The following is a 144179-nucleotide window of genomic DNA, read 5'->3' as shown; positions in this document are numbered from 1 at the left end:
GTTTATATTGTACACTAGGGGTACGTGATGGGCCACGGGGTAAAAGTCTCCAGCAACCTTGTGTGCCTTTGGCAATGTTATTGTTACTAGTGCGTCTTTGTGGAGATGTCCTCGTGCTTCTGAGCATCAACAACGCACCACCGGAGTCGGCGGTAAACGCAGTGGGGTCGTTTTGGAAAGCTGTCCATCATCCTGGTAAGAGGCGGGAATTCCTTTACCTACTTCGAGGGTGGACGGGCGTGGCTCAGCGGGCGGAGCTTACAGGTGCTTTATAAAGGGAGATCCTTCTACTCTGTGTCTCCAGGAGAGGAAGATAGAACCCGCGCGTCACAGTCAGATACAGATTACGCTCCAGTACATCATCAATTCACCTCCAGGAAGGATTCTGGATCTTTTTCTGCTATGGGATCTCTGAGCGCACAGCCTTGCTTTATCTTTGCCAAGCCCGAGAGTTAGGGTGGCTTGTCCTTTCCAGAAGCTGAGCTTCAACTGGGGCACCTGCTACGTTTATATTGGTAAGTGCTTCCTGTTGAGGTTTAGTTTCTGTAAAATGAGCATCGTGACCGAACCAACCGGAGTATTTTCTACGAGTATGGCAGTAAGCGTTACCTAGCATGTTTTATACGCCCCGTTTATATTGTACACTAGGGGTACCTGATGGGCCACGGGGTAAAACGTCTCCAGCAACCTTGTGTGCCTTTGGCAATGTTATTGTTACTAGTGCGTCTCTGTGGAGATGTCCTCGTGCTTCTGTGCATCAACAAACGCACCACCGGAATCGGCGGTAAACGCAGTGGGGTCGTTTTGGAAAGCTGTCCATCATCCTGGTAAAAGGCGGGAATTCCTTTACCTACTTCGAGGGTGGACGGGGCGTGGCTCAGCGGGCGGAGCTTACAGGTGCTTCATAAAGGGAGAACCTTCTACTCTGTGCCTCCAGGAGAGGAAGATAGAACCCGCGCGTCACAGTCAGATACAGATTACGCTCCAGTACATCATCAGTTCATCTCCAGGAAGGATTCTGGATCTTTTTCTGCTATGGGATCTCTGAGCGCACATCCTTGCTTTATCTTTGCCAAGCCCAAGAGTTAGGGTGGCTTGTCCTTTCCAGAAGCTGAGCTTCAACTGCGGCACCTGCTACGTTTATATTTGGAAGTGCTTCCTTTGAGGTTTAGTTTCTGTAAAATGAGCATCGTGGCCTACCCAACCGGAGTATTTTCTACGAGTATGTCAGTAAGCGTAACCTAGCATGTTTTATACGCCCCGTTTATATTGTACACTAAGGTTACGTGATGGGCCACGGGGTAAACGTCTCCAGCAACCTTGTGTGCCTTTGGCAATGTGATTGTTACTAGTGCGTCTTTGTGGAGATGTCCTCGTGCTTCTGCGCATCAACAACGCACCACCGGAATCGGCGGTAAACGCAATGGGGTCGTTTTGGGAAAGCTGTCCATCATCCTGGTAAGAGGCGGGAATTCCTTTACCTACTTCGAGGGTGGACGGGGCGTGGCTTAGCGGGCGGATATTACAGGTGCTTTATGAAGGGAGAACCTTCTACTCTGTGTCTCCAGGAGAGGGAAGATAGAACCCGCGCGTCACAGTCAGATACTGATTACGCTCCAGTACATCATCAGTTCACCTCCAGGAAGGATTCTAGATCATTTCTGCTATGGGATCTCTGAGCGCACAGCCGTGCTTTATCTTTGCCAAGCCCAAGAGTTAGGGTGGCTTGTCCTTTCCTGAAGCTGAGCTTCAACTGCGGCACCTGCTACGATTATAATTGCAAGTGCTTCCTTTGAGGTTTAGCCTCTGTAAAATGAGCATCGTGGCCTACCCAACCAGAGTATTTTCTACGAGTATGTTAGTAAGCGTAACCTAGCATGTTTTATACGCCCAGTTTATATTGTACACTAAGGGTACGTGATGTGCCACGGGGAAAACGTCTCCAGCAACCTTGTGTTCCTTTGGCAATGTGATTGTTACTAGTGCGTCTTTGTGGAGATGTCCTCGTGCTTCTGAGCATTAACAACGCACCACCGGAATCGGCGGTAAACGCATTGGGGTCGTTTTGGAAAGCTGTCCATCATCCTGGTAAAAGGCGGGAATTCCTTTACCTACTTCGAGGGTGGACGGGCGTGGCTCAGCGGGCGGAGCTTACAGGTGCTTTATAAAGGGAGAACCTTCTACTCTGTGTCTCCAGGAGAGGGAGATAGAACCCGCGCGTCACAGTCAGATACAGATTACGCTCCAGTACATCATCAGTTCACCTCCAGGAAGGATTCTAGATCTTTTCTGCTATGGGATCTCTGGGCGCACAGCCTTGCTTTAGTTTCCAAAGAAACTATAAATCAATAGAAATATACATATAATCTGAAAAAAAATAATTATCCCCATAGGCATATGCAGTTCATAGTTGTTTGAAAAAGGTGGTTATGAAGGAAAGAGCCAACTCTTGAGTAGTTTCCTGAAAACAAGAAAGTTATCTGTGGCTCTTATAGTTGGGGGTAATGAATTCCATAGTTTGGCTGCTTGGACGGAGAAGGATGTACCACCTACAGTCTTTTTCTTGTATGGTGGTGTTCTAAGGCGGGGTGCCAGTCTTGAGCGGAGGGTTCTTTGTTGGATGTATTTGGTAATTTTCTTTCTGATGAAAAGCGGTCCTGTTCCATGTATAGCTTTGTGGGTGATACAAAGCAGCTTGAAAGTGCATCTTCTGGCAACGGGTAGCCAGTGTAGTGCTCTCAAGGCAGGGGAGATGTGGGCTTGCGGCTTTATATGTAGTAGTAGCCTGGCTGCGGAATTCTGGATACGTTGTAGTTTTTTCATAACAGATAGAGATGATCCATGGTAGAGGCTATTGGCATAATCCAGTTTGGATAATACAAGTGAGATAGTAGCTTGCACCTTGTGTGGAAATCCGAGGTGAGGGAAAATGCGTCGTAAAGTCTTTAAGGTGATGAAGCTTGTGCGTGCTAATTTGTCTACTTGGGCATTCATAGTTAGTTTGGAATCCATGGTAATTCCTAGGTTTTTCACTTCCTTGGATAACTGAGGAGGTGGTCCGAGATCGTCAGGCCAGACGCACAGAGGGTCATAATGTTTCCAGTCACCACATGTGAGTATTTCAGTTTTGGAGGTATTTAGTTTGAGATGGCTCCAGGTCATCCACTGATCAACAGCTCTGAGGCAACTGAAGATTTGAGAGTTTTCAATGTTTGAAGGTCAAATGGAGAGTGATGTCACATCCGCTACTACTGGCATTTTGGTGAAGCGACGTTCATGCTTAGGACTTACATCGATGGAATCTATGGCAGTATCAACCCATGTTGTTGGGGTAGGCTGTTTCTGGGAGTTGTGGCTATGGCTTGAATCTATCTGACGTTGTGTTTCCTGTTGCAGGAGGAGGACCGTAAGCTGAGCTTCAAGGGCTGACACATTTAACCACACTGTGCCTTACAAAGACTGCATCAGTCTCCACCCTGACAGGAAAATATGTACTTTGGCTTAGTTAGGCGTTGACTGTGTGAGCAACCGAGCCTATGTGTATCTATGTCACTGTGAACTAAGGTGTGTTTTTATGCATTTATCAGTTGGGTGTGCCATCACATGTATGCAGTTTGTGAGTTGGAAAACGACAGTGCTTGTAGTTTGCCCAGTTTGGTATCCCTACCAGTGTGAATCGGGCGAAACAATGTACAAACCAAAACTCATCTTAAGGGGTAAAAGGCCGCTTTAATAGTACAGGTCTGGCATAAAACATTAACCTTGGCATTAAGTCTCACAAAACTACAAGATCCTCACTAATACAATATGTCCCCTTAACCCCTCCCCCACCCTCTAAACTTACCCCTCACTAATACCCCTTGTCCCATCCCCACCTTGACCCGACCAATCCATTACCCATCTGTCCTGCTGTCCACCTTTTGTAGTTACCCGTGCTTTTCGTCCCTTGTGTTCCTTGTAAAAACTCCCTGCCCTCTCATCTTTTTGCATCCATCCCCTTCCCCCCCAAAGCCTTTGTGTGAAAATCCCCCGCCTAACCAGCGGCATGACGTTCTTAACCTGAACAGTATAAAAAAAAACATGACCCAACCATTAAAACCCACAGACCTGTCCTATTATAGCATATTTAAGCCCTAAGCTGCACAAAAGAAGTGACAGAACCCACCTCAACTACCTACATTGCCGAGCTACGCAACCACAGACAAACATAATTCCTGTGGGAGGGCGGGTGGGCCCAAAAAACAGTACCGCCTCCTGGGTGTGACAAATGGCCAAAGAGGCCACCCACATCCTGCCCCTACCTTATATACCCCACCCTTAATCACCCGCCCTATCCGGGAACTCCACCAATCCCCATGCTTCCTGTGGACTCTCCCACTATCGCCCGATAAGCCCGGGGGGAGACCGGGCAAGCCCTTTGCTCCCCACCTAAACCCCCATTCTGCGTACATATTGTGTGACTGTCTGCCAGCAAGCAGGCGTGTTTTAATTGAAATACTAATTTGTCTGCTTGCGAAATGCAAAGTAACAGATCAATAGACTATGACTTTGGTAGGCCCACCATGTCTGCTCATTAGCGGCCTATTTTTTTTGTAATTAAATTAAATGCATTCATGAATTGTTTTTGTTGCCACCATGTTTGGTATGAGGCGTTTAAGTGCTACATCAGCTTACATCATATTTATAACACTCACAGATTTATTTATTTTGGCTTTTCGTATTGATCTGTATATCAACTTGTAATATTTGAAGAGCTCTTTGGGTTAAGAATGCATAATGGTGAGACAATCGCCAATAAATCTGAAAGGGGCTGAATTTGACAATTGGTCAGTGGAAGGGAGGTATCTGCTGGTGCACCCAATCCGTATATGTCCAGTAAACAGCCCTGCCCGTCCCTCCCGCTCCACTCCCGCCCCCTTACTTGTTGCCCCCATAGCGCCCTCTTGCTGCCCCATTACTTGTAGCTCTGTAGTGTCGGGCGCTGCCGACACCGGGGATCTCAAAGAAATACTCGGCACACGAGTTTGAGGTTGTATACTTCGCGTGGCCCCAGGATATAGTTATTCGGTACTTGCCCTCGCTGTCTTTCCGATCGCGCCGTATTCTGACACACCCCGGGCCACGCCCTTTATTTAATAACTTGTACCTCGTGACCTCGGGTATACCACAACAGGTGGTTACAGTAGGGGGAAACACTGGTGGAATGGTGGGTTGCTTCCACCCCTACAGCTTGGGTCACGATGGTAGTGTCCAGCGACCAGTTCCGTCACTGGCTCGCAACACTACATTCCTCCTAAAATTAAACAGCAAGTAAAACACAAGGCAATACATCACACATCCAATAGGTGATCACATAGCTTCACAGAGCAGGGTTGCTGCGCAAATTGTAACTGGGTGGCTGCCGACTTCCCTTGATCTGTGTGGTGCCCTGGACCATTCAATGGGTCAACACTTGGGTCAGTGGTCTGTGGGATATCGGCAGGTCCTTCGTGGCTGTCTTTGTACACAATGTCTTCATCAGGGAGGGACGGAACATCGTCATCAGCTGCAGGCTAATCAGGATCTCGATCTGCACGGGGTGAGGGATTGAACTTTTTGAATAGGGACACATTGCAGGTCACAGTTTCGGCACCACGTTGCGCCACTATTGCAGATCCCTCCCGCTGAATAATTGTCCAAGGGTTGGGATCAAAAGGCATACGAAATTTGCTGCCAGAGGGTGGTTCCTTCAAAAGTACCATGTTGCCAGTAGTGACGTCTGAGGGCCTGGCCCTCTGTCTTCGGCTTGCGTAGCAGTTATTGGCTAGTCGTTTGCCTTGGGCCTGGCTATGGGTTATGGGCACAGGGGTCCAGGACCGATGGTGTGGAATCGAGTCAGCTACGGCTTTCCCGAACACTGTGTGCCCTGGGGCTTGATTAGTTGTGGAGTGGGGAGTCTGGCGGTAGCTCTGTAGGAATGAATACATGACTAGCATGAGTAATCCGTATGACTTTATTCAAAGTTCGCCTGAAGCGTTCCACTTCACCATTGGCCTGGGGCCACCTAGGTGTGATCCGCCTCTGTGGAACACCAAGATTCGCAAAGTACCCGGCTAGCTCTCTACTTTGCAATGGAGGACCGTTGTCAGTCTTGATTTCAGAGATAAGACCATGGGTGGCCATTATCTTCTCGATGCGAGGTATCACTACTTCAGCTGTGAGAGCATGTATGATCTCTACTTCTGGGTATTTAGAGAGGTCGTCAATCATGACCATGGTGTGACGGCCATCGGGGAGGCTTCCAAAATCAAGACTAGCAGATATCCATAGCGATTTTGGGCCGTGTTCAGTTTCAACTGGGGGTGGTCGGCTGGGCTTCTCCAGATGCTTGGCACCATTCGCACGACCTCACCACGCTTTCCACTTGTTCATCAATGAGAGGAAACCATACTTTGGACCTCGGGTGACTTTTGGTTTTGACCATTCCTTGGTGGCCATGGTGAGCTAGCTGCACCACTCTTGCGGTGAGAGATAATGGGATGACTATTCTACAACCTCTGAGAAGACACCCATCAGCATCGACTGTGAGTTCATCTCGCACATTGTATAAACACCCAAGAAGGCGTTGAGAGCTGGAGGTGATTTCGGGTATTTGTTTCTTCACCAAGTACCATTGATTTGTCTGGATGGCAGCTAAATCTTTCTGAAGACATTCGTCATCGGCTGTTGCTTGGATGACATCTGCCACAGAGAGGGGTAGAGGTCTGGACCTGTCAGAGATGTACTTTACATACTCTTCTGTTTCTTGTGCGTCACGCACTTCATTGTCTGAAGCTTCCTGGGGTGCCTTGACAAATAGTCAACAGGGTTGTCAGCCCCAGGACGATACTCCAACTGGCACTTGTGGTCCTGTAGTTGGAGCATCCATTTCTCTATTCTGGGAGGAGGTTTTGACACTGTGCCATTGAACAGGGGGATAAGTGGCTTATGGTCAGTCGTTACTAAAAAGGGGCGACCATACACGTGGAGGAGGAAATGTCTGTGACCCAATGCACAGCAATTGCCTCCTTCTCTATTTGAGAATATTTTGTTCTGTTTCGGTTAGAGATCTGCTGGCAAAAGCCACCGGGGACCATTCACCACCTTCTTGTTTTTGGAACAGCACGGCTCCCAAACCTTCGGCCTGCATCAACTGCGATTTTGGTCTCTTTTTTGGGTGGAAGTACCTGAGGGTCGTGTCACTTAATAATGCTTATTTATTGGTGTCAAACGCTGCTTGTTCCGTTGATTCCCATGTCCATGACTCTGACGACTTGGTCAGTCTCCGGAGAGGCTGAGTGAGAGATGATAGGTCCTTCATAAAACGACCGCAGTAATTTGCCATGCCCAGGAAACTCCTCACTTTAGTCACACAGGTGGGAGGTGGTGCATCCTTGACATCTCGTACCTTCGCGAAGTCTGTGTGATGCTATTAATTGTGTTTGACCAATGACTTCGTGTTTCACCACTGCGCATATTAGTTGCTCAATGTTCACCATTAGCACATTACATGTTGTATTCAGTTTAGCTGCCTATTGGCTTTAACATGGAGTTAGCCATTACATTCTGTATTCAGTTTAGCTGCCTAATGGCTTTGACATGGCATTAGCCATTACATTCTGTATTCAGTTTAGCTGCCTATTGGCTTTGACATGACATTACATTTGATATTTAGGTTAGCTGCCTATTGGCTTTAACGAGGGGTTAGACATTGCAGTTGAGACATTACAGATGAGCTGTGTTTTTCCAAGCTGTGTTTTTCCAAAGATGGACCAAGCTGTTTTCTTCACACCAGACCTTAGCTGATAAGAGCACGTAGATTTTGTGTTTACCTCGCAATCCAGTCTGAGAGCGAGGGAGCTCGGGAGAACTGGCCACTCTCCAGGGTTCTTCGGTTCTCACACTGAGTTTGCTTTTAAGGATGACTCTGGGCTACAGCAGGGGTAGATTGAATCTGCTTTGACTTCAGACAGGAGCTAGACGTCAGTTGCCTGTCTCCCGTTTGGGTAGAAAATCTCTTTCTCGCAGTTGACTGGAGTCATCAACTTGCAGACCCCAGAAAGATGAAGCTGAATATAGGCCCTACAGCCTTGCCCACACAGTGATGAATTTTGACTTTTATGCTTTGTTTTGAAGTTATTCTATAATATAATCACATCTATTTGCTGTGTACATTGCAACTGAGAAGTACTTTGATATATTTTGCTTTCATTGCTGCGACTACTTTTGAACATGTGCTTCCAATCTACTAATTTCGTCTCTCAGGAACCTCGTGGTGGAGAATTAATAACAATAAATGTCTTCTTTAAACTCAGAATTGCATTCCAAAGAGGTTCTGTAAGCTCGGTTATGAGATAAGGGCAGGAAAGCAGAACAGTCTGGCGCCACTCCATTGCCGGAGAATATGTATCCGAAGAACTGGATCCGGTCTGTTAAGTACTCACACTTATTGCGATGCCATGTTAAACAAGATTCCTGGATTCGGTGCAATAACTTCTTGAGCCTTGATTGATGTTCCTCTATAATAGGTGCATGGATCAGAATATCATCACTGACATTTATTGTGCCTGGCAGGTCGGTTAGCAATTTGTGTATCACATTCTGGAAGACTTCAGCTGCACTTGATATTCCACGGTTCAGACGTTTGTACCTCCTCCATCCTACATGAGTAGAGAAGGTTGTGATATAACATGACTCTTTGGACAGAACTAGCTGATGGTATCTGGATCGTAGGTCAAGTTTTGAAAAGCAACAGGATCCACTGAGCTCACTTATGATGTTGTCAATTGTGGGTGTTCGGTGCCTCTCTCTTTTGATGGCGACATTAGGGAGGCACATATCCACACAAATGCGGACTTCCCCTGGTTGTTTGGGTTTTCTCACAACGACGATGGGTGAAACCCACGGCGTCGGTCCTGTCACCTTTTCTTTGATGCCTGCTTTCTCCAGATGTTCCAACTCCTTTTCCACCTGGGGTCGTAGGTGGAACGAAATACGCCGATGGCGAAGGGCGACAGGTTGCACCATCTTGTCAATGTGTAGCCTCACTTCTTTGCCTTTTAGACACCCGATCCCTTGAAATACTCTCTGATGCTGGTCGAGAACCTCTGTCAGTGATTCTCGATGTATGCTGAATGCAAAGGTGGCTACCTCCAAGTCTTCCTCAGCCTTGCAACCCACTAACATCCCATGTCCTTCTTCAGCTGCATATACCCCGCAGGGATGACTTTGGATTCATATGTGATGGTAGCTTGAAACACTCCTCTCGGAGCCAGCGGTGTGTTCTGTCCATATGCATTTACTTTGATGATTGCTTTGGTCAGCACGGGGACTGGGTTCATTTTGTGAAGTTCTTCAGCAGCTAGAATATTTATTGTTGCTCCCGTGTCAACGACAGCTAGGATGTCATGGGTGCCTATTTGGACTGGGCACTTTGGCAATTTTGTTGCTGACTGTGTTGTGTTACCGACGGCGAATAAGGAGTGAATGGCATGCTCTTCTGTGTCATCATCATCCATATCACTGCCATGTTCTGACTTGCCAGTCGTTACGTTAATGGACACGCTGCCGGTTCGAGCTTGTTTGCTGGACCTGCATACTTTCACAAAGTGATGCAATTTTCCACAGCCCGCGCATTTTTTTCCGCTTGCCTGGCATTCTGAGGGTCTGTGTGACGGGCCGCCACAGTATCCGCATTGTCTTGTCAGCTGTTTGTTTGGGTGGTATCTGGTCTTGTTTGTAGAAGAAGTGGCAGCGTTGATGGTTTCTTCCTTTATCGGTTTCTGCAGGGCTGCCTCCATATGGGATGCCCTGGCCTTAGACAATTCTTTTGTGCGCCCCATCATGAGTATGTCCGGGAGAGACCTTCCTGATTCCTCTAGGATCCGTTCTCTCAGCTTTACTGACGCATAACCCTGGAATATTTGCCCTCTTATCTCCTCCTCTTCGTCTGCGAACCTGCAGGTGCTGGCCAAGTCTCTCAGCCTCATGTGGAACGAGTCGATTGACTCCTCTGCTTGCTGGCAGGCTTGTCGAAAGACGAACCGCTCATAGTCTGTATTTGCCATGGGTTCAAAGTGTCTATTCAAGGCAGAAATCAGAGTAGTGTGCGTCTTGTGGGTCTCCTCCAGGAGGTTCTTGGAGATTTTGTAGATGTCCTTGCCTCCTAAGTGTAGGAGCATTGCGCACTTCTGTTCGTCATCCACCTTTGTGGCCTCAAAGAACAACAGGACCTTCTCCACCCAGTCTCTCCACTTAGGGGCTCGAGCAGAAGGAGCACCTTCCACAATGAAGGGCTCTACAGGCGGTATAGCTGACATGGTGAGAGCAGCTGTGTGTGCATTTTGACTGGGAGCTGACAGACTGGGTGGCTGAAATGGCACTGTATGCGCTGAAGTATTAGGTGCTTATCAGAAGGCTGTGGCAGGCAGCACAGTCTCATGGGGCCCAAAATGAGCTCAGACACTTGCACGTGCAGGAGTAGGAGGTGGAGGGGCCGTGGATCAGCAGGGAACAACGCGAGCAGCAGTCTGTAGGAGCCGGCATTGTGGCAACAGGAGACTCTCTTCTTCCGAACGGGGTAGGCGGGCCTACCTTGAAAGCACAGGGAGTACAGTGTGCGCACTGCAGATGAGGAGGCCTCGCGCGCGGCAGTCGGGTGCCGACACGGCAGTCTTCGCCGGTGTTGGTGCAGGCGGTGGTATGCAGCAGCGGTGGCACTCTGCATCACACTACGGCACTGCAAATAGCACCACGATGCGCCGCCCACATGGCACGAGCACCGCGTGTGAAGCGGCCGCCAATGGGGAGCAGCACAGTAGGGAGAACCCTTGTTGCCAAACATGTAGTGTTGGGTGCTGCCGACAACGGGGATCTCAAAGAAATACTCAGCACACGAGTTTGAGGTTGTATACTTTGCGTGGCCCCAGGCTGCAGTTATTCGGCACTTGCCCTCGCTGTCTTTCCGATCACGCCGTATTCTGCCACACCCCTGGCAACGCCCTTTATTTAATAACTTGTACCTCGTGACCTCGGGTATACCACAACAGGTGGTTACAGTAGGGGGGACAACTGGTGGAATGGTGGGTTGTTTCCACCCCTACAGCTTGGGTCACGATGGTAGTGTCCAGCGACCAGTTCTGTCACTGGCTCACAACACTACACTCCCTACTGCTAGAAATAAATGGCTACAAGGTAACCACATCATAGCCCTTTTTTTCCAATTTTTAGCTAACTTATCTAGCAACCAAGAGCTGTACAACATGCCTAAAAGACATTGACAAAACCAATAGGTCTGATATAGGCGAGACCAAATTGCTTTGCCTGTCCTTGTTTTGATTAAGGGGGCTTCTTTGAGTGTCAATGTTCCTAGGAAGGGATTCCTACACCCAGGGCCCTTAGTCTGACAAAGGTATTCCTCCTTAAGACCTACCCTGTTTTGGTGGATGCGAACGGGAGAGCTCAGGGACTTGTGGAATGAGATATACGAAATTAAAAAAGAATACTTTCAAACAGTTCAGGTAAGAATACACAGGGGGTTTACTTTGATTTCTTTCATGGCTATGTTTTATATAAGAACTTACTTTCCCCTCCTTCTCTTTGGAAAGTACTCTGTCTCGAGCAGACGCTGCGCAGCCACCATAGGGGTCATTCTGCCAAGGGTGCTGAGAGCACACGCCAGCAGTGTCATTCCTCATGCAGGGGCCTGTCCGCACCCTCCCGCCATGTCATTCCTCACTCCGGGCTCCTGCCGAGCAGATGGAAGAGCAGGCAGCTGTTGGCCCTGGACCAAGCCGGGTCTGTCTTCAGTGAGAGCCTCCCCCAGGGGTGGAGAAAATGAACTGCAGCTGGACCCACACACCCAGTGTGACCTGTTCACAAGGGGCGCGCAGAAGTGGAGAATGGGAGGCGAGAGTGCTCTGTTTATCCTGGCAGGGTAAACATTTGGGCCATCTACTGAGAAGGCCTAACGCGGCCGCTCAGGCACCGAAAATGCTCTTCTATTTTTCCCTATTAACACTCAGGATTCTGGAAGAAACGAAAAAGCAATGCTTTCACTCGAGCGCTCTTAGCAAAAGAATGCCTGGTTATTTAATCCTACTTCAAACAAAGAAACTGAACCTCAGAAATCGTTTACCCCTCTTTGGGTCATACAAAATGTAAAATTCATGGGGTAAAATTATTTTTTTCTCAGCCTTCTCCCCCCACAAGACCGACATGTGCCGAATTTTCTAAATAAAAATAAACCAATGTGTTCACCAGAATTCTGCCAATTTTTGTTGCAGAATAGTGAAGGGAGAAAAGATAAAGGTCTGGCTCTAAAATCACGGTTTTCCACATAGAAATTCTGTAAGGTGCTTTCTGAGCGAAAATAGAACAAGGATTGTCAAGGTCATTAGGGCTCGCCTACGAGATGAAGTCTATTGCTTTTGTCAGTGTTGTACAGGAGGATCGCTGCTGTGAAGCATAGATTAAATAAGCATTTGCAAAGCTGGTAGGTTTTGCCCATAGGAGCTATCGGATATGGCAACCTTTTTAGTCACACTGCACAGCAGAGCAACTGCCAGGCAGCTAAAGAAAGAAAAAAAAGTGCTATGACGTGGCCAGTGCTGGCCACGCCATAGTGCTTTTTTGTGTGTATTGCGGTGTGGGTGCGGGTGGTAAAACAGTAAGAGGGAGGAGCGTAACAATATAGAGAGCGGGTGGGGCAGTAGGGAGAACAACACAGACAGGTGGTGGGGTGGGAGCGAGAATAACAGCATGGACAGCAGGTTGGGGCAAACAACAAGGACAGTGGTAAGGTGGGGCAAGTAAAATGCAGGGCAAAGCAATATTGAGTTTGGGGGCAAAGCAACACGGAGGACAACTACATGATGGAGACTGCTGGATAGGACTCACACTCTAGTTGAGTGCTAAGACAAAAAGAAAAAAGTATCATTGGACTAAAGGAACAGTGGAAGAACAGAAGTACGTGGGCCATGCTCCTGGTGAGGGACAAACACAAGAAGCGGAAGTGAATAATGCATGTACTAACTTATGAAAAGCAAGCAACTGAGAGAGACAATGAAGCCTACAAATGTTAAGCGATTTGTGGTCTATAAGCCTCTTGTATGTAAACAATATGTCTTGTAAGTACCAGCTCAAGAGTTGTTTCGGACAAGACCTAAAAAATGAACAAAAGTACACAAAATCTGTTATGCAAATGTTATTTATGTATCCTTTTGAAATGTGAAGATGTACAAAAATCAGTGAAAGGAAAAAGGACCCTTTCATGATGTTCACAAATTTAATAGAAACCTTCTAAACGTAAGCATAGGCAAAGCCAACGGTTCTGGCACTGGTCACCCGTGTTTTTGACTTATAATGGTTGTTTTGCCATTGTGTTTTTAAAAACGTTATCATTGTCGAAGCTGTTGGGCCCTCATCGATCTACCAAAAATGTCTAAAAGCAAAGATATATTTTTAGGTTCAAACAGTACAGATTGTCAAGGTAGCCCTTGCAGTTAAGGTAACTATTTTGCGTGTGGATGAGTTCCTGGTAAAAGGGCAAAATGCAGACATTCGCAATTAAGTCAACCAGTGACTGAAGTGGACTGACCCATTGCCCCATGAGGTATGATGTAGTCTTCCAAAGAAAAATTTGAATGACACAAGTAAAGACCAATGGGTGAGGAGGGCAGGCTTTTACCTCAAGAGAAGTAGGGATAACTACAAACATAATATGAACAATAATAATATTCTGCTAAGTCTAAGAAAGATTGTAACTAGATCGTAGCTAGTTGCCTCTTCAATAGCCCTGATCAGGCTTTCCCCTAAGCTACAACAGCCATGCCAGCATGGTGCTTCAAATTATCTTTGCCATCAGCACATATTTTAAATTTCTTTTCCCAATTGTATGCCAGCATTTTTTGCAGAATCGTGATAATTTTATGCAAAAGTAACTAGAAAGACAGATTTACAAAAGCAATCTTCGTTGAGCGCTGCATCAAAAACTGTGTGCATTGCCATGGGTGCTTGGAGAAAATTAGCTCTGCATCATATTTACAACGCAAGGCTTTGCAAGGACATTCAGGTGCTAAATAAGCACAGTGAAACAGAACAAAAAGTCAATGCTTCACACAAGAGTTACAAAAACCACACAAAGATACTCAAAACTTTGGAAGGGTCTGTCCAGAGCCCTCAAGGTGAGCTAACACTGAGGTCCTGCTTCCAGCCTTCAGAGGTTCAGTCTTGGGAAGGCGCCTCGTTTATAATGGCTCTGGAGTTGTAGGACCAGCATCTAATCCCAGCCTAATCCTTGTGCAATATCAACAGAGCCATCAATTGTGTATTTTGCCCATAATTACACCTAGGTTTCTGTAATCTGGTCTCTGTTTAATCTTGCAAACCGTGCTTTTTGATGTACAGCATCATATGTATAAAATATCATTGATACAATAAAAATGGTCTTTTAAATGTACTGCTGTTATCATTGAAGCTAGGTCTGCCTGTGGCCTTAAAAACGTGAGTGTGCTCTGAGCTGAACATAAACAGAGACTACACTGCTCTGAATGGAGAGAAAGAGGGACACAGTACATTGGAGAGCAGAGTAATGATGTAAAGAACCAGACCAGCCAATGAAGAGAGGAAATGGAGACAGGGCTTCCCTTAGAAACTTAGGTCCTCATTACAACTTTGGCGGTAAAAGCCGCTTACCGGCATGCAGAAGACCGCCAAAACACCGCCGCAGCAGCGGAATTCCACCACAGCTATTATGACCCACATCCCAGAATCCGCCGAAATTCAGACACCCACACAAGACCGCCACACCAAAGGTCAGTGATAAACTGGCGAAAACAAAACCTCCACCGTCACGCCAACAGAAACACGCCCATGCTATCACGACACACGAATCCACGCAGCGGTCTTTCTACCGCGGTATTCCATTGGCGGTACACACAGCCGCGCTCAAAATACACACACATCTCCAAAACACCGCCACATTGGACAATTCGAATTACACACACCTGATACACATACACACACCACTCCCACACACCCAACACAATATAAAACACCCCCCCACATCACCCACAAACCCCTACGACCAAAAATCAGAGACGAAGGCCAGATAGACAGAGAGCACAGCAACTGAGAACCCCACCACACAGAGGCACACAACACCATCATCCATTCAACATTACATGCACAATACACCACACACCACTACACATCACCACACACATCAACACTTACACCACCCCACACATCACCCACACCACCCCATGTGACGCCAAAGACACCCCAGGTTTTCCGAGGAGGAGCTCAGGGTCATGGTGGAGGAAATCCTACGGGTAGAGCCACAGCTATTTGGCTCACAGGTGCAGTATACATCCATAGCCAGGAAGATGGAGCTATGGCAAAGAATCGTGGACAGGGTCAACGCTGTGGGACAGCATCCAAGAAATCGGGAGGACATCAGGAAGAGGTGGAACAACCTACGGGGGAAGGTGCGTTCAGTGGTATCCAGGCACAGCACCGCGGTACAGCGGACTGGCGGTGGACCCCCACCTCCTCCCCCACAACTAACAACATGGGAGGAGCAAGTCTTGACCATCATGCATCCAGAGGGCCTCGGAGGAGTCGGTGGAGGAATGGACACTGGTAAGTTAAATCTCAACTATTATATCCCCCACCCTACCTGCATGCCATCACACACCCCCACCCTCACCCCCTCCCCTATCACTACAACTCCTCACTAATGTACTCATAACACAAAGCACACATCCCAACACCAAGCCCCGTATGCAAAAACAAAGCATGGTCAGCCCTCACCAAAGCATGCTCACTGCACATACCCATAACATCCCCCTAACCATCATCACACAAACCCACACACAGGAATGCTTGCACTGGCGAACACAAACACCCACCGTTGCACACCATTACTCACACACATGCACTAATCATGCTCTTATATCCCTGCAGGACCACTACGGAAAGTCACCACACCAGAGGGTCCAGACAACTCCACTCCACCCACAGAAGAGGCCCACAGTGATGACAGAAGCTCTGCCCTACTGGATCCTGATGACCAGCCCGGACCATCGTGGGCCTCGAGACAGTCGGTTCCCCTTGCACAGGCACAGCCCAACACTGACCTTCCACCCTCTGGTAACACCAGCACAGCACCCACCCAGTGGGCCCATACCTCCGTCCCCAGGACACGTCAATCAGCGGTGTGTCCAGCACTACAGGGAACCCAGGATAACCCACCACCCCAACAACAGGGACCTGGGGGCAGTGGTAGTGGGCACACGGTCCAGGGGACAGAGGCACAAGAACACAGGGGAACTGGGAGGGCTGCTGTGCGACAGGGGGCGGACAGGCCAAAGGAACCCACCCTCCACGAGGCCCTCTCCTCCATCATGGGAGCATACCACCACTCCCAGGAGACGATGGCTACGGTACTGGCCAAGTTTCAGGAGACCCAGCGCCTGCAGGACGAACTGTATTTGGGGTTCAGGGAGGAGCTCAAAACCATCAGCTCCGCCCTGGGCCCCATCGTAGGGGTGCTGAAGGACATACAAAAGACCACGAGGGACACCGTGGCACTCCAAGGGGCCCCTGACACTAGCATGGACGATGTACTGCCCACCACCTCCGCCGGCGCTAGTGGACAGGACGCCCCGCCATAGGACCACCACACCAGCACCCCACCCCCTGCAGACGGACAACCACCCCGCAAGCGGTCCCTGAGATCCAGGAACAGGACAGAGCAAGATGGCAAGACCCCGCCAGGAAATGAGACCACCCTGATTGTCCTCCCACTGTCTCACTTTGTTACCCTGTCCCGATTGGAACTGCCCCATCTCCACTTCCTATGCCCATATGGGCAGTGCATCTGTGTGACCAATGGACTGGACTCTGCCATGGACATTCCTCCACCGTCACCCATCACCATATCACTTCCCCCCTCCATTTTTGAGCACTGAAATAAACACCCTTGAACCACAAAACAATCTGGAGTCAGTCTGTGATTTGGTAAATATGTATAATCAATGACAGTGTCAACATGCTTTCCAATTTTATAGCCAACATACCTATGTCACACATCACAAGTCCTTGAAGGATGCAAGCAGATGACACACGTTGCTAACCACACCTGTGAAACCGTAATGGAAAGGTACAACTCAGTGACCAAATACTGCTATGAAATGACAGACAGGATAGAGGTAGAAGTGTGAAAGTGAATGTAATGGTAAAAAGAAAACTGTTCTCACCTGTGTGTCACTGGAAATATTGCCGTATGACTGACTCCCTGTTGTCTATGTCTTCTTCCTCAGCGTCCTCCTCATCACTGTCCACAGGCTCCACAGCTGCCACAACACCACCATCTGGACCATCCTCCTGCAGAAAAGGCACCTGGCGTCGCCAAGCAAGATTGGGAAGCATCGAGCAGGCGCTGATGATCTGGCACACCTTCCTTGGTGAGTAGAATAGGGAACCACCTGTCATATGCAGACACCTGAAACCTGGCCTTCAGGAGGCCGAAGGTGCGTTCGATCACCCTCCTAGTTCGCCCATGGGCCTCATTGTAGCGTTCCTCTGCCCTGGTCCTGGGATTCCTCACTGGGGTCAATAGCCAGGACAGGTTGGGTTAACCAGAGTCCCCCAATAGCCACACCTGGTGCCTCTGGAGTTGACCCATCATATAAGGGATGCTGCTATTGCGCAGGATGTAGGCGTCATGCACTGATCCAGGGAACATAGCATTTACCTGTGAGATGTACTGGTCTGCCAAACATACCATCTGTACATTCATGGAATGATAACTCTTCCGGTTCCTGTACACCTGTTCACTCCTGTGGGGGGGGGGGGGGGCAGAGCTACATGGGTGCCATCAATAGCACCTATGATGTTGGGGATATGTCCAAGGGCACAGAAGTCACCTTTCACTGTTGCCAAATCCTCCACCTGAGGGAAAACGATGTAGCTCCTTACGTGTTTCAGCAGGGCAGACGACACTCTGGACAACACGTTGGAAAACATAGGCTGGGACATCCCTGATGCCATGGCCACTGTTGTAAGGAAATTGAGCACTGACAGCACCTGCACTTGAGGGGGGATTCCTGTGGGATGGCGGATTGGTGACATCAGGTCTGGCTCCAACTGGGTACATAGTTCCTGGATAGTGGCACTGTCAAACCTGTAGGTGATGAGTAAATGTCGCTCCTCCATTGTCAACAGGTCCACCAGCGGTCGGTACACTGGAGGATTCCACCATCTTCTCAAATGTCCAAGCTGACAGTGCCTAGGAAGGACAACAGCGACCACAGAGTCAACAAAATCCCAGGTATGTACCCACAGATACACAGAATACAACACCAAAGACAAAAATCTTCCTGTATGTGTGTCGAGTGTAGGCCCAGGTATGTGTGACGCAGTTGCAAATTAAGCCATGTGGGCCTCTGAAATGGCGGCTGCCTGACCTCTAAACTGGGAAAGTGGGATGTGGGGTAACTGCGCTGGCGTTGTACACCGTCGCAGTAGGCGGTCATAGACCGTGGCGCAATGCTGCATTGGTTAACATTGGACCCTATGGAGCCAATGATGAAGTGCGCCGGCGGTGATGATACGCACCGCCGCGGACGTGACTGCCATTTTCTATCTGTTCAATCACTTGATACCTGATCTTCGACAGGAGAGGACCTACACTGCAAGTGCTGCTGTGACCTCGGTCTGGAAGAGACAATGGCTGCTGCGTCTGGGGAAAGGGCCCCTGCCTTCACTGCTCAGGAGTTGGAGACGCTTGTGGGTGGGGTCCTCCCCCAGTACACGCTACTCTACGGTCCTCCAGACCAACAGGTAAGTACACAGGGAGCACGTTGTATGGGCTATGCCTGGGTGGAGAGGGCTGGTTGTAAGAGGGAAGGGAGCAGAGTACAGTGAACATGAAGGACTGTGAATGCATGTGCCACATGGCAAGGGCAGGGATGGGGGGCCACTCACTTCGACGGTGCTCTTGCTAATGACTTCTCTTCTTCCCCTGTGCATGTCATGTAGGTCAGCGCCCACCAGAAGAAGGACATTTGGCGTGCCATCGCCAAGGACATCTGGACCCTGGGGGTCCACCAGAGACGGAGCACCCACTACCGGAATAGATGGGAGGACATTTGCCGCTGGAGCAAGAAGACGGCGGAGGCTCAGCTGGGGATGGCCTCCCAACGTGGGAGGGGTGCCCGTCGCCCCATGACCCCCCTGATGTTCCGGATCCTGGCGGTGGCCTACCCTGAGTTGGATGGGCGCTTGAGGGCATCACAGCAGACACAAGGGGGTGAGTACACTATCATTCTGGGGACTTTGCGCGCAGTTGAGGGGTCTAGGTGTGGGAAGAGGGTTGTGGGTTTCCCTAGGCCAGGGCGACTTCCATAGGCTAGGCCCTCCATAATACAGGCCATGTGGCACTCCACCCCACCGCAGATTGAGTGCCAAGTACAGGTATACATGCCCCTGTGGCATCCATGTGTGCAGATGTCCACCATAGCCATGTAGGCCAGATCCCAGGAATTGCATCTGTAGAGGCCAGGAGCATGGCGTAGTGCAGGGGGCTGCTGTGTCTGTATTGTCCGCCAACGGTAGCGGTATGCCATGCACTCAACCTGTCTTTCTTCTGTTGTTCCCCCCCCCCCTTTTTGTGCTCTTCCTGTTCTTTTGTGCATCAGCATCATCAGGCGGAGGTACAGTGGCACCGGAGCACGAGGGAGCAGCATCCCACATTGCCATGGAGGGCCATACCACGGACTCAGAATGCACCAGTGGGACGGAGGGCGAGGGGAGCTTCACGTCGGGCACCGGATCACCAACCAGCGACACGGACTCGTCCACCGATGGGAGCTCCCTTGTGGTGGCGGCACCATCTGTTCCCCACACTTCTACAGGTACAGCCGCCACCTCCACTACCAGCACCGCCCTCGAAGCAGCCCCTCAGCATTCACCCCGTGCCCGCTCACCCAGGAGGGTGGGCATCAGCTTCGCCCCAGGCACCTCAGCCCCTGCCCCTGTCACCTCTGCTGCCCTCAGTGAGGAGGCCATTGACTTCCTCAGGTCACTCACTGTTGGGCAGTCTACCATTGTGAATGCCATCCAGGGTGTAGAAAGGGAGTTGCAACACGGTAATGCATTCCTGGAGGGCATTCATTCTGGTCAGGCTGCCCTTCATCGAACCCTGCAATCTTTGGCCTCAGCACTGATGGCAGCCATTGTCCCGGTGTCTAGCCTCCCCCCTCCAACTTCCTCCACCCAGACCCAAGCCCCTGTACCCCAGCCTACCCAAGCACACCAACAGACAAGCATGCACACACCTCAACACACAAAAGTAGCTCATGCAAACATAGGCACCACACATCCCACAGGCACTCACACAAGCATCAGACACATGCAGACACAGCAACATCCACTGCCTCCACTGTGTCCCCCTCGTCGTCGTCTCCCTCCTCCCTCCCAGTGTCATCTACACTCTCACCTGCATGGACTACATCTACAGGCACTAGGACTCGCACCAGAACACCCAGCACCACACCCAGCTCACATGCACTCACCACCCCCACTCCCATTTACACGTCCCCTGTGTCCTCTCCCAGTGTGTCTGTGACGCCCCCTCCCAAAGTACACAAACTCGGGCACCCACACACCCAACATCCATCCACCTCACGACAGCCTCCAGTACCTGCACCTGCACCCAAAACACCTAAAGTGACACCTCCTACAACCACCTCCTCTTCCTCCACTCCCAGACCCCCTCCAGCTACCCATTCCAGTGTCCGTCATAAACTCTCCCTCAGCAACGTTGACCTCTTTGCCTCCATCCCCACCCCTCCAATTCATAAGTCCCGTAGTAGCACCTCAGCCAAAAAGACTCCAGTACCAGTGGTGCGTGTTACAGGTGTGTGGAGTGCACCGGCCACCAGGGCAGGCAGTGTGACACGGAGCCGAAGCACTGCCAGTCCACCCCCTGTAAAGCATCTCAAGTTGGAAAGTGGCCGACGGGACAGGGTGAAGACTCCGGGCGGCAAAACTGCTCACAAGGGTCCCAGGGGGATTGCAGAGTCAGCTGTGACTCCTCCATAGGTGGTGAAGGGTCAGAGGAAGTCTGCACAGTCTGGTGAGAGCAGCACGGCGGAGAAGAGCGCCATCCTTCCCGGCAGCCGGGATGCCACCGCCAGCACCGTCATCACTGGTCAGGAGACCACAGCCAGAGTCATTGCCCAGGAGGGCTCGAGTATCGTCACTGGTCAGGAGACTACCGCCAGAGTCATTGCCCATGAGGGCACGAGTATCGGCACTGGTCAGGAGACCACCGCCAGAGTCATTGCCCAGGAGGGCACAAGTATCGTCACTGGTCAGGAGACCACCGCCGGAGTCAGTGCCCAGGAGGGCCCTGGCTGCCACAGCCCGCTGGAAAATGCTGGAAAATGCCACACACCAATGCACAGGTCAGAGACCGCCATGGCAAAGAACCGCTGAACAAGGGAATCAACGTCATGGTGAAGACCGCTGAACAGGACACAGCACTGCTGAACAGGGCAGAGCACCGCTGAACAGGGGAATCACTGCCATGGTGAAGACCGCTGAACAGGGCACAGCACCGCTGAACAGGGCAGAGAACCGCTGAACAGATCAGAGACCGCCATGGCAGAGCACTGCTGAACAAGGGAATCACCGCCATGGTGAAGACCGCTGAACAGGGCACAGCACCGCTGAACAGGGCAGAGAACCGCTGAACAGGGCAGAGACCGCCATGACAAAGCACCGCTGAACAAGGAAACACCGCCACATCAAGCATCGTTATCCCATGTACAGCTGGGACTGTGACGGTACAGGAACCGTCACGGGGAGCTAAATGCAGCGTGGGCACCATTCCCCCTCCAGAACCAGTGGAGACTGTTATCCACTTGAGAGACTGTGGCTTTGCACTCCCCAGGATTGTTCAGTGGGCAACCCACCCCCTGTAGAGACTTGAGAGACTGTGGCTTTGCACTCCCCAGGATTGTTCAGTGGGCAACCCACCCACTGGAGAGACTTGAGAGACTGTGGCTTTGCACTCCCCAGGATACATCAATGGGCATGGAGCCCCGTCGTGGATCTGGCGTGGTGCTGTAATCCGGCTGAGGTGCCCCCCCTTCCCTTCCCCCTGAGGTGCCTGTTGTATTTCGATCTGATGCCCCAGCAGTGTTCTCTCCGTTTGTGGACAGGTATCTATTGTGGGCCTCGCCCATGCATTTTTGGACCAGTGGTGCACTGGCATTGATATGTGCATACCTGCACTGCTTCTCGTAATGTATATACTTTTGGATGTGTATATATATATCTGTATATATTTGGTAACTGTATTTTGATACATTACAATTTTTCGACTGATTTCCTTTGGTCTTTGCATTCTTCCGGGGGGTGGGAGGGGGGGGGTTGTGGGTTGTTACTGTGATGTTTTGACATGCATAGCTGTGTGTGTTATGATATGCGAGGGTGGGGGTGGGGGTGTTGCGTGTGTGTCCCCCTGACTTTTGCCTCCCCCCTCCCCTATGTCGTAGGTGCAGTACTCACCGTTGTCTTCGCCGCCGCCGTTGCTGGTGTTCATAAATGAGCAGGAAGACAAGGGCAGGTAGGATTTGTAATTCCGGCTCCATGGTGGGCTCCTTCCTCGTGGAGTGTGTTAAGGTGAGCGTTTTCCCATTGCAAAAGCTGTTTCCGGCGTGTTTTTATCCACGGTGAATCCACCCTGGAAAAGGTGGCGGATTGGCGGATTGTGATACAGTGGGCGCTACATTGTCTTCCACCTCTCTGTTGGCGGTGACCGCCGCGCTGCTTGTCTGTACCGCCGTGGCGGTCGAAGTGTTAAATGGCTGTCTATGTTGGCAGTTTCCGCCACGGTCATGATTCCCTTTTTTTGTCCGCCGGCCTGTTTGCGGTATTACCGCAGCTTTAACACCGTCCGCCAGGGTTGTAATGACCCCCTTAATGAGGTCCTTGTTGGAAGAGCTTGCTGGTTTCTTCTTTACCCCAGCAATGAAGGTTTGGTACTTAGGGTGAGGGGGTAGGACTAAAGTTTGTTGACGCATGTGAGGAAGTTTCTAGGCATGGCCTTTCCTTTTGTGTATCTGATTACTGCTACAGGAAGGCTGAATGACAGTCAGGCGCACTATAGAACTCTTTCTTGTGCCTATGTAGTGTGTGCTCCAGATCAGACACAATTCCGTGGCTACCTGCCCGGAGAAGCATTACTTTACACAAATTCACTAAAATAGCTGTTCTTCTTCATCCCACCTTCATCACCAGAGGGAAATGGGAGGAACATCTCTTGCACGAATATTTAAAGTATAACATTCCTGTTTTGTTTTTATCTTCCAATTTTTAATTGGAAATTTAAAATATTAAATTCCATTTACCTATGGGTGACAGTTGTGTGTGTACATTGGTGTTCTCATGGCCTACAAACATATTGCATCACATGTACATGATGTTATTTGTTTCTACAGGTTTTTATGCAGTCTTAAAAAGCCTCCAATATATTCATAATAACCCTCCATAGAAAACTGACTTTGACCTAAAATTTCCAAGTTTTGACTCTCCTTTTTCTGTTGAATGACTCATGCCTTCTTTTCCATCCTCAGCATGCCTCCTCTGTCCGAGCACAGCCCGCTCTAAGTCATAAGCATGTTTGCCTTAATCCTTATTGTTTTATCCCTGAAAATGGCCCACCCCTCCTTTCAATTATTACAAATTAGCCTTTAAAAGTCATACCCCTGAAATCAAACGATAGTTCCTTGATTAATACCTCAAATAAATGCATTAATTGCATCTCTCTCACTAAGGATCACACCCAACTCCTAAAAAAATATCCTACCATACAGGAACTGAAGTAAATGCATGGCATGGTTTCTTTATGAGAACAAGACTAATCACAATAACCAACAATCAGTGGTGTAACAAAACTTAAGAGGGCGCCCCTCCAAAGTACATGGAGGCCTTTCCTCCCTCCCCCTGCCCACCACCTACCACTTTGCCCCACTGCCAAATATCTGGTATATTTTAACTGTGTACTGCGCTGAGGGGATCCTCTGGAGCTCAGCCACCCCCCACACTGTGGGGGCTCCAGGCGCTAATTTTACACCACTGGCAACAACAATCAACAACAAACACAAAAAACACTAACCCTGGGTTCTAGAGCATCATGCTGCCCGGTGTAAAGTGGTACAACACCTCTTCAGATGTAGTTAATGCTTTATAAATGCAGTTACAATGCAATATATAACCCTTCTGCCTTATGCTCACCACCTCCTGCACTGCCCAGTGCTGGGCTACTTCAAATGCCAAAGACAACATCAATAGGAGTTATGAATTGGGCTCTACCTCACACGTTGTAGTGCATCACTACCTTGGGCCAGTGGCACCACTCCAACAACATAGGGAAATCTGATCTCAAGGATCTGAGGCTGGCCTTTGAGTCTAAACACCGCCCATGAGTGATGGAACAGGACTCACAAAATTACACCGAGCCAGTAATCCTAGAAAACTCACTGGATGTACCCTCAGATCATAAGCACAGCTGAAAACAACTCAATATAACTTGGTCTCTATTGACACCAAAATAAATGTGTTGAGCACTAGAATGGATCACATGGCTATCAGACTGGACAAACAAGATCAACAACTCATGCATGGACATCATTTAAGGGTTGGCAGGGGTCGCAGCTGACACCCCTGGCTTGCCCTTTGCTACCGCTGGCACTGCCTTTGTGAGCCCTGGCTTCCGAGGTGGCAAAATCAGTGCCAGGAACACAATGGAGGCACATCCTTATGGATGTCGGTGGGGTCTCCACTCTGTTTTCTGTCCATTTTTTATGACACTAATAGTGAATAACAAATTATTATTCACTGTTAGCATAATAAAAATGGAGTACAATTAGCTAGAATATGCCCTTCCATTGCAGCTGAGGTAAGTAGAAATGCTTTTAAATATAGGTTGTATGCATGCTTGTGGGTGAGAGTGTTTTAGTGAGTGAGAGTGTATGTAAGTGTGAATTTGTGTGTGCATGTGAGTGAAAGTAGGGGTCAAAGGGCATGTGATGTCAGTTCCACTACCCCTGCCATTTTAGTGAATTGACGTTCATGGACTCATGGCCGCAGTACAGCACATTTCAGATGTTGAAGATGACATGCATGGAACAGCATGTAAATTAGGCAACATCAAGAAAGCAGTGTTGGCAACCAAGTTGAAATTCGAGGACTTGGAAGCAAGATCATGGAGAAATAATTTGCTATTAGTGGATATACCTGAGACAGCCAAGATGGCAAAGTTAGAAACCTATGTTGAGGCCCTCCTACAAACCATAGTCTGTGAGAAGATCAATTTACCTGACTGTTTGCGATAGAGAGAGCTCATCAACCACTGGCTCCACAACTCCCATTGGGGCCCTTAGCCCGACCCATAATAGCTCAACTCATGAACTTTCATGGCAGGGATGCACTTCTTTGCCTAGCATGAGACAAAGGGACCATAACCCATGAAGGCAAGTCCATAAAATGTTTCCCTGACGTCACACTTGCAATGCTGGAGGCACAGTGTGAATTCCTTCCAGTGCAAAAAAACTACAACAACAAGCTGCTATAGAGTGCACTATGCTGTATACTGCGAGGCTCCAATCCTCACTAATAGACTAACAATACATCTTCCAAGATCCTAAGATAGCTACCAATCTTTTGAGGAAAGGACACAATCGTGGAGTGAGCCCCACACCCACCCTTATGCTGCTGGCGAAACCTACACAAAATGGCGAATAGTAATAAGATTGCTCCATGAGAAAAACCTGACATCTATTCCAGCCAGTACTAGCATTTGACTGGTAAACAGGAACTGCCCAAGGCACCTCACACCCTATATCCCAACCAGCTGTGCAATGGTGGAGAGTACCCACCCGTAACCTAATCACCCCACTTGGTGATCACCAAAAACTTTCTGATATTGGGAGATACTAGGCTGGAACCAGCGGAGGAATCACATCCCCCCACAGTATTCTGGGCTCAAACATTAACTTTCATTTTTTTGATGACTTTAATGATGTTTAGTTGTTCTTGTTTATTTTGTTATAGAAGTAATATTGTTCGAAGACAAGGGAATGTCGTTGGCATGATGATCTGAAATGGTGGTAGGAAGAGAAGAATTTGTTTGACACAATACTCCATCACTACCATCAGTGTAATGAACCTTGAGGGCCCCCCTCGCAAAGTATATGGAGGGCTCTCCTCTTTCCCAGCACATGATCTCTCACTTTTGCTGAGGGGGCCCTTTGGAGCTCGGGGCCCCATCCTGCGGGGGCTGCAGGGTCTTATGTTACTCCACTGACTGCTAAATGTTCCGACAATAGCATGTACCTTAACAGAGAGGAACTTGCGTCACAGAAGGACTACATGGTCAGTCACTGACCCTCACATGTCAATGGGAATAGGCATGAGAAGTAATAGTATATCACTGCTATCATGAAAGGTCAGGGGCCTAAATGATCCATGAAAAATATGGAAAGTGATCAGGGGCGTAGCTTGGTCACTAAGATTGGGGGAGGGGTGGGCTTTACATTTCCCAGCAATCACTTTGAGGTAATTTGTTAACGTACATTGTAGACAAACAGGGCACATGAGAGGGGCTTTACGGGCAGTGAAAAGGGAGAAGAAAATGGATTGGCGGGGTAGTAAGTGAGAGAAAATACAATATTTGGTAAAATAATCAACATTTGTGAAGACTTTCAAAACAGAGATTAAGTGATTGCGTATGCATTTTTGCCTGTGTGTGTATGGAGAAATGCATTGGTATATCTTACAGCCACCTCACCAGACCCGACTGAGAGCAGCTGTACCCAACTATTGAACAGAAAATACATTTACTATGGGGAAGTAACACCCCAACCGCCCCAAGCTACGCCCCTGCAAGTGATAGCATAGCTAGAAAAGCACAATATAGATGTCTGCATGCAGGAAATGCATCTGGCTTTAGATATAGAGAGCAAAGTAGCCAGCAAATTTACTATACATAGATTTGCTTCTTCTTACTTTTCCTAAACACAAGGGGTCCTGATTATAATTAAGAAGAGGATCCCATTTCCACCCAAAGAGACATATTCCAATGACCAAGGCCATTTTGTAATAGTAGAAGGTACGCTTCACAATACTCACACAACACTGGTAAACACCAATGGTCCAATTTTTTGCATGTCAGTGTGGCACAAACTATTCTCACTGATGATGCATACCATAATATGGAGGGGTGTTCTCAACACTTATCTGAACCGTACTCTCGAAAGGTGAGCATCCACCGATTGGCACATCAGGCAGGCAGCCAGAGCAGTTCTGGCTGGACGGATGAGTGTGGAATGCTGGATCTGTGGCAAACAAAGTATCCCAGGAATATAGTTAAAGTATTATCTTCCAACCATACCAAACATTATGACACTAAGAACATACTAGCAACTTTCTCATACTACCATGTTGACCTACTCAGAACACACAACACTAGCTCTACCGGGGAGTTAAACTATCTCAATAAGATCGTGCTGGCCTGGCTTTCAGAGGGGCAAAGAGAATCCCTAGCACAACCTATATCAATAAAGAAGATCAACGAAGCTATAGCTAGCCTCCAGGCAGGCGCAGCACCACGTCTGGACAGACCGATGAGCGAATTTTACAAAGAATTAGCTCCTATAGTGGCATCACGCCTGCATGCACTGTATAAGGAAGCATATGATATACAATTTTTGCCCACCCCCTCGTTCAGGGAAGCACTTATAACCACTCTCTTGAAGCCACACAAATCACCAGAACACTGGGAGTCTTATCTACAGTTATCTCTCATAAACGTAGGTGTTAAGATCTTAGCTAACATAATAGCTGACAGGCTGATGCCTCTTTTCCCAAATCTATTACTACCGGATCAGTCTGGATTTATACTGACACGTTCCACATCACATAACATGCGCACTTTTTTCACACTTCTCCACCAGCTAATTCCTCAACTACTTATGGTGGCAGTGTTATTGGACACCGCCAAGACCTTTGAATCTATAAAATGGGAATACATGTTTAACTTATATGGATATGCCTGCAAATTTTATACAATGGATAAGGATGTTGTATTCCTGTCCAACAGCCAGAATACGGGTAAATGGACATGCTCTGAACCCATTACTATTTGCAGGGGGATGTGGCAGGGTTGTCCAATCTTCCCACTGCTTTTCGTAATCGCCCTTGAACCATAACCCATAAGGGCAAGTCCATAAACGTTTTCCCTGACTTCACACTTGCAAAGCTGGAGGCACAGTGTGAATTCCTGCCAGTGAAAAAACTACTACAACAATCTGGTATAGAGAGCACTATTCTTTTAATTTTATCCAGATAGTCTCTGGACAATTGGTCTCACACATTGCCCAGACTTCCTCATTTGTCTCTTGATATTTTGCGAGGTAAGGCTCCACTCGGGTGATGAGATGCTCCTTTGCTGGATCAGGTGATGCACATGTCAATGATGGTGTGTTTGCCATTAGATCACCTGTACGACAGATGGTGATATCTTGCTGGGATGAGGGTGACTGGAGGGGCTTTGCCGCCATGTGACTCATCGCATAGTTAGTGCGTTCTTTCTTCTTCAGCATGTGCGGTTGCTAGCTGGGATACCACCTGCTTCAAGCAGCCAGTGACAGGTGTCTGGATGGTCACACTATGAAGTGTGGGGCAGGCACGTGGTTCGCTCACTTAGGCAGCTTACAATCAGGAACTCCCACTGGGCTGTCTCCAGTGACATCACTGCACCGTGGTGGCTGGCTTGTGTTGATAGGTGCACTCTTGGGTAGTGGAGTCCTCCATCTCCACACCCTGTGATCTTTTACTCACCATGCATCTGTGGCTGTCCAGTCTTTCAGTGTGATAGGTCTGGTCATACGCCCTTCTTTCTTCCATGACTCTTGCTTGCGGCCTGGAGTCCTGCCGTGCGTCTCACGTGTTTTGCTCTCCAGTTTGTGGGAGGTAGCATCAGGCCAAAGTCATCTGTTCTCCTCACTGGGACATCCTGCCAGCTCAGTGACGTCTGTAGGACTGCGCATCTTCTCCCATCTTAGACCACTCGCAGGTCCTGCCCTAGCTGAATGTCTTCTTGCATGTGCAGCAGCCATTCTGTGCACGGCGGAGGAGGTAGGTTGACTTTGATGGATCCAGCCTGCAGCCTCTTTCATACCTTTATTCTCCTGGACAAGGTATTCAGAGTGAAACAAGGGTCTCCTCTCATTTGCGGTGGTGGCAGCTTGCCACTAGGAGACGTGCAACTCTCCTCCTGGCAGTAGTGGGTGTCAGTCTGTAGGCTGTGTGTGGGCACTCCTTGAATAGGTTTTGGCCCACTGTGGAACAGTGCTAGAGTAGTTAGGGTGTAGATGTTGTCCTTCCTGCATTCAGGCCACGCTTTGCCTTTCCTCCCTCTTTTCTCTGGGGAGTGCTGGTGGCACTGGACATGTGCGTGGGTTTAGATGGTAGGCGGCTCCTTACTTGTCTTGTTGTGGGGAGCAGTGCCAGTCTTCCTCCTCATGGGATCTGCAGCAGCGTCTCTTTTGCAGGCAATTTGCAGGCAACCTGGCTTGTTCTGCAGCTAGCATGGTCTCTTTAATGGTGCTTTCGTCTGGTTTCTTGTATGCCTGCATCTCGTCACTTGCAGTGGCTGCATCCTGCTACTACGGGGCATGCCGCACTGTCTCCTTTGAGCGTGGTGGCGCACACATTCACCAGGGGAGGTGCAGCACACCTTGCTCTTTGTGCCGTTAGAGGGCTTGTTGGCTTATTAGCATGCCTTTTCAGTGTTCAGTGGCTCCTTCTTTTTGTGGGCCCGGCAGGGGTTGACAGCCTCCTTTAGCCGAGGGAGGCTAGCAGTCTATGTTCCTCCCTGAGGCACTTCAGAGGTTTGTGCTCCCTCAGGGGGCTGTGGCGCCAGAGTCACTTCAACATGGGGCGCTGAAGCCTGACTGACACTGCGATGCATGCTGCCTTGTGGCTTTGCTGCTTTGGGATTTTGATGGACGCTTGACAACTTTTTTGGCTGGGCCTGTCCTGCTGATGCTGCATGGACACAGCACAGGACAGGGACATCTCGACTCGGGCAAGGCGGGGCTCACTCCCTTCACAGGTGGGCACCTCCAGTACCCGCTGATCACCGGAATGCACCACAGCACGATCCCTGCTGACCGCCCATGTCACGTTGTGGTACAGGTAAATCGGCCACTGGTATCGCGACTTCAATCCACTGGCTTGCAGGCAACAGACGATGCTTCAGTGAGCCGCTGGCAGCTGGCATACATGGAGGTCTCTCACCAGGTAGTGGTACCTCTCTGGTTCTCAGCAGGCACATGTTACAGATGGCACAGACCTGTGAGGAAAGTTTGCGCTAGGGGTTTATATGACCCATGGCTCTATTACCAGGCTGTTGTGCCACTGTCAGGTGTTTATAGGGAGCTCCGTGGGGCCTATCCTTTCTGCACTGCTTTCCATCATGTAGAAATTTGCTGGCTTCAAAGCCAGATGGTCAGTGCTACATGCCTCACCTTGAGGGGCCAGGGTGCATCGCTCATGGGCTCCTCCCAATTTGCACTTCTCCCTCATGGTAGGCAGGAAGGCAGCTGTTACAGGGAAGTGAGGTAGGCAGACGGTGTATCTCTGTTTCCTCCCCCAACAAGGAAAAGGTCACTTTTTGCACCGGCTAGTATCAGGTAACTGGTGGAGTCGGCCCGCCTCGTCGCCACTGTTGTGTCGTGGGAGCTAGGCCCACCTAGCTGGACAAATGATGACACAGACACTGTGTGTGTGGAAACTGAACTAGCCACAAGCATGGTAGCTCAGGCTTGTTTATTTGCAGGGTCACCTGACCAGTGATGCCTGTGTTGGATGGGTGTGGGTGTGCCGTAAACTTTAGAATGTATCCAGTAGGACACTACACCTGCCTCACAAGGGAGAAAAAAAAGGGACAGGAGAGAATTAAACACTCTGCATTGCACGACAGCTGCGTGGCAGTGACTACATAAATGGTGTCATATGGAGATACTCTACTCACCAGAGCTCCACTACTTTATCACCCCACAGCTAATTTCCATGTATCACCAACTCTGTGCTGCTGTTCGCACAGCATTTCCCCAGTTCCTGTACTAACCGTCCACCCGACGTGCACTACAAACACTGGCACTAGCACACACAGAAGACTGATAACCATGCTATGAACTTGTATGCAAACATGCGGCCCAATAACAGAGAAATCACTAGGTAGGCGGATCGAGATTATCCACTCACTAATGACTCAGGCACACTAGGGGTATTGCTGTTCGCAAACTTCCAAAATACAATTATATTTTGTAAGTTTGCGCCACTTTTGTGTCAAAAAGTGATGCAAATGTAGTGCAAACAAAGTATAAATATGGGCCTTTATTTGTATGGACTAAGGAACAAATCATGATGTGTGTCGTGTAGGAAAACAAAAGCTGACTTTATCCATTTGTCGTTTGGCATGTAAGTGCCCCACAATATCCCGCTACTAGAAGCAAATAGCTGATGCATTATCTGATATGTTTCTAGGAAAGATAGAACACCAACCAATATATGCCTTTTAGGCTTTGTTAAGATCTGTGGGGGATCTTATTTAGTTTTATTGGGGATCAGGAGTTTGCTTAGCTTTCTGACTTGCAAACCTGTGCCCCCGTCACCCAGTGACTTTTAACCTACTTAGCCTGCTCTATTTTAGCACATTTATTTAATTATTTCTTCCAAGATGGCTGCTATGTTTATAGTTAGGAAAATGTTTTGATTTAATGTTATCAGTGCCACTCTGTGAAGACGTCATTATCAGCGTCAAGGACAAGTGATATATGTATTCACACCATGTGTGACAGGAACAGAATGTACTTTTGGAGAGAATTTTTTATATAATTGCCACCCCAAGCATGCTTCCTTATCTATTGTTTGGAAACATACCTTTGCCGGGGGTCCTACAAGATCTGTATAAATGCATCTCACGCAAGCAAGGTTATCAGAGGGATTCCTACCAGATGCCATCAATGCTATCTATGCTAAACATCGCATTGATGCAGACTCAGCCTTCGTGTCCCTTTCCAAGATAACGAAGGTTGGGGCGCTTCTCACGGACACGGTACAGACAAATTAGGTTTATCACACCTACCTCTCTTTAGGTTAGAGATTAGGTTCGCCATGCTAGGGTATTAAGGCCTATTTCACATCTTATGTTTATTGCAAGATGGTGGAGGTCTTTGTATTGATGACTCTCATCCTTACCATTCTACGTCTTGCACTGTGCATTATCCAACTTATGGCAGCTCATTCATTTTATCCCAGATTGCAGTCATTTCAATAAACCTATTGAAAACCTTCCTGCATCTCTTTCATTACCTGTGTGTGACTGACACTTGTTGCTCGTGTGAGAAAAGGGTACTCTCTGTTTAACCATGACTCCCCTGAGATGTCGCATTCTAGAGTCCATGCATAAAAGCTGTCAGAAATCACTTTTTACTCTTTGGGGTTTTAATGAGGTACTGCTTGTGAGCCGGGAGGTTTGGGCCTACAGTTGTGACTTGTGGTAGGACTGGCTTAGTCGCCTACAAACAGAAGTGCTGCCATCCCTAAACCAGCAGTCTCACCCAGGAGGGAGAGTCCAACTACGACATGGCGCCCAAAGTGGGGCTGCCAGAATCACCTTTTACTGTTTGGATTTTTGAGAGGTAGTGCTTGTGAGCCGGGAAGGTTGGGCTGACAGTTGCAACTTGTTGTAGGACTGGCTCAGTCACCTACAAACAAAAGTGCTGTCATCCCTAAACCAGCAGTTTCACTTGGGAGGGAGAGTCCAACTACAACAAGGAGCCACCAATAATGGTGTTTTGGCACTAATTTACAGATGCCCTGGGTATCTCTGTCTCACACATAACAGGTACTCTAAGTACCATTACATGGAGACGTCCGTGGTCTTTGGGATAATCCTCAAATCAACAGGGAGCACCTAACTAGGCTGTAGGTTGTTCGAGATGGAACTCTTAAAAGGACTTTTTCCCCATTTGGTTTTCTGTCTCTTTATCTCTTTCTCAATATGGCTAACAACATAGACATTCCCGAGAATGTCAGACATGCATTAACACTACTTCTAATAAGGCATGGCTTAGCAGATGAGGGTGGGATGCCACATTCATTGTAGAAACCAAGGAAGCTTACCAAACAGAAACATTCTATTCCTGGGTTAATTTTCCTGAAGAAGATGGGACTACATACACATTCCACACATACAGAATTGCAAATGTACCACAGCAGTACCAAGCATACCAGTAGCTTCAAATACCGATTACTTATCAAGAACATCTGAACTGGTTTAATGGTGCACTCCTACACATAATACAATCCCTGAGATTAGGTCCCTTAGGTAATGATGGACCAATGTGGCCAATGTTTGTCACATATACACCACACCGGTGTACAAAAAATGCAGGCAGCTGATCTGTGCATTTGTCACAATGAGCTAGTAGCATTATTTTTAGACTACTTGTTCAATTCATAATGCAAACGTTGAATACAACATAAGCGCGTCCAGCACCACCAGCACCTACTGGGATTAACCCACAAAGAGTACATTCTATCATGGGCAAAGTGCCCATGGAGCAAGAGAAAATCCTGATCTGGACAGCCCAAAAAACTATTCAGCTGGAAGCTGTGTTTCCCCATACGGGACCACAGGAGAAACATAAAATTCTCACAATGTGATGCCATTTGGAATGGTTCCCTCAGTGGATGACTGCACCACATGGGGTACAGTCTTCGCTGCAAATAACACTACCACACATGGTACCCCAACACCTTGCAATTTACTGGAAGTGTTAAAACAAATTCAGAATGAACACGGGGCTGTACCAGCCCTGGACTTGGGGATGAAACTGATGCGTAACTTCAACGCAGTCTCTTCAACAATACTCAGTAACACTAAAGGAGAAGTGGTAGCGTTGCCCATACGTCAGCAGCTCAGAGAAATTCAACACCTGGAACAGGAGCGACAGCTACCGAAAATTATTTCCAATACCTATATTAGCATAGGAAGGGATAGTTTGGGAGCCAAGCCGAAAAAGCCTGAAATTCAGAGTACCACCCATAATGAAGGTACTAAACAAGCACAGAATGGTTCTAAAAAGTGCTGGGATAAGCAAAAACAAAATAAAGACAGGTGAAGTGGGAGAGAAGGCTCTCCACACCTGGAGAGCTCTGAAAGGAGATATAATCTCAAAAATAGAGAAAAGTTGAAAGCTCCTGACAGAAAAACTGATTTACGTCCCTCTTGTTCTTTCAGGACGCATCGGATAGACGTAGCAAGAGAGTGGGCCGGTCAGAGCAACATCCTGACTATGTCAAACAGAAGAAAGACTCACAGAGGTCTTCAGACAAGAAAGAAGACAAGTCCCACAACAAAAGCCACAATTTAAAAAGAAAAGGGTGGCAGCACTTTCAATTAAAAATGGCAGCGAACTTGAAAACATTGCTGAAGAGAAAGACGTGGGCAGTGACCCTGTTGAACAGCGCAGCAGAAGTCACAATATATTGCCACAGTCTGAAAGATCATCTGACTGCGACAGCAACTATTGACTTTATTGCAGTTGAGACTGTGGACGGGCACATTCTCCCACCCGAAAAGGTTTATGATTTAAGCATCCAAATTGAGGGAGACATAGAGCACACCATTAGTGTAGTATTTTGGGATGAACTTAGTTGTGATATCCTATTGGCTGAAAGGGACTGGCCACTCGAACACGTCCATGAGCTCCCACAAGGGAAAGATGTCATTTTGCCTGCTTTCTCAGATTTTGTTCCAGAGGCGGTAAAAGAAGCCTACGCTGTAAATTGGGCTTTAGCGAAGGCATCTGCGCTATACCACAACCATGTAGGTTGGGATAAGGATTCTGCTTACCATGCAATACCTTTTAGGTCTACACCCCAGCCTCAGCCCCAAAATCCTGTTAAACACAAAGCCAAAGCCCCAGTGAGGGAGATCCTCACCCAGCTTGAGTACAAGGGAGTAATTTAGCTCTGTGTCTCTGCAATGAAAAGCCCGTTATTTCTGGTTGCTAAACCTGACCTTTCATATAAAATAGTCTGAGATTACAGACATTTAAACAGTCACTCACACACATACGCAATACGAAATTCACACAGCACAGCACTAATTAACAACATAGTATGTAAAAAATACAAAACAACCTTGGATATCTCCAATGGTTTCTTCTGCCAAAACTTAGCACGGGAAAGTTGGGACCTGAGTGCATTCTCATTTGACTCACAAAAACACTTTTGTTGTGTGCCCCAGGGCTACCGGAACAGCCCAGGGCTGTTCTCAGCCCGTGTAACATCAGTATTGCATGATATTGACCCAGAGGCGTTGTCCTATGTGGATGGCATCTATCTCACAGATGACAACCTCAACATTCATCTTGCCAGGGTCGATCGGATTGTTCTAGGATTTGCAGCCCTTAGCTACAAATTCAATTTCAAGAAAACTAAAATAGCCTTTCTCAGCGTATTGCTCCTCTGATATGAGCTATCAAATGAGGTCAAGAGCGTGGCCCCACACTTTTTTGAAAAATGTGCTCAACTCCAGCCACCAAATAACATCAAGAAACTGCAGTCTTTACTTGTTTCTTCAACTTTGTCAGAACTTACATTCCTGACTATGCACAACGCATCAAGCCACTCTATTATTTAATACACCCAGATTTCTCAAGCAGACACTGGACAGTTGAACACACACGCATTCTTAGAGGATTACAGCATGACATGCTAGAAGCAAAACACTTACGAACCTGTGACAACACAACAAATTTGGTCATCAGAATAATTTCTGGTGCCATTGGGTTCATTTATGTCACCTTTAACGAAGGCGACATGGTGCCATAGCATATAAGTCACATTTATATTTCAATGCAGAACAATGCTTTGCACCCACAGAAAACATTCTAACTGCTGTACAGATCGTTGTCATCAAGGAGAGGCTACTTGCCCTGTGGAAACACATTATTGTCATTATCCCAGTGCCAAGCTTAGGGGCTGTCACCAAAGCAAGCGTTCTTAATGCTAAAACATTACATCCATGCTGGATTCAATGGGCAACCTCCTTGACTGCCACCGATGTTGATTACATCTTTGACCCATAACTTCAAACACAAGATAACATCTTGCCACTTGACAGATACCATACTGTCATTTACATTGATGATTCAGCAAAATCTGCTGTAGATACAAAACATCAATATTCAGTTGTTTGCGCAGCCGTGAGCGGAGTGATGAAGGATGATGTATTTCACCCTCACAATACCTACACGCAGACCCTAAGGGCCTGCATAACAGAACTGGCTAAACTCAAAGCCCTCATCCTGGCACTGGAACATATGGATCCAAGACATTTTACATTGATAGTGTGTGATTCATATTACTGTATCCAGTTCTACAATGATTATCACAATCATTGGCAGTTGAACTGGTTCAGAGACTCCAAGGGGATGACTATAAAACACAGAACTCTGTGGGGGAGGATGGCTGATCTTAAGGATAAGGTACCTGAAGCTCATGTAGTCCATACATTGGGCCACCAACGTGTAGGTGTAAACATTATTGGCAACACCTTGGCTGATGAAGCAGTCGAATCTGCAGTAGCTGTGGCTTCTGTTGCTGTAGTGACTCTTTCTCACGCAAGATTGAGTAATGAAATTTTGGCGGACATGAAAGTTTTGGCTGAAGGCAAGCTTCTCCCATAAGCATACCCTACAAAATATTCATACCATATCAGTGCGCAGAATGTTGGCTTGGCAACAATTCCTGGGGTGGGAGATTGAGTGATCCCAACTAAGACCACAGATTAGATCTCATCAAAGCAGCGCATGAGGGTGTCATATCTGCTCATGCTGGTGTTGCGGCCATAATATCACTCTTACAGAAACACTCCTGGTGGCCAAGTCTATACAAAAAGACCAAGCAATATGTCCTTTGTTGTGACATTTGCCAGCAAATCAAGGGCTCCAGCATTAACGCCCTATGAAGACTTCCCTCTTAGTGTCCAACAGGCCACTGCAATGTGTGTACCTGGACCATTGTGGTCCTCTACAGCCTGATGGTGCATACAAATACATCTTAGTCACTGTTGATTCTTGTTCTAGATTCTTGTGGGTATGGACACAGCAGTCGGCTGGTGCTCGAACTTTTATAAATCTGATCTGCTGATCTTTATTGGTACTTATGCGGTTGCAGCATTCCATTCGGACCAGTGCCCTGCTTTTCCCTCTAAGGCATTTAGGGACACCATGAGGACGATGGGTGTTGAACTCCATTACTCCTCACCATACCATCCTGAGGGTAATTTGGTTGTGGAGAGGAGGAATCAAGATCTAAAGCAGTCCTTAACAGCCAGAGTATTAGGTTCAGGTCGCAGTTGGCTTCATCACCTATATGGGTCCAGAAAGCACTGAATAATCTGCCAAGACAGTCCTTGGGAGGACGTACTCTTTATTAGGTCCTCTTTGGGATACCTATGTATGTCCCAGAGCTAGATGGCCCTGGTCTGGTGACAGCAGAAACACCTTTTGACATAAGTGAACATCTCACTGTCTTACAGGAGCTTCAGCAATTTTGTGATGACAATTCATCTGCCAGTGCTGCCACCCTAGGAATTGGGGATTTGCCAACAACTTCTACAGGTTGGATTCCTAAAGTTGGAAATCTGGTTTGTGAGAAGATTGCTGTGAAGAACTCATTTGGCCCATCGTACAGAGCACGGATCCCAGTCCTGAGAATTCAAGGCACCAGAACAGTCATCTTACCACCACTGCCAGGCTCTAAAGCAAACAGATGTGTCTCCATCGACAACATTAAACTACACCATGTGGCCGATCCTGCACAGTAGACCCAGTGGTCCCTTTGGTAGCCCCTGGTTCCCTCTCACTACCCAACAGGATAAAAGAAGCAACAATACTTCTGAAATATACCAGCATGTACAACACTGCTACAAATGCCTCCTCCAGCATGGAGAAGGTGGAAAATTAACTTCTGCTAATTCCTGTTACCACCTCACCGACAAGAACTGCCCAAGATGTGGCTGTCTTCTACTCCAATTCAACTCAAACTGACAACACCGTCTACTATGAGCCTCCACATGAAGTGGATCCACCCACCAGTAATGCACCTGGCTCCTGTGTTTGCAGAAATTGCTTCTGGTTACTTAATCGACCTTGATGACTTTTCTTCAGCTTCATCGACAACTACAACTGAAACTGTTTCAAAGACGCGTAAACTGTACATATGAATAAAAATTAACTATTTAGTTTATCCATTGAATTATCTGTCGATATGGTTGACATTGCTAGTTTTTCTATTATGGATTGGCTTTGTGACTGTTTTCTTTCTCCTTATAAATGGTCATTATCTCTGTGAATGCTCTTCTTTTTAACCAGTGGATGAAGTTCTAACTCCCTATCTTTTCTCACATAAGATCTGAACAGGCTTGTCCCTTGTGAACATTTCATCAGTACTAATTCCAGATGGGATTGTTTGGGACAAAGTTCAATATGATATATACGGGCCTTCTGAGGTCATTCAAATTCCATATGTATTTAAAATTTAAATGACTGATGTAATTACAGCTGGTATTGTTTATGATGACTGGAATGTTCAAACAGTTGATTCAGTTCTTGCTGAGCTGCAAGACTATAATGTATTTGAAAGTGATGATGCGTACACTAAAACAAAGAATTGTGGGGAAATGTTCTGTTATAATCAATGAGGATATTAGTACCTGCACCGCACACCTAGACATAGATCACTATTAAATTACACACAGTGAGAACACTGTTCTACACCTTTAGTGGGGAGTTCCAAAAAGTACACAGACAAATTTGCATATTTTTCTGAGCATGACACTACAAATGCAGAGTCATTTTATTTCAAGTAACCACCTTCAAAAGCAAGAACGATTTTGCTAACTGACACTAAATTGATCTATTCAGATTCCTTTGTTTCCCGACTTGTAGTTGAAGGGTACGAATACTGGAGATACACTATTGATGTAAAAAGCTTATGGGGATCTACAGATTGGCAAATTCAGAGTAGGGAAGCCTTGTTTAGAGCATGCATTATTCCTGTTCAAATGATCTTTTTAAATACCATTCAACACACATCCTGCCTAGGGTTAACAAAAAAATAAAGTAACTCAATGTGCCCAGTATCTACACCGGCCCAATTTAGCAATTGGCATTCCTTCCTAAATGTCACTGAGGAAGCATTAGATGCTAAGGTTCGGGATGGTACCTATAATTCTTCACTTTCCAGTCCGGGTAGACAGACATGGGTGTCAGGTGCGTTTTGTTTATTCCTCAGAGGGTTTCAAGATTAGCCAGCCTGACCTTCGCTTTGTCTTGGGTCAACACTCGAGTATAGTTACCACATACAGTGTGGGTAAACTGTCCCAACAATGGTTACAGACTAACACCTTAGCAGCAGTTAAAGAACATATTACTATGCTATCTGAGGAAATAGACTTACAAGATTTCTTGTTAGGTCCAAAAATGTCACGCTCTAAACGATTCCTGCATGACATATACAATGAGATCTGGAAGCTTTCTCAGATGGAAGAAGCTGTGCATTTAAGACAGATAGATAAGGAAAATTTGGAAAAGGCTTTAGCTGTTGTCGATAATGACATGAATACTTTGTCCAACAGAATATACTCCCTTAATAACATAGTGTCATCATTCAGAATTGCATGTCCCTTTTACACCATGGACAAAGTCCATCATGAAGTCAGGCTGAACACTACAGATTCTGAAAAACGGCAGCGTTCCATGGAAATACATTAACAGTAGTGACTTGTTTGCTGCTTATAATTTACCCAGGGAACAACAGATAATGGCTAAAAAGGAAGCAACGTACACCAGGCTTAATATAAAAAAGTTAGAAAAGCTGCCTTACGCAGTTGCAGAAAAGTCCTTCAACAGTATGACTTTTACATGGCGTTATAAATCTGCCAATTTCCACCTTTCGTTTCACGAAATGTTTGAAGCATTTTGCTATGGGCAGATACGAGCGGTTAGGAGATAGCAATATTAAAGAAGATTGGGAGTTGCCTTTTGAATACAAATGTCTGAACGACAAAACAGAGGTCTTTCTCAGCAGAAGCAAATGTGAGACTACTGTTAGTCATTCAATGATTTGCAAACTGGTGTCCCTTCGTGGCCTTTGCAATGCGGGGGTTGCAAACTTGCCCTTTTTTCTAAAGGGTTCTCCCATTCCTTTGAGTCCTCCAGCATTTCATATACTTTCAAATGGAAATTATGTGGTACTGAACAAGCAGAACTGTTGCGGTATGAGACCAGGAATCGCCTTTCAGTCTCTAAGATTGTAGCTTGTTGTGGACATGTTCTATTCCCCCCACACAGGAGATAACAGTAGCTGAAATGTGCCCCAACATTGATACTACTAATGTAAATTGTGACAAGCTGAGCAGACTAAAGGTGCTGCTGTTTCGAAAACAAGTGTCACTGACATGGGCTAGAGAGACGTATGGTTTCCAGAATATTCAAAGCTTCAAGCACTAAGGGTATTGTGCACTTCTTTAAGGTTGTCGGGTCTGGATTCGTTTCCATCTTCCAGACTGTCTATGGAGTCATTCCATCAGCCATCCATTCACTCTTTTCAAGCGTGTTTGGCAGCTTTCCGGTGACTTTGGCATTGATTAGCAGAATACTGCTGCTGCTGATTCTGATACGTAGTGGTTGTGCCTTCCCAGCTAAACGGAGAGATGGAGCTACTACCACCAGTCCAGCTGTGCTGTGATAGTATGGTATGGTGCAGTTCTTTGGTGCCCTGTTGCTGGAAGAATTGGAGCATGATTGGTCACTGTCATTCAGACCGGTCATATGGTGTGTTCACCCAGTCTTCAATTGCACCTGATGCCTCTTCTAGCATCTACCTTCGGTGTGCCTTGTTGTTCCGCCGGTGCCTCCTGTGGACCAAGAACTGCTAATGTTCTAGAAGAGGGTTGATTCACAGTCATACCCCAGGAGACTGAGGCTGTTTTGCAAGGCAACTTATGAGCCACCCTTGATGAACTATCTGGCTCCTTCAGGCACTTTGGATGGTGCTGCCCACGCGGGTGATCCTGCACTTGAAGCTGATGCACACTACTGCTTTGTGGAGCTATCTGACAATTTCTTCATCGATCTGACATCTGATGAGGTGGATTTGTTCCTGGATGCTTTTCCTTTCAATTACTTTGGAGACATTATCCAAAAACAAGACTATTGTTAAATACATTTGACCATTGGCTTTATTCTGAAATATCAAAGTTATGCCAAAATTGCCTTTTAATCAAATTCACTTTGGCCTGCTGTGCTTGTCATGGTCGACAATTTATCCCTTTGTATGTTTTAGCTTTTTTAACTAGTTTGTAATTCGATTTTAATAACATTTTAATAAGATTTTAGCTTGTTTTAGTTCAGAGCATTTTAGCTTGAGTTTATGCACCTTTTCTGGTGTCATCATAATGGCGTCATACTTGTTCCAGCAATGTGGATGGTGTAGTGGATCCTATTTAGTTTTATTGGGAATCAGGAGTTCACTTAGCTTTATGACTTGCAGACCTGTGCCCCCGTCACCCAGTGACTTTTAGCCTACTTAGCCAAGTGTGTCAGTTACTCAGTGATGCAGGTTTGACCTTGAATGCAGACAAATCTTAGTATAACAAGACAAAACTGAAATTCTATCACCATATTTTTTCTTTATGGGGGTGTGATGCCTGATCCTACAAAGTGCACGATTTGTGAAATGCTGACCACCCACAAGATGTTTCAATGGTACGTTCTTTTTTTGGCATGGCCAGTTACTGCTCCAGATATATACAAAACCTTTCCACTGTTAGTGCTCCATTATAAGCGCTGCCGAATATTTTTTTTTCTTTTTAATGGTCACTAGAACGTGAGAAATGTTTCAAGAAAATCAAAGATGCCATTGAAAATACTACCAAAATGGCGTAGTTTAGTCTAAAGTTTCATACAGAGATTGTGGTTGCTGCTAGCCCATACAGGTTAAGCGCTATCCTTGCACAGCATAGTGGATGCTCAAATGCTCGATGGCTTATTGTGGCCTATGCTAGTAGAAATTTGTCTCAAACAAAACATGCTTACTCACAGCCTGAGAAAGAAAGTTTGTCTGTGGTATGGGCTTGTGAACACTTCCATGTATTCCTGTCTGGAAAGACTTTCACGCTGGTGACTCATCATCAAGCTTTGCTGACCATCTTTGGCCATCCAACATTCTCACATTGAACGATGGAGATCAAGATTGCACAAGTACAATTATACAATTGTGCTGTGTCCAGGAAAGGATCAGAATCCTGCTGACTTCTTTTGAACAGTGCCTGTACATGTTCACGGTATTCCTTTCAAGACAGCTTAGGCCTACATTGATTTCATTGTCAAGCCAAATACACCAGCTGCTGTATCATTAGTCCAGATTCTCACTGCCATGAGTCATGATAGTGACCTGCTGAAGTTAAAAGCAAACAAACACAAATGATGGATGGAATGCGGAACCTATCAAACATTCACACCCGGTCACAGATCTGGATTTAATCCATCAATTCTTTTGCTCACCATGCCACCCCAGTTTGTACCCATCCATATGCAAATCAGTCTTTATTCTGTTCCCCATGGGAACAGGTCAGCCCGAACTGCCAGGCCAAGTCCTCCCTGGACTGGAATCAAGCATTTTAGGACTGGTTTCAGGGTATCACTCTTTATCAGCCAGGTTAGCTTGATTCTAGTGGCATAGTGAGCCTGGGACCCACGTCTGGGCATACCTGGCGCGCCTAGGGCAACAAAGGCAAACAAACATAAATGATGGATGGAAAGCAGAACCAATTAAACATTCACCCTAATCACAGATCTGGGTTTAATCCATCAATTCTTTTGATGACCATGCCACCCCAGTTTCGATCCAAATAAATGCAAATCAGTCTTGACCCTGGTCCCCATGGGAACAGTCCAGCTCAAACTGCCAGGCCAGGTCTTCTCCCTGGACCTAAAACAAGCATCCTAGGACCAGTTTCAGGGTATCACCCTTCATTAGCCAGTGTTGCTTGATTCCGGTGTCATAGTGAGCCCAGGACTCACGCCTGGGTATACCTGGTAAACTTAGGGCAACAAAAGCAAACAAACACAAATGATGCATGGAATGCGGAACCAATCAAACATTAGCTCCCAGTCACAGATCTGGGTTTAATCCATCAATTATTTTGCTCACCACGCCACCACAGTTTAGGCCAAGCCATATGCAAATAAGTCTTGACCCTGTTCTCAATGGGAACAGTCCAGCTCAAACTGCCATGCCAGGTCCTCCCCGGACCAGAAACAAGCATCCTAGGACTGGTTTCAGGGCATCACCCTTCATCAGCAAGCTGCTGAAGTTAAAAGACATAGTTACACATCAGTTGTGGAGCAAACACATTTGACCTCTCAGTAATGATAGCGAATATCAGAAATACAAAAATGTCAAAGAGGAATAGTCCATAACTCAGGAAGGAATCATATTGCGAGGGTTAAGGATCCTGATTCCGGAGAGTCTGCAACAAAAATCGATTGAAGTGGCTCACAAAGGACATCATGGTTGTTGCCACAAAGAGAGCTCTCTGAGAATGAGTTTGGTTGAAAGAGTTGAAAAGGAACTCAATGCCTGTCCTATATGCAGTTGCCAGTCCACCAAGGTTACTCAACATACTTTGATATGTCAGAACTCCCTAGACATGCCTGGGAGAGAATAGCCATTGATTTTTTGGGGTCCACTTGATAATGGACATCATTTATTGGTTATTATAGATGAATACTCACGTTTTCCTTTGGTGGAAGAAATCTCATCCATGATTCATAAAGTAGTAATCAAAAAACTTGATGGTATCTTTGCAACATGGGGCATACCAGCCATTGTAAAGTCTGACAATGGTCCACCCTCAAAAGTAAAGAATTTAAAGACTGTCTGGAGCATCTAAACAAAGTATCAAAAGAACACCTTAATGGCCACAGGCTAATAGATTTGTTGAGCATTTTATAATTACACTAAAGAAATCACTGCAGCGTACAACTCTTAAAAAGCTCAATTTGAAACCAGTACTTTATTCTACTCTACAAGCGTATCATTCGATATCCCACTCGACCACAGGTGAAAATCCTGTGACTTTGATGTTCAGAAGAGCAATGTCAACCAAGTTACCCAAATGGACCACTGAGAAACATAAAAGTGAAAACATGATTTGTACGAAGGACTTGATTAACAAACAGAAAATGAAAGTTTATGCAGACAAGAGGCAACATGCAAAAGGCATCTCTTTCAGAAAAGTTTGGTGATCACACAACAGATACACAAAAGAAAATCAGATGCTCCTTGTGATGCTGAACCTTTCCAAGTAGTGTCTATCAAAGAACACACGGTGACTGCCATTCAAAATGGTGAAAGACAGACTCTGAAACTCAGTGATTTTGCTGATTCCGTGCCATCTTTAGCAATCTCTGACATAAAAGATGACAGTTTACAGCTTCCTGTACCAGATTGGGTGGGATGATTAAAGTTCCAAAAAGATTGATTGAATTGACATGTTTATTAATGTGTGTGTGAATGATTTTATAAAAATTTTAATTTTTCATTTAACAGAGGGGAGATGTAGAGTCCTGCATGATTTAGAACGGAACCTTTCTGACTCCCAGTGTTCGCCTCATTAGTGTGATGTAATAAAATGGTTTAGAATGTGGGAGCTCACAGGTACACACAGAGGAATAAAGATGCGTGAATTGCAGCTCAGTGTGTGGGCTAGTCATTTGGCAGGTACCCACTCTCAGAAAGCCACTACAAACCACACCCTAAATGTAAAGTGTTACTGGCCATGGTATGAGGTCGAGGAAAACCCAGGATTGAACAAGATAATGAGCTCACAATGGTTTAATACACAAATCAGCTTTTAAAACTCAGTGTGATCCGCAATATTCTAGATAAGCTATACTCTGAAGGCGCAATCTTTCCAGAAATCATTTCTGTGTTTAATTTGGACATATTAGAGAAATAACTGGTATTTTTTTAATTTTGTGCAGGTGTGAAGTCAGCAAAGGCAACACAAAGTAAAGCAAAGTGTCCATTTTATTTTTACTTTTCTGCCATATTGTGTTTTTTTAAATATTTCTAAAGTAACACCAAGTAGCGTATAACTGGTCAGCCTGATTTCTGGGGACTGACCATTCTAATATTTGCTTCCTTATAACTTTCTGCTCTTGAAGGGTTCACAAATTGATGACATACACAATTTTTATTTTGGTGTAAGTATTCATTGCCAAACGAATGCTTGCAGCAAAATAAAAATACCATCACAATTGTTAACTATGTCCATGTCTGCACTTTGCAATGGGACCTGCAAGTGTCATATTGTGCTTCCAGTTGTGTATGTGAGTCAAGGTATATGTGTGTGTGTGTGTGTGTGTGTGTGGTTTGGCGGGTTGAGGCAGAGGTAGCTGAAGATGATGTGGTTGTGTCTGTATGTGTATCATATGCATGTGGGTCTGATGTTTGTTGTGTATGTTTGTTGTGTGTTGTGCTACTGTGTGCAACATTTAGGTGAGTGTTGCTGTTGTGATGTGTGCAGATCAATAAGGATTTATATAGAGCATCTAATCAACCAATAGGGTATCCAGGCCCTTGCAGGTCCTGGAGGCTTATTCGAACAGCCTGGCCTTGAGGGCCATTCGAAATTCCAGAAGGGAGTTTATTGTTCAGAAGTGCATGGGGAGGCTGTTCCAGGTTTTTGCTGCTATGTGAGAGGAGGAGCATCCTCCACTTCTGCTTCGGTAGATTCAGGGAGTATGGGCAAGGGAAAGGGAGGCAGTGTAGTTTCTTGGCGTTTGGTGGAAGTTCAGGCGGTGGCTAATGTACACAAGTCCTTGGCTGTGTAGAGCCTTGTGTGTGTAGGTCAGCAGCCTGAATTGGCATCGCTACTGTACAGGGAGCCAGTGGAGTTGCCAGAGGTGGGGTGTGATGTGGGTTCTTTGGGGAAGGCCAAGAATGAGTCTGGCTTTGGAATTCAGTATGGTCTCAAGTCTCTGTCAGAGGTGTGCGACGATTCCTAAATAGAGGGCATTGCTGGTGATGAGGGCCTGTCACAGTGAGGCTTGTGTGTAGGGATAGCCACTTGAAGATCTTATGTAGCAATGCCAAAGTGAGGAACCAGGCAGAGGAGATGGCGTTGATCTGGGGTTTCATGGTGAGCTTGTTGTCAAAGATGATTCTGAGGTTTCTGGTGTTTTCAGAGGGAGTGGGTGAGGGTCGTAGGTCTGATGCCACCAGGAGTTGTTCCACGTGTTGCTGCTGTTGCCAAAGATCAGTATTTCTGTATTGTCTGTATTCAGCTGCCGTCAGTTGTTCTTCATCCAGTCAGCAACACTTGTCATGCATTTGTGGAAGTTGGTTCCAGTGGTGGAGGGGTCGTCAGTGAGTGAGAGGATGAGTGGGTTGTCATCTGCTTAGGTAATTATGTTGAGACTGTGGGATCTGATGATGTCAACCAGCAAGGTCATATATGCATTGAAGAGCGTTTGGGCTGAGATGAGCCCTGGGGGACACAGCAGGAGATCGGCTTTGGTTCATAGGTGAAAGGTGGGAGATGTATCCTCTGGGCTCTTTCAGTGATGAAGGAGTTGATCATCTGAACTCATCCCTTTGGATGCCGATGTGGTGTAGTCTTTCGATCATCATGTGGTGGGATTCCGTTTTGAAAGCTCTGAGAGGTCAAGGAGGATCAAAGCTGCTGTTTCTCCTCAGGCAAGGAGGGTTTGGATGTCATGGGTAGCTGCGATCAGGACAGTTTAAGTGCTGTGATTGCTGCAGAAGCCGGATTGGGAGGCGTTGAGTAGCTGGTTGCTCCAGGTATGTCTAGAGTTGCTTGCTGATGATCTTTTCCAGTACCTTCAGTGGGAATGGGAGCAGGGAGATTGGCTGATAGTTTGCTGGGGTCAGCAGAGGGTTTTTTGAGTAGTGGTCTGACTTTGGCGTATTTCCCAGCATCGGAAGATAGAAGTGTTGAGCAGGGTGGTGAGTTCCAGGCCGATCCTTTGGTTTCCAAAGTTGAAGATGTGATGCTGGCATGGGTCTGTGGGAGTCCCTAAGTAGATGGATTTCATGGTGGATGCGATGTCCTGGGAGGGGAGAATGTACCAGGGGGTAAGTGTGTGGTTTGTGTCGGTTACGGTGGTGGTGTATCTGTCGATGTAGTCCGTAGGTGTGGGTTGGGGTTCGAAGCTTCTGTATATGGTTGCGATCTTGTCACGGAAGAAGTGGGCGAGGTTGTCGCACAGCTCCTGTGAGGGTGTGATGTTTTTGCTGTCAGACGGGCTGGAGAATTCCTTAATGATGCTGAAAAGTTCCTTGGTGTTGAAGCTGGTTTCGATGTGTTCGGCAAGGGCTGTTTTCTTTGTTGTCCTCAGCAGGTGGTGGTAGCAGTTGAAGGAAGTTTTAAGACTGCTCTGTCGGTGGTGTCCTTGCTGGTGCGCCATCTCCTCTCCAGCTGTTTGCTCTCTTGTTTCGCTGTTCTGAGTTCTTGGGTGTACCAGCTGGCCTTTGTATGGGATTTGTTCTGGATGTTGCTCTTGATGGACGATGCTGTTGGTGCAAATGGTAACCACAGCATAGACGTTTTTCACTCCCTGTTCGTGGTTGGTGGTGGTAGGGGGTAGGATGTGTTGAGGGCGTCCGGCCAGCTGGTCTCAGAGTTTGTACCACCTCTGGTAGGAGGCACTGGCCATCTTGGAGGTGGAGGTGCGGAGCTGGAGATGTTGAAGTGCACAATGGAGTGATCGATCGGTGTGAGTTCTGTGACATGGCTGTATTTGACGTGGTTGCTGGAGGTGAAAATGGGGTCCAGATGTACTTTCATGTGAGTGTATTTGTGTAGATGAGTGTGAAATGGTGTTGGTAAATGTGGTTGTGTTGTATGTGGGTGTTGTATCAATAGTGTGTGTAGATTTTGTATGTTGTGTTTTAGGATGTATGACTGTGTTTTCTACATATACATGTTGTGCTGTGGTGGAATGGCAATGGATCATGTTGTGGATGTATTGTGCTGTGTGATGTGTAATGCAGGTGGACATATGTAAATAATTTCCTTGGGATGAGTGTTACTTGCATTGTTGCCCTGGCCTCTGCCATTGTACAATGTACACTGGTCTCCCTCCATCAGCGCCCCCCTGCCAGTACAACGCCTGCAGGACTGTAACATCTAAATATGGTCAGCGGGAGCTCGCCAGCGTGACAGCTAGGAAGAGCACTCCGTCAAGGATATTTCTGGTTCTGCCGCAATACATCTAAATATGGCAGTTGGAACTCCATCAACTTGACGGAGTACTCGGGTCCACTGCTGCTGTGGGACTGTGGTAATACCGTCAAGATCTAAATCAGGCCCTATATCTTGAACCTAGCTGTCTCTGCAGGTGTCAATAATCTGAATTTTCCAGATCATATAGACATTAGGGCCTTTTAATATTTAAAATGCCTGTGAACTATACCCTACACACAGTTGCAGCACGGACATTTGTCCAGTCCAAAAGGCTGTCTTCTTCTGCCCACTGGTAATTTCCTATCTGAAGGTTGATAGGTGAAGCTGTAAAGTGCTGGAGAGACACAAGAGTATAGATTTGTGATTAGAAGTCAAGCAGCATTACAAAATCATGTGGTATAAAGCTTGTTGAAAACTGGTCAAAACTTCCGTTATGCCAAATCAATTTTGTTGGCAGACAATCTACTCAAACAAACTACTCCAAATAGTGAAATATATGTTCTTTCCACCTGCTATAAATACTGTTATTAAGCTATTTTATGAATTGTATAAATTAATCTCCACATCCTGCAATATTTACTAAATGTAACGACATCTCCACCCTTGTGTCCAACATGGGTAAGATTCTTGCTCTACTACCTTGCAATCAGCCCCCACATTGCAATCTTTCCCATCTTCAGGTGAGGTAACATAGATCACTTTATGAGTCTAATTAAGTTTAGGTCTCCAGATCATCATGGTCATGCTTCAGCAGTTCATAAAGACTAGGATGTTTTAGCTTCCCATCCCCTACTTCTTTGCCGCGCTGACCACTGCTTCCATACTTCAAACATGGAAGCAAGGCCTTGGGGATCTCTTATTGAAGAAGCTTACAGTGGATCACAGGGTGCTAGACAACTGTTAATTTATATCTCTACTTCCCTTTTTTCCCAGTTTTACATAGCACAAACTCAACCCGAATGTATTTGGAGCGATTTGCATGAGCACCAATTACATTACACAAGGATCCAATCATTTTTTTAATTTTTAGGCACGGAGAGATGACACAATTTCCCATAATCACAGGATGTTGAGTCGATCCCCAAACTCAGTTCCCAAGTTCCAAAGGTGCCAGCTCTGGCATTGCGTCACATACTCTCCTTTTCCAACCAACATCCTGTAAAAGTGTTTCCTTGGTGCCTATCTGCTATGGTTACTACAATAACAATGTTTGGTCTCCCACCATGCCAATTTCCACACTATATACAGGACAGAAGCAGTCTTCTTTTGGCCTCCCTCCATGGCAATGTCCACCCTATATACAGGACAGAAGCAGTCTTGTGTGAAGTCATGCACTATATGCAAATAAGGCAAGACAGTAGCGGCTTGTTTGTGCTATTCTATTGGATCCCACTGCAGCCTTTGATATTGTTCGACACCCCAATCCTGTGAACTAACTTAGCAAGAGTGGAATCTGTTTCTCTGTATTAGGGTGAGTGGCATTCTTTATGAGTAAACAGTATCAGGAAGTTTACCTTAAACCATTCAGGTCCAACTCAAAAATAGTAGAGTGTGATGTTTCTCGGGGGTCCACCCTAAGTCCCACTCTTTTCAAGATTTATTTGATTGCTTTGACAATGCTTATCAGCATTTGTTTAAACAAGCTGATGTCTTTCACTGATGACACTCTAATAGTGGTCTCATATGTTGTCCAACCAAGTATGGGTGCGCAATAGGCCTTCCCTACACACAAAAGCTTATTGTTTAGTCTGGTCTTTCTACACTTCTGAGTGTCTACTGGCAGTCTTTTGTCTTGATACTATGTGATGTAATGATGGATGGCTCCCTTTTTGAGGCTTAGTCACTTGGTTCACTATATTTTCACTCCAGATGTCCTCCAGTTGCTGCCAGTGTTGAACACGTGGGATTGTGTTTTTAGGTATTGCCTACCAGAATGCGCAAGGTGTCAGGTTTCAAAAGACCTATTGTCACCTTCCCAAGAACATACAGTGGGATTACAGCCCTCCCATTGTTTACTATTATTTGCCTATCTTGCTCTTTTCATTTGCTTACTTCCAATTCAATGGCTTGCCTTCCTCTTCTTGTCGCTCCCCTAGAGTAAAACCTGCCTTCTTGTTTTTAAGGAACTATTTTTTCTTTTTGGTTTAGCACTCCATCAGACTGCTTGTGCTTTCCAGCTTTCTGCCCCTTGTGCTTCTCTGGGATCAGATGTCCGCCCTCCGCCCTCTGCGTTGCTATCTCCCTTATGAGCTGTCTGCTCTTTTGTGTGCTTCTCCACTACCAAATTTCCATGCCCAACATGCTCTATGTTGCTCTGTCCCTCGTGTGGCTGTCCCAAGTGTTGCTCTCTCCCTCGTGCGCTACTTCTTCAACCTCCCCTCCCAGATTAATTCATTTTAATTCCCATCCCACTCATTTTTACTCTTCCCCAACCCACTGCTCCCCTCGCACTGCTTCATTACCTCCCACCACCTATCCATCTTGGATTGGTAAATAAAATGGTGCCCAAGTTGAAGGGGAGAGGTGGCGAGATCAGATCTCATCATAGAGACCATCAATGCCTCCCTTTTAGCTGCAGTCAAAGCCTTCACCTGGCAATTACACAAAATGGAGATCCATCTAGAATTAACCCACATGCTAGCCCAAAGTGCAATAGCCTTAGACAGCAAACTGAACACGCTTTGTGGGAAACCAGACAACTGGGAGCATAGCTGGAGGAAGGACGAGGCGGCCGTGGGGTTGTGAAATGATGAAATAATAGACAAACTAGCGACCTTGCCATAGTTATTAACTAGTGTCATTCAACACTGTGAAAACGCCACCCGGAAACTGTGATAAAACAACTGGCAATGGGGCAGAGGAAAACCAGCAAGAGATTGGGCCTTTTGAGCTACTCTCCAAAGGCCCAATAGTGCACACAGAAGGGGAAGATGGAAGCAGTGAGACGGAACCAAACAATATGCAAAAAACAGCGAACCTTCTAGAAATCCAGTCTTCTGTAGTAACCAATGTGCCTGCAAATAGCATAGAAGAGAAAGTCGTCAAGGCAAAACATAAGTTCCCATGCAAGAATGATCTTAAGACCAAGCATCTACCCCAATTAACAAGACGACAGAAAAATAAATTGAAAAAAACACTTACAGTCACATAACAAAAAATAAACAATAGCAGAGCGGGAAAGGGAATTATCAGCAGGTATCTGGGCAGATTGAGACATATCCAATATTCCCGCCGAGACCGCAATCAAATGGGATACATGAAACCTGCACCCAGGAACACACTAGCATGGTAACTAATCAGGCTGGGGAAGGGAAGGAAAAGTCTCTCATGGGCATAAACATGGAAGACCGCTCAAATACAGGGCTGAAAAAATACAAAACCGTCCCTGACCAAACGCTCTCCAATGCCCAGAATTACGAAATAGTAAAGGTCAACTCAACTCCAACAGGAGGACAAGCCGCTCCAACGATCGGAGAGGCAGAGGCTGATACGGGCCGAGAGGCAGAGGCTGATACGGGCCGAGAGGCAGAGGCTGATACGGGCCGAGAGCCATTGGCCACGGTTGAAGGAGGTGATGTCCCACAGAAGGGGAAGTCAATAAGAAGCAGCATCCCCCTACCCACCAGCTGGTTCCAGATGACAGGAGGAGCATCTCGTGAATCAAGGGAACAGAGACTCCATTTCATGCAAATAATGATGCTCCCAAATGGCATGAAATATATAATAGAAAGGTTACGACAAGTCCTGTAATTTGGCATAAATTCCAGGAAATGCCCACCCAAGGACCCAGCAACCAAGCTAATAGAACTGAACAGGAAGGGAGACAAGAGGATCATCTCCAGGAACATAGCCCAAGAGAAAAAAGAGTTGACTGGAAGTCCAACGAAGAAACCTTCGCATGCATGGAAGCTACAGAGTCTGTGCAGTAGGGTGTATGGAGCAGAGAGCACAGACAGCAAATATCTGCACCCACCACCCAACCACAATTTTCCACGACATATAGGTTAGAGAAAGAGTGGGTGTACTGGGGGTCCACTAATACTAACAGTATAAATAGGAAGGAAACTGGTGAACAGCCGACAATAATATTCTTTCCCTGATATGCATCACAGGGTCCCAGGGATATACTTAGATCAAATATCTTGAGATTACTGCATCACATACCATCACTATTGACCCTCACGTCAGGGGACCTACTATCAGTAAATTTCAATAAATATCCATGGATCTGCCCAGGAGAGTCAACATTAACATCTTGGTCTAACCAGGTATGGTTGATAAAATCTTTAAATTTGAGGGACTCATGCAAGACTGGGGCATAAAAATTAGCATACCGAGAAAAGAGCGCTACCCGCAAGTGCTGACTAGGTAAACCCAAGCTACATCTCCCCATCCAAAAAAAAAGTCAGCGCTTTGAAGGGCAACCCGGTGGTAAAACCTCTGATAATAAACAAAAAAAAATCAGTACAGTTAACAAAAAATGGTTTAAAAAAAAAAAAGAAGGATATTCTGTGCTTCCAGGAAACCTGGATGAAAGAACCACAAACCATACCTGGTTTTGCAACTACACATATTCCTACAAAAAAGAAAAATCTGTTCGGAAGACATATGGGTGGTCTCGCAACATAAGTTAAATTAGATCGAGCGGTGAAATGAGTCCCTTGGGAGAAATCAACCAGGGATGTCCATGCAATAACCACATCTGGTCTTACCCTGACTAAAAATGTAATACCAATAGCAATTATAAATGTATACATGAATCCTAACCGAGAATCCAAACAGACAAAATTTAAGTCAATCTTGTCCACACATAAGGAATATGTATATGAGCACCCAGATCATGAACTTCTAATCACAGGAGACTTCAACACACGACATCTCGGACAGGTTTCGAGTCTTCCCAGGAGATCTCTTGAGATCCGCTCTAGTAACTTTCTTCATAGAACACCAACTGAAATCATCTTATGCAAAGCCTACTAGGTCGGGCCCATCTATTCCAACTTTTACAAATATTTCTACATTAGATTACATTCTCTTGAGCCCAGCTTTATGACATAGATGCCTAAATCATTGGGTGACTCGAAGATCGGAGAGTGACCCCAACCCTGTCATAATAGAAATAGCCCTTGAAGGAGCGAGACTGCCATCCCATATGGCCAGCGGCCTGCAACTCGAAACCAATGTATGCCCACTGACAAAGAGAATCAAATGGAATGAGAAGGACAAGGTAAAATATGAGCTTTGGAAGCAGAACCATGGTCCTCTAATCTTAGATGGAGAATCTAGCAATGTTGGCTGACAGTGGGCACGTATGATAAAGAACTTACATACTTCATTAAGCTGCAAAGCGCACAACAAGGGCCTACAAAAAACAAAAGTCAAAAGGCAAGGCTGTCCACCGCAACAAGGGAACATATACGGAGCAAACAAAAGTGCAGGCAGTTAGAAAGAAGATATAGAAGGAACAAATGCCCGGCAGTAGAAACTCTCAGGAGACAGGCAAGGAAAGATCTCAAGGGCAAGGCATGGAAACTGAAGCAGGAGGAGACTGAAGAATGCTGGATCCATTTACAAGCTTTGTTACCCCCGAATAAAAGTAGAGAGTTTTGGGACTACATTACCTCATTAGAACATGGGCCAGTAAGTAAGGCTAATGCAATTCCTGCCAGTGTATGGGAAACACACGTGGGCTCCCTTTATGTGGATTCCGTATGCACTGAAGCTCAGGGCACTTTGGGGAGGCAATTCGATCTTGATGGCTTAGAAAATACCACGCGAATGGTCACAGTCAAATCAACAAATGGTTCTTAGCAGCATCAGGCTGGACAGAGCCCCAGGCCCAAATGGCCTTCTCGGGAGCATATTTAAAAACAACCAAGAATTCTGGACCGCCCCATTGACCACCCTTTTCAACAACTGCCTTCAATCAGGCGTCCCAGGAAAGGCTTAATATTGCATCCAATCTTTAAAAAGGGGGACTCCACCCTCCCGGGAAACTATAGGTTAATAGCTTTACTGGATATGGATGGTAAGGCCTATGCAAGGGCCCTGCTTAGAGAACTGGAACACTGGATCACAGAAAATAATATTACTCCACCAAACCAAAGAGGATTCAGGCCGAGCTCATCCACTTTATATAATGTGCTGGGTCTCGCATACTTGGGACAGAAAACCTTGAAACCAGCAGCTCAACCTCTCTTTGCGTGTTTCATTGATTATAGTTCGGCCTTTGATGGCGTAGAACGCCATATACTCTAGAAAAAGCTGGCTACCTGGGGGATACCAGGGAACCTATTAGCAGCTATAATGGCTGTTTATTCTGACACATGGGTGAGAGTCATGATCTCACCTACGTGAGTGACCAAAATAATATATACCAATAAAGGCCTAACAAAGGATGTGTCATTGCTCCAACTCTCTTCAACATGCACGATTACAATTAAAAAAATGCACTTAAGGTACATGCAGGAAAAACTAAGGTTCTGGTTTTTGGACGTCAGACGCATAAATACCCAAGAGTGTGGAAGCTCGGCTCATTGTGTATAGACACAGAAGAAAAGTATCAGTACCTGGGAGCGTGGCTATTTAACACCAGTAAAATTGCTCACCAGGCAACTGCACTGAGAATTAAGGCAGAGAGAACCACTTATGCTGTAGCTAAACTCCATCTCCGGCTTCAATCACCTACAACAGAACCAATTAGGAGAGTTATAAAACCAAAACTTTTACCCATGATCACTTATGGCCACTTAGCACATCCTGGCAGGTAAACGAAATTCCTGGAGAAATGCGGAATGAGAGCTTATGAAAGGATTTTTCAAGCCCCAAATTCACCAGACATGCAGGGAACCTCCTAGAATTTAACATAACAAGTATTATCTTATGACGTCTCTAGGGCCAATACCGACACTCTGAGGAGCTTGCTGAAAGTCATCTTTGAAGATGCTTCTAGCAGCTGGGCCAACTACCTGAGGTGGTATTTTCTTTTTACTTAGTCCCCATGTATTCATCGGATCCCCGAATTTTGAAGGCCCACCTGAAAAAGATATTGAAAGAACATGGCACGCAAATCTCCAGAGAAAAGGACATAGCCACAATCAGGGAAGTTAGGGGGGCTGAGTGTTTAGCCGAGTCACATAGCTCTGCCAACCTCCATCCATATATTTAAGCAGCCCTGGGAGCTCGAACATTTCAGGGCATTCTACACCTTCGGCTTATAACTTTACCTGCCTGGGAATTCAGACGTAGTTGGAAGTCAAAGTGGGGTCTTTCTCAGCAATGCATTATTTGTAACTCTCATATTGAATCTATTAGTCATTTAATATGCTGCTGCTCGGGATTGGCCTCAGAGAGACGTCGACTTTCAAAACCCCTTTTTCTGAAACACGGCCTACGGTCATGTAAAGAAGCTGTTAAATACTTATTTACTGCTGAGATTCTCATGGAGCTGGCCCGCCTCGGGAAATTTTTCACCATTATGAGGACAAATCTACTGCTAACACATGCCCACCGATGCTCAGAAATCAAAAAGGGGGTGGCAAAACCTAAAGCTACGTTATTAACAAAGTGTCTGACACATCCCCCGAAATGTTGACCCTGATAGGCTTTAATGGCGGACATCTGTTCGCTGTACTAGCATTTACTTATGAGATTGGAAGTAGTGCCTGAACAGCTGGTCACTGCCATAAGGGAAGGTGTTGAGAGGAGGAGGTTACTGAAATTGCAGGGCACTTGTATTCTAATTTTAAACTCTTAGAGAATGTTTATACATCTTTTAATTTTAGACTTCTCTGCATATTTATCACACTTCTCTTTAGGCACAAGGTTCAGCATTTATGTAATAAACAGTTTTCACCTATGCTCTGTAGGCACCCTACATTTCATATACATAGTAGCCTATAGCAGCACAATCACTTTAACAAGCATTTTGCAGTGGATTTATAATCTTAGTAGACTCACTGAACTTTAGGTAATGCGCTATAAATATGTACAGTTAGGAGTCTGCATTTTATAATTTTTACAGATGACCTTTATGCCACATGGATATGAACCATGCTCTGTGATTGAAACTGATTTTAGTTAAAGAGAGCTTCAGGTAATGGTGTGATGATAGATGTTGAGAAGGTTATGGCTCTTAATGATGCATTGTCATTTTAAGCTTAGTAGTAATCGTAATAATTCTTATGTATTGTGTTTTTGCAAAGGTTTTAATTAATCATGCAAATAAAGTTTCATTCATTCACCTTCATTTGAGATCTGGACAGCAAGATTCTTGGCGATCTATGGTATGGAGATTGGACTCTATATGCCCAAAGGGCATAAGAAGCGACAAAAGGGAGAGAGAATTTGGTCTGCAGTGGCTAAATGGTTAGATAAGCAATGAGAATGAATACCTGTATGACAACATTTTGTATATTCAGCACTTTATGATGGCACTTTATGAAATATCTTTTTTTTGCACTTTAAGGGCCCAAACTGACCTACGCAGGGCTATTGCATCCCTAGGAGTCTGGACAATAAGTTTGACCGATTTTCTTTTGCGGGACACAATAAGTGGTCTGTTTCACCTTGCACAAGCACTTTATGGAGATTTGTGCCTTATTATCGGACCTTAAGTTTTTCCCTCATTCTTGATTGATTTATTGGTGAAGTGTTTTTTCTATGATCATGATTTTTACTGTGATTAATGCTGTCTCGACTTGCATATAAAAAAATAATGAAAGAAAAAAAAGAAAATGAAAATAAAGTGATCAGAGGTCCACGAGAAACAATGGTTTGCGGATCGTTTCGAGAATCCCGGAATCAGAATGTGTGGGGAGTAGCAGTTCTGAGGAGCTGTAGGGCTCCAATTCGGAGTACTGCATTGTTGTTGAGGATGCCGTCGACAGGAGGCTTAAGATGCGCAGTCCTGTATCAAAACCCAGTGGTTCCAAAGAGCTCTAGGGCTGTGCTGGAGAGTGTTGCGTCACTGTTGATGATGCTGTAGACAAGAGGCTTGCGATAAAAAGGCCTGCGTCGAGGATGTGTCACACTGTGGTGGTTCCAAGGAGGTTGCCATTTGCAATTCAAGGTCAGGCATAGGGGATTTGTCATGCTGCGGAGGTTCCATTGCAGCTGTGAGGAGATGTGGCGTGCTGCTTCAGTGCTCCTTCACAGGACCACAAGTGGGATGACAGAGCAACCTCCGACCCACTTCTAAGGGTCCAGGACTGGCGTGGCACCACATGGAGGTAGGACTCATAGCAAACAGATTCCAGGCACTGGGTTTTCGGTAGTTGGAGCCTTTTCTGTCCCTGAGACTTTGATCAGGAGGCCAGCCAACTAGCCCTTGGAGTCACTCTGGTGGTCCTGGGTTTGGATGTAGGTCCGGTTCTTTCACTCAGGCATGAGGGCAGCAGACAGCAGGACAAGAGAGTAGCAGCAGTCCTTTCAGAGTAGCACAGCAATCTGTCTGAGTCTTCCACAGGTGCAGAGGTGTATTAAAGAGTTGGGCCTGAAGGTCCAATATTTATACCTGGTGCCCACTTTGAAGTAGGAAAAGGTTCTGGAGGGTTCCACCCTCAGAGGTGTATGGAATTTCCTACCTCCCTGTCCTGTCCCCAGCTTATCTGGGGTCACAAAATACTAGCGTCAACCCCTTGGTGAGTTTGCTCAGGCAGAGCCTTTGTGATATGTAAGTGTGGTAAGTGACAGCTCATCCCCTCATCAAATCAGAGATGTCCCATCCTGCCAAAACCTATTGTTCTTTGTCTCACTGTCTGGAAGCAATACACAAAGACCAACTGCCAGCTACACCAAGTCATATGACCCAGGATTCAGGCTGCAGGCGCCAAATGGCAAAATGGCAACTTTCTAAAAGTGTCAATTTCTGAATTGTGACTTACAATCAGACTTTACCATTGAAGAGGATTTTACATTACATTCCTTAGACACCAAACACCACTTTCCTACCCTCTTCCAATTGAAAGTTATCACTTATTAAATGTAATAAGTTACCCTAATGTTATCCTATGGGAGAGGTAGGTTATACAGTAGTGAAAAGCTAATGTAGGAGTTTTTCACTACAAGGACAAGTAAAACTTAAAAGTACAAGCCCAACTTTTTAAATACACAGCACCCTGCCCTCTGGGCTTTTTATGGTCTACTCTAGGGGTGATGTATAGGTATTGAAAAGGGAGCTTTGGGCCTGGTAAGAGGTTTATCTTGCAGGGTAGAAATGGCAGTTGAAAACTGCATTTACATGTTGCAATGGCAGGCTAATTAGGTGAGTGATTTTAATGTTAAGGACTAATTAGGTGAGTGGCACAGTGAGTGCTGCATGCCCAGAAGTAGCATTTAATTTACAGGCCCTGGGTACATGTAATACCACTATATAGGGACTTATTAGCAAAATAAATATGCCAATTGGGTGTAAGCCAGTTTTACCATGTTTAAAGGAGAGTGCATTTTAGCATTTGTTAGCAGTGTTAAATTGTGCAGAGTTCTAAGGTCAGCAACAATGAAGTCAGCAAAAACAGGAGGATGGGAAACAAGAAGTTGGAAGAAACCATGCCAAGGATGTCAGGTCCAACAATCTGAAACTGTGAAACAATTATTGTAATTAAAAACACTAACAGAGTATTGATAAATTACAATAACAAGAGTAAATAAACCCCTCTTTTGAACATGTGAATGTTAGTGCCTTCATTTTCCTTCTTTGCCTTCTATTTCAGTTTTTTCACATTACTGTATACATTCTATGTGGGGGAGCCTCCACCACCATGTTTTACGTTCTCAATTATTCCTTTTCAGTCTTAATCAATCTTCCTGATTTTATATGCTTCGAAAATACCATGTTCCATAAATGTTACCAGCATTAATTGGAAGAGAACACATATAAATCTGCAACATAATGTATATCCAGGTTTGGCAATCGTTGCTCAAGCAATGTGATATAAAATGTACTTATTTTTGTGCTTTAGCACACATGTCAATAAAGTGTGCATTAACAGCTCCATACAACATAAAGTTTGACCCAGAGCTGGGCTCTATGGTCTGAAGGGGCACATCATGTGCACTCTCCTTCACCAAGCATGCCCGCCACCACTTCAGTGGACTGTAGAAAAGGATTTTAGTGTCAGGACAACCCCTTTTACTTGTCTCCCACCAGGGAGAGTTCCCATGTTTTAAAATTAGTTTGCTAGTCCCCAACAATCAGGTTCTTAACTCCATGCATGTAAGACATTGATGACAAGTGTGTACAATAATCCGTGTTTGGCGCGTGTGTGTGGCCTATGGCTTTGGCCACTCAGAAATTCATATTGATTTCCTGTAGTGAAGTGCAACCTAGGATGGAGGTATGGGGAGAGCCCCATATAGCAATGTGAATTTCAGCGCTTCTTCCCAATGCTCTTTGGAATGAGGCACTCTTGAAGGTGTGGAGGATAGGAGACAGAATGTCCCTTTGTTGTGCAGTGTAATCTCCTACCTGCTTCGGTATTTCCTTGAAGTGTTTCACATACCATTTTAGGCAGTGGTTAAGTGGGGAAACCTCTCCCTCTTATGTGCCTTTGTTTAGGATCTCCCTTGACAGAAAACTCCCAACAGCACCCCACTTCCTGCTGACACTGCGAGACAAAGACCACGGATGGCCCAGGCAGAGTAAAATGCAAAAGGCAGGAAGTACTTGAAACAGGTCCAAGGTTGAACCTGTGGTATACATAAACTCTGACTGCAAACTGAGTACTAGTATGAGATAGAAACTACCAGACAGAGAGACAGGATTACTGTACCACATTCTGGGTGCCCACAGCACTAGCAACCAAGCAACTCTTGTGCTCCACGGTTGGGCGTTGACCGGCAACTTCCAGGTGAGGACCAAAAACCTGGGATCTACAGCCTGTCAGGGAGAGCTGTTTTGGGCCTGCCTTGAGGGACGGAACTAACTGCTTAGGAGATGTGCTGGAGTTGCCATTGTATGAGGAAGGCACTGCTTAGAAGAGGAGGAATGCAAGCAGTTGAAGTAGGACAAACAGAACCTTCCTTCTGTGACCCAGGGTAAGGACCAGCCTCACTAGGCCATAGGGTGAGTCCTTGGAATACACGTTCCCTCAGAGCATGCTCAGAAGCTGAAGTGCCTGAGGCTACAGGGTGCCAAAATAAACTGTAGCTGTACCGTGCATGTTTTCCCCCCAGTTGGTGGCATTGCGCTCATGGCGGCTCGGCACTGAGAAACCGTGACTGCATATGACAGTCTTACATGAAGAACTGACGTGATGGGACAGATGTTCCACCACAGCAGGATTCGCGTTCAGAGTTGGTGGTAGCACACTGCAACCCCGGGTGGGCTCTTTCATTGTGTTTGTGCCCGAGTAAGATCTCTAGAAAGATTCTCCGTGAGAGTGGCCTCTTCACAACCGGTGCACACATTCTTCAAACAAGGGCCTGCACGTGTCACCAGAAGTAGACTTCAGAAATGTCAGCTGGGCTAGAGAAGAGCTAGCATCATGTGGGTTGTGTGAGGAAACACATCGCGTGGAGCTGCACTGTCCCTGCCTCTGGTCAACAAACCAACATAGATAGAAAAGAACTGTGCAAGGTTGAGGTTCCGAGACGGGGACAAATAACGATTTATTTTGGGAGTGACCCGCCCACAAACTCTTAAGGAGGGTCAACAAGAGCAAAGGGAGCCACATGTAAGGATTACACACTATTTCTCCCGGAGGGCAATTGTCCTATCCCTCCATTGTTCATCCATCAGTTACCTGCCCTTACTGAGCAGCCTAGACGTTCTCTCAGTCCACAGTGATTGTTACCCTGATAAAGTGTACTGACGAAGTGCCCTCTGTTGATTATGGACAGTATTGTGTTGTGTGCCAGAATTAAAGAACATTTTTTAAGTAAAAGCTTTGGCCGGACTCTGCTTTATTTATTGATGTTGGATGTTTCATTGATTTCTGATTTTCTAACCCATACCACCTCCATGAGTCAACCTTTGATTGCTCAACTCAATACTGTGAGGTTCAAGTGCTAAAGGGATGCACTTGGTACACAATATTTGGGTAATATGATAAAGTCTCCAATAGTGAAAGACGCTGATTGTTACCAACTGAATCCAGTAATCCCTGTCGACCATGGGATCTCAATTTGTTTTCTAGAAACGCTGGCTAACATGTACTTGCCAACCAGAATATTTTAAATTGTGTCTATCTTCCACTTTCCTGGGGTCAGGGCTATTTATTGGCCCAATATAGGGTTGAGATATTTAATGTTTTTCTTTCTTTCTTTATTTGAAAATTTATGAAGGGGGGCTTAGATTATAGGAGAGAAGGGTGTATCAATCCTTTGTGAGAAAGACTCATAGGTTAAGTTCACGTCCCAAGGGGCTCCTGCACAGATCGAATCTTCCAATAAAAGCGCCGTTTTCCTCAGTGAAGTGCATTGTGTGTTTTCTAATGGTCTGCTCCCGCCCACGAAGATGGTCTCTGTAGAGCGAGGCCTGACATCAGTTTGAGGGCTCTGAACAGCCGCACCCTTCCTGCTGTGGCCTGGTCCATGCAAGGTCACGACCATTTTGAAGTCTTGGCCTGCCGGCCATAAAATAAAGCCGGGGCCAAATGCTTCCCTCATTACAAGAAGTCAAGCCCTCCATCTGCTCTCAAGATGAAGCCCTGCCTCCCGAACTGCTTCCAATTTCCAAGCACATAAAAACGTTAATGGTTGGCCATTTATAACCTGCGCTGTAAACCACTCGCTTTAATTGCATGAAAATCGAGGCCAGACGCAAAACTGCCCCTGGTAACTGCATGTATTGCATTTGTTCAGAAAAGTATGTTTTTTTCCTCATTTCTCCTTGCAGTCTCTGTTTTCAGTGTTAAATGCTTCTTCGTCACAGCCGAATGAGAGTATATGTAAGACAAATGGTTTAAAGTTAAAATTGAAACTACAAACCCTATCAAAATACACTTAGGAGCCACTCAGAATTCCAGATAAGATCAACCAGACACATTTTTCAGTATATGTTTATAGACCTCAGACTGGCATCTTTGCTGGTTGGCTCTAGGTTGTAAGACAGGACCCAGCCTCTTCAGATATGGCAAGCAAAATATACATTCATGTGTTTCTGTGCCCGCCTGCATATGCACATACTGTACACCAGAGGCCAACAGTCCAAGTTAAGAAATGTTAAGCAATAACGCCTTTGGAAGTTCCATGTAGCAAAGACTGAAAATATACAATTTTAATAAAACCGGGCAATAGTATCTTAAGTGGGAATGCTTTTGCTATACAATAAACGGGTAGCAATTGCAAAGTACATCTGGTAAAGTGTGTTAAGTCTAGAGACTAGAAGACCAGTAGACTGTGTCCAAAAATCTGGCAATTGCTTTAACAGAAAACAGTCAAGGGGAAGGTTCCCAGCTTTAAAATGTGTGCATGAAACCCGTCTTCATGCATATGTACATTTGTTTTTGGCTGGGGGGGAAAATGCCTTGACTCCACAGTCTCTTACACCCATGAAAATATTTGGTCGTGGCAATTAGTATCATGGAAATGTTGGTTGGGTGTCTAAAACATTCAAGATCTTGTAACCTGCACCCGTTCTGCTATGAACAATTAACATTTGTACTTTGCAGTTTGGTCCACTGAATCTTGTTTCAAGACTTTGTGGGGCCCACAAGGTAAAGCTGAAGAATATTCTTCAGTCTTTTTTGGAAACCCCAAGCCGTAAAAGAGAAAGACTATTCCCCAGTCATATCTAAATGGAATTTTCAGGGGATTTATGGCTTTAAAATAAGTTACATTTGGTGATTTTTAATGTTTTGAATCATTAAATGCAATTTGCAGGGTCACATCTAAAAAAAAAAATTCAATATGTCAAAATGATAAATTTAAAGCAGTTTTTGGCACATTGTATTTTTTAAAATGGCGCATTTTAAAAGAAAAGGGATTAAACAAAATTCAATGTTCTCTTCTAATCAGGCTTGCAACATAGGAGCATTGTCATGCATTTTTAGAGATGTTTTTGCATGTTCTTGTGAAACAAATTAGTACCAGCAATAGATCCAATCAATCTACTGGGTAGGACTGTGATAGAAAACAGGTCCGGGCACCAAAATAAAAGGGCCCCCATTAGCAAATCAGATAGCTAAAAAAGTGGCCCACATTTGCAAACTGTGGGGTCATTTTGAACTCATAAAGACACGCTATATAGGCGTTTTGTAGGGTATATGGGAACATAGGCATTTGTCCTTGCTGCAGACAATATTTGTGGTAATATCAGGGACACCAACAAAAACCCAGCCCACACTGACTTTTCAGACCGTCCCATCAGGCAGTGCCTTATTTCCCTATAGGCCAAGGTGACTCTGTAGGATCTAGAATAGTTTGCCAGTCTCAGGGTCAGGCTGGATGTCGAGTCTTTCTCTGTACAGATATTTTTGATTCATTTTGGATTGATGATTGTACAGAAAGCTCAGCGGGGGCATACACATAGTGTCATGCACTCATTCCGTGCCTCAACATATGTATTGGATAATCACTGTATAAAGCAAGGTGGCGTTTATTCATGCGGGTTGTAAATCAGAATACTGAGTGCAAAAATATTGAACTGCAAAATTATTCTAAGCGGAATATCAACTACCAAATATTTTGGTAATCAATATTTTGTTCCCAATATTTTTAGTACGATATTTAAAACTTGATAATCGGGTGGAAAATTTTCATGAGTGACTTTGTAGGGTCGTTGGCTTCTAGCATCAAGGCCGCTGTTTGATCCCCACTGTTCAGCTGTTTGTTGCATCGGCTCTTAATAGTACCTCATTTAGCAAGCATACCCTGTTGACATCCTGTTGGTTACCTTGCTAGAACCTTGAATGGTCTCCAACTTCATGCAGACTAAATCAACTCTCATTGACATTCACTTTGGCTTAGCCATCAGCAAAAAGTACTCCTGTTTACTGAACTATTTGCCAAAATGTCTCCATTTGTATTGCTTCCCAACTAGGAAATAGCTGTCCAATCTCTTATCCTCTCCACATTGGATTACTGGAATTCAGGGGCGGCTCCTATGCAATGGCAGAGGGGCGTCACCCCCTGGCTAAGAGCCAGCAGGTAAAAACAAAAAAACAAAAAAAACAATAGCTTATTATTGCTTTATTTTGCATCTGCTGGCTCAGCCAGCAGTGCAGGGAGGGGTGGGGCTGGGCCATGGGAGAGGGGTACAGGAGAGAGTGTCCCTAAGTGCGCATGTGTGTGTGGCAGGGGTTATGTCTGAGCGGCAGTCCAAGCCTCTCAGACCAATCCTGATGCTGCTTTCATGCAAGGTTTAGCATGAAAGCAGCATCAGGATTGCTGGGGAGCCTGTGCTGTTTTCCTAGTGAATGCTGGGACACCAGGAGAGGAGTGAGGCTGCAGGAGTCAGCGGCGACAACGGCAACAACAAGAATGGTAAGTGGGTTTTTTTGTATTTCCCCAGTTGTCGCCCCTGCCCCCCACTTCCCCCCTTGACATTTGCGGCAGCCGCCGCAGCTGGAATGCCCCATTTTTGGGGTGACTCAATACATCCTAGCCACATTAGATCTCCCTGTCAACACGGGCTCTGTTGCCCTTTTAAAAAAGGACACATTTGTCGGCTCTTCATAAGGACCTTTATTATGTGCTAGTCAAAAGACGGATCCTAATAAAGAGCCTCTGTACTACCCACAAAGCCATGACTCATCAGGAACCTGTCTATTTACAAGCTAAATTTAGCAATTACCAATATCCTTGATGCAGTCTTCGTTTTCCACTGTATTTCTGGTGTTGGTGTCATGTTTTAAAAGGTGCAGAGCAGGAGATTGCTCATGTAGGGTATTGGTGGTTAATGAATACAACCTACTGCCACCAGGAGTGGATCGTGGGGTGCGGAAGGGACAGGGTGGCGCATGAGGTGGGGGGGGAAATAAACATTACATTTATTAAATACAAAAAAAAAAAACACATACCTTCTCTGCTCCCGTGCCGCGCCGTTCCCCTGCTGCAGGAAGGCACAGGCTCCCAGCCTGCCCTGCGGCCAATCCTGATGCTGCTCAGAGCAGTGTCAAGATTGGCTGGGAGCGTCCAGCCAGGGCACTCCCAGGAAGCCTGAGAGCCTGCGCAGGCTCTCTCCAGCCCGGCAACTGAGTGCTGTGCACGCCCCCTCACTGCTTGTCACCCTGTGGCCCCACCCCTTTAAAAGAAAATGATAATAACGTTTATTATCGTTTTCTTTTAAAGATTTTGTAGCTGCCGCTGCTGGCAGGGGGTCGGGGTACCCTCCTCCGCCCTAAAGGAGGAACCACTCCTGACTGCCACTACATCTATGACCTGAGACCAACTGTCTTATTTTTATGAAGGGACTTAAGACATGACTGCTTCCCTGCTTGCAGATAACTTTGCTTCCTTTAACTGGTTACTCCTTTCCTGATTACTTAGTGCAAGGACACCTTTGGGTAATTGAGTGTATTACAAAAATACATAGGAACATTCTTAAAAACTTTCTATCTGTAAATTCTCTGCCTTCAAATGTTGAAGTTTCTTCTGATATTCTGTCTAACTGTTGAATCAGCTTTAGTTTTCTTTGAACTTGGTAATGGAACCCAAACAGCGTCTGCAAGTCTGCTAGTGTTCTGGTGTCATTGGCTGATAGCTTTCTCACCCCCTTCCCCTGCATCATCTGTGCCAAATCAATTCTAAAATTCTCACTCATCTTTCCTTCAGGTTTGGGAATCAGTTCAACACCTGCCACCGATAACAGAACTGAAATCATTCACCCCCTGACCGCAAATGACGTAGTAGAGTTGACTCCTTGTCTTACCCATAGCATCTCAAGTACATTATTTTTGCTGCAGACTGATAATGAGAAGGGCAAGGAGCAGAAACTACAGAAAGTAAGGATAGTTCTCAGAGTATTGTGAGCTTTCTGCTCATGCTGCCTACATGATCCCTGAGAGAAGCATGAGAGTTACCAAAGCAACAGCCTAGGGTAGCACCTACTACCCCTGTCAACCCCTAATTGGCTCCCATGCCTCCAGTAACGGAATTATATTTGTGTAAGGCTAACCTGTTTTGATTCACCCTATCTGTCACCCTGCAATGTTGCTTCATCCCCAGGCCCACCAACCATCCCTGACTCAAAAAAGTAGATCCACTTCAAAAGAACTTTGCCACAACAATTTCCTACCTCTATTGTGGCTCCTTCATACTCAAATCCTCCTCCTCCTTCATGCTCAAGCAGTTTTGCTCTTCTTCAAAGATAGTCAAAGTCAGTGATCTTACCAATAATTACAAGATGTCTTCATCACTTGGCATTTTTGTCATACTGAACAGGCTATGTATTAGCAATTTCCATAATATTAATATTTTCCACAACTCTGATGCTTTTTATTGCAAAGCTTTCTGAGTTTTACTGGTGGTTTTGTGCACCTTTCTACTACTGTATTAGCAGGACGTGGTCTTCTCCCATACTTATCTCTAAAGAACTCTTTGAGAAGTAAACCACTGAAAACCATGCTAAATTAGCTACTCAAATACTCGGTATATGAAAATGCAGTCCTCCCGGTAAGATCTTGCTCCAAAAATACCCAACAAATAGAAGTTAGATCAATACACCACACCAGAGTGAAAGCTGCCACCGAAATAGCTTGGCTTTTTCACAAAAGAAAACAATATAATATCAGTTTGATACTCCACACAAATCATGAGCTAGCAGGACACATAGCCTGAAAACACTCATATTTGTATTGAAAACAATGTAAGACAAATCTCAGCCTAATTCCTCCTGTGATATCAGGGGATACACTTACCATGGAATCAACAATCACCATAAAATTGCAGCCCTCCTAAAATCAGGATTTAACATTGTCCTGTAACTATCAGATGAGAAATATGTGTCTTCTACAATCAAAGATGTTCCCTCACTAGATCTTGCTTGTAGGCTACTTCCTAATACAGCAGAAAGGGTGTGCTGTTCAGACTAAAAAGCCTGTAGAATCAATCCCTTCAGAAAGTTTAAATGATGCTACTGGAACCACCCACATCCTTGTTATTTTGTGGATTGTCTGTGCATAGACAATAGGGCTAGTGATGTATTTAGTGCTTCCATAAGTTTCATCAGTAATATCAGGAGCACATGGCACTGAGCCAGTCAATTATTCCTAGCCATCTACCCCTTCCAATGCTTTCTGTGAGTATGGTCACTTTACTAGATTAGCTATGCCCTATCTGTCCCCTGTTCTGCACCACTGGCTGCCACTGACCATAATGGGAGGAAGAGAAGAGGTGACTCGTTGTTGCTTTCTCTTTTCCACTATTCCCTTTTTCACAGCACAGAATGCATGAATTGGCTTTTCTGTGGGGCTGCACACTAGTTTGGAATTGTTGTGGTTCTTCATTTGATCGCTGCCTTCCCTCTTCTCCCCATATGCGAATAAGCCAGATCCTCCGATGGCAACTCATGGCTCTATTTAGACAGGTTTTCTTTACACCTTTGTTTACTCAGTAGTGCATTTTCTTTTTGTCCAAAGTCTTGCACGCGCTTCACATGCATAACCAGTAGCCATCTTGTTTCCTTTCCCTTCCTGGTAATAGCTTCAGCTGTATCCTTTCTTTTTGTGGATAATGAGGACCTTTGCAGCACAGCATGAGTTCTATCTTTGACGCTAGCTATCGTTGTTAGCATGAGACACACAACTGAGTGGGCAGCGGTGCCCTGAAGACACTGGCTGACCCTGTGTTACACATCACTGACACTATGTAGCTCTAAACGTTGTCGAATTCCGTGGTGCCTTCTGCCAATTCTCCATCCTTTCCGGATCACATTGGTCTTTCTTAATGGTAGCAAAGAGTGAAGTTGTGGACATGCGTGCAGTTCCAGTAGGAATGTGGAAGGAGTCATTTTTACCAGCGATCAGGTATCATGTTGTGAGGATCAGAAAGAAAGTGAGGTTTGGGAAGGGGGCCCTAGACACTGTTTCTGGTTCAGGAGCAGAGGATGAAGGCAGTAATTAAGTATTGTGGTGGAGGATAACAACTCTCTAGGTTAGTCTTTCGGTCTCACTACGCCTGCTGGTCACTGAAGTGAAGGTTCCAGAGGGACACTGAGGGAGTTCCAGGTGTGTTGCTAATGTTGCAGCCCATGATGGAGGAGAATATAATTATTTGGCTCGGCAGGAAGATGGATGGGAAGCCTAGCAGGTAGAGTTTGACACTGGACTGCAGTCTCTGCCTTCCAGCCATTGCTAAATGATACAGCCTGGCCACTGCAGTCTGTTTTAGTACAGCATGTAGGGGGTCAAGAATGGAAAAGGACAGTTTCAGATCGGGTGTTAATGTTTGTGAGGGGAATTCAGGTCAGTTGCATATGAACCTGTGGTCTGTACCCTTGGCTTACGCTGCGGTTAGAAATACCACTGGCTTTGGTCGGTGTTTCCAGTGGTTGAGCTACTAGGAATGGGTTCCTGAAGCAGGTTTTGCCAGGGCTGAATGGGGGAGCCACAGGTCAGGTTTACATCTATAAATTTGTCCTTGCTAGTCAACATGGTGCAGCAGTTGAGACTGCCAAAAACTCATCTTCCTGGAGGCGGGCTGGTTTGGTCAATGACTGTGGGGCTTTTAGGTGGCACTGCATCATCAAGAGATCATGCTACAGTTTTGGGCTTGGTTTGGCAGCCCAGTGCATTATGGTAGATCTGCTCATGCTGGGACAGGAGGAGTGAGGACCCTCTTACTCTTCTACAGGTGCCCTGGTAAAGCCTTGTTTTTGTGATAGGGTCCCAGCAAATGGAAGGGGCTGGCATGTGTGATATCCTTCATAGCGTAGCCTTGAAACAAGCTCAGGAATTAATAGCTAGAAATAGAGCACAGGCAGTCACAGGTAAGAGATCTAATAGTGAGATTAAAGTTAGCTTCAGTGCGCTAAAGTCTCTCATTTTTACTGACTTTTTTTCTAGGTCAAAAAACACATGGCCTTCTCCACTAGCCTGACCCATATCATATGCTTTCTGATGTAATTCCCCATGATATCTTCATTAGGCTATTTGGAGCTTTCAAATCTGAAACGCCTTAATTAGTTTGGCCTTAGAATGTTGGCAAATATGCCCAGAGAGACAGAGAACTGTGAATGTCTTCAGAGGGTGGGAGACTGATGAGGCTGAAGAAAGGGAGAGCGGGGCCCAGGGTGTTTCAAGTTCTGGTGCCTAGAGATGTCCTGCTTGGCCCAGCAACTGATGGGCTTTTATGGTAGGCAGAACAGAGTAGTCATGATGATGGCTCATTACACGATGAGAAGGTCCTGTGATTTCTGCCCTATCCGAAGCCTGCTACACCGTTGATTTCTATGTACCTGAGGTATAATAATTCCATATATAGGCTCAACCTCTTTGTTTCTGGAAGTGAGGTGGAAGTTTGATGGGTGTAGCTGTCAATGTCGCTGGAATATATTCAGGTCATGAAGGTGATCCCGTTGGAATGTTGTTGGATGGCCCTAGGATGCTCACAATTCTTGTTGCGGCATATTTTAAAGGGCTTCTGTTTGCAGGCCAGGGGAATGGGTGTTATGTGGTCTAAAAATGCCTTATACTTCAAATAGGTGAATAGGGTGCTCTGGTGGTTTGGTGGTGGTGGAGTATGAGTTATTTAAAATATGATTTGGTACCACACAACAGGTTATAGGGGCTACATAATTGCTACAATATAATACAATATTGTTTGGAGTGGGGAACATATGAGTTTGAGGCGTGATGTCTTTATGGACACTACACATCAACCAAAACCTAGAATTGGGTTGGGCATTTCTGTGCAGTGGGAAGTTAGGGAGACAGTCTCTGGTCTGACATGGTAAAAGGGTGTAAGGGGACTGGCGAGATTGGTCAAAGGATGGACCTAGAGTTGAGTGACGCTACTAATGACTGGAGCTGCTGATTTGGATTGGAAATTGTATCTCCAAAATTTGCCTCTGTTTGTTGTGATGTAGGGAATCCTTTGAGTTATACTCATTCTAAGTGGGAGTAGGCCAATGAGCATACTGATTGTACAATGCAGGACTATGTCTTAACACCTTGGACTATGGGATCTAGAGCATGCTGTCCCAGACTTACAGGATGGTGGCATCGCTGAATAAAAATTGGTTGCGACTTGCGAGGCAGGATGGTAGGAGTTCCCTCCTATAAGTATCACAATTTGGGTAAAACTCTCCTGTGACTCATGTCTGGTCGTTTTCATATCTAATGCCTTTACTTGTTATATGCAACTGTTTGTATCTATAGGCCTTCCTGGGCGCACACCAAAGCCTCTTAAAGACAGGAAGAGCAGAGGCACTTCCAGAGGGCATGGTTCTTGGGCATCACAGCTCAGACAAATAGTCATGCATGTTGGATTTCCTCACCGTGAACGGACCACTGGCAGAAAGAGGGTGAAACAAACTGGATTATTATTGGAGATGTGCGACTACCCACCTCAAGGAACAATCGCAACCCTTGTCAGGAGTGGAAATGAAACACAACAACAATCCCAAAGTGAATTAGAACGTGGGTAGGATACACCAACGAGGTTAATCCTAGTCAAAGATTTTATATTCTGACTTTAGTCATTTAAGTCACCACTCTAACACAGAGTGCACTTCTAATGCTACTCAGGACAGACACTTAGAGACTCACATGGGGTGAGGCAGAGGCCAACAGCAGGGTCGAGCCCAGGTCCAGATGCCACTGGTCAGCTGGGCAGTTGCAGGAAAGAGCTCTTTTAGTGTGTTGTATCTGTGTAGCTACAAAAGGATGTCAGCCATTTGACCCTTGGGGTCCACTTCTTTGTCCCGAAAAACAGTTCCAGTCCATCAGGGTTCTTCTCAGACTGGAGACAGCAGGTCCAGTCCTCTTCATGGCTTCCTCATGTCTAGAAAATGTTCAGAAGTGGATTCCTGGAGGTGCCATATGTATGCCTTTATGCCTGGCACAAAATGGTGGTGGGATTGACTCCTGGGTCATGCCCTAACCAATGAGGTAAAGGTTCCAGTGGCCAACACAACCAATTTTGACATTGCAAAAGACTTTGGTTACACTAAACCTGAGCTCCGAGGGATGGGGGGTGGGGGGTGTGAGGAGTGTACTGTAGTATTCCTAGTGTCTTCCCACTTTTAACACTAAAATCTGGTTTGGGGCAGTCACTGTGCCCACAATAAACACAGAGACAGAAATCTGATTGAACAACAGTAAGGTTTTCCAGCATCCAGACAGTGAATTCATAATAATTATTTGCCAGTGTTATATGTAAGGAGTTGACATTAAAACAGGCTTGACACTGTATGATAGAAAAGAATACTCACAACGCCCCACCCTATCTTGGAAGGTTCAGACGAATCATCTCTGCCCTTTCAGGTCAGCCTATTGTTATCTCCTGGGAGGCATCATGCACCTTTTTCTCACATATTCAGAAGCTTATCACTGGCTGGCTGAAGTGGGAGAGCAAATGTAAATTTAGCCTGCAAAAATTCAGCCAGGCAAAAGGTAACTTGCTAAAAGTTACTTTTCCTTTAGAGTTAATAAAAATCAAACTTCACCATTGAATTGGATTTGTAACGTGTATTAAAACTAGTTGCTTCATTATTTTTCTAGCATGTACCATTCTCGAAATACAATATTAGGATTTTTAATCTGTACTCTAGTTTTCTATGTAGAACAGCTTGGCCTGCCACAGTGAAAAATGTTTTGCATGCTAGTCACTGGAAGGACATATTAACATTACATTTATACAAGTCCTACTTTTAAATACCTGCCTTGGGTACTATGATTCCATCATAGGGATGACTTGTTACTATGTAAAAAGGAGGTTTTGGCCCATTGAAGGTGTTTATTTTGACAGGTCAAATTACAGTTGTTTTACACTGCTACAGTCAGACTACTCAGAGTAGGCACACAACTATGTTTGCACTACCACTGTAGTGGATGACACAATAGGTGCTGTAGTCCATTAGTGGCATTTAACTTCCAGGCCGCGGGTACACCTTGTACCATACACTAAGGACTTATACATAAGTTAATTATACCAAATATAATTTTGCCAATTCGACTATGTTTTAAAGGGGAGCACAGTCACTTAACTATTGATTAGCAGTTCTAAAGCGAGCAAAAGTATAGGATCCAGCAAAAGGTGAAAAATATGCGATGACCATGCAGAAAAGGTGGCTTATCTACAGAGGGCAACCAATGTCTGGTTATTTGCATATTTAGTGTTAGTTAATGTCCTTTTCCTAACAAATTGATGTATGAATGTGACATTGGGATCTATGATTGTAGGATCTGTATTACCTTGCCTTATGCTTTCTTCTTCAGGACAACATATATTTGTAGGCAGAAATTTACAACACACCAACAATATGTATTAGACATAACCCCATATCTTAGTTGGCATACCACATCAAAGGATGGGGACCAGCTGAAACATGCAGACAGTTCTGTTGAAAATGACCTCATTCCTCTATCCATCAGTACTCTATCTTCACTCCGTGACTCATCCCAAAGTCATTCTACTACTATCCTCTCCAAAATAACCCTTCCTAGACTCTGCCATTCTCTATCCCTCCCGGTTTACTCCAAACTTCAGTTTACTACTATGATCTCCCAAACAACCCTCATGTATCTCTCCTTTGACACATTCCAAACCTCATCTTACTACTATGATCTCCCAACGAACACTTCTGGATACTTCCCTCTTCTATATCTTCACCATTCTATTCAGTCCAGTTAACAGGCCCCATGTCCTCCACTCAAATTAACTCATACCTCCATATACTAATACTATGCTCCTATTTCCTGATACTAATCCACCTCTAATCCTTTTGGGTTCTGAAGTAGTGTGCTACTCGCCGAAAAGTGCTTTGAAGGCTCGTCAGGGGTAGTAAGCGCTATATAAATACAATTACAAATTGCAAAAATTACAGAATCTTGTGCACAATTTGTCTCCAAGCCATCAAGATGGCTTACTGTTTGCCACCTCAATGACACATCCATTTATAGCAATATACAGCTCACCACACACAAACAGTGCACATTATACATAACTCACAGCAACATCATGTGCATAACATGCCTCCAGCCCATCTTTTTGGCTAGGCATTTGTCACCTCGAGGATACATTCATGGACTTTCATGAACATATCTATTTCCCCTACCCAATATGCGCACATGGAAAGACAATTTGGCCACATAGACCCTGAGAACAAGTGGAGAAATCTCACCCTTAGCAATAACCAGTGGCGGTTTGTTGGGTGCAGGTGGGACGGCACGCATGCAGCGGCTGGGGGGGAATTAAAAAATGAAGGAAAAAAAACACAAAAAATCTACCTCCTCCGTCATGCCGAGCCTCTGCCTGCTCCCGTCTCGCTGGTGCTGCAGGCACAGTCTCCCAGCCTGCCCTGCGGCCAATCCTGATGTTGCTCAAAGCAGCGTCAGGATTGGCTGGGAGCGCCCAGCCACGGTGCTCCCAGGCAGGCTGGGAGACTGTACAGACTCTGTCCAGCCCAGCAACCGTGTTGCTGGGCTGGAGAGAGCCCTGTGCGCTTGGGCCGGCCAAACATATATGCGCAGTGAGGGGGAGTTCCGTGCACTCCCCCTCAGTGCACATCACCCCCATGGCCCGCCCCTTTCAAAGAAAAGGATAATAAACAGTTTATTATCCTTTTCTTTGAAGGTTTTTGCAGCTGCCACTGCTGGCAGGGGCAACACTCCGCCACCTTATTGGAGCCGCCCCTGGAAATAACTCCAGGTGGGATTATTTCACTCACATTTCCAGGTTTCTCTGGTTGTGGAATTATGGGATCTGCAAACTCCACACCCAATGATTTCAGGCCCAGAGACACTGGGACTCACTTTGCTACTGCAGAGGCTGCAAGTTGCAGGTAGCTGTACAACTAGCCTCCACCAGTCCCTGCAGCAGCAGCATAGGGGACCAGACAATGCTTCACCTGGACAGACAGCAGTCTGCCTTGAACCTCCCTACTGCCACCTGCGTAAAGTCCACCCGCTGGCACTTTCAGCTTGCTCATAGCAAATGAAAAATGTCAGCGTTTGTCTCATCGTAATGGGTAAACAATGCATGGCAAAGGCCTTACATTTCAGGGTCTGCTCATTTATTCACTTTTCACGACATTCAACTCGGATTAGCTGGAACTTGGTGCAGGATTTCTTGCCAAGTATGGAGATTCCAGCTCACCAGAATCTCTGTACCAAACTACAATCAACTCCTAATTAGGGTCATAATTGCAAAAATGTTTTGAAATAGAACCATCTGAAACCGAACAAAGGACAACTGCACACCCCTGGAAAAGTAAACAAATGACATCGTCCTGTGCCACTCACATCCTTGCACATCAAATTCCCACAACCATCAATTTTAAGGTGTGGTCAGCTACTAACCAATATAATCCATCACCAATAAGGAGCTACACTGTGCTTGACACTGCAAAACATTACATTCTACAGCCAGTGCATAAAATGAAGGCTTTAGTTTTACAGGTTGTTCTTTGGAGAGCCTCTATCTTATTGTTGCCGGTGATTATTAGTGGCCCTAGGAATGAGGGGGTGAGCATCTGTCAGAGGTATTTTGGGGCATTTGGGTCTGCTGACCTAAGCTTCAACTTCAGTTGAAAGTTTTCTTGGTATCTGTGAAATAGCTAAGCGGAATCAAGAAATCTAAAAAGAAAGAGACTGGAAAATGCCAGGGGAGAAGATGAACTGGTGTGGTGTGGGAAATATTGCCTACATTAGGAGTATGATGACTGGAACAAACCCGACTAATGAGCCCTAATAAGGGCAAATCCAGTCTTGGATTGCTTTTGTTCTGGTTCAGGAAGAACCTGGCTTGGCAGTCCTGGCTGGACTGTTCCTAATGGGGCAGGGTCAAAATTGATTTTCATAGGGCTGGGTCTAAACTGAGGTGGCATGGTGTTTAAAATACATGGTGTGTAAAAAAACAATGGATTGGGAAGTGTCCCTATTAATTACCAGTGGCTGAGATTATTTCAGGCATTTCATCAATCACTTTTTGTGGAGCCAATAATGGTCTGAGTCAGAATTCCACCACTTGTCTACTGGGAGCTGAAGTGCTGGTTTGCCTTTCATACCCTGCCATGCATCAAAGAGGCCCGCAGGGGGTCGGCCAGAGGGCACTGTAAGCACCACGGATGAACGGCATTGCTCTCAGTGATTCTTTGCATTTCAGCGAAGTATTGAAGGCAGCTGGGATTAGACTGCGAGGAAAACATGTCTACAACGCTGATAATTAGGAGCAGACTTTCCACGGCTTTTGGCAGTTTTACCATTACTAATTTAATTTCCCCCTTAAAAATTGCCATGACAAAATCTGGGATTGCCTGACTCACGCCCCGCCTGGTGACTGCAAGGCAAACTCACCGCAGCTTTAAATCCTCCAAAACTCTTTGCAAAAGGGAGGGGCCTGTGGAATGGACCGATGCGCAGGTTGCCATGGGGACTAATCGATGGTAAGTAAAACTGTCAGGTCAGCTTGACAGAACCTTTCCTTCCCGTAAGGATTAGGTGAAGTGCTTTCATCCACTGCAGACAGGACAAGGTGTGGCGCTCTGTTCAGCTTGGGGCTTTCTGCTTTGATTTATTAATTAAGTTCAGATGAAAAGGGGAATAAATGAGGCTGGAGCCAGGCATGGAACTGGCACAAACATCCACCGCTCTGCTCTGTCAGTGCGCCCCAAATCCTCCTCTTCAGGAATAACGTCCATCAGGCAGAGGCTGACTGCCAAATAGGAAAACTACCCTAGATGATGGTTCTACATAATGACAGCAAATAGTCCATAGGGCTGGGGAAGAGTCACTTATGTGTCTGTTTATGACTGGCGCATTTTTTTTAAACCAGTCTTGAAGAATATTACATAAAAACGCGATACCGAAATTGAAGAACATGAAAACATAAATGAAAACACTTGAAATAAAACCATAACCAATTAAAAACCGAAAATAAAGCCAAGCGAAATACCTCAGCTAAAAACTACATTGGATCAGGCAGTCTATCTCACTTGAAGTAAGCTTTCCTCAGATTCTGTTCTATTCTACATACAGTGGGGCGTACACACTAACAATATAGTTTATTGGCTATTCACAGACAACATTGGTCACTTTGGATTAGTTGTACAATTTAGAGAACAGCAGCATGTGAAAATATGCCAAAATGATGGGTTAACCACCTGGCCCTGAGGGAAATATCCACTTGGATCTGAGGATGATTTATGGTGGATATTCTGTGAGAGGAAATGGACCAAGTCCAATGTCCAGTCTGCCACAATGCAGAGGAAACGCCACCAAAAATAGTGCTAGATCGGCTGCCAGAATAGCGGAGTTGGTCCACTATGATATTCAGCAGATTTATTTATATGAACGTCTGCCCTGTACTACACCACGTGCTTAGTGCACAAGGGGGAGCCATGAGTACAATCCCCGCCTACGGTTAATGGGTTGTGCTGCGCATCGCGGAGCGTTAAATAAATATGCGTAGGGTGCGGCTCGGCAAATCACCGAGGACCACCATCCACCGCAACAGAGAGGCAGGACCCCGTACAGGGCACGGGGACTCCCATGCCAAGACCGCACCCCCGAGAATAGGAGAGAACCCCAGAGCACACAGCAAGCACCCCATAGGAAGCAGCCAAAAGCAAGAGAAGGGAAGGGCAGAGAAAAGGAGGAGTAGAGCCACCAAAAGAACAGAAATGCCCCAAAAGACAGCTGAGAATATCCACCAACACCCAGCACAAAAGTCCAGGAGAGGGACCAACCCGGTGACAGGACAGACCAACAAAACACAGAGGGACAAAAAAAAAGCCCAAGGCATGCACCGCAGGGACCCAGGGCAGCAGCCACCAGGTGCGAACCACCAAGCCCAGGAGGCACAGACTGCAGCATGCACCGCTCGGGAGGCCCAATGGAAGGTGCATGAACTAGCACCAGCAAAAAAACACAGAAAAGAAGGGGGGGACACAGAGCCCCGAAAAGAACCAGCAGCCCAAGGGCGAAGAAGACTGGCCAAGGGCCACAACAGAACAGGGAACCACCAAAGCCCCATAGAAAAGAGGGGGCAAAAAAGAGAAGCAGAGAAGGGCAGAAAAGAACCGCCACACTGCCACATGAAGTACGGAGAACCGAAAACAGGCAGACAGAAGCGACACTGATGACCCAAGACCCCAGCAGGAAGGAAATTATACTGTTGGCTGGGGAAACAGGCTGCGTCCATGAAACAGCAAGGGAAATGGCAGTGACCTGTGAAGCCCAAGAGGGGATAAGCAAAGGACATACGTGAAACCCAAACTCGCGCACCATCGAGTGAGGGCCAGAGAACGTGAGCACTCAGAGGACCCCAACCAAACAACAACAAAAAATAAGAGTAGACCCGGTCCGAATAGAATCCCAAACCTGCAGAGAGAAGGGCCGAAGAGACCGAACAAACCAGGGCCAGAACAGCTATGCAGGAAAAAACGCCACCAGTGCAACAAACGTCTGAAAGGGAGAGACCCAAGCCTGCAAGGAACCAAAGGTGAATGCCACCAAAAGAAGAGATAATCCCCCACCTGCCACACAAGGTCCCGAGAACCCAACCACCAGTCCATGGAACAACAAAAAAGCAAGGAAAGCAGAACCCTGCAGACCACGAGCCAACAACACGGAAGCAGGAATAGAAGCAGGTGTCCCCACGACCAGCCAACGGGACCCCCAAAAAAGAGAAACATGCTGGAAAGGAAAAGCGGGGTGTAGGAAAGTACCATCTTGCCTGGCATGTTACCCCCATAATTTCACTGTATATATGTTGTTTTATTCTATGTGTCACTGGGACCCTGCCAAGCAGGGCCCCAGTGCTCATAAGTATGTGCCCTGTATGTGTTCCCTGTGTGATGCCTAACTGTCTCACTGAAGCTCTGCTAACCAGAACCTCAGTGGTTATTCTCTCTCTGCTTTCCAAATTTGTCACTAACAGGCTAGTGACTAAATTTACCAATTCACATTGGCATACTGGTACACCCATATAATTCCCTAGTATATGGTACTGAGGTACCCAGGGTATTGGGGTTCCAGGAGATCCCTATGGGCTGCAGCATTTCTTTTGCCACCCATAGGGAGCTCTGACAAATCTTACACAGGCCTGCCACTGCAGCCTGCGTGAAATAACGTCCACGTTATTTCACAGCCATTTACCACTGCACTTAAGTAACTTATAAGTCACCTATATGTCTAACCTTCACCTAGTGATGGTTGGGTGCAAAGTTACTTAGTGTGTGGGCACCCTGGCACTAGCCAAGGTGCCCCCACATCGTTCAGGGCAAATTCCCCGGGCTTTGCGAGTGCGGGACACCATTACACGCGTGCACTGTACATAGGTCACTACCTATGTACAGCGTCACAATGGTAACTCCGCACATGGCCATGTAACATGTCTAAGATCATGGAATTGTCACCCCAATGCCATACTGGCATTGGGGGGACAATTCCATGATCCCCCAGGTCTCTAGCACAGAACCCGGGTACTGCCAAACTGCCTTTCCGGGGTCTCCACTGCAGCTGCTGCTGCTGCCAACCCCTCAGACAGGTTTCTGCCCTCCTGGGGTCCAGGCAGCCCTGGCCCAGGAAGTCAGAACAAAGGATTTCCTCTGAGAGAGGGTGTAACACCCTCTCCCTTTGGAAATAGGTGTGAAGGCTGGGGAGGAGTAGCCTCCCCAAGCCTCTGGAAATGCTTTGATGTGCACAGATGGTGCCCATCTCTGCATAAGCCAGTCTACACCGGTTCAGGGATCCCCCAGCCCTGCTCTGGCGCGAAACTGGACAAAGGAAAGGGGAGTGACCACTCCCCTGACCTGCACCTCCCAGGGGAGGTGCTCAGAGCTCCTCCACTGTGTCCCAGACCTCTGCCATCTTAGAAACAGAGGTGTTTGTGGCACACTGGACTGCTCTGAGTGGCCAGTGCCAGCAGGTGACGTCAGAGGCTCCTTCTGATAGGCTCTTACCTCTCTTGGTAGCCAATCCTCCTTCCTAGGTAGCCAAACCTCCTTTTCGGGCTATTTAGGGTCTCTGCTTTGGGGATCTCACCAGATAACGAATGCAAGAGCTCATCAGAGTTCCTCTGCATCTCCCTCTTCACCTTCTGCCAAAGGATCGACCGCTGACTGCTCAGGACGCCTGCAAAACCACAACAAAGTAGCAAGACGACTACTAGCAACCTTGTATCGCTTCATCCTGCCGGCTTTCTCGACTGGTTCCAGGTGGTGCATGCTCTGGGGGTAGCCTGCCTCCTCTCTGCACCAGGAGCTCTGAAGAAATCTCCCGTGGGTCAACGGAATCTTCCCCCTGCAACCACAGGCACCAAAAGACTGCATCACTGGTCCTCTGGGTCCCCTCTCAGCACGCCGAGCGTGGTCCCTGGAACTCAGCAACTCTGTCCAAGTGACTCCCACAGTCCAGTGACTCTTCAGTCCAAGTTTGGTGGAGGTAAGTCCTTGCCTCCCCATGCTAGACTGCATTGCTGGGTACTGTGTGATTTGCAGCTGCTCTGGCTCCTGTGCACTCTTCTAGGATTTCCTTTGTGCACAGCCAAGCCTGGGTCCCCGACATTCCTTCCTGCAGTGCACAACCTTCTGAGTTGTCCTCCAGCATTGTGGGACTCCCTTTTGTGACTTCGGGTGGACTCCAGTTCACTTTTCTTCCAAGTGCCTGTTTAGGTACTTCTGCGGGTGCTGCCTGCTTTTGTGAGGGCTCCCTGAGTTGCTGGGCACCTCCTCTGTCTTCTCCTCCAAGTGGCGATATCCTGGTCCCTCCTGGGCCACAGCAGCACCCAAAAACCTTTACCACAACCCTTGCAGCTAGCAAGGCTTGTTTGCAGTCTTTCTGCGTGGGAACACCTCTGCAAGCTTCATTGCAACGTGGGACATCCATCCTCCAAAGGAGAAGTTCCTAGTCCTCTTCTTTCTTGCAGAACTCTAAGCTTCTTCCAACAGCTGGCAACTTCCTTGCACCCTCAGCTGGCATTTCCTGGGCTCCTGCCCACTCTCAACACCGTCGCGACTATTGGAATTGGTTCCCTTGTCTTACAGGTACTCAGGTCCGGAAATCCACTGTTGTTGCATTGCTGGTGTTTGTTCTTCCTGCAGAATCCCCCTATCACGACTTCTGTGCTCTCTGGGGGTAGTAGGTGCACTTTACACCTACCTTTCAGAGTCTTGGGGTGGGCTATTTTTCTAACCCTCACTGTATTCTTACAGTCCCAGCGAACTTCTACAAGCTCACATAGGTTTGGGGTCCATTTGCGGTTCGCATTCCACTTTTGGAGTATATGGTTTGTGTTGCCCCTATACCTATGTGCACCTATTGCAATCTACTGTAACTTTAAATTGCTTGCATTACTTCCTTTTGCTATTATCTGCATAATTTTGGTTTGTGTACATATATCTTGTGTACATAATTTATCCTCATACTGAGGGTACTCACTGAGATACTTTTGGCATATTGTCATAAAAATAAAGTACCTTTATTTTTAGTACTTCTCTGTATTGTGTTTTCTTATGATATTGTGCATATGACACCAGTCGTCCAGTAGGAGCTTTACATGTCTCCTAGTTCAGCCTAAGCTGCTTTGCCATAGCTACCTTCTATCAGCCTTAGCTGCTAGAAACACCTCTTCTACACTGATAAGGGATAACTGGACCTGGCACAAGGTGTAAGTACCTCTGGTACTCACTACAAGCCAGGCCAGCCTCCTACACGGGGCACCAGAACAAAAAATAGGAAAAGGACACCGCCGACCCATAAAACAAAATAAAATGAGAGCCGAAACCACCACACTAAACGGCAACTGCCTAAAAAAAATGTGCCAAAAAAGGTAGATCCAGCCAAACACCAGGTACGGCAAACCAAGTGGGCAGCAGTACCCAGCACGGGCACACTGGTAAGAACCAAGCCAGCATCCCACAGAGGGGAAGCCAGCACCGGGCCCCCCTTCTACCACCCCCAAAACTCGCTAGCGGACAGGGGAGGACGGGGGCCGCTATTGAAGCAACAGAGAGCGCCAGCAATCACACCTACCGTCGCATCCCAAGGGGGGACGCCCAGGCAGGCACGATATCCCAGGATACCAGTATATATAAACCTTTGTATGTGCATAATTGGGAAATGTGGCATGTAAACACTAGGTAAGATAGTGTGGCTACATGCACATCTATAAAGCCAACCCCGACAGCCTGACTAAAGTGTTACTGCAGCACATGACCCCACCGTGATTATGTTCAGTAGGAATGACCGGTCATGGAAGGGAAACAAGCGACAAAAACACATGCAACCACAGCCCACCAGCACACCAAATGAACCATTGGAGGAGGGGGAGACAGCCAGACCAGGGCTCGCAGAGCACACAGCACCCACCAGGTATTCGCCCCAGGGCCAATACCGGAGGAACAGCCCAAACGCCATCCGCCGAGGAAAAACGCACATCGCCCATGCATGCTTGGCAAGCCCAGCGACCAAATGAGGGAGGTAGACAAGGTCCAGCTTCCCGCTTCCACTGCATGGCCCCCAGCTGCCCAGCTGGCTGGGAGCCGTGCAAACACCAAACAGCCTTGGGCACACCAGAAACCAGGTCCGCCCAGCGGCCACAAGCAAGGCAAGACATAGCGCTACCCCAGCAAGCCCAGCAGGGACACCACCCTCCTGTCCTCATCCCTTCGGAAGACAGAAAAAAGAACAGGTGGAATGCTGGGTAAGTACATCTTATGTACTACCAGAGGGAGGGGCTGGGGAGGGGATATCCCAGCATTCCTCATGTTCTTTTTCTGTCGTGGAGGTAGTTATCTCCAATTAGTGAAGAATGGGATGAGGACTAGAGGGACCTGGGGTAATGCTACATGTAAAATATAAACTGGGTATTCAGCCGACCAGGGATTATTTAATTTGTATGCACAGGCTTGTGGCTGGGTTTGGTTACTGTGATTGCAGCTTTGGATGCGTAGACAACTTAACCCATTTAATTCTGTTTTGTAAACAATATGATTCTGCATGGCAGCGGTGGCTCTTCCCCCTTTTAAAACTCTACGGTGTTAACTGTGTTACAGCGGCAGTGGCGCTTTGTGCTAGGCCCGGTGATATGTATGTACAAAACTCTTAGCGTCATACTTATGGGTCACCTGGCCTTGCCTGGGAGAACTGCCACCATGATAGGTCTTACTCCCTACCTTAGAACCCATGCGGTACCTTCCTTCCTTTCTTAGGTTAATCCAATATGCACTGAGTTGCAAAATGGTGTCTGAATTGAATTGCATATTCTCTGGATGTTCTGCTGCACATGAACTTTAACATAATCTTGTTTTCACTAATCAAAAATGGGCTAGGTGGCCGTGCCTTCGAGAACTATCTGCTATGTTAGGGTTCGAGCAAATCAGGTCATTCATGCAGCTCTCTGTTTCCTTTTTATGCGGTCTATTTTAGTATGTGCCGAGTTACAAACTGGTGTCAGATTTGTATACTTCTTCAATGCGCTTTTGCACATGCAGTGTAACATAACTTGGGGTTGTACTGAAGAGGCCATTGGTTGTTTTATGGGAAATGAATTTAATGCCTAATGCATTATGTCGCTCTGATGCCCAGATGATTGTATTGTGCATGCACTTTTATAAAATCTCATCTGTGTTGATGAATTAGATGATTGTTTTTTATTAGAATAGAATGTAGTACTCAAAACATTGTTACCAATGTTATTTAGCTGATCACACTGTGTATGTGTTTATGATGTAGTTTAATTACTAGCCTGTTTTTTATTTTATTACAATTTTAACTATTGTAAGGCTGACAGCTGAAACAATAAATAACTAAACTGAAGTGAAATTGAGAAAGTATGATGAGGGTGAGCAATCCAGACGTTTCCTGGATAATATGCTGCGGAAGCCCTGGGCTACTAATGATGTAATTTGTTTTGTGGATGGCACGGGATCCCCTTGTTGGGAGGCTGAAGGCATTGCACTGGGCTTCCCGGAATACTAGTGTATTCTACCCAACTCCATATGCACACTCCCACTACACACACTAGTAGTATATCAACAAGACATAGCAATAGTTTGGCTGTGTAACTTGTATAGCGAGCACCTCAGACGACTCTTTACTACTGAAGAGGTAGTGTTGGAGGGCTCAAAACAGGTAAAGCCCCAGGACCAGACAGCATACCTACTGAATTCTGTTAAGAGTCCACGGATATACTGGCCCCGCATGTCCTGAAACTATTTGAAGAATCGTGCATGAAATCTGTCCACCCCATCACCGCGAGAAGCACCTTCAATCATTTTACTAAAAGTAGGCAAACCCCAGTCCTCTATGACTCCTACAGACCTCTATCACTCATAAAAGCTGATGTGAAGATACTAGCTAAATTGTTGGCTAACAGCTTGTGCCCACTGCTACCCAAACTGGTGCATCCGGATCAGGGAAGTTTTGTGCCAGGGCGATTCACCTCCCATATCCATCATACGCTTTTAGCACTCCTGCACCAGGTAAACCCAGAAGTAGACGCAGCAATGATCTTTTTGGATGCCACCAAAGCATTTGACTCTGTGGAGTGGCCTTAACTTTTTTTTTTTTTTATACTCCATCATAATGGGCTTTCCCTCACAATTCCTGCAATGGACAAAACTTCTGTACACAAACCCAACCACTAGGCTATGGCTAAACGGACAGCCTACAGTGTATTTCCGTGGGGGTTTCGTGGCTAAGCGTAACTGCTTAACATAGAAATTACAGAATCCGCAATGCTTAAGAAGAACTTGATCTTCAGGAAGATTTTGAGGAATTTTACCCACTTTAAATATCAGGTTAAATTTAGGAGTCCTACTGGATCTTTAGGTATCTGAGCTATTTTAGGCAATGTACACAATGTTGCTATTTCAGACATAGTGATTAGAAAGGAAGTTGATGGGCAGTCCGTCCTCTAATCAATTGTTTGGGACTGCCTATAAATACAACAAAGATGACGCCCAGACTGGACGCTGAGATTCGTAGCATACATGCCGTTGGTTTGAGCACAGATAGAGTTTTGTTGTCTGGTGAGTGCAAGTGGGTACCCCAGTATCAGCCTGGGTTAGGGTCAACATGGGAAATTATGTAGCGCTAACGGTTTTTGGGACATGGTCCCCAATTTGGTTCTGATATTCTTCTTATTTACAGAGAAGATGGTGCTATAAAGGGAATGGTTTACACATCTTTATCTACTGATACATGCTGTGTGTGCTCTAATATGTGCATTGGCCAGATTACTCAGTGAGTGGGAACAGCAGCCCAAAACAAAGGGGATTGGTGATGAAAGAATTAATTTATCGGAACAGTGGAGGTTGGATTACGGTCCCTGATGAACCTCTGGCTCCCTTTACTCTTTCTGAAGCTGCAATCTTGTGCGGAAGAAGGGGCTTTCTTACCCCTGGTAATTGGCAAGGGCAGAGTACAGTTTCAAACTGGATTTCATCGTGCATATTGTGACATTTGTTTGGGGTTATGAGGTAGGAGTCTTTTATTTAGGATTGATACACTATAGGCGTTGATAGTTTGACTTGACACTAATATGCGGTCTTGGTTTCACAGAGAAACAATTAATATTAGGTATGTATAGCACTGCTTTGGTGTCTGGGACTGGTGGTTTTAAATAAGGTGCTAGTCTATCTTGGACATTTGCATATGATTCATTATTATACTATATATATATACCCTGACTTACAAGGTAGCTGATGAATTGCTTCTTGATTGATTGAGTTTAACTAGGGCACATTGGCGTTTGTGAACGAGATGGAGGGGCAATTGGCATGTGACCCAAGAATATATGAACGCACATTGATGGATGCATATTGATGTAACTATCAAGGTGATTGCTTATATGTATGTGAGTTTCCACTTGATTATGAGTTTGGTCTAGAGTGATTCGTTTTTACCACCAGTAGAAAACCCATATTTAGCGTGTGTAAAATGGATGTTTTTTTCTATTTCTAGCCCTGATGAAGTTGTAGGGTAAGACGGCCAATCAACAAAATGTGTTGTCAGAAGACAAATGATTAATAAATATTGGACTCCTGACATTAATGGACTTTGATATTTGATCAGTAACTGTATGATCTAGTAGATGATCTGAGCTTGTTTAAGACTTTGGTGTTTGTTATGCAACCCTTTGTTTTTTCGAGGGTGTACGGTGGGCATCCTCCCTTTTAGCACCGCAATTATTAAGTGAACATTTAAAATATAGTGTGTACCTTAAAAGTGAGCACCTGATCTCCTAAATCACCCCTTTTGTGGTATTCAATAAGCCAACCTCTACTCGGATGGGAGACACTGAAACCTACCCTATGAACAAGGCTGATTCGCAGTTCCTGACCTCGAACTTCGCTATATGCGCAGGGCTCCTGAATGCAAACTCTACTATCTATGTGCTCAGGCACATTTCACTCACTACTGGTATCATCCCTACCCTTACCTACTACACCTAGCTGTGGAAGCTGATAAAGCCTCACCTATCCCACTCACTGCAACTATATTTCAGGTAACGCATATGCAGCGCTCAGAAATGCTCACTTCATAAACCACCTCGCAGGCCTGGGATGACTTGAGTCATAGAGCAGTTTTAGCCGTGTTGTATTTGCCCTCAGTCCCCTTGGCATGGAACCCCGAGATTCCTCTAACATGTCAGGCCAAAGCTCAAGCATAACTGCTAGGGTGGAACATTACCAAATGGGGAGACCTGTATCACAAAGGGAATTCTTCAATATTAGCATTGTCATGACTAGGGCTGGCTGCGCACCTCTAGGTTGATTTCTCTATTATTGTTTGAGGAATACCGTCATGTTGCTTACCCATATCCTTTCCTTGGGAGCCAGCACCCTTGAAGTCCCTGGAGCTCTTGTTCAGCACACAGTCTGCAAAGAGTCTAATAATCATGCTTTATAATACTGAGCAGGCAAAAGCATCCGTCCCACAATGCGATTAAGACTCCACAGGGAAGAGGAACTTCAGACTCCCATAACAAATAAGGAATGGGAATTGCACTGCAAGCAAACTGCAGATGTATCACCTAGCAGTAGACTTTGCTTAATCCACTTTCGCTAACTGCACAGACTGTATCACTCACCTCTCACTTTATGGATGCAGGAATTGCTACCCACTTCCAACTATATAAGAACTAGAGCTCCAAAAACTGGCTTCCTACACCTGGCCTGGGGCTGCCCAAAAATCCAATATTTTTGAGCTGCGGTGTATATATACCCTGTCAGATATGGCGGGAGAACCCATAACACCAGAACCTAAGTTTGCTCTACCGGGTTGGGTAAATGCAATTCCTAATTCTGTTCGGAAACGGGTGGTGATTTCACTACTACTTGCTAAATGTCAAGTTGTGTGGCACAGCGGCACAGGAAAAACGCATATGTATGCTGCTTGGATAGCTGGCCTCATGTATTGTAATGAACAATTCGAGATATATGCCAAGCTCCAGGAACGGCAGTCCCATCCCAGGGACGTATGGGTGCCTTTCCGCATGTATCTACTAAACTGCACTTACAATTACCAACCCGCGAACTCTGCATCACAAGACCCGTTGTTGGAATCCTTGCACAGTCTGCAATCAACAAAGCTTGTTACATCCTAATTTCTCTAGTGCCGTTTCTAATCTCTCTACAGGTGGTAATGGAAGGGGGGTCCGTAGTTGCACAACAAACCTACTACACTAGCTACCATACTGGTGATGTGCTCTATAAGTACTCACTGCATTTATGTCATATATTCCCATATCTGGAATGTCTGTTTGTGTGACTGTCTTCACAAAACTCAACAAAAATTCCAAGAAAAGAGTCTTAGTGGAATTTTCTCCACTGCCATAGCGGAAGAGAGAAACCACTCCAATGGCGGATGGAAAATTAGCTTCCTAAATCTAAATGAGACTCATGCTATTCTCCATGACCCGAACGAATCCTCAAAACCTGAAATGTTCAAGTCACACCTCATACCCAACAGATCATAACCTAGTCTGACTCTGTTCTAGCCACGGTCTGTGACAGAGCCCCTGGACTCTGGAAATATCCTAGCTTTACAGAAGGCTCTACCCTATGCTTTTAGATTCCTGGCTTGGAAGTCCATAGGGAGAATAGCTGCTGAAACCACTTAATAGTGACCCTCACTGTCTACACCCACCTGCAAAGATGTTCTATGATCAACCCTTCTTTTGCCGTGCGCTCAAAAATCCAGTCCTAGTTTCCTGTCAGTTACACCAGCATGTGGCTTACGAGCCCAGCCTCTCGCGTCCTCTTCGTCTGCCCAGTGTTCATTTTCCTCTTCTAGTGTCTCCCTCCCTATATCTGACACTATTTAGTTTTTCCTTTTCATAGCTCCCTCTCCACTAGCGCTTTCTCTGTGCCTCCTCCTTCACTGTCATGCACCCCCTTCCGCTAAGGGATCTCCTTGTGTTAGGATTCGTGCTGTGGTCTTGGCGGTGGCTGCATTTATGCGCTATAACACAATGACAATAATATCAGTTACACAAATTCACATTGTGCAAATACCCGGCCAACAACTTTCAAAAGCCTATACAAAAATGGCCCAACTGCACAGGAATAAACAAATATGGACCGACTTAACATGTTTAAAAAATATTACTGACGTACTCCTCATAATTTACAACTTCATTAAATCAACCATCCAAGGCACGCCTTATTTTGACAGCCCCATTAAAATACAACCAACCGAATAACTGATAAAATCATCATTCAATAATTAGAAAAACGCCATAGGAATTGCGAGTCTTTAAAAGAGGAATAATAAAGTCTCCTAGACTCCACAGAACAAAAGAACATGTAAAGTGTCTTGCGGCGACACATATGCTGATGCGTACCCAATTATGCCTTTATATGTTGCCAAGTGGCAGATTCGCGGTAAGCATCATCAACCAATGTCTTCAAAGGGCATCGGCTGCTTCCCATTGGGAGATGCAGGTAGTTAAGAATTGTTCTGAACTGACAGCTGCAGCTCTGGTGACTCTAGTAGGAGCCACGATCATAGTACCATAGCGCACTCATCCGACGTGTGAACTGCTGTTTGATCGTCGCTATCTCTCTCTTTTGTCCGCTCTCTATTTTAGTCACTTTCTATCTTGGTGTTTTGCTTTTTTTCTTCAGTTTCACTTTGTCAGTCTCTAACCGTTTTTACTTATTATCTTTTCAGGTTCCAGTCTCTCACTTGAAACATTTTTCTTTTATTTTCTTCTCTCTTTATTTACCACCTCACTCTCTGTTTTTCACACTTTCAATCCAGTCATTTCAATTTTTTACTCTATGTACTCTTTTTCTCTGTTACCTTCTATCGCTTTATCCGTTTCCCTATTTCTTTTTTCCATTGGGTTTTGTTTTCTGCGTATTCTGTGTCTTTGTAGACAACACCTTTCTTTTTCCCTCCATGTTTCCATTTTTTCCTCTTGTTATCTAAACTTTTTCGTTTTGTCTTCCCGCTGTTGTTTATTGCCCTTCCCTTTCTGGTTCACACTTTCTTTGTTTCATATTCTCTCTCCACCTCTTACTGATTATCATCCTCTCCGTCTTCCTCCTCTCTCCGTTTACTTTTCTCTTGATTAGGCCCGGGTAGGCTATAAACTCCAGGTCACGCACGAGCCTATACTTGTGCAAACGTCTTTCCACCACGCGTACTGGCTTCGCTTTCCTTTTGTTTACTGCATGCCCGCGCTTTCAGACTGGTAGACAGGAAAGTCGCGTATCAGAACAGAGGGCAAGATCAGGGCACCGCCACCAGGGCCGCCAGGTTCAGGAGCCAGCTTTGAGGGAAGATAAGCTGTGGTCCTGGCTCTGAACCCGCTCTGACCTCGTGACTCACTGGAAAACAGCACACTAACTACTGTGGAATTCTTTGTTTTCTGGATCACGTATCTCGCTGGCTCTCTCTCCCCTCCCTCTCTCTGCGCCTTTCTAGCCCTAACTTTATTGTTGTTCATATATTTAGGAGGCCGTTTGATAACTACGCGTTTCACCTTGGTGCTCTCATGCACTGAACCCACCCACACAAACTGATCAAGCTACGGTAAATACGTTGTTTATCGTTTAATGTGGTAACATTTTTTAACTCAAGGGACAGTATTAGCAAACAGGTACATTGGCGTCTCTCACCAGACACACCCAGTACACACTAGCGAAACAACAATGTGGAGTAGCGCAAATCTAGACTCCATCCTTTACGTGTGACTCTTTGCGCAAATATGGATTTATGTTTGGCATTATATTTACTGTGTGTTTAGTAATATTTACATGTGTGCATATCTTGATACTTTAATGAAATGTAACCACTGAAAGACTGAAGCTTTATAGCCTGCACATTGTTTCTATAAAATGCTTACATGTATTCATATTCACGTTTTACATTCATATTGTAAATTTCACATGTTAAAGTAACATGTATTTCCTTATTTGCATGTATTGTGAAAAGTTGAAGGTGCATATGTATAAACGTATTCAAAATGCACATTAAGGGTCAGATTTACAAGAAAGAGGCTCATTGGTCCCGATGTGCCTCTTTTCGTGCGATGCCTTGCCCCACCTAACATCACCATGGTTGCGTCTTATTTACAATACGGCGCACCACGGCGCTCGTTTCCACAAGCATCATAATTTATGATGCTATTGTAGCACTTTGCTGGATTAGCACCATAAATTATGGTGCTAGCACAGCAAAGCATCAGGGAGGCCCATAGGTTGCTAGCATTGAGCCACTTTTTAAATATGGTGCAGGGAAAAGGCCTCCTTAATGCCACATTAGTTTGAAAAAATGATGTGTGGCGCAAGGAAAAGCAAGGGCCTTGTAAAATCTGGCCCTAAATGTTTAGTTAATGTTAGCATGACTAACGGCCTTAATTCTGAAATGCATTTTAGTTTCGTTAGTGTGTTCTTTGATTCGTTAACTATTGAAAAGGAGTATTGTCGTGTGTATTAGATTTACTGATAGTATGGCATAAGAAGGAAAAAATCTTGGCATGAAACGTGAAGATTTAATGAGCAGCTGAAGCCTCCTATTCATCGTGGGACGTTCAAGTTGCAAAGCTGTTCGAGTTCAATGGGTTGAGAAACCTGGGTGATGTTACAATTTACAAGACAGATGAAGATCCCATTGGTCCCTGAAAAGGAGGGAAAAAAATCCACTGATGTTGAAGGTTCTGTCTATTTTAATTAATGCTTTGCTGTTAAAAGTTAGGGCAGGTTCCCTTAGACTCAGAGATGTAGACCACTCTGCTTCCTTTATTCTTGCAAATGTGGAGTTTTATGCTAAACACTTATTTCTATTTGGAAGACTTCTAATGATGTGTTCACTATGCTGACACCTTCTTGAATTCTTAGATTGCCTTAAGAAACTTTTCACTCATCCTTGAGCCTTTATTCCAACCACCCTTAAGAGTTATGTCCAAACCATCCTCATTCCTTACTTAGAATTCTCACTAGATGAAGTTAGATACAATATTTCGATGACCTGTTGGTGGTTTCTGATACTCTGGAAGCTTGAAATTGAGCACCATTGCATCGTTAAACCACCTGGCTGAGAATGGACGTAAAGTGTCTCTGAGTGAGCAGCAGTATTGTAAAAAAGAAGTTCTATATCCCGGACATCACATTGAGAAGGGTGCAAGGACGGTGTCACAAGAAAAAATCTTAGTGGTTCTTAAAATTAATCCTCCAACGACCCAGAGAGAAGTCAGGATGTTTTTGGGAATGGTGGGCTACTGTCGTCAGTGAATGCCCAACCTTTCATCAGTGGCCAGAGCCTTTACAAAGGCTGACACACAAGGATGTGGCCGATCCGATACCATGGGATAACGTCTGTTTGGGTGCCTTCCTAGAGCTGAGAGAAAGTCTGTCATGTCCTGGAAATGGGAATACCTGATTACAATAAATCTTTTACTCTTTTCTGTAGTGAGAGGAAAGACTGTGGTCTCTTAGTGCTTACATAGATGCATGGGAATGCGAGACACCCTGTGGCCTGCTTCTCTGCTACTCTTCACCATGTGGCTGCAGGACTGTCTTAATGCTGTGGCAGCTGTAGGTGTTAGCATCTAATGTTGTGAAAGCATTGTGATGAGACCTCCTTTAACTGTTCTTGTTCCACATACAGTTGAGATATTATTGACAGGTACTTGTACACAGTACGTTTCAAACAGCCGCTTGACAAAGTACGAGTAGATTATACTGGCTGCAGACAATGTTACCCTCAGGCGATGTGCTACTTTCAATCTTGCCATACTCATGCCCCTTCCTGAGAATGAAAATGATGATGAGAAGGTTGAGCATGATTGTCTCAATGTCAGTGAACTATGCACCAAGCTGAGACCAGTTATATTAGATTAGCCACTGGTAGAGTCTGATTGCATACTGTTTGTGGATGGATCTTTTCTGAGAGACAATGAGGGACACTTGAGAGCTGCTTATGCAGCCTGCACTGTCTCAGGAGTAGTCAGACCCACCTGGCTCTGAAGGGTGTTCTCTGCACAAGTGGCTGAATTGATCACTCTTACTAGAGCTTGCTGTGTCTCCGACCAGCTGAGAGTGACTATATTTATAGTTTGTTCATGCGGCTCTAATGTTGTTAATGACTTCAGACAGTTATGGTCATAACAAGGTTTTATGACAACCTCTGGTTCCCCTATTCATAATGGAGAGTAGGTCATGAGGTTACTTGAGGCATTACAACTGCCTGTAGAAATTGCGCTTGTGAAGTGCTCTGCTCACCGCAGTGGTGATGATTATGCACCAGTGGGCAACCGTTATGCTCAGGAGTCTCCTGAAATTGTGCATATGGTCACAAACATTCAGTAGTAAATAGGTAAATGAGTCTAAGGTGAGACCAATTATAACCTTTTGTTATCAACAACTGATATCTGGGAGGAAGTGAAGAGATTACAGGAAGAAGTGACAGAGGCAGAAAAGCAAGATTGGATAGAGGTGGATGTGTGAAAAGGGATCATTACATATGGGTTTCTATAGATAACAAATCAGTGTTGCCAGAAAGCATGGCAACACTTTTGCATGGATCCACTCATATTGGGAGAGTTGCCATGGTTTGGTTGTTTAAGCAACACTGATTTAACCCACGATTTAGGTTGGTGACTGAAGAATAGTTCCACAGAAGTGTTGTGTGTCAACAGATGAATTTAGGAAAAAGAACTCCTGTGACACTGAGCCACATAGGAAGATCTGGAGGGCCATTCAACAGAATGCAGAAATGACTTCATCGAAATGCACGTGGCAATGGGCTGAGATATGTCCTGGTGATTGTGTGCATCTTCTCACGTTGAGTGGAGCCCTACCTGACCGGGAAAAATGACAGTCTCACAGTAGCCAAGTTGTTGTTGAGGGAGTTGATACCTAGCTTCGGTGTTCCGACTTCGCTGGAGTCAAACCGAGGAACTCATTTCAATAATGAGGTCATGAGAACGGTGTATGCAGAATTACAACTGAAGCAGACACTACAGTGCAGTTATTGGCCAGAGGCAACTGGCATTGTGGAGCAATGAATGGCGCACTGAAAGTCAGATTAGCCAAAGTGTGTGGATCAACAGCTCTGAAGTGGAAGATGCCTTGCCTCTTGTGCTGATGAATCTTCACAGAGTCCCTGACAGAAAAAACAGGATTGCCCTCTCATGATATAATCATGGGGAAAGCCATGAGATTGCCGGCAGTACCTACACAAGTGCTTGTGAACATTACAGGTGACATGGTTCTTGGCTATTGAAAGGGACTAGCTGATGTGGTTCATTCTGTGTCCTGCCAGGTAGAAGTAGTCGCCGCCACTTCAAGTCTAGAGCAGTGCCATTAGTCCATTCCTGGCAGCTGGGTCTTGGTGAAGAAGCACGTTTGAAAATCATGTCTGGAGCCTAGATGACGTGGACCATATCAGGTTATCCTAGTGACGAATACTGCCTTCAAGTATGGGGGTCTTCTCAACTGTATTCATGCATCCCACACTTGTAGAGTGGACTGTCCTCTTGATGATGTGACCATACTTCTTCCTGAAGCGCATCCCACAACTGAGAGAGAGCAAGAAGAGGGTGCACAAAGTACTGAGACTAGGCATGAGCTTGTGACAGAACATCCTCAGTCTGAGGGGGGGATCTTGATGAACTGACACTTGAGGAGCCTTGGCCTGAACCACTACCTGAGCCAGACTCAGGCCCTGATGAAGGGCCTAGTGCTGTGTCATGCCAAGTAGAGACTGAGGATAGTTGGCCGAGAAGGCAAGAGTGCCAGAGAAATTATGATTGACAGTAGAACTAGGACAGAGTACTGTCCCAGCGTATACTGAAGAATCCGACCTGAGCGTCAGAGGAAATGAAGAACCTGAACCCAGGAGATCAAAAACAACCAGTGCCCCATGTCAGAGGTACTCATGCCCTAAAATTATTAATATGATGATTTAAACAGAAATTTGACTTGTAAATAATAAAGAGGACATTCATTTAAAGAATTAAGAAGAGTCCCCAGGCCCGAGGCAACAGAAGGCGCGTAAGGGTGTCATTTAGAAAAAGATGGAGTAGAGCTAAGGGAGACTCACGATTTTATAAATAACTTCCTTACACATGGCATAAGCATTGCTTTGCCGTTTACACAAGTAGAAATGCACAGAGAAGACTGCTAATTTCTTTTCAAAGGTCTGATTCTATGGAAGTTATGGTGTTCGAAATGGTCCTTTTTCCAGGGTTATCCGCAAATTGTTTGCCCCTGACCTTCTCTTTTTGATTGTGTGCTGCTTTTTGTTTTTGCTGGTTTTAGGAGTCTGGGCACTTTACCTCTGCTGACCAGTGCTAAAGTGCAAGTGCTCCAAGTCTAAATTGTATTGGTGATTGTTTTATCCATGATTGGAGCATTTGATTTACTAGTAGGTCCCTAGTGTAGTGCACCATGTGTTCCCAGGGCCTGTACATCAAACGCTACCAGGAGACCTGACCTGCAGCATTGATTGTGCCACACACGAGTAGCCCTGTAAACATGTCTCAGACCTGCAACTGCAGTGTCTGTTTGGGTGGTTTTAAACTGCCATTTCGACCTGTCAAGTGCACCCACTTGCCAGGACCAAACCCTCCCTTTTACTATATGTAAGTCACCCCTAAAGTAGGCCCAAGGTAGCCCGATCGAAAGGGTGCAGTGTACTTAAAAGGTAGGACCTGTACTGGCATGTTTTACATGTCTTGGTAGTGAAATACTGCTAAAATTGGTTTGCACTATCGCAAGTGTCTGTCTCTCCCATAGGGTAACATGGGGATGGTCTTGAAACGTGTTTTACATGTAATTTTACAATGGGGAGCTGATAGAGATTTCGAGGTTGGGGTCTCTGTACTCACAATTTAAAAATACATCTTTTGGTGAAGTTGGTTTTTGAATTGTAAGTTTGTAAATGCCACTTTTAGAAAGTGGGTGTTTTCTTGCTTAACCATTCTGTTCCTCTGCCTGGCTGCTGAGAACAAGTCTGGGTCAGGATGACAGTTGGGCTGTTTGTGTATTCACACAAAGGGAGCTGAGATGTGCCCTGCATATCCTGATGACCCATCACCACGCAGATGGGTCTTCCTGAGCTAGAGTTGTGGGTGGAGCTGGCACTTGCACCTGTATAGGCCTGTCCTTATATAAAACAGTATCCAACCCCCTGGGGTGTGTCTGGGGTTAGGGCAAGGAAAAACCAGGTCTTGTGCCCTACAAAGAACTCTCTTTGAAGTTTGCCTACTTCAAAGACAGAAATGGGTATGCGTACTGGACCACTGACACCACAGAGTTAGGACATTTCTGGGCTGACACCATTCTGCCAGAAGAAAAATAACTGTATGCTGTAGGAGGGACTGCCACTCTGCCTGTTGCTTTGCTGTGCTGGCCTGCTGCTTGCTGCTTCTGTCCTGGGAGTGAAAGGACTGGACTTTGCTTTCTACATCCTGCTTTCTAAGGTTCTCCAAGGGCTTGTACTGAGCTTGCCTCCTGTTAAGAAGTCTCAGGATCACCAAAGACTTCACCAGCCAGTGCCTGGGCTCTCTTGCTGAGAATCCCTACTTTCCAGGGGTTGCCAAATCCAGTTTCTATGCCCTTGGAAGTGAGCGCTGGTGCAACCAAGAAGAAACTAAGCACACTGACTCCAAAGTGACTTCGGAACCGGCACTGCTGTCCGACTCCACGCTGCTGCCTGCACTGCTGAGTGGAATGACCGCAATCTGCAACACAGGCCCAACGCTGCCTCCAAAGTCCTGCCACACTGTGAGCCCCGAGTGCTGTGTCCCTGATGTCCGTGACACCCAACTCTACCACAGCACCTGTGGCCCGAGGTGTGATGATAACACTGTGAAGTCGATGCCTTGCGTCTTGACCTGCAGGTTCCTCAACCCCGCCTTGTCTTAAGGAATCGATGCCTCACCACCAATGCCGCATCACTTCCCTTGCAACCATAAGGAACCAATTCCTAACCTCCCCTGCCTAGTAGTAAGGAACCGATGCCTCACCTCTCTGGTAGCAGTAAGGAACTTATGTCGCTCCAGCGACGCCTCACCCCTCTGACTCTGATCAACGTCTTTTCTTCCTCATCGTCTTCCAAGGTACAGTACTCAGGTTCTGTGCGACTCCGTGACTGGCCCACACTCCCTCGCAAGTACCATCAGACTGTTGGAAACGACTCCATCAAGATGTCGTGATAGCACCAGTTGGAGCTATTGTATTTCTAAGAGCTATACTACATTTATTCTTAAAAAATGTATATCTTTGCTTGTGTATGTTGGATTTTTGTCATTTTGGTCTTGTTTTACTCAGATTAATATTGTCTATGTTTCTAATCTGGTGTGGAGTACTTTTTCTGTGATTTCCCTATGTTACTGTGTGCGGTACAAATACTTTATACATTGCCTCTGAGATAAGCCTGACTGCTCGTGCCAAGATACCAACAGGATGAGCAGGAGTTATCTTAGCTGTGTGGTTCTCTTACCCTGACTAGAGTGAGGGTCCATACTTGTAGACAATGCACTGCTGCCAATTAGAGACCCAATTTCTATCATATGGCAACTAATAACACAATGAGATGTAGATATGTATTAGTAGGAGTGTTGATGGTCACTATTGTAGTACTAATTGTTCTTCTTGTAAGATTACCCTTACGACCTCCTTCCACAGTAGTTAAGCCTAAACCTAGCATTACCTCTTTGACCCTGAGTCCTACAGACAATAGCTTACATGCACTTGATTATATAGCTTTGGATATAGACACATCTAGAGGAGATTTTTCTTCAAATGTTTATTTTAAAATTATTTATGAGTACATTAACACTACTGATGAAAGGGATTGCTATGTGTGTACGCAATTGCCTGCATCAGTTGCAGAGTGCATCACATTCCATCATGTTCCTCTGGCTTGTGGTGTTACTTGTAGTCTTTTATTGAGTATTTTCTATGAACAGGGTCATTTCCAGTATTATTTTTCAAATTATCATTAAGTTTTTTCAGAAGTTCCCATGCTTGAGCATTTGAATCGTCAACCCAGTGTTAAAGAGTCAGGGATAAATGCGAGGTTCTTTAAACCCATCATGATATTGGACACTGCCTATGCACACCAAAACAATTTGATTTGCATTTTGACAGATGTCGAGAAGACATTTCTCAATTAAGTTGAAGACAAGAAGAGGGATATGAGATTTAAGTGAAGGACAGACAAGGACCTCAAGAATCAGCATAAGTGGGCTAGAGAAGAAAATGAGCAGTAAGCGCCAGGGACCAAGCTGCTTGACTTTGGATTGGAAACAAAGGAAAATTGTGCATAATTACAGATACATCTTAATTTGATACTATATTCATAGGGAAGAGTGAATGTGATCACACATTTGAGGTTAGAGGAAATTGTGTATTATTTTTGGCAAGTAAAGATCTTGTTAGTCCTGGAGTTTACTATATTTGTGGCGAGCATGAATATTTCAAGTTGCCCAAGGGATCGTATGACATTTATTATTTAGGTGCAGTCTTCTCGAAAATATATTATGTGGAACATTTTAATGATCCTGTATGGGAAGTGAATTCCAGACCTAAACAAGGTGATAGTATTGAAAAAGTAATGGGAGACATATTTGGTGCAATGATTCCATCTGTCGGTGTGATTTGAAATGGCATAAAGTTTAGAAAGTGGTCTACTATAGTGGGTAAACTGTCCAGCAGTACGGCAGGAGCTTTATAGGTTTCAGATGCTGAAATAATAGCTTTGAGATCCATGGTTCTGCAGAATTGTCTTGCATTAGGCATCCTTCTCGCCAAAGAGGGTGGAGTCTGCAGGATTGTAAAGGTCCAACAATGCTGTACCTACATCCCTGACAAGAGCAAATTCTTGAAGGGATATATCAAGAGCATTAATGGTTTGAAGGAAGATTTGAAGGAGTTGGAAGCTACAGGTGTTTGGGAAGCAATTGGAGTGGGTTTTCTAGGATTGGCAGATGGTTTGTAAACCTGCAGAGTCGAATAATGGGTTCTATCTTGAGACCTTTTATTGTCATTGCCATCTGTGCATTATGTCTGCCCATCAACTTTAAGGGATATAAATATGTAAACAAAAGGAAGGAAATACAACAATTGAGGGGACTGCAAATATCTAGAAGAGATTTGGAAATGGAGTGGAGTCAGTGTAGATTTTATGATGACACAAAACACCTGGAAAATACTGGAGAAAAGTTGTGAAGAACTTCAAGGCCTTGACTTGATCTCACCTGATGTGGATTCATATTCGAATTAATGTTATGACTTGCAGCGCCATCAGAGGGAATTGGAGTAGCGGAAATCTAGACTTCATCCTTTGCACGTCAATCATTGAGCAAATAAACATTTGTATTTGACATTATATCTATTGTGTGTTTAATATTATTTACATATGTGCATTTCTTGAAACATAATTGAAATATAACCACTGAAAGACTGAGGCTTCATAACGTGCATACTATTATTCATGTAAAAGGCTTATTTGTGTTCATTTTTCACTTTTTACATTTATATTGTAAGTTGCATATATTAAGGTAACATGTATTTTCTTAATTTGATCTATTATGGAAAGTTGAAAATGCATATGTATAACCATGTATTCAAAATACACATTCAATGTTTAGTTAAAGTTAACATGAGTAAAGGCCTTAATTCTGAAATACATTTTAGTTTGTTTAGCGTGTTTTTTCTTTGCAGGTGCATTTCAAGGCATCATTAGCTAGTGAAAAGGAGTATTGTCTTGTGTATTACTTTTACTGATAGTAAGGTCTGAGAATCGTGGGATTAGAAACCTAGGCAATGTTACAATTTACAAGAAGGGTGAATATCCCATAGGTCCCTGTAAGGGAGGAAAAATTCTACTGATGTTGAAGGTTCTGTATGTTTTAATTAATGCTTACGCTGTCATAAGTTTAGGCAGATTCCCTTAGACTCCGAGAGGTACAGAGCTCTCTGCTTCCTTCATTCTTGCAAATGTGTAGATTTATGCTAAACACTTAGGCCCTCAGGAGGTCTTTTCCTGAGACGGCCGAAGCCGTGGGTGCCGAAAGACCACCAAGTGCTGGCGGTCTTAAAACCACCCTATTACGACTGATTTCAGAAATCGGCCAGAATTTCGACACCAGTCGTGCTGATGGTCGGTGGTGAGGAGGCGGTTCCATCACCGGCACCGCCATGCCAAAAGTACACCACATACTGTATTACGACCCATAATATGGCGTGACAGTGCCCCGATTGCGTGGCGCTGGCAGTGGTGGAAGCGCCGGGACCCGTCCCCTCCCGGACAACCGCCTCGACATACAAGGTAAGTGAATCGTCCAACAGGGTAAGGGGTGATTGTGTGTGCGTGTGTGAGCGATTGTTTGTGGATGGTGTGAGAGGGGTGCGTGTGTGTAAGTGGATTGGGGTGGGGGTGAGTGCGTGTGTGCGGGTGTAAGCGATTGAGTGCGTGAATGCGATTGAGCAGATGGAAGGAGTGAGTGCATGTATGTTGTGCAGGTGGAGAAGGCGTGTGAATGTATGTGCTGAGGGAGTGAATGTGTGTGTGAGTTAGTGCGGTGTTTGTGTATTTATGCTAGTGTGAATGGGAGTGTATGACACAAGTGCGTGGATGAGTGGGGGGTGTTTGTGTGTGGGTGTATGTGGGTGCATGTGTGCTGGTATGTGGACGTGTGTGCAGGAGTATCCCGGCGACAGGAATGCAGATTCCTGTCACCAAAATACAAGACAGCCAGCTTTTTCTGGCAGTGTGAAAAATCCTGCCGGTCTTTTGCGTCATAACACCGCGAGTGGTATTTGCCATCCGCCGGGCCAGAGGTGCTCACCTCAAGCCCGGCAGACCGAGGAAAAGCGGCGGGACGGATGAAGTGTCAGCGGTTTGGCCTAAGCCAAACCACGGAACTCGTAATTTGGCGGTCTTCCGGAGGTGAGACCGCCACCTCAGCCCGTCTCCGGACCACCAGGGTCATTATGAGGGCCTTTTTCCTATTCGGAAGATGTCTACTGACGTCTTCACTATGCTGACATCTTCTTGCATTCCTAAATTGCCATACGCAACTTTCCACTCATCTTTGAGCCTTTATTCCAACTATCCTTGAGAAGTATTTTGGAACCATCCTCATTCCTTACTTAGAATTCTCATTTGATGAATTTAGAATTATTTCATGCTTAAGAGAGATAACAGGAGTTTTGTTATAGAATACCTATTTCTAATTCTTAGTCTCTGATTTGCTGTGGTTATACTTGCTCTGTATCTTAATTTACTGAGACTGAACAGAGTGCAATATTTCAGCTTGCCAGCTCTAATTCTGTATGTTTTCAATATTTTCTTTACATTCATATATATTCAATTGATTATTGATTGGGAGTAAAGCAGCTTAACTTCAACCATTGATTCCGGGTTCTTATTGTGGGGCTGCATGGGCTTCACACAAAATTAAACTGTTTATTATAGTAAATCCCTTGTGTATCTTTACCAACGTAAAAAGGCCCATCAGACAAAAGTGTAAAAGTACGTCCCTGTGCGCTCTCAAAGTGCTGTCCAGTGCACCACCTGTGTTAACTTGGTTGAGCTTAGTGCATGCAAACTCTGCAGACCTGGCAGCAAAGCGGCAGTTTTCTGTCTGTGCAGCCTCCTCCACCATTGAAAGAAGCCGTTCTTGGGTGGGTGGAGTTAAATACTGTTCCCAACATTGTGAGACCTTTAGTGCTCTCCTTGGGCAGGTGCCGCTACAGGAGAGCTCCAAGTGGCGTAAAACAAGATGATGGGGCCACCCTCAGAATGTGGCGAGAGACCTCTGAGACTACCATAATTCACTGAATTTCACAAGCTTGAGGTTAAATGGGTGGGCCCCATAAGGGTGAGGGACGCTCTGCACTGTGGAACCTTTAGGGGTATGCATTAATCCCCTGGGTACGAGGCACTGGCAGTCTTCCATCACAGTGGGGCTTACTGAGTATGAAATATGGGATGGGGGTTCCCAAAAAGTTCCTGTGACCATGCCTCTCCCAAAGGGCACTCTGGATGAATACTGCTACTTCAGTGGTGCAAAGTTAGTGTGTTCTGCAAGGGAAATGTTGCCTATGCCATGGTTTTTGCAATTTGCCACAGGTGCTTGGCCAAATTCCTCAACCGTGCACCACCCTAAACATATTGCCTCATCACCTTATACCAACACCACCACAAACTACGTCCTAAACCTAGAACATCACCTGGGTCCTTACCAAATGCTGTCAACATATTGTATACACTGCACTACTTATACTGTACACTTCCACCTAGAGCTCTAGAATCCATTACATCGTGACCCTCAGAATAACATCTAATATATCTAGGGTAGATCTAAACACAGGTAAGTTAGAAAGTTGTTTGGATAGATAGAGATAGAGTGGTAAGGGGTTTCTAAAGCTTGGGGGACATTTAAAGGTAAAGGGAGAATAGGGGTTCTTGGGTGGATAGAGATAAAGGAGGTAAGGGGCTTTAGGGTTTTGGGGCAGGCAGAGATAAAGGGAGGTAGGGATATTTTAGGGTTTTTTGGAGGGTGGAGGTAAAGGGAGTTACAGGTTTGGTGTAGGAAGAGGTGAAGCAAAAAAAAAAAATCAGTGGGGTTTGGGGGTATCACACAAAAACACATTAAAGTATGTATATATTTATATATATATATATATATATATATATACACACACACATACACACACACACACACACACACACACACACACAGACGGAATACCAGATGAGCACACCAGTTTATTCATGCAAGAACAAAAACAACGTGTTTCTGCTTCACAGGAGCTTTTGTCAAATTACGTGCACAGGCTACACAAATAGACGTGCAATTCATGGACATAGAAAACATACTCAAACCGCCATTACAGTTTCCTTAGATTCACATCGCATTCATAAAATGTAATCTATTTCAACACATCAGTGACACCAATTATGAATTCACATATTCCTGTTCAAATTGTTACATTAAACACCTGAACTGTCAATCTTTCCAAAAGCAGAAAAATGCAAAATGAATAAGAAAATAATTAAAAAATGGTTTTATAACCCGTAATCTCAGTTAACATATAAATCATCTTTAATTATCAATTATTTTTGTCTGCAATTTACCCTAAATTGGAATGCATACTCAACTTCAGATATGTTTTCCTGTATTTTACATATTTATTCATGTGTCATGGCCTATGAGTCCCTTCACCTAATTGGAATACATACCTACCTTCAAAGCTATTTGTCCCATATTTTACATATTTATTCCTGTGTCAAAGACAGATCCCATATTTCATAAATCAAAATGCATTATTATAGGGCCAGTGCCCCATGTATACAGGAAATGTATTATGTTTGTTACATGTACCAACTAAAAACATACACACTGAATCAAAACAAAATACTTGCAACTACGTTGGATAAGCACATTTGAACCAAATATTCAATAAAATAATATTATGTTACAGCTTTCCTTAAGCGTGTGATTACTAAGTAACACGAAAACCCTTGAAGCCAACTAATTTGTGTAAAATCTAATGTATACATCAAAGACAACCACCATGATTCCTAAAGGTCAGTGCTTCATTATGTACCAATATGAAGTGCTAGTTTGTCATCATTGTTTAATCCATTTGGATTTTGGTGTTCATTTCAATTATATATTGTGATTCCTTTACACTCAATAGTTTCTCATGATCACATCCTCTGATATGTTTCATGTTTCTGTCTATGCCAAAGAAAACTAACTGTTCAATGTTTTAGGTGGAAATGTCTCACCACTGGATAGCTCTGACCATTATTCTTAATTGCATGCATGTGCTCTAGAATTCTCTTTTTCAATGTTAATTTTGTACTAGCAATGTAAGTTAGCTTGCACGGGCATTGTAGGGTGTAGATTACAAAATCCAACATGCAGGTGACGAATTTGGAAATAGTTTTTAACTTTCCAGTAGGAAGTGTATATTGTTTGTGATTCCTGCTTTGTTTACAGGCTTTGCAAGAACCACATTTGAAAAAGTTTTTTTGTTCATTAAACCATGTGAGAGATTTTTTAAGGTCAAGATACCTGTGCACCAACATGTACCTAATGGGTCTTGGTTTCTTCTATGTAATTGTGGGAAAATATCCAACTTCAGTGTCTATAATAGTGTCTGCTTTTCATAACCCCGATGTTGTTTAATTATATTCCTTATCTTATATAATTTCTTATTGTAAGTAGTAATTAATATTACTCCCTCAGCCTGAGTTGCCAGGTGTTTTGTGTTATCTCTGAATAAAATGTCCTCCTGTTTCTAATTTTGCACCTTGCGTTTAGCTTGTGCTAACATTTTTAGAGTGACTACATTGTGTGAAACGTTGTATTATACTGCCTTGCTCCTTTCTGATGTCCTTGTCAGTGCTGCAATTGCGGCACATCCTCAGGAGTTCCCCATAGGGATATTCCATTTGAGGGAGATAGGATAGTAACTTTCAGCGTGTAAGTCTCTATTGCCGTTGTTTCCTTTCTATGCAATGAGGTGATCAATGCGTCATTTTCTTTACACATGGCTATATCCAAAAATTCATTATGATGTCTGCTTATTTTATATGTGAATTTCATGTTAAGTGTGAATTTAAAGTTTAAATGATTGCTGGGTGTTAATGAATTCTAAGTTAACTTCATATCCCCATACCAAAGTATAAAAAGGTTGTCAATATACCTAAACTAAATGGGGATATGTGAAGTGTAGTTTTCGTTCAATTCTGTCTAGGCCACTTGCTCCTCCAACTAGCCTAGGAAGATTTGCAAAGCTGGGGTGAAGCAGGTACCCATCGCAGTGCTGGAACACTGAAGGTGTAAGTTATCGTCAAAAAGAAAGATATTTGTTCCAGACAAAAAAATACATCTTTTTTTGCAACATTTTAGTGTGGTCATATAATGAAAGCCAAAATGCCTTATTGTTGCCCTTGCACGAATACACTGGTGTGCTCATGTTGAGTGCCACTTCCTTCTGTTCTCACACTGTGACTGAAGGTTGTGGATTTATGTATACAATGGACAGAGGCTATGAGTCATCGCAGGCACCAGCATTTGATTGATATATATATATATATATATAGACACACACACACACACATATATAAAACCTACTGGCTGTCGTTAGGACCATGTTCTCATAGAAAAAGTGTTTTTTGACTTGCCTATATCTTTGGCGCCATTTAACAAATCTTCACAAAAAGTGTTGCCGGGAATCTTGTTGTGTATGGAAAGTTTTGGGGTGATCCGTCAAGCAGGGGCTGAGAAAAAAAGGGGGGGGGGTAAAAAAAAAAATGGGTAGCCCATTCTAATTTCCATATGGATTTTGAACATGAGTGCAGCCCAACTGCTAAAGGGAATGGCACCAAATTTGGCAGAAAGGTAGCTTTTGGTCCAGAAAGAAGCCTTTTTGTTGTTTTGTGTAAATCCGTTCATTAGTTTTGAAATATTAAAAGAAAATATGTATATCTGGAGGCGTGAAGGCCTCAGGAATTCTCCTAATCTCATGCAGGGATCTGATTGGCTGCCAGCACTTCAACCAGGAAGTGTTGGCAGCCACACTGAGGCTCGGCTTCAGCTGGGTCTCAAGAAGAAACCACAAAAATTGAAAAGGGGATAGGGTACTGTTACCCTACCCCTCTTAGCCTTGGTGCATGGGTCCCCCAGAGACCCCACAAGGCTTAAAAGTTTTTTTTTTTTTTAAAGTCACAGGCAAAAAGTGTGGCAGATCTGCGAATTTAAAAAAGGCATGATTTAAAAAAAAGCAAGCTTGGTCTCCCACACTTGTTATTGTTTTTGGCCACTGGATGGGCCATGTCCCAGGGGCATTTGTGGAAAAAAAAGTAGGGCACATGGGGCCCCTCCTAGGGCTTTCAAAGCCTCAGGAAACCTCAGGGACCACCACCTCCCTGGGGCACTGTAAAATAAATATGCAGTGGGGCTGCATGGCCTCCCCAGGACCACCACCTCCCGGGGATAATATCCAATTAGTGAGGGGGGGGGCTGCACGGCCACCCTGAAGGCCTGGGGACTGCCACCTCCCCAGAGCTGAAATAAAATAAGATAGGGGTTCAGTCACAGACCCCCGATCCCATGGAGCACCACCTCCCTGGAGCTAAATTGAAATGTTGGAGGGGGGCCACGCAGCCCCACCTTGTGGAGCCAATAATGGCCCTTGGGACTGCCACCCCCTAGGACCAGCTCCTGCTATGGCCCGGGGTGCCCACCCCAGGACATGGCTGTTTTCCCGGACGTGGCGGGAGTTTTGACAGCTCCCGTCAAGCCAGAGCAAACACTCTGCTTCCAGTGGGCTAGAGCTGTTAAGTGGCATCCCCAACTGGAAGCTGAGATTTCATCTCTTTCCCTGTCCACATATGTGCCGGCAGGGAAACAGATCAAATTATTGCTCTCACACACAGGAAGCTGCATTTTCAGCAGCTCTATGTACGAGAGCAATGCCGGCTCCCGCAGGAGTCGGGGAGCCATCTGAAACCACTGGAGCATGGAAGCTCCCCCCGTGGTCCCCAACGCTGCTGACTGGGTGCCCTGGGGGTCACAGTCTACCTTAGTAATATGTAAAGGGCTTCCCGCCTCCTTTGCCAGGATGATGGACAGCTTACCAAAGGGCCCCCAGTGCATTTCCTGCCGATTTTGGTGGCATGTTCTTGATGCTGAGGAATATGAGGACATCCTCCCCAAATAAAGAAGCACTTACATCCTATAGGTAAGATAAAGGACACTTGTTTGGTGGAGATTTACGTCTTTGTAGTCTTGTTGGCCTCCCCTTGGGAGTTGTCATGCTATCACAGAATTCTGGAGAAAGACACACAAGGAACAGTCACATTGCTAAATACACACAAGGTCGCTGGAGACATTTCTTCGTAGTCCATTAGGCAGCTGTAGTGTACAATACACAGTGAACATTTATCCAACGAGATAGCACTTACTAGCTAACCAGTAGAAAGCATTCCAGTTGGTAAGACATTTTGTGCAAAAAAAGTGTTGGATAAACGAGCAGGTGAGCTTCCGTTCTGGCCATGATGTATATTTCACAGAAATGAAACCTCAACAGGAAGCACTAACAAATGTAAATGGGGCAGGTGGCCCAGTTGACGCTTCACTTCTGGAAAGGACAAATTATCCTAACTCCTGGGCTTGGCGAAGGCAAAGCAAGTGTGTTTACTCAGTGATTCCATATTGAAAAACTATCAGAAATCCTTTGTGGAGGTGAATGCATTTTTTATCTATTGGAGCGCAGTCTGTTATGTGACTGTGATGAGTGGGTTTTTCTTGTCCTCTCCTGGTGAGAGCAGAGACCATGGTTCTCCCTTTAAATTGCTACAAGTATGCAAATGTGCAAATCCCCTGGAAGCTCTGCCCACTTGACCCTATTCCGCCCACATTAGTAGTATGAAAAGTTCTTCCTGTCTTTTGCCAGGATGATGGAAAAATCAATATCTAGTGAAGACTTACACAGTATATGAATGGGAATGCACTTCTAGTTATAATATCAGAGACACATCAATTCTGAAGCAAATACATTTCTAATTACATATATAATGTCATTACTACTTAAAAAAATAAAATGTCTCCAAAACGTAGATGTCTGCCCATTTCTGTCCATTACTAACCTCCAAGGAAATTCTTTAGGTTGTCTGATAAATCACATGCGTGACACCACATTCTATCAAATCAAAATCCTTTCCACTTGTCTTGCAACAATAATACTTTGTCAAAACACCATCATTGCAATTCAAAGCATCAGATTATGCTTTATTTCACTCTAATCCAGCACAAGTCAACAATGTTATGGACTATATCCAATCTAAATACTTTGATCCACTCTCTAAGCTTACCAAAGGGCCCCCCAAGAGGGTTTTCATCAAATTTGGTGGTGCGTTCTTGATGCCAAGGAATATGAGGACATCCCCACCAAACAAAGAAACACTTACATCATATAGCTAAGAGAAAGGACCCTGGTTTAGTGAAGACTGATGTATTTGTAGTCTTGTTGGCCTCTCTATAGGAGATTCATGTTATCACAGAATTCTGGAGAAGGACACAAGAGAAACAATCACATTGCCAAATGCACAGAAGGCCGCTGAAGCCTTCTCCTCGTGGTCCATTGCACAGCTCTAGTGTATAGAGCACACTGGACGGTTGCCCAACGAGGGTGAACTTACTAACTAACCAGTAGAGAGTACTTCATTTGAGTAGACATTTGATGCAAAACTGTGAACTCTTGTTGGATTAACGGGAAGGTGAGATTTCTTTGTGGCAGAGTCACTCAGACAGCTACTGACACACGCACCCACAGACTCACTCAGAGACTCATGCACTCATTCATAGACCCACTTACACACCCACTCACAGACCTACTTACACAGTCATGTACCCACTCACTGGCCCACTCAGACTTTCATGCACCCACTCGCAGACCCACTCAGAGACTCATGTGCTCACTCGCAGACCCACTCAGAAAGTCATGCCTTCACTCAGATGCACTTGGACACCCATATACCGACTCACATACCTACTCAGACACTCATGCACCCACTCACAGACCAATTTAGACACTCATGCACTCACTCACAGACCTACTCAGACACCCACTGACAAACCAACTCAAACACTCTCACACCCACTCACAGACCTACTGAGACACTTATGCACACACTCACACACTCACTGTCAAGGTTTAGTGGTTGCAGTTAGGAAATAAATAAAAAAACCTTAGAAATTCACTTTAAAAAGGTTACAGGGATGCTATAGCTAGGAAACAACATTAAAAAAACTTAGCAATTTACTGAAAAAAACAAAGGTTACAGAGATGTTATAGTTAGGAAACTGAAAAAAATACCTTAGAAATTCACACAAAAAAACTAAAGTTACAGGGACGTTATAGTTAGGCTCACATTTCACTCGTACAAAATCAGTGAAATTTAGCAGTTATAGTTACCTAAGCTAACTATAACTTACACCTCCGCAATGTACTGCTTATGACCTCATTTATTACATCACTCATGACATGGTCAGTGACTTCACTGATGAAATCACTGATTACATCATCCAGTTAGTGTGAGTGCTTTTCTTAAAATGTATGAGTGTTAGGCATACATACCAAAGTAGCACAAAAGTTAAAATAGTATACCTTCTGTACTACTGAGTGAAACCATTTCTAAAATATATTATGGGAGTGGCTGTGTGACTGTGTTTATCAGTGTGTGAGTGAGTGTCTGAGTGCCTGTATGGGGGTGTGAGTGAGTGAGTGCCTGTATGGGTATATAATTAGGTATATGAGTAGCTGTGTGGGTGAGTGGACACAGTAACTCCTATGCCAAAATCTACATCAGAGTCTTAATGAGTTATTAAAAAAGGACTCCTGTAAAATATAAAGGCTGCCATATTCTTTAGCCCACACTTTGGTCTGTTTTAATGTGAAATATAGGTTATTACTTACTATAGTTTTAATGTACATAACGAATTGAGGCTGATTAGCAAACTTTGTAGAGGTAGGGAAAAGCTGTATTATTGATTTATATATTTTTTTAAAGCACTGTGGTACCCTTCTACCCATATCTAGCAGTAGTTATTGAAATTAAAAAAAAAAAAAAATTACATGACAAAAGAAAATGAGACATAATATAGGGTGGCTCTTAAAAAAGACTGTTTTTTTTAATTTGCACATTAATATAAGTTTGTCAAGACAAGATTTTAGGTTTCAAATAGAAAAAATGGCTTCCATAGGTGTAAAGATGTACACCATCAGGGCAATACAGTGCTGCATAGCTAAAGGAGGACAATTATTGGCTTAAATACAAAGTGGGCTACTAATGTAGCCAAATACTACCAAAACCCAAAGTGAGGTAAGAAAATTAATTAGTATGCAGCAATGGCATTTTTTATAAACAATTTTATTGATTTCAATGCAATACAAAAAGTCACACCCGCATCAAGTATGATGTCATAATCATTGTCACCTGTATTTAATACAGCAATCAGTAGCACCCATACTTACCCTTTAAGTAGGCAGAGAATCCATGAAGCACCAGATTTCCCACTGGGGGATAACGATTATATTTAACAAGTATTAGAAAGCATTTGAAACACATGTCTCTGGTCACAAAACAAATACAAAGCTAAATACCACTAACAACAACCAAAAATACTCTGCTGACCGTTGGAAAGCAACACAGCTCTAATTGTATTGAACACAATACCTACAAAAAACAATATCTTGAGAGGAGAAAAATTACTGTAAGGACTCCCCCCAAAGACAAACCACAGTACTGCTTTGACTATAAAAACAGTTTCTACCATTTCTACACATCGTAACATTAGTAGTAAAAAGGTTAACAACAAGCAATTGGGAAAATAGCACATTTAACAGTTAGCTATTCCAACAAAGGAAATGTTGCCTATTCCAAAGAGTATACAGTTTCACAGGAAAAGACATTAGGAATGTAACTGCAAATCATTATAAAACATGTGTCTTCAAAAATCTGTTTCAAAAACTTCCTTCCATAAGGAAAAAGAAAGAGAAACTCAAACAGAAGCAATATGCTCATCATGTCGAAAAAACATTTCATGTCAAAAGAAAACTCTTCATTTTCACAATAAATTGAGTCAAAAGCCTTGACCATTTAATTTCCACCTATAAAACATTTAAATTCCAGGAGAAACAACTAACAGGACCAAAATTATGTAACATTTTATAGAGAAGTTGGACACATACGTCAAGTACTGAATGATACTTTTATGAAGAGAATTACCATGAACAGAATTGTGTGCTTTCAGTCATGTTGTGAAGTTTTACGAGGAAATGTAATATGGCAAGAAAAAAACAGTCAAACAAAAATCAATATCTAGTGAAGACTTACACCGTCTATGAATGGGAATGCACTTCTAGTTATAATATCAGAGACATCAATTCTGAAGCAAATACATTTCTAATTACATATAAAATGTCATTACTACTTAAAAATTTTTTTTTCCAAAACAGACGTCTGCCCATTTCTGACCATTACTAACCTCCAAGGAAATTCTTTAGGTTGTCTGAGAAATCACATGTGTGACACCACATTCTATCAAATCAAAATGCGTTCCACTTGTCTCGCAACAATAAGAAAAGTGGTCAGGTATTATAATTTGTCAAAACACCATCATTGCAATTGGACGCACCAGATTATGTTCTATTTCACTCTAATCCAGCACAAATCAACAATATTACGGACTATATCCAGTCTAAATACTTTGATCCACTCTCTAAGAACAATAATTGTCTAGAAGTTGCCTTTACTCAGAATGAATCAGAAAAACCACCAATGAATTTAGCCAATTCATGAATGTCAAGACACAATTTCTGAAATCCCTAGTTAGATTTGCATTTGTTGCAGAAGATCACATTATAAGAAGCAAGTAAAAATGATTGATCTCCATGATAAAACAAAAATTTGGCTACAATTCAATGAAAAGATCTAACACTCTTTCAATTTGAAAAAGAAAGATATGATCTTTGCAAATACCATGTAATCTGCAATTACTCCTATGCAAAACTAGAACATAACTTCATGCCTTCATTTGTAATTATTAACAATTTAAAAATATAACCAGTCTATTAAGAACTACAGCAACTGAATGTAAATGAAAGCATTTTAATTTAAACAGTTCATCCTTTTCAAACCAAAGTCAGAATGCAACTGAAATTGGGGAAATGTCAACCACACAGGTTAGTACAATCACTGAAAGTAAAAGTTATATTTCTCCCATTAGATTTCAACAAAAACAAAACCACTTTTGGAATTGAACTCCAAATAGAGGAACCTTTAGTGGTTTTAGTCAATGGAGTACCTACTAAAGGCAAACATATTTGGCAAGAATTAATTAGGATAAAAAAAGTTCAGAAAGACGACATTACCTTAAGAAAAACACCACATACTATAATGATTTCGACATTGCTAAATACATGCCATCTACATTCTTGTCATTTGGAAAAGCTAATCAAACAGGGAAATTCTTACTGAAGAACACACTGAACAAATATATGCACATTATAGTATACACCAACTGCACTCAGAAACGTGACGGGTAATGCTTTAGAGCTACATCTAAAGAAGAACTTATTAGTGTCTGGGGAAATAACACTAGAAAAAAAGATGTTATCTACATTTATTTCCCACTGGAAAAGGTAGCCATTAAGATGTTGGTCTAGTCTGAATTTCAGCACGTGAGTACATTATATACAGAAAATCCAAGCTTTCAACAACATATTCCTTATATTTTCACACTACCATTTAAAAGTGAACTTTCAGCCACTTCTTATGCTGTTGCAACTGTTATACGAACTTGAACTGGCTTCAGTAATAGAACAGAAAAGGAATTTAATGAAAAGATCCATGAAAAAGATGAAAACATTGAATATAACGTAATCAACATTATATTGTGTATATCAAGAATGATGGACTACTGGTTTTTGTAGACACAGAAAACTGGCATTTAGGCTGGGAAATTTAGGACCAATAACTTGGTTCATTACTTTAAGCTGTGCTGAGTATGGATGGAACAATTTCATCAATTTCTTTGCGAAACTAATGCTAATATTTTGGACACTCACTGAAATAGTTTTTTTTAATCCTGCCAATATTTGCAGATATTGCAATCACAAATTTCAAGCAATGCTTCATTCCGTAACCAACAAAAAGAAAAATCCTATTGTGGAAGTACTTTTGGTGAAAAAAGTATCAAGCTAGAGGTGCATAACACATTCCTATCCTTCTCTGCATCAAAGATGCATCTAATTTTGGATACAACTCTGATGACTCAGTTCTAAATTTTATTGAACATTATATGAACTGTGAGATCTAAAAAAAAAGTCCAAAAATAAACTATCTAAAAAAGCTTTCAGCCACATAAGTGTGGCAAATTCTGCTTAAGAAAATATCAGAGAAAGGGTAAATATTACTCAAAATGTCGCTTTGGATTCCCAAGGTCAATGTTACAGAAAGGAAGAGTCAACAATGTACTATCATCTGTAAGAAATATGGTTACTGGTAAATCCCTGAAAAACATATACAATCTTAAAAGACCACAAACATCACAAAGGACCAATGGCTATACCCCTTTAATTTTATATATGTGGGATGCTAACATGGATATACAATTAGTTGTAGATAACTTAACAGTGGTTGCATGTTATGTTACCTACATTACAAGGCAGAAAAACATATTTGAAGGAAGTGTGGGAAGAAATATCTGCTGAGCACTCCTTAAGTAAAAGTCTATACACATTTAGCCTACAAATGCTATTTCACCATGAGGTCAGTCACTATGAAGCAAGTGTCCGCTTAGGTTCCTCAAGCTTATGTGGTAAATCAAATGCAAGGTAATCATGTGTCTTAGTTTAGGCTTGACAGCATCATGTCAAAGAGTTCTAAAAGGCCCACCCAGAATTTCATACCTTGCACTTTCTGAACCCACAAACAAAGATATTTTGAAAACAAATATATTGGACATACATTACCCAAAGAGACATCAATATTAAGAAAAACTATACCTAAATGAAGTTGCTCAGTTCTACAGATACAGAAACAATGTAACTGAAGATTCAGTTGACCACTCATGATGTCCACCCTGACTCCATAAAAAAATGTTGGTGAAGACACAACTTGATCATCGATGGACACTATTAGAGTAACAATAAGAAAGGACCAGGTGTCTTTGTCCCCTCAAGTAGAGGGGAATCATAAAATGGTGCATCTGCAGCCTGGCTTTCGGGAGGTATGCCACCAAGGCACAACAGTGGAGTCACATAGGGCTGAGCAGTCATCTTGCAGGATTAGGAGATCAAACCAAGGTCTCAATCAAGAGACGGCCCTGCCAAACTCAAACAGTAGGCTTTTGTTCAGCCCTGAGTATCGCTCGCAAGGCCCCCATGATATTTTAAATAGGGGGAATATTCTCAGGCTGTCAAAGTACATCCCAGGACAGAGCAGTTTGGAATCAAGTGACATTATAACAACAGACTTTCTTCCCCTAAAAGGCTATCAAACCTCAGAATCCACACTAGCAACATTCACCTCAAAAAGCTTTGTTCAGACAGTATTATCTAGATCAGAGATATTTAATACATGAGGCAACCAGATTAGTCCACTTAGAGATACCAGTTACCCCACAGTTCTAGCAAAACCACCAACTCTGTCTGATAGAACCCGGAAGAAGGAAGCCATTCGAGATCTTGAAAAAAGCTTGGGGTTGTGTCCCCACAAAGTATAGTGAACAAAGGGAACAAATCTTGGATACTGTAGGGGGAGACTGGGCCTCGTCCGTAGCGCTATCCAGTAGAAGGCCTAACTGAAATAATCCTCATGTGTTAACCTGCTCCAAGCCTCCATCATTTTCCTTGTGCTCCTGGAACATTAATGGTCTTACACAAAAACCCCAATTGCCAGATGTTGTTGCATTCTTAAAATCTCATGAAATTATAGACCTGCAGGAGACCTGGGCTGAGACAAGCCGCCCAAAAGTTGTCAACATCGAGCATTGGATTCCTGCTTCCAGGAAGCACAAGCATGGTAGATCTAAAGGTGAGCTATCTATACTACAGTCAAGATAAAAGGGAGTGTTGAGGAGAATTGGCTGTCATGAATCAAGATCAGCAATCTGAGATCTCAGCGAATGATTTTATTAATAATGTATACATCAGCCCCAATGTAAAGAGGCAAAGGTTCAAACTTAGGGGCAGATTTACAAGAAAGTGGTGCATCGGTCCCAATGTGCCACTTTTCATGTTTCCCCCTACCGCCACCTGACTTCACCATGGCACCCAGATCTGTGACTTGGGGTGAGTGTCTGTAAAGTTTAGGCACTCCGTCTGTCATCCTTTTGTGTTGCTTAAGTTACCCTAAGTGGGAAGGGTATGCCCAGACGTAGGTCCCGTGTTCACAGTGCCACTGGACTCAAGCTAGCCTGACTGATGAAGGGTGATATCCTGAAACCGGTCCCAGGATGCTTGTTTCCGGTCCAGGGAGCACCTGGCCTGGCACTTCGGGCTGGACTGTTCCCATGGGGAACTGGGTCAAGACTGATTTGCATATGGCGTGTCCAAACTGGGGTGGATGGTGATTAAAAGATCGAAGAATTAAATCCAGATGTGTGACTTAGGGTGCCCACACAGAGAATGTCCAAGGGGATGCCATGCAGAGGAAACTGCATACCATCTGTACTGGGCCTGCTCTTTTGCCCAGAGACTGCGGGCAGCCTTAAGACAAGAAAAGGAAGCCCACATCCCATACCCAAACATCACTCACCACTCTGTGCTGTATGGGCTGTTTCCAAAGACACATTCAGTGGAGGCTATCCAAGGATGCTGGAGAATCCTCTGCTGCATTAAGGACATCCTCCTGTATACCAGAACCCGACTGGTGAACAACGGGGAGGTGGTGATCAGGGAAGCGTGCCGCAGAATGGTACACAACCTGCTGAGAGATTACACAGACAAGGAGAGTGAGAAGGAGGAAGAACTGTAAACCCTAACCCCTCTTTCCCACTGAACTCCTCACACTGTCCCAAGAAACCAACCCCCCATTTACTACTTCTTTCATATGTAAACCAACTGTATTGTTAAAGTATATTTGAAACAAAGTTGAAGTGGACTGCCCTTCATAAGGGACGAGGTACCACTCTTTAAAAACCTATATATCGCCTACTTTAAGCACTTAATAAAGGGTTTTGAAACATAAAAAAAAGGTCCTAGGATGCTTGATTTCGGTCCAGGGAAGACCTGGCCTGGCAGTTTTGGCTAAACTGTTCCCATGGGGAACAGGGTCAAGACCCATTTGCATATGGCTGGTTCAAACTGGGGTGGCATGGTGAGCAAAAGAACGATAGATTGAACCCAGATCTGTGATGTGGGTGAGTGACTGAAAAGTTTCCGCACTCCGCCCGTTATCCTTTTGTGTTGCTAAAGTTACCCTAAGTGGGAAGGGTATGCCCAGACGTGGGTCCCGACCTCACTGTGCCTCTGGATTCAAGTTAGCCTGACTGATGAAGGGTGATACCCTGAAACCGGTCCCAGGATGCTTGTTTCCAGTCCAGGGAGGACCTAGCCTGGGCCAAGACTGATTTCTATGTGGCTGGGTCCAGACTGGGGTGGCATGGTAAACAAAACAACGATGGATTAAACCCAGATCTGTGACTGGGGTTGAGTGTTTGAAAAGTTTCCGTACTCCGTCCTTCATTCTTTTGTGTATTTATAATAACGTGCACCATGGCGGTCGTTAGCACAATAGCTCAACATTTTTGACAGTATTGTGGCGCTTTGCTGAACTAGCATTAAAAATGTTGACCCTAGTGCAACACTGCACAGGGAGGCCTATAGGTTACTTTGGCTGTGTCAGTTTAATGCCTGCTCTGAGCAGGAGTTAAAAATGACAGAAAAAAATAGGACAATTTTTATGGGCCTCCCTGTGTTGAAACGCTCCCCCGTGCATACATTAGGCGCAATGCAATCATTGCACCACTTTGTAAATCTGGTGTGCAGAAAAGAACACCTTAGCGCTGCCTTAGTGTAAAAAAAAATGACTCTAGGGTGACGCAAGGTGACAAGCGGTTTAGTAAATAAGCCCCTTAATAGCCTAATAAAAGTATTTTGCATTCTTGCAAACGATTACCGGGACGGATGAGACAAGAATTAATGCAGACAGTAGCTGTCTAACAGAATATAATTGTTCGCTAAACAGATACATACACTCATCTTGATCAATATCGCATTCTGTTTAAAACTAAAATAACTTTTAAATGAAAAATTGAATCAACCTTCAATGGCAAAGAAGAATTACAAGTACCAAAAAAAATCCCATAAAATAAAACACAGAATATCAGTTTCAAAAGCGGAATGGTACAAATTGCTACAGCGATGTCATTGTTAATCTTCTCTACCAATACCGGATTGTAAATCTATTCACTTTAACTGTTTAATATCGAAAGCCGTGCAAAAAAAACCATGTCAAAATTCTAAAACCGAATCTGTCTCCACATTTAATTGAAGAATCGTAACCAAATAAGTTATTTTTTATGATTCAAATATGTACGATTAATAACAGAAAAATGAATACTTCTATTTCTAACTTTATTGATTCAAACATTTCTATTTCAGCGCATACTTATGAAACTAATGCCAACATTTTCCATCAAGGAGAGACTGCAAAATCAGGGTGCTATATAATCTACTTAAAGAATAATAAAGTCTGGACAGAAATGAAATGATAACACTCTTACCTTTGCGTCATCTTCGTAAAGTAGCATAGGTAGAGAGCACCACCAATTTTGGGTACATCAGGACTACTACTACAGAGAAACGGGCTTAGTTTGTTAATATTAAGTATAAATAAAAGGGAGGCTACAACACAGCCCTGTCTAACACCCCAAGAGACTACTAACCCATTTGTAAGCTCCCCGTTTGCCCCAAATCTGATTTTTGCACTCATATTGGCATGAAAGGTTGCTAAAAAAAATGCACAAGGGCCTCATCCAGTCCCATGTCTACTAGCATTGTCCAAAGCTTGGAGCAGTTGACACAATCAAAAACTGGACAGATCCTTGAACGTTAAATAAAAAGGACACTGCTTTGTAATAGTATACTTTCTGACAATCAGAGTTAAATTTAAGCACTGTTCTGTGGTCCCCAAACTTACCCTAAAACCATATTGGAAACTACTTAGGATAGACTTTTTAGAGGCCTACTTACGCATCTTGTTATTAATAACTGTGCCAAGAATTTTGGCAGAATTGTCAATAAAAGAGACAGAGCTGTAGCACCTTGGGTCTGATCAAGTGCCTTTTTAAAAAATGGAAACAATTATCGATGAGGACCATGACCTTGGTAAATGAATGTGTCTAAACTATTAATGTTACTCAGCGAGGACCTCCAAAGGTCTGAGTTGCGTTTGACTAAGTCTATGGAGACACCATCAGGCTCTGGTGCATTCCCACTTGCGCTCTGCTGAATGGCCTCCAAAATCTTACTCAGAGAAATAGATAATTGTGGTTGATAATTATGTAGAGACATCAACTCCTTACCAGAAATACTGGGAGTAAAGAGAGAGTAAATTTGCCACCGAACATTCGGTAGAGATGTTGCAACTGACCAGGGAGAGGTCACTATCAGACGCCCTGTAACAGTGTCCCAGAATATTTTACTTTTTTTTGCAAGAAGCCACAGAGACTAGCTCCTCCTAGTTTGTGGTAAAAATCTCTATACTTCTACATTTTATTGCTGATTTGTACTGCCTGTGGGGTTCTGTACCTGCTTTAGGGATCTCGGGTTTAGCTCCAAGGGCTTTTCATAACTATCTGTTCGCTAGGGAGCAAGGATAGTTAAACAACCTGGGAGAGGTAGGAAGGGTCCTTGCTGGCTTTGTGTGGGCTGATTTGATACAGTTATAGAAAGCTTCAAATGAGGTGACAACCATCTCCCTGCTTCTCTCTTCCACAATGCACCTTAGGAGAAGCTCCAAGTTCCCAGATATTATAGTTGTTGAAAATTGAGAAGGGTTTTGCAGTGTCCAGACTAATATGAGCGCTATCAGAGGTGGATTGTTGGCAGAGAACTGCTATCGGTAGAGACAATGCTCCTTGCTTATTGCAGTATGAAAGTTGCCACAAGTCAATTATGGTGTCTGTAAGCATAGGCGTGGTTTGAAGCCCAAAGAGAGATTACAGAATGGATGGAGGGCTTTGCGCTCGCCCATAAAAAGTGTTGTAACGCAGTACCAGACAGGACCTCCCTTTTAAAGCACTTCCTGTTTCTGACCCACAAATTTCATCTTTGCAGGGTCAAATGTTAAGAGGTGAGTGGAACAACACCTAATGGGCCCTCCTCGATCTAGTTTCAGCTGATAACATGACATAAATCAAATTGTAACTAAATATTAGATAAGGGTTTCCAGCAGAATTGCAAAAGCACATTGTGAGGCTGGAAGCCTGGGTTCTGCTTTCTGTTTTGCCAAAGCAAAGCATACTTTAGATAAGGCGTCTGTAATGTTTTGGTTTCTCAATGCCCCCTCCCCTGGGTGAGCAGCTCAGCCACCTCTAAATCCTTCTTCCAATAGGGCTTGAGAATGAACGGTGTCAGAGGACTGAGAATGTGATGCAGCATCAACCAGTGAAGCAACAGAAGAAAAAGGGAGATAGGCAAGAGAGACAGCTGTAGATGGGGAGGTACAGAGAGGAGGGGACAGAGATACATTGAGAGAGGGGGAAGATGGGCACAGACAGGGAAAGATGGGTACAAAGAGACATAAAAGAAGAGTATAGAGAGATTGGGATGTGCATTGAGCGAGAACGAGCAAGAAAGTGATGGTCCGAGAGAGAGAGTTCATGATGAGTGAGAGGAGGACAGAGACCATGGACAGGGATACCATGAAAATAGAGAGAGGTACTGAGACAAAGGGAGAGAAAAGATAGGTGTGGAGAGAGAGAGAGAGATAAAGGAGGAGAAACAATAGGTGTGGAGGGAGGGAGCGAGAGAGAGAGGGAGAGAGACTGACAAAGGAGAAGATAGAGTTGTGGAGGAGAGAGCAGGAGAGAGAGAGGGGAGAGGAAGAGAGACAGTGCTAGCTCTAGATGGGTGGCATTTAGTGCCTCCATGTGTGTTCATCTCTCTAAAAACAGTCTTGGGTAATAGGTCTTGTGTGTCTTTAAATAACAGTCTCAGTGGCTGTGGGTGACTGACTGATCTTATCAAGACAGAAGAGACGAGACCCCTCGACCGAGATGTTTCTATCATAGGGGCCAGTGATGACAAGGATCCCCAGGACCAGCATGCCTGCTTGTTCTTTGTACCTTATGGAAGGAGATGGTACACTGGGACCTAGCAATTCTTATCACAAGCAGACAGTGAACTTCTAATGCCAATATCAACACCCAATAAATTATAGAGCGCTTCACTTAGCATTCAGGCCATTTTGAAGCGCGCTGTGGTTTTTGCATGCAGACATGGATGATTTGATATCTGTTTCTCTCAGGGCAAACTGCACTCGCGTAATTGAGGCATGACAGAAATGGAGCTTCATCAGCACTAATATTGTGAAATCATACTATATAAGGATGGTCTGACTAATGTGGCATTAGGGAGATTCCTGAGCCGTCCAAGGAGTGTACATGTGACACTGGCATGAGAGATAATCCACAAAATTAGGGATCACTGCAACATTTTATTTAACAGGAGATATGAGCCATACAAGAATTATTATGAAATTCTGGCTGTACATGGAGTCACCCCCTTAACCCCTCATCCCCACCCCCCTCCTCCAGCCACCCCTTTGCTTTACCAGCTTCAGTGGGGGTAGGAGGAGTAATGCTCAGGGAAGCAGGGGAGGCCTTTGTCAGAGGAGAATTGATGAGGGTCTCAACTATAGAGAAAATCAAGCAACGGAAATGTCTGAGTCGCACAGTGGAAGGGGCAGATACCTGTTGCATTATGGTAGAGAAGGCACAGGCTTCTAGTATATTACATTGAGTTTGGGCAGACTTCTGTAGTCTCTCTGCACAATGGTGCAGTGTGTTTATAGATGCACACTGTGTACATCTAATATCTTTGTACGTGACTCTGTGGGCACGTTTGACAAATTCACCACTGCCCATCCAGGGCCGGGCAGTGTGAAGCAGAAGGAACCACTGGCCTCACCAAGAACGACCAAAAGAACTTCCCAGACTGCCCCCACCCCCAACACGCACCAGACAAAGAACCCTAGGGGAGAGAATGTGGCCAGAGCTGCTGACTTTGGAGCTGGGGAACACGGTTCAGGACTCGGCACCCGCTCAAAGCCCTGTGATTCTGGGTAAATCACTTAATCTCCCTTCGCTACCAAAACTGAACGTGGTCTTGTGTAATGTAAGCAGTGCTCATGTAAAGCACTCTAATACCTTTGTGTCAAGTTTGCCCTACATAAAACTGCAAATAAAAAAAAACTTTAAAAAAGCAGACATCGTAAAAAAACATGGCAAGATGCCTGAAAACATGGAAGCGGAAGAAACAACATACTGCCATGAGAACAAAGCAAAGAGGCAAAAGAAGAAGTGCACCCACACTGATGTGTATGGCCCATCGTGCAATAATCCATGTAGCAGGGCCAGCCTCCAAGGGGGTAAAAAAACAGTCTCAAGGTGGGAGAAACGTAAAGCATTCACCTAAGAAACCAAAGGAACTTGGAATGTCAGGCCAAGGAACAAATTAAATTGATAGGTGAGGTGAAAGTCCACATAAGTAGATTACAACATGTCAAGAGAGCGCATGCACGATGCCTAGGCTAAAGAAAAAAACAAAAACAATAGAGATTCACTGAAAAAAACAAAGGTTACAGGGACATTATAGTTAGGTTCTGAATTTACTTGTACAAAACCTTAGAAATTCAGCAGTTATAGTTAACCAACTCGTGCCCCTGCCCCACCCTGTTCCTCATGCGTCTTTCTCCAGAACAGCCACCGCCCATCGTTTGGTGCTGGGGGGCCACGCCCCTGACCTTTTACCCCTCAAGAAGAGTGTCTGTCAGGCTGAGAAAAGGTCAGCCTGACAGACACTCTTCATTTTCAGGTCAGGCAGCCAGGAGCTAGGCATGGGCTATTTGGGCAGGCTCCCGGCTGCCTGAGCTGAACTTTGCTGGGCTGAAGAAGTCACAGCCCTGTGGGCATGACTTCTTCAGCCTAGCAAAGGTGCCTTGAGGCCCTCTCCCTCGTGACAAGGGGGAACGTCACTGGTTGCTTTGGACCTGGGAGCTTCAGTTTTAAGCCCTGAAGCACCCATGGCCGAATGTCAATCAGTGTCACCCACCACAGAGAGGGGTGGGGTCGGCAGTCTCACTGACCCCATCCCACTCTGATGAGTTAGGACTGCTGCCTTCCCTCATCGGCTGACCTTAGGTTAGCCAGTGAGGTAAGAAAGCGGTTCCAACCCTCCTGAGACCTCTGAGGCAGAGCTGAAGGTAAGTGTGTGTGTGTTTTTTTTTTTTTTTAATGAATGTCTGGTGTGTGCTTGCATGGATAAATATTTGATAATGAGTGTTGTGCTTGGATGTGTGTGTGCATGTGTGTGTGAATAAATGAATGTGAATATACATGTGTGCCTGTGGGTCACGCCCGCCCCCCTCCACATAAAATTACCTGCCCCCACTGCTCCAGAAGTCTGTGATAACATGAATCCTGCTGTAAAAAGGCCAGCACGACTACGAAGATGTAAATCTACACCAAACCAGGGTCCTTCCTCTTAGATAAATAAGTGCCTCTTTGTTTTGGACTTTCCACGCATCGTCCCTGGGCCTCAAAATAACCCTGCACCACAGTAAGGAGCCAAGGCTGAGCACCCAAAAATTGGCACACACCTTGCTCACAAAGGAAAGATTCAACGCATCACCTCCACCAAAATCGGCACATCGCTTTATTCCTCAATGCATCACCTACTCTGCTGCCCTCTGCATCATTATTTCTGTTGCACCACAGTTACTGTGTGTTAAAGAGATACAACCACTGATTCTTGTGGATTAAGACCCATCTCAACCTTTAAAAAGTGATAACATGACGTGCAAATTGGATTTCTGTGGTTTTGGTCTTCTTTTATTCAGATAAATATTATCTGTTTCTCTATACTGGTGTGACGTACTTCCTGTGGTGTTTTCACTGTGTTACAATATGAGTTATTCCACAAATGCTCTACACATTGCCTTCTAAGTTAAGCTTGCCTGCTCTGTGCCAAGGTACGGGAGGGTGAGCACAGGATAATTTAGGTTATGTTGTAACTTACCCTGACTAGGATTGTGGTCCCTACTTGGACAGGGTGCATACCTCTGCCCACTAGATACCCAATTTCTAATATACAGGAAAGGACACCTTCTTGCACAAAAACAATCATTAAAGGCACTTTCCTCTTTCTATGTGCGCTGCAGAATGCAGTACACATAGAGAGAGAAAAAAAAGAGAGAAATAATGTTATTTCTCCCCGTTAAGCCACTTTAACACCACCCTGAGGTGGCTTTAGGAATCTGACGCATTCCCAGAATTGTAAATCTGGGAATGCATCGGATTCCATTGGATTCTATGGGTGTTGCATGGTAACACCCGCAGCAACAACCATGGAACGCCCTTTTCATTTCACCCAATGTTATGTGTGAAAGGGGTCCATGTTTACAAGTCCATAAAAAGGCATGCAAGGTGGCTTTGCGTGGCCTTGTAAATATGGGCCAGCACAAAAAACAACTATGCTTCGATGGTGCAGTGTGTCCCTTAAGGTCTACAGTAGTAGGACTGAGGTATGTTTAAAGTATATTTGTGTGGATGGCTGAGTAGGTTGTGTCAGTATTTAGTACATAGCTGACTGAGTGTATCTCTATAAGTATCCCACCAGATATTTAAATACATATAGTGAATACAGGAATATGTAAATGTGTGTGCCACCGGCTCGAATACTGTTGTGAACCTAACTGCTGTCTGGGTGTATGCTAGAATGTATAAGAGGCCATCTCATGGTCTGAGTGGCTGTGTCAGTGGCTTAAACCTTTAGTTATTATATACATGAGTTGCAGCACAAGTTTGACACTGAATATATAAGTGAACATAGGAGTCTGCAAGTGCATGTCTAACTCAGTCAAACGTAGAAGCATATGTTTCATCTTTTAACCTGCAAAGCACCCTGCTCTATCACCTAACCACAGCATAGCTGAGTGCTCAGATTTCGGTAGTGAAAGGATAGTTTAAAGATTGTCAAGCAGTCTTTCTAATGGCAACTTGAGTTGTTAGTGAAAGGACACACTTAAGAGTCTGCAGTAGTAGGCCTGTGCCATGTTTAAAATAGTACTTGTGAGGATAGGTCAGTTTGTTGTGTCAGTATTTCACTACATATCTGACTGACTCACTGGCTATGTCACCTGGTCTATCCTTTTGTTAATAGGTGTATATATGTGAGCACTGGAGTGTGCCAGTGCACTTCTAACTCAGTGAAACTTAGAATGACATGTTTAATCTTTTAACTACATAGCACCCTGCTATACGGCCTACCTACACAGCCTAACTGAGTTCTTAACTTTCAGTAGTAAAATTACAGTTTAAGGTTTGGCAAGCAGCCTTTCTAATGGGAAGCGGAGCTGACAGTAAAGTACACACCCAGGTTCTGCAGTAGTAGGGCTGACCCATATTTAAAGGAGTACTTGTGTACATGTGTGAGTAGGTTGTGTCAGTATTCAACTAGATATGTGACTGAGGGTCTCAGTACATCTATGGGTGTCCTACCAGGTGTTTAAGTAAATATGGCAAGTATAGGATTATGTAACTACATGTGCAACTGGCTATTGCAGTAAACATAACTGCTGTCTAGGTATATGCATCAATATATAAGCAGACCTCTAACCCTGTAAGTGGCTGTGTCAGTGCCTCTATCCTTGTGTTAATAAGCGTATGAGTGTTGAGGTTCTCAGACCCACTCAGATCCTCATGCACCCACTCACGGACCCATTCAGACACTCATGCACCCAGTCACAAACCCACTCAGACCCTCATGCACCAACTCACACACCCACTCAGACACTGATGCACCCACTCACAGACCCAAATACTGACACACCCACTTGCAGATCCACTGAGACCCTCACGCACTGTCACAGACCCACTCAGACACTCACGCACCCACTCACATACCCACTCAGACCCTCATGCACCCACTCACAGACCCACTCAGACCCTCACATACCCTCTCACAGAACCACTGAAACCCTAATGCACCCAACTCAGACACTGACGCACCCACTCAGACCCACTCAGACCGTTTTTGCACCACTCACAAACTACTCAGACCCTCACACACCCACTTTCACACCCATACAGAGACACTCACACCCAGAGACACCCTCACAGCTATTCTCACAGGAAGAGAGACAGACTGTTCGGCTGTGCATTGTGCAGGGTTGGGTAGTTATGGGGGTTGGCTGCAACCAATTTTCAAAAAAATGTATACACAAATTAATTCACTCATACGTGCACTCAGACTCATGCACCCACTCAGACTCCCACATCCACTTTCAGACCCACTCGGACACTGATGCACCCACTCACAGGCCCACTCAGACACTCATGCACCCACTCACAGACCCACTCAGATCCTCATGGACCTACTCAAAGACCCACTCAGACACTCATGAAACCCCTCAGACCCTCATGCACCAGCTCACAGACCAACTCAGTCACTGACACACCCACTCAGATACTGACGCACCCACTCACAAACCCACTCAGATCCTCACGCACCCACTCATGCACACACTCACAAACCCACTCAGACCCTCATGCACCCACTCACAAACGCACTCAGACAATGATGCACCCACTCACAGACACACTCAGACCCTCACACAACCAATCACAACCCACTCAGACACTCACGAACCCACTCACAGACCCACTCAGACCCTCATGTACCCACTCACAAACTACTCTGACCCTCAAGCACCAACTTTCACACCCACTCTCACACCAAGAGACACCCTCTGACACCTGAGTTGGGTGGTTATGGGGGTTGGCTGCAGGGCCTGGCAGAGGCCCAGGCAACCAACTCCTACTGAGCACGGTCTTTGGCCGTGTGCAGTATGGGTTGGATGGTTATAGGGGTTGGCCTTAACGGGCGTGGCTGCAGGCCCTGTGGTAACTCATGGTGCACACAGCCAAAGACTGTGCTCAGCGTGGGGTTGGGTTGTTATAGGATTTGGCAGTGCATGGCAGTGGCAGTGGTTGGATTTATGTACAGTAATGAAAATTACGTTACGTAAAAAAAAAAACCTTAGAAATTCACCGAAAAAAAAACAGGTTACAGGGTCATTATAGTTCGGTTCTGAATGTCCTCATACAAAACCATGAAAGTCAGCAGTTATCGTTAGAGTTCTTTCAAGTAACTATAACTCACATCCTCAGGTAATTATAAATCCCACCCTTGCCATGCACTGCTAATTACCCTAGATATTACTGTAATCAGGACAACTTCTATAACATCCCTAAAACTATAAATTAAACATCTTCCGTGAATCTTTTTAAGAAAAAGCTGTGCATGGCGAGGGCACGAGTTATAGTTACCTTAGGGCGCGAGTTATAGTTACTTGAAAGAACTCTAACTATAAATGCCAAATTCCTATGGTTTTGTACAAGTAAATTCAGAACCTAACTATAACTTCCCTGTGACCTTTGGCTTTTTTCAGTGAATATATATGTTTATATATATATATAGTTATAGTTAGGAACTAGTTGGTAAAGCAAAAGTGGTTTTTGACCCTTTCTTTGACACTGGTTGACGAATCATCACAAAGTTTTCCAAGAGAATTCAATGTCCATATCAGCTGCTGTCTGGAAAGTTCTGGGGTGATCCATCAAGCAGGGGCTGAGAAAAAGGGGGAGTCCCCAAAGCACTTTTTCCCCCCATGCATTTTTTCATAGGGATTTTGAATAGCAATAGAGCCCGAACTACTGGATAAGTTTACACCAAATTTGGCAGAAAGCTAGGTCTTGGTCCAGAAAGCGACCGTTTTGTGAATCCATTCAGTGGTTTTCTTGTTATTAAGGTGAAAACAAATTTGTATATATAAGAACAAAGGTCTGTTGCGACTCCTGCGCTGAGTGCCACAGCTCCACGCTGCAGATGCAGTACTATGATTGGCTGGCCTCAAACTGTGTAGAAAGTTGCAGCCACTATTTTATGAATCATTGCACAGTCCTGGGGGATGAAAATAGAGGCTGAAAAGAGTAGAAGGGGTCAGGGTAGAGGTACTCTGACCCAATTGGGGCATTTACTGGGTGTCTGAGGAACCCTTTAATAGATCAAAAAAATTGGAAGACAAAATATACATTCACACACTCATGCACCCACTCAAAGACTCACTCAGACACTCACATACCCACTCACAGACACACTCACATACCCACTCACAGACCCACTCAGTCACACACCCACTGACAGGCCCATCTCTCACACTCATGCATCCACTTATAGTCCTACTCAGTCAGTCACACACCCACTCAGAGACCCCCTCACACTCAGGCACCCACTCACAGACCCACTAACACTCATACCACTCAAAGACCCACACATACACTCATATACCCAGTCACAGACCCACTGACACTCATGCAGCCACCCAAAGACCCACTCAGATACTCACAGACCCACTCACACAGTAACACACCAACTTACAAACCCACTCACACTCATGCACCGACTCACAGACCCACTGTTGCTCATACACTTACTCAGAGACCCACTCACACTCACACACCCACTTAAAGACCCAGTCAGACACTCACACAGCCACTTATAGACCCACTGACACACTCATGCACCCACTCACAAAACCCAAATACTCACACACCCACTCAGACTATGCATCCACTCACAGACCCACTGACACGGATACATTCACTCAAAGACCCACACACACACTCATGCACCTACTCATATACGCACTGTCACTCATACACCCACTCAAAGACCCACTCAGACACTCACAAACCCACTCAAAGACCCACTCAGACATTCACACACCCATTCATAGACCCAGTCACACACTCATGCACCCACTCAGAGACCCACTGGCACTCATGCACCCACTCACAGACCGCATTAGACTTTCCCAAAGCTATTCAGAAATGTATTGCGACATGGGGAGAGTGAAACAAAGACATATGAACAATATGTTGGGTGCTGGGTGTTGTGCATTGAATGTGTGCTTTTGGTTTGCAGATCTGCTACAAAGTTGAGACTCTGATTTTTGTTTAAAAAAAAAGAATCTGATTTTCTTTTAAATTGAAATAGTGTTTGGGATATTGTGGCTCTAAGAAGAGCCTTTGTGTTTATTGTGTGTATATCCTCAGTACACACAAGAGTGGATGCAGATTTTCAAGTTGCTCAGAAATACTCTGTTGCTTTCATCTGTAAAGTGAACACCACCATTTCTATATATCCCATCCATGTCAAAGTGCAGATTATTTTTGTAGATAGAGGCCATGTTATAGTCTCTGATGAATACTGGAACAGTTTCATTAACATTTTTCCTGGCTCGGTCTACCTGTGGACAGAATTCAGTTGACCACTTCCATTTCTGCCTCTGGCATATGATAGAGAACAAAAAGGCAGTGTGAGGGAAAAGTTGTATTTATTGAACAAAGGTATCCTTCATTAGGATTTCCAGTCCTACCCCAGTCAGTGTGCCTAGGTCATTACCACCACAGTACGCAAACTTGAGGTGCAGTGGTTCAACCAATGGAAACAATTGCTGCCACTTTAACCCTTTGTGGCCAATCGAAGTAATATCTACACTAGGCACACCAAGGACCCTGTCAATGCCACTCTTTATAGCATACTCACTTGCTCAAAAAACAGCTGTGTCCTGCAATTCGCACTCTAACCATTTTGAAGGAAAGGAGCAGTAGCACACAGGAGAAGGATACAGCTGAATGAGGCAGTTTTCAAAATGTGAGGTGGATAAAATGGAGGGAGAACCTGCTGTAAAAAAAATACATACAAGTAATGCTATTTTGGCTATGCTTATGTTCTGTAACAGTCAACCACATCTGCAATAGAACAATTTAAAGCTAGTATGCTGCTGACAGACAGATGGTGCCGTGAACTTTTGAACTACTGGTACAGTGGAGTGTTCCAGAGGAGGTTGCTATGGCAGCTGAAGTGAAAGAGTGTGGGGGCAAGGGCATTTATTAAAGCAGAGTTACACTCTAAAAGTAAGAGGAGGTTTTGGTATAGTAGTATCTAGTAACAAATATTTTTCCAAATCACTATTACTATTGCATTGTAAATGTACATGAAAAATGACCTAAACACAATGGAAAATATATTTTCAAACCCCTGTCTGGAGTGACGACTCTGTAGTGAAGTTACACGGGTGGCAGCGCTGGGCGACACAATAGAGCCATGACTCCAGCTGCACACAGTAGCAAATTGGGCTTCTTTGTAAAACTACATGTTAGGGTTAGCAGTCATTGACCATTCAGATATTGGATAAGAAAAATAAGATCTGGAACACAGTTTTTGATTTGTTGACTAACAGAGTTTTTCTCAGACCAGTTGAATAGGTTGCCATTAATGGTTTGTTGCTGTGAGAGGGGTGTACCATTCTTATGCTGAGATTTATTGGTTATAAAAAGAGAAGATTTAAGTGATATTGTGACAGTACTTTACCTACCAACTAAAGCCTTTTAACAGGTATGTGAATTACAGTGTACATTTACAACAGATGTGTATTCTTAGGTGTGTCTGTAAATAAGTGGGTTAAAAGTGTATATGGCATCCAGAAAAGTATAATGTTTCAGATAAACCCAGAGAGGTATTGACACTTTCATTCATATATGTACTAAGGTATTTTTTATTTAAGAAAATGATTAGCCGTAGGAGATTTACAACCATACCTTTTGCATGCTACAGGAGATTATATATGTTGCCATTTATAAACACTACAAGGTTTAGATGTAAATTACGTGTAATGTAGTGTATATGTAGGTTACAGGGAGGGTCGTTTCTGCTGAAATGGAAGTTTATCATTTCTGCACTTTCAGTTCCATATGATGTATTATAGATCCATTGTCTCACCGATACTGTGTGTCACAAACCTGTTGTCAAAAGCTTAATTGTTCACACCCACCCAGTTAGAAAGATATTGATGAAATTAGTTATCACTCAACATACATACAAAGCATAATCAGGCACACACTCATGCACACACTAACACACCCAGGCTAACACTAATCATTCACCAACATGCCCAGGCACACACTGATCCTTGCACTAAGACACCCAGGCATACACGTATACACCTAGACGCAGACTGACGCATACAATGACAATCTCAGACACACACTCATGCATAGACTCACACAAGAAGGTACACACTGATGTATACACTGAGACAGCCAGGTACACACTCATGTACACACTAATACAACCATACATACACTGATGCATAAACTGACATACCCAGGCACAAACTAATGCATACAGTGACACAACCAAGAACACACTCATGAATACACTGACACACTTATACATACAACTGTATGCCCAAGCACTTAGTAATACATATACTGAAACACATAGGCACACACTGATGCTTATGCTGGAAGACCCAGGCACACACTGATACATACACTGTAACACCCAGACATACACTCATACATACACTGACAAACCTATCAACACACTGATACATACATTCACACCCCACACTCTGATGCATATAGTAACACAACCTGTCAGATACAGACACATATGCTATAACACCCAGGCACACACTGACACATCTTGACATACCCAGGCACACACTTATGTACACTGTGACATCCAGCAACACACTGATGCATACACTGAAAAACCCAGGCAGTCACTCATATATACAGTGACACACCCAGTCACATACACATAAATACATTACCATATCCAGAGTCACACTGATGCATGTGATAAGATACACAGGCAGACACTGATCCATACAGTGACACAGCTAAGTACACACTGATGTATGCAGTGAAACAGTGAGCCAGTGACACTCCCAGACACATACAGAGGCATACACTGAGAAAGGTAGGCACACCGTGATGAACACAGTAACACAGTCATACACTGACCCAAACACGGAGGTATACACTGATATATACAGTAATAGTCATAATAAGACACTGATGGATAAACTGACAGACCAAGGACAGATTCACCTATGCACTAGCACACATAATGATACTCTTAATCATACACTGATACACCCAGTCACATAGTAATCCATACAGTAACACAGGCAGGCACACACTTTTGCATACACTTACACACCCAGGCATAGATGGACACATATGCGGACATACCCATGCTCACACTTATGCATACACTAACATACCTAGAGATACACTGGTGCACCTGATAAGGTACCCAGGCATACATAACACACCCAAGTGCACACTGATGCATATAGCGAAACAATGAGTCAGACACTCATGCCTATGATAACAGAGAGAGGCCTTATGTTCTTTAGACATGAAAACTAACTGACGCAAAATGCTGAAAACACAGTGATGCAATTGTTTGTACTGGATTTAAATATAAAACTGAACAGTCTACAATGAAAATGTAAACATGTTGCTATTTTCTTATTTCACAAAAGAAACTGGGGAAAGTATACTATCTACTTGCAACGGAGAAACGAAAACAACAACATGTGGACAATATGACTAAAGAGAAAAGAGCTGCTGGTAAGAAAACCATTTTTTTTTTTAAATGTTGTATATGGGAAACTCTAACATTTGCAAAATCAAGAACATAAAAAGGAGACTTCGAAATCAGCCAAAGAAAAAAACACGTCAGATTACAAGCAAGAAATCAATGAAGAAAGCAGATAGCTTAACCAGAATACAGCAACATTTCAAAGAAATTAGTTCGAATGTTTCCTGCCAAGGTAATTTGAAAATCTCAATAAAACTATAAAGCAGTGCAAAAGGAGAAGAGAAGTAGTGAAACAAAACGAACATGTTGAGGCTGTGGTTGATAAGGAATTTGCCTCAAAGAGGAATCTTTTTATTATGATTTTAACTAGAATGAGAAAATTAGATAGAACAGTGCTGGGTATGAAGAGATGCAACCAAAGGAAAAGACTTGTTAATAAAAGTATTTTTTGTAAAATCTGTAGTGGTGAATGGACGCATACCTCCAATAAAACCTTTTTGTAATGTAGAAGGTTATTTGCAAGAGAACACGTTAGTACATGCAGTTGATTCAACTGGTCAATGCTATGAGATCAAGGATGGCAGTCCAGTTGAAAAAGAAGAGCTAGTTCCTAGAAATATGGAAGAGGTAATAGCTGAAGAGGTTCTGGGAAGGTGTAGACAGGGCCCTGTTTACAAATGGCACTGTAACAGTATGTGTAGTATTCGACAGGAATCTATTGATTTATTACAAACATTTGTGCATGACTTTCCATGCAGGAGTCTGAAGAAAAAAATTCAATTTTACAAGGATTAAATCCATGCAGAGTAAGAAAGTATAGTAATTTACAAGGACATTCATTAGCATTTGTATCAAAGAAAGTGTGCCAAAGCACCATTCATCACTTTAGAATGTTGGCAGGTCACCACTCAAAAATACGAAATTTAGGTAGAAGACTTTATTATGTGAAGACTCCAGACTTATGTTAAGGAGAAATTAATAGAGTAGTTTTCCACAGTACAGTAGGGGAGGTAGAAAAAGTTTGTGAGGATGTGTATTTTTGTTTCTTCAGTTCTGAATGGATTCTTGGGAGAATGAGGAATTTATAGGTACAGGTATTAGAGAACAGAGCACAGCTATTGGTACTGAGAATTTTGACCAATAGATTATAAAGCTTAACATAGCTTGTTCTGAAAACCCAAGCCGTGTTTTATTTGTTGTTGATGCACTCACTACAAAAGTCAAACACAGAATGTAGAAGTATTTTCCAAACCTGAAGGGGAAAACAGAGAAAAGTGGTAAGATTTTGCTGCTTATTTATTTGTAGAGGAACGGTTTGACCTTTCCATGTAGCAAATTATATGTAAGTACTGCTATGATAAGTCAGAAGATAAGTAAACACCAGCTACAGCAGTACATAACAAGTTAGAACTAGTGAGTATTCCTAAACTACAAGACTTAAATGTATATGAATCAATCCTTATATAATCTGTACATCCATTTCAAGGAGTTATATGATTGGAACCTAAAACAGGTAAATTGCATTCAACGGAGTTACAGAAAGGCCTTAAAGAAAGAGTAGTATATTTGCCATTAGACTTTAATAAGAATATTGAAATTGTAGGGGTAGACAAAGACAATGATGAGCCACTTATTATTCTAGTAAATGGTGTGCCAACAAGAATAAAACAATTTGGCAAGAGTTAGTTGTTGTTAATAAAGTAAAACAAGCAACATTATACCTGGTATCAAATAATGTTTATTATGAAAATGTTGATGTTGAACCTGATGTACAAAATATTGTAGATGACAGTTTGCCAGCAAGTGGACAAATAGAAAAAGTAGATCGATCCCGATCAGAACAAATTTATGAACACTACAGCATCCATCCGTTACGTTCCAAATAAGTCATTGGTGATGCTATTGAGCTGTTTCAAATGGAACAAGCAAAGGGAGTTCCCATGAGTGTGTAGGAACAAACTTAGAGGCTTGCTGTTTTCCCCAGTTTTTTCCCCACTGGAGTAGGTGGTCGCTATGTTGACCAGCAAATAAAAATACCAGCAGACGAATACTGATCAACATGATTATGTTCAGAGAATCCAAGATTCAGACAGTGTATCCCATACATAGTTCACCTTCTATTTGAGAGTGACTTATCTGGGCTTTCATATGCAGTAAATCACATTCTAAAAACAGGAGTTAACCTTCAAAATCTCTCTGCGAGAGATTTTATCATCAAAGTTCATGAACAGGATGAAAACTTAGAATGCACCTTGATTTATTTAATGGCGTGCCAAAGTGTCACCAACCAATATTGGTTCCATTGTGGAAACCTGAAATGTATGCGGGGAAACCTGGATACACCAACCTGCTTTCTGACACTCAGTTGCACTGGGAATGAGTGGGATGACCTGCTTCAAATCTTGAGCAAGGCGAACTCAAACTTAAAAGACATCATTGTAAAGTCAGCTGGAGAAATTTGCTCATTAGATCCTGCTACTATTTGTAGGTATTTCAACAACAGATTCCAAGATATGCTGGCTTTTATCTGCAACAAAAGCAATCCTCCTCTTCGAGAAGTAACTGAATTATTTAGGCGGAAAGAGTACCAGGCAAGAGGTGCTCCTCATATTCACATCTGCTATGAATAAAAGACGCACCCACATTTGGAGCAGACACTGATAAGTCTGTACTGTCTTTCACAGAAAAGTATGTGACATGTAGCATCCCAAAACACACTGGTGAAAGAGGTCTCAGAGAACAAGGTTTGCTTTTCCAAACACACAGATGTAGGAAGTATTGCTGTTGTAAATACAAATCCAAGGGACATTTTTACACAAGATGTAGGTTTGAATTTCCAAGACCTGTCATTTCAAAAGGAAGAGTGAACAGCTTTGTGTCTTTAGCGAGGCATACACTGACATGGAACTCACCAAAGAACACATATAACCTACAAAGAACAGAGGCTTCCAAATATATTAATCACTATAATACTGTGATTTAAAATTGTGGAATGCTAATATGGGCACATTATTTGTTTCAGGCAACTCCATTGCTGTGGCTCGGTAGGTCACGTCATACATAACAAAATCTGAAAAGGCAGAGATGAAGGAGATTTCCTTAGAGAAGACACTTAGCAAGAAATTGTATTCCTTTAGCTTGAAAATGCTTTCTCATAGGGAAATGGGATCCTGTGAAGCCTGTGACAGGCTACGTTCAGTATGTTTGGTCTCAAAATCAAAAGGAATTGTCTGGGTAACTCTTGGTCTAGCTAGTACACAAAACAGCATGTTAAAGTCTTTCCCAGAAATTCAGTCCTTAGCAGAGTTTGATCTACAAGGTACACACATTGTGAAATCAAATATGTTGGATACATAGTATCCAATTAGAAGTTGACATCTAGAAGATAAGTGCCTTTATGAAATTCTGTTTTCAGCTCTGCTGGACTAGAGAAGTGTTTGCAAAGTCAGCAAAAACTGTAGAGTAATTTTAAGACGTAATTTAAGTGTTGAAGAAGGATTAGTAAATGGTGCGATGGATAAAGGTATTGATTTGATTAAATTCCCTAGCCATGATGAGGTTAAATTCTTGACTATAAAGTTTGATCAGGTAGATGGTGTTAAACAAATTGGACAATGTATTATACGCTTTTTGGTTTTAAAAGATTTATATGTCCGGCGAAAACAGTTCCCAGTCTGTCTTGCGTATGTTGTAACTATCCATAAGTCTCAAGGTTTAAGTGTTGATGCTGTATTTACTAATATTGGAAGTACAGTATTTAAAGAAGGAATGTTATATATAGCATTGTCACAAGTTCAAACATTGTCTGGTTTGTTTCTGGTTGATTTTGATGAGAAGCTTAGGGCAGATGCAAATTTTGTGATGCAGTACAACAGATTAAGAAGTACATATGCTACTCATTTAGGACAGTATCCTGTGTATGAAAAATTGGCATTATGTCCTAAGCAGAAACAAACAAAAGAATCAAGGAATATGACAGAAAAACAGAAAGCGAGGCTAAACAAAAAGGTTTAAAGAAAAGAAAATTGGAAAATGGAGATATTATAGGATGCCAGTTGGATAACACTAATGGTGTAAACAGCTATGCTAATGTTGTTCTCAATGCTCTCTATCATTTACCACATGTTGTGAATGCAATTCAAGAAAACACACGGAACACATTGTGCACCACACTGTGTCATTGCCTTCAACACTGATCTTGTGACAGAAGTGTAACACATTCTGCTTCAGACATTCGATAACTAGTAGACAAATATAGTGGATCTGTAATATTTACTCTCAATGCTCAACAAGATGCACAGGAATTTATTATGGGGATCCTTGGAAGTTTAGAAGAAGAAAATGTAAATATTGATGACATATTTGGACTGACTTTTCTGTCCAGACCAGAGGCTCCTATTTCGCTATACTTTTCTTGCTTTAATTTTAACAGCAGCAGTCAATAACAATAAATACTACAAATCCCAGATGGCAAAAATATAAGCCAATGGGAAGAGAAACGTAGTCCTTCAGATATAACCAATCAGCAATGTATACACCATATAATGACCTAACTTGACTGCGAACAGCCCTCTTTTCTTGCTGCTCGCAGTCAATTTAAGTACTTCACCTTGCATTTATTTATATTTACTGGTATTACTATTTGTTTATTATATTGTTGGCATTTAGCGTTTTTCTAGATTTCACACGTTCCGCGCTGCTCTTTTATTCATCTTTCCCTTTGTTCAGCTGACACGTTGCCGCATTGGCCCGAGCGTGCTGTCCCTCGCGCTCAATTCGTTTTGTCCATTTGGAGTTCGTTCGTCAGATAGCGGTTGCCATTTTATGCTGCTTCTGAGGAACGATTACTGTTTATTTACTGGGCTCTGTCGAATGCCGATTTATTCAGGTTTTTTCCTCCCTTTTATCGCTGAGCCTCCTGCTTTCATTCTGGCAGTGAGGGCTTGTTTGTCACGCCTTCTTCTAACTCCTCTTTTCTCCCTCATACATGCCCATAGGCGGGGCTTAGCATGTCAATTCCACTCCCTTGGGTTTTAACCCGTTATTTACTGAATTGTTAGATATTGTAGCCATGTTTGATTTGGTCATGAATATTGATAGCTCTCCTCTGATTCTGGATGCTCTAGAGAAGGAAAATAATATTAAAGAGGGATTGAATAATTTTATTCAAGCCTCTGTACAACAGGCAGTTTCTGCCTCAATGAATAAAACATCAAAACATTTGGAAACTTCTGTTTTTAACATGATGTCAAAAACAATTTTGGCCCATTCTGCGGGGAAAGGCAGAAAGTGCCCTTTAGGTAATCTACAATCTAAAAAGCAACATAACTTGGTGCTACTGGTTGGTGAGGTTTCCTCATGCAAGGCAGAGGACATGGCTCCTCACAGGCCTCCTTCTAAGGAGGGAAATATTCATGAAAAACAAAAAATATCATATCATCCAAATGTACAACAAAACCCAAACATATTTCTTCTCCCATTTTGGTCTCCTCTATTCTGGATATAAATGATGATTTGGCTGATGTGGACTCAGATGATAACTTATCTGATCATGATAATGGAGGATTGTTATCTCCACCTTCAGCAAAGAAACCTAAAATTGTGCATCAGGATGTTTCCAAACCTAAGGTTGTAATGGATTCGGATGGGGTCCCCAGGTTTGATCCCACTCATATCCACCATCCAAATTCTACAGAGTGGGTCCCTGAGAATCATGTTGGTGAATATGTATCTTCCAGACTATGCTTCCCCTTCTACAAACAAACCATATCAAAGTTAAGGTCCGAATGCCCCCGTCCTTCTCTCCCTCAAAACATTTCTGTAACTCCTTCCACTGACTCAACACTTAACATTTTTTACTAAATATGGCAAGGACCCTTGCAAGGGTGTAGATAAAACTTGGTCCTCTTGTCAGGACAAACATTTGGATGTGGTTGGACCACTTACTCGAATTTTTGACCTGGCAGAGGCTGCTAGATTGGAGAACATTGCCATAGACCCTGAAGAACTTTCACTTTGGGTCCAACGTACTTTCTGTCTACTGGGCAATGCTAATTCTGTCCTCACTCATGAATGCAGGAAGGGGCTCCTGCTCAAATTGAATCCCAAATTGGTAAACCTTGCAACTGTGGATCCAGGTATCAAGGTGGAAGGTCTTCTTTTTGGTGACTCTTTTGTCAAAGAGTTGAGTAAATGTGTCTCTACTTTCGCTTCACTGGATAAAGCACAGCAATCCCTGAAGAAAATGTTTTCTCAACTGTTTTTTGCCAGGGCTGGCAGAGGAAGGAACCGCTTTGCCGGCTGTGGTTACACCAACCAAGGTTCCAGAGGATCTTACAATACCTCCTACCAGGAATACAAATCTCACTTTTACCCACAAAGAGGCAGGGGTTTCCGTGGTAGAGCTCCAGAGGTTCCAGATACTCTAACCAAACAGGTGAGTTTTCATTACAGCCTTCTTCCTATAGGGGGTCTTCTTCGTTTTTTACTTCCAAAATGGTTGTCAATCACAGCAGACCCTTGGGTTTAAAACATGCTTCAAGATTATGCTATCAAACTTTACTCAGAACCTTTTCAGTCCTCCCCTTCCACCAAAGTTCTCAACAGAAATGTTTGGTCTCATCTCTATACAAGTACATTCCTTTCTCCAAAAACAAGCTATTGCCCCTTGTCATCCCAACTCGTCAGGTTTCACCAGCTCCATCTTTTTAGTTCAAAATTAAAACAAAAAGATGCGGCCAGTAATCAACCTCAGGTATTGCAACCAATTTGTAGTTTACCGCCATTTCAAAATGGAAATGATTCTTCACCTCAGGGACATCCTTCTTCAAAACGACTAGATGGCTTGTTTGGATTTGCACAATGCATATCTCATCGTCCCTATTCATCCAAGTTACAGAAAATGTCTTCAATTTCAGTGGTTAGATCAATACTTCCATTTTGCATCCCTTTCATTCGGTCTTTCTTCAGCTCCTTGGTGTTTTACCAAGTTAATGAAGCCGGTGGTAGCTCTACTCAGAGCTAAGGGTGTCAGACTCATAATCTATCCAGATGACATACTCATAATGAACCAGAGTATTCTATCCCCTCAATCCCACATCTCCTTTACCTGCTACCTTTTAGAGGATCTAGGATTCAGTCTCAACAAAGAAAAACTTTATCTCCAACCCAATGAATACAATTTTGGATTTTTGAAATAAATTCAGTTTCTGCCACACTATATCTCCCTTCAGCAAAGGTAAAATATATAAAATCAGAAATTCTTCAGGTTCTACTCAATTCTTTTATCCCTCTCAGATCTCTCGCTCGAAAAGTAGGCCTTCTCTCCTCTTCTATCCAAGCAATCTTTCCAGGTCCTCTACATTACAGGGCTCTCCAGAGGTTAAAAATCCAACATTTAAAAAAACGGCTTGCGTACTCAGACTCCATGTCGCTAGATCAAGACTGGAACTTCAATGGTGGATTCTCCATTTAGATGTCTGGAACGGCAGAACAATATTTGCATCAGCCCCAGACCTTGTATTAGAATCAGATGCAAGCCTCACGGGTTGGGGGGCCAGCTGTGGTCCAATATCGACTGGAGGTATATGGTCACTCGAGGAGTCCAGATAGCATGTAAATTATTTAGAGATGCTTGCAGGCTCCTTTGGAATTATAAGCCTTGCAAAGAACAGAGTTTGCTGCACTATCCTTCTCAGGATGGACAACATTTCAGCGGTAAGGTATACAAACCATTTAGGGGGTACGAAATCCAAATCTTTAGCAGAACTAGCCAAAGCCTTCTGGTAATATTGCCTTTCAAACCAAGCTTCAGTTTGTGCAGAAAATCTCGCAGGCGATCTCAATTCTGTAGCGAATTGGCACTCAACACTTTTGGGATTCAAGCGACTGGAAACTCCATCCCTCGATTTTCCATTCAATTCAGGACAAATGGGGTCCGCTGATGATAGATCTTTTTGCCTCTCTTCTCAAATCCCAACTTCCTAAATTTTACAGTTGGCACCCAGATCCATTAGCGTTAGCCTCAGATGCCTTCTTACAGGATTGGTCTCTCTCCCTAAATTATACCTTTCCCCCTTTCTCATGATCAGCAGATTACTTGCGCATGTCAGACCTCAAAAGGCAACACTAGTGCTCATAGCTCCATTTTGGCAGTCCCAGGTATGGTTCCCAACCCTCCTAGAGTTATCCATAGATTTCCCCTTTCTCCTTCCTTCATTTCCCCTTCTCCTTTTGGACCCCCTGAATCATCCTCACAACCTTGTTTAGACAATCTTCTTACCCTTTCAGTGTGGGAGATTTCCAGAATAACCAATCTCTCCCTCTCATTTCGGCAGGAGCTTCAAAATATATCACACAGTCTTGGGCTCCAGGAACTACAAAGGCCTACAAGTCAGCTTGGTCTTTATGGCCCAGCTGGTGTTTTGGAAAATAAATCAATTTCCTTTCAACTGAGGTAATCTTCATTATCAATTTCCTCGAATCAGAAGCTAGCAAAGGAAAATCTTTTTTTATTATAAATCTCTATAGGTCAGCAATTTCTTCGAATCATTCATAAATCAATGGAAAACCAGTGGGAGAACATCCTCTTGTTTGCCAACTTTTAAAGGGAATAACATTCTGTAACCCCTCTCTTCCCAAATACAATAAACTATGGGATGTCAATATTGTTTTGAATATTTTTTTGTCATGGCCTGATAATGCTATTCTTTCCCAAAAAATGCTTTCTGCAAAATTAACAATGTTATGTTTCATTTCGATCAAACAATTGTCTGATGTAAGAGCTTTAGACATTTCCTATCGCCAATTTACTCCATCAGGTGTGTTATTCACTGTGATTTGACGTACCAAAGCAAACCTCACATCAGTGTTTTACCCCTATTTTCCAGATCATCCAAAATTGTGTGTTGGGCAATGATTAAATGTTTATGAACCAAAAATTGGGGATCTAAGAACGTCCTCTGTTTCTCAACTACTCATATCTTCTAGGAAACATTACAAACCAACGTCGTTTCCTACTCTGGCTCATTGGGTCAGATGGATCATGTCCCTTGCTGGTATTGATACGTCTGCTTTTGGGGCCCATTCCGCCAGGGGAGCCATGGCCTCCAAGGCCTTCTAGGGTGGTTCCCGCTTAGAGGACATTCTTAGATCAGCTGATTGGTCTAATGACAATGTGTTTAGAATTTTGTATTGTAAACCTGTTGTCAATCTTTCTTCAACTGTTATTAATGCGCTTTAAAAAGCATAATAGGAGCCTCATGTCTTGACATAAAATGTAGATTTTCCTAGTAATTTAAGAAGGAAAGTCTTAATTTTATTAAGGACACAGAGGCAAGTATTATCCCTCCACAATTTTCTAACTTTATTGTTCTTTCCCACCCTCACAGCGACTCCAACTCTATTGCAACCGACCTCATAACGCTGAAGACACACTGCTTGGTTCTTCTTATGGAGCTACGTCCTCTTCAAGCTGCCTTGGGAATCCTGTTTGTTCAATCCCTCCACACATCTTACCATTTCCAGGATTAATGAACTTTTGTCATGAACTGCTTTCTCTTATTATGGCTCTTTTAATGTTATTATCTATTTTGCCTTTATTTCATTCTTGTTAACTTCTCGAGCAAGAAAAAAGGGCTGTTTGCAGTCAAGTGAAGTCATTATATGGTGAATACAATGCTGAGTGGTTATATCTGAAGGACTACGTTTCTCTTCCCATTGGCTTATTTCTTTTGCCATCTGGGATTTGTAGTTTTTACTGTTGTTGACAGCTGCTGTTAAAATTAAAGCAAGAAAAGTATAGCGTAATACTGGCCTCCGTGTCTTTAATACAATTAAGAATTTCCTTCATAAATTACTAGGAAAATCTACATTATACATGGAACCATGAGTGTGAAGATTGCTTTTTCTCATTTACCACTGAAATCCAATCTGAGCGATTTCTCTGATTAAATCGTCTAGATTCCAAAAGTGTGTCTTTTGATAAAATAATAAAGAAGAGTGACCTGTCCAAGTTGTAAATCAAATGTATTGTCTACATTGTTTATACAGAGAAGTGGTAAATACAATATAGCAATGTTTCAGTGAGGCAGAGCACACCGAGATTACAAACGTTAAATATCAATTTCTGGGAGAACATACTGTACTTGGGCTATCATCTTCCAAAAAGGCCTTAATATTACATCTGGGCATTACTGTATATTTAAGGCCTAACTGGATTGACAGAGTGCAATGACTAGTCTGCAATTCAAACAAAAACTAGCTTTCAAACTTCCTCATACTTACCTATTATCATCATCACCGTTTAAGACATCATTCCGCCTATCAGGGGTGATGTCGACAAAAATTTAATATCTTCATAGGTTTTCTGGAAGAAAATGACTATATGGTCTTCTTCCTATGTGGATCATCATTGTTTAAGACAGCAGTCTGCCTATCAGGGGTGATGTCAACAAAAGGATATTCGAAAATGAAGTGTGCACAAAATATCTTCAAAGAATTTCTGGAAGAAAATGAATATATGGTCTTCTTACTGTGTGGATTTTCATTGTTTAAGACATCATTTGGCCTGTTAGGGGGGATGTCTACAAAACCATGTGGAAAATTCAAGTGTGAATTATATTTGTTTGTAGTTTTGTAGCAAGTATAACAATAACCAAAATGTTTTTAACATATGTTTTTGGGGTTACTGTAGTAAGTGTAGCTTAATTAAAGAAATTTAAAATTGTAGTGAGTGCAATTCACAGTATCACTTACTTGTCGTGAAATACTGTGGATTTATGGGTTGTTTCTACAATCTATATCATGGGTACTCACAAACTTTTTCTCGGGGGCCAAAATTGCAGTATGGTTTGCGGCCGAGGGCCGCACTGAAGTGACAGCGGGGGGCGGGGCTTAGAGGGGGCGGGGCTTAGAGGGGGAACAACCACCCCCTTTTTCAAAACATCGCCATCTGCTCTCACCCCTACCCCAGTAACACACACAGCGCCATCTGCTCTCACCCCTACCTCAGTAACACACACAGCGCCATCTGCACACAGCACCATCTGCTCCCACCCCTACCCCAGTAACACACACAGCGCCATCTGCTCTCACCCCCTACCCCAGTAACACACACAGCGCCATCTGCTCTCACCCCTACCCCAGTAACACACACAGCGCCATCTGCACACAGCGCCATCTGCTCTCACCCCTACCCCAGTAACACACACAGCGCCATCTGCTCTCACCCCTACCCCAGTAACACACACAGCGCCATCTGCTCTCACCCCTACCCCAGTAACACACACTGCGCCATCTGCACACAGCGCCATCTGCTCCCACCCCTACCCCAGTAACACACACAGCGCCATCTGCTCTCACCCCTACCCCAGTAACACACACTGCGCCATCTGCACACATCGCCATCTGCTCTCACCCCACCCCAGAAACACACACACACAGCGCCATCTGCTCTCACCCCTACCCCAGTAACACACACAGCGCGCACACACACAGCGCCATCTGCTCTCACCCCTACCCCAGTAACACACACAGCGCGCACACATACAGCGCCATCTGCTCTCACCCCTACCCCAGTAACACACACAGGGCGCACACACACAGCGCCATCTGCTCTCACCCCTACCCCAGTAACACACACAGCGCACACACACAGCGCAATCTGCTCTCACGCCTACCCCAGTAACACACACTACATTAAAAACAAATAAATAAATAACCAAAGAGCCTTACCTGACTCAAAGCACTGTAAAGATGCCACAAATGTGGAACAGCAGGCAGGCAGGCGGGCAGCAGACGTGGAGCCGGTGACAGGAAGCAGACGACCAAAGCCCCATAAAAGTTAGCTGCAAGCGCTGACTTTTATGGGGCTTTGGCTTCCAGGATCGTCAGGGCAACGCCATAAACAATGGCCGCCGTATGTAAACATAGAGGAGGGCCGCGGGAGCATGCTCCCGCGGCCCTCTTCTATGTTTACATACTGCTGCCATTATGATATGGCGTTTGGTGTGCGTCTCGCGGGCCGCCAAGCTAGGTCCGTGGGGCCGCTGGCGGCCCGCGGGCCGTACTTTGAGTACCGTTGATCTATATGATTGTTTTTTCCCCACTGTTCAATGATGATTACACAGTACTCTGATTATATGTACTAGTATAAACACTGAGAACAGGAAGGAGGGAAAGTAAAATGTTTTACTAAAATGTCAAATACTGCTACAGCATAAGGAAGGTATGCTGTTTTGTTTCAGATCTTGGCTAAACATAATACTAACATATTTATGTTCTTCTTTGTTTTCAACAGTGTTTGGAGACATGCGTCTGTGAAGGTAGTAGTAGTGGCAGAGAAAATTTCTTTCAGACACTTATGGAAACAGTCTTCATCCATAGACAGTATTTTATATGTGTTGCCAGCAATTTGTTTTCTTGTTACAGACCTATACAGTACTTAACGAACACACTCAATCAGTCTCAAATGTAAGCACTTACACAACTGTATATATACCACTTATACATTCACTCACTCATTCACACAGAAATGAACTCACTCACTGACACATACAGCACTCATACAGTCATTAAGTCATCCATACAACAACTCATACACCCTCTCACTCACCTATACAATCACTCATATACCCACTCACTCACCCAGACAGCCACTCATGTACCCTATCATTCACCCATATAGCCACTTGTGCACCCAGTAAGTCACCCATACAGCCACTCATGCAGTTAGCCCTACACCCACCTATACACCCACTCACTCAAACCACTCATGCACTCTCATTCACCCATACTCCCACTCATGCACTCACTCAATTATGCATATAACCAATTATGCACCCTCTCACTCACACATACCCCATTCATGCACCCACTTACACATACACCCATACATGCACCCTGTAATTCACTCATACATCCACCCATGCATTCAACCCCTACACCCATTTAGGCACCCATTCACACTCCCATCAAAGCACTCATGCACCCTGTCACACACCCATAAACCCACTCATGCACTCAGTAACCCATGCAATCATTCATACACATACTCACAAACCCATATAGCCACTCATGCACTCACACCCATACACCCTCATGCACTCACTCACCCATACACCAATTCATGCACCCCGTCACCCACCCAATCACTCACACACCCTCTCGCTCACCTATACACTCAGTCACTGACACTCAGTCACCCATACAGTCACACACCCTGTCACTCAGCCATACAGCCACTCATGCCCCCACTCACTCCCCCATACAATCACTCACTCACCCATATAGCCACTTAAGCACCCACTCGTGGAGCCACCCAGTCCCTATCACTAACCCATACACTCATGCACTGTCTCACCCATACACCCACTCATGCACCTACTCAGTCACAACCACTCATGCACCCTCTCAATCAGCCATACACCCACTGATGGACCCACTCACTCACTCACCCATATAACCATTGATCCTCTCACTCACTAATACAGCCACTCATCCACCCACTCACTCATGCATACAACCACTCATGCACCCTGCCACTCACACATACAACCACTCACACACACACCCTCACTTACTAATACACACACTCATGCACCCTCTCACTCACCTATACAGCCACTCATTCACCCAGTGGCTCATACATACAATAGCTCACTCACCCAGTCACTCACAGATTCACTCATTCAAGCCCCTAACGAACTTCTACGCCCACTCTTTCACCCTCTCATTCACCAAAACAACCACTCATTCACCCATTCCATCAAACATGCACCTACTCTTCCACCCTCTCACTCACCCATACTCACTCATGCACCCAGCCCATCACACACACAACCACTCATGCACCTTCTCTCTCCCACATACAACCACTCATGCACCCTCTTGAAACTCCACTCATGCACCCATTCACTCACCCATACAACCACTCACGCTCTC

At 44.4% G+C, this 144179-nt stretch overlaps 1 long non-coding RNA gene across 1 annotated transcript; it reads left to right on the top strand.

Moving 5' to 3' along the window:
* The first annotated feature begins 75846 nt into the window (after positions 1 to 75846).
* Positions 75847 to 140149, top strand: LOC138267595 (uncharacterized). The gene is made up of 3 exons (XR_011199830.1): positions 75847 to 75941; positions 130180 to 130267; positions 139628 to 140149. It is a non-coding gene; the product is annotated as an uncharacterized lncRNA (long non-coding RNA).
* Positions 140150 to 144179: the final 4030 nt, after the last annotated feature.

This window comes from Pleurodeles waltl, chromosome 12 (genome assembly GCF_031143425.1).
Source record: "Pleurodeles waltl isolate 20211129_DDA chromosome 12, aPleWal1.hap1.20221129, whole genome shotgun sequence".
Classification (NCBI taxonomy): Eukaryota; Metazoa; Chordata; class Amphibia; order Caudata; family Salamandridae; genus Pleurodeles; species Pleurodeles waltl.
The sequence above is the reverse complement of the archived record's forward strand: the minus strand, read 5'-3'. Positions and strand labels throughout refer to the sequence as shown.